At 46.6% G+C, this 144179-nt stretch overlaps 29 non-coding genes and 2 pseudogenes across 29 annotated transcripts; all 31 read right to left on the minus strand.

Annotated features, from left to right (window-relative positions):
* Positions 1–1258: 1258 nt before the first annotated feature.
* Positions 1259–1449, minus strand: LOC136573952 (U2 spliceosomal RNA). Its single transcript, XR_010786151.1, has one exon. It is a non-coding gene; the product is annotated as a U2 spliceosomal RNA (small nuclear RNA).
* A 7671-nt stretch (positions 1450–9120) lies between these two features.
* Positions 9121–9311, minus strand: LOC136573710 (U2 spliceosomal RNA). Its single transcript, XR_010785932.1, has one exon. It is a non-coding gene; the product is annotated as a U2 spliceosomal RNA (small nuclear RNA).
* A 2665-nt stretch (positions 9312–11976) lies between these two features.
* LOC136573711 (U2 spliceosomal RNA) lies at positions 11977–12167 on the minus strand. Its single transcript, XR_010785933.1, has one exon. It is a non-coding gene; the product is annotated as a U2 spliceosomal RNA (small nuclear RNA).
* Positions 12168–14853: 2686 nt separating this feature from the next.
* On the minus strand, positions 14854–15044 carry LOC136573712 (U2 spliceosomal RNA). The gene has a single exon (XR_010785934.1). It is a non-coding gene; the product is annotated as a U2 spliceosomal RNA (small nuclear RNA).
* Positions 15045–17712: 2668 nt separating this feature from the next.
* On the minus strand, positions 17713–17903 carry LOC136573713 (U2 spliceosomal RNA). Its single transcript, XR_010785935.1, has one exon. It is a non-coding gene; the product is annotated as a U2 spliceosomal RNA (small nuclear RNA).
* A 2676-nt stretch (positions 17904–20579) lies between these two features.
* On the minus strand, positions 20580–20770 carry LOC136573714 (U2 spliceosomal RNA). Its single transcript, XR_010785936.1, has one exon. It is a non-coding gene; the product is annotated as a U2 spliceosomal RNA (small nuclear RNA).
* A 2679-nt stretch (positions 20771–23449) lies between these two features.
* Positions 23450–23640, minus strand: LOC136573715 (U2 spliceosomal RNA). Its single transcript, XR_010785937.1, has one exon. It is a non-coding gene; the product is annotated as a U2 spliceosomal RNA (small nuclear RNA).
* A 2688-nt stretch (positions 23641–26328) lies between these two features.
* Positions 26329–26519, minus strand: LOC136573716 (U2 spliceosomal RNA). The gene has a single exon (XR_010785938.1). It is a non-coding gene; the product is annotated as a U2 spliceosomal RNA (small nuclear RNA).
* A 2694-nt stretch (positions 26520–29213) lies between these two features.
* Positions 29214–29404, minus strand: LOC136573717 (U2 spliceosomal RNA). Its single transcript, XR_010785939.1, has one exon. It is a non-coding gene; the product is annotated as a U2 spliceosomal RNA (small nuclear RNA).
* A 2682-nt stretch (positions 29405–32086) lies between these two features.
* LOC136573718 (U2 spliceosomal RNA) lies at positions 32087–32277 on the minus strand. The gene has a single exon (XR_010785940.1). It is a non-coding gene; the product is annotated as a U2 spliceosomal RNA (small nuclear RNA).
* A 2663-nt stretch (positions 32278–34940) lies between these two features.
* On the minus strand, positions 34941–35131 carry LOC136573719 (U2 spliceosomal RNA). Its single transcript, XR_010785941.1, has one exon. It is a non-coding gene; the product is annotated as a U2 spliceosomal RNA (small nuclear RNA).
* A 2675-nt stretch (positions 35132–37806) lies between these two features.
* LOC136573720 (U2 spliceosomal RNA) lies at positions 37807–37997 on the minus strand. The gene has a single exon (XR_010785942.1). It is a non-coding gene; the product is annotated as a U2 spliceosomal RNA (small nuclear RNA).
* A 2657-nt stretch (positions 37998–40654) lies between these two features.
* LOC136573721 (U2 spliceosomal RNA) lies at positions 40655–40845 on the minus strand. Its single transcript, XR_010785943.1, has one exon. It is a non-coding gene; the product is annotated as a U2 spliceosomal RNA (small nuclear RNA).
* A 2660-nt stretch (positions 40846–43505) lies between these two features.
* On the minus strand, positions 43506–43699 carry LOC136574041 (U2 spliceosomal RNA). The gene has a single exon (XR_010786206.1). It is a non-coding gene; the product is annotated as a U2 spliceosomal RNA (small nuclear RNA).
* A 7663-nt stretch (positions 43700–51362) lies between these two features.
* On the minus strand, positions 51363–51548 carry LOC136573848 (U2 spliceosomal RNA). The gene has a single exon (XR_010786066.1). It is a non-coding gene; the product is annotated as a U2 spliceosomal RNA (small nuclear RNA).
* Positions 51549–59219: 7671 nt separating this feature from the next.
* Positions 59220–59410, minus strand: LOC136573722 (U2 spliceosomal RNA). The gene has a single exon (XR_010785944.1). It is a non-coding gene; the product is annotated as a U2 spliceosomal RNA (small nuclear RNA).
* A 2707-nt stretch (positions 59411–62117) lies between these two features.
* LOC136573937 (U2 spliceosomal RNA) lies at positions 62118–62305 on the minus strand. The gene has a single exon (XR_010786137.1). It is a non-coding gene; the product is annotated as a U2 spliceosomal RNA (small nuclear RNA).
* A 7644-nt stretch (positions 62306–69949) lies between these two features.
* LOC136573723 (U2 spliceosomal RNA) lies at positions 69950–70140 on the minus strand. The gene has a single exon (XR_010785945.1). It is a non-coding gene; the product is annotated as a U2 spliceosomal RNA (small nuclear RNA).
* Positions 70141–72812: 2672 nt separating this feature from the next.
* On the minus strand, positions 72813–72997 carry LOC136573888 (U2 spliceosomal RNA). The gene has a single exon (XR_010786103.1). It is a non-coding gene; the product is annotated as a U2 spliceosomal RNA (small nuclear RNA).
* Positions 72998–80640: 7643 nt separating this feature from the next.
* On the minus strand, positions 80641–80831 carry LOC136573724 (U2 spliceosomal RNA). The gene has a single exon (XR_010785946.1). It is a non-coding gene; the product is annotated as a U2 spliceosomal RNA (small nuclear RNA).
* A 2642-nt stretch (positions 80832–83473) lies between these two features.
* Positions 83474–83664, minus strand: LOC136573725 (U2 spliceosomal RNA). The gene has a single exon (XR_010785947.1). It is a non-coding gene; the product is annotated as a U2 spliceosomal RNA (small nuclear RNA).
* A 2626-nt stretch (positions 83665–86290) lies between these two features.
* Positions 86291–86481, minus strand: LOC136573726 (U2 spliceosomal RNA). The gene has a single exon (XR_010785948.1). It is a non-coding gene; the product is annotated as a U2 spliceosomal RNA (small nuclear RNA).
* Positions 86482–89111: 2630 nt separating this feature from the next.
* On the minus strand, positions 89112–89302 carry LOC136573727 (U2 spliceosomal RNA). Its single transcript, XR_010785949.1, has one exon. It is a non-coding gene; the product is annotated as a U2 spliceosomal RNA (small nuclear RNA).
* Positions 89303–91914: 2612 nt separating this feature from the next.
* LOC136573728 (U2 spliceosomal RNA) lies at positions 91915–92105 on the minus strand. Its single transcript, XR_010785950.1, has one exon. It is a non-coding gene; the product is annotated as a U2 spliceosomal RNA (small nuclear RNA).
* A 2646-nt stretch (positions 92106–94751) lies between these two features.
* On the minus strand, positions 94752–94940 carry LOC136573946 (U2 spliceosomal RNA). Its single transcript, XR_010786146.1, has one exon. It is a non-coding gene; the product is annotated as a U2 spliceosomal RNA (small nuclear RNA).
* A 7918-nt stretch (positions 94941–102858) lies between these two features.
* On the minus strand, positions 102859–103043 carry LOC136573911 (U2 spliceosomal RNA). Its single transcript, XR_010786119.1, has one exon. It is a non-coding gene; the product is annotated as a U2 spliceosomal RNA (small nuclear RNA).
* A 7642-nt stretch (positions 103044–110685) lies between these two features.
* LOC136573729 (U2 spliceosomal RNA) lies at positions 110686–110876 on the minus strand. The gene has a single exon (XR_010785951.1). It is a non-coding gene; the product is annotated as a U2 spliceosomal RNA (small nuclear RNA).
* A 2647-nt stretch (positions 110877–113523) lies between these two features.
* LOC136574080 (U2 spliceosomal RNA) lies at positions 113524–113700 on the minus strand (annotated as a pseudogene).
* An 8462-nt stretch (positions 113701–122162) lies between these two features.
* LOC136573947 (U2 spliceosomal RNA) lies at positions 122163–122351 on the minus strand. Its single transcript, XR_010786147.1, has one exon. It is a non-coding gene; the product is annotated as a U2 spliceosomal RNA (small nuclear RNA).
* Positions 122352–130282: 7931 nt separating this feature from the next.
* Positions 130283–130466, minus strand: LOC136574049 (U2 spliceosomal RNA). The gene has a single exon (XR_010786212.1). It is a non-coding gene; the product is annotated as a U2 spliceosomal RNA (small nuclear RNA).
* A 7937-nt stretch (positions 130467–138403) lies between these two features.
* On the minus strand, positions 138404–138585 carry LOC136574035 (U2 spliceosomal RNA; annotated as a pseudogene).
* Positions 138586–144179: the final 5594 nt, after the last annotated feature.

Below are 144179 nucleotides of genomic sequence, written 5' to 3' on the forward strand. Positions count from 1 at the left end.
CATATCGCCCAGGTGTGATACAATTTATCATAGCCTGACGGCTCATCTTGAAGCCTCATTCTCTCCCTACGCTCTATTTCGTGGATCAATGTTATTTTTAGTGGAGTGCATTTTTTATGCAGCACACAAGGGGGAGACAGCGGCCTACCAAAATCGAGTTGGCTGCTGCTGTGGCTTTCTTTTTTTTAAAAAAAAAGGTAGGTTCCGTTCTTCCATGGTGAGGAATAGGCAGGGAGGTTCCGTTTTTGCCAGCTGGGGAATGCTTATAGGCAAGGCCTTATCCCTGGTGGTGCATGTAACGTTAGACCACGTTTCAGCATTCAGTCAGTCAGTGGCTGACAAACGAGCTCCATGCAAGTTTACATTAAACAGACACATTTCTTTCTTTACTGTATTGACTGCGGTCTGTAATCGAGCGGTTGAACTGTTTCTGTGTCCATGCATTGAATAAAGCAATACATCCTTGTAAAGTAGACGTCCGTTCGTTGGAGTTCTTTGCTCCCCGAGTGTTGCTCCATCTCTAAACGTTGGCCTGGATCTTCATGGACGAATACTGCCCATCCCACGTGGAGCGTGTATCTCAGCCCGCGTGGAGTGCTGCAGTCCAATGAGGTATTCCGTGCTACATAGCAAGCCTTGGGCCTGTGTGATTGGGGGTCCGCTGCTGTCTGTCCACTCTGAAGCGCGCATCCGGGGCCGGCCGCTTTTCGACTACCAGCGACTGCAGGTCACACACACAGGCTGGTTGGAATGGCCTAGCATTATCCTGATCCGGAGGTGTAACTTGAAGCTGCGGGGCCCCAGTACAAAGTCTGGAACTGGGCCCCCAAACTATAAAGCTTCATTGATAGCATTGGTTTACAATGTGGGGAAGAGAGACTTTATGGGCCCCCTAGGGCTCCGGGCCCCCTGCACATACACCCATGACCCGAATACGTGGAGCATACAGACGCAGGCTGCCAGGATACGCTGTGCCTGCCCGATGTTTCCAACTTGGCTATTAGCGCAGCGGTAGGTACGAACTATAGAGTGCGGCTGCCATATGAACTGGTGTGTGTGTTGTTTTGCTTCCAGTTGTACCTGTGCTGTGCACACTCTGGCAGACGCAGCTGCTCAGTGGATACAATGTTGCGAGCAGACGGGCTGAGTGTCAATCAAAGTGCTTGGGTGGTGGTGGTAGCAGCAGCCGCCGCCACAGCTGCGCTGCACCTCTTGCTCGTCGGTGTTGTTTTTCTGCTTTTGGAAACGGTTGTAGGAAAGGGGGTGCACCGGTCCTGGAGGTACTGCAATACCAGGTCAATGCGTGGAGTGGACAGAGCAAGCTCTTTTTCCAGCTCCCTGTTCTAAAAATCCATTTAATATATGGTCCCCAGATAGGGGACGTATCAGATATTAAACTGATAAGAACAGATTTTTTTTTTTTTTTTTTTTTTTAAAACCAAAGGTTTTTATTTATTCACAACATAATAAATCCATCACATTTATACAACAAAAATACATTACAAGTCATGATAAATCAACTAATTGTATCCATTTTTTAACCTTCCATATTCCTTCCGCATCGACTCCATCCTTTCTTTTATCCCATAAATAAATAAAGTATAATTTCCCCAACACCATTCGCACGCTGTCCCTCTCACTTACATCCTTCCTCTTGAACACATACACATTCCTTACATCCCACAACACTTCCTTCACACACGCCATAAACAGCCACAACAGTCTCTCTCTCACACTGCCTCTCGCACCTAAACCAAACATAACTAACTCAAAGGACATGAAATTAACTCCTGTGATCTCCTTACATAACGGACCAAGTCTCCGCAGCACATTCTGTGCATGGCTGCAATTCCAAAATAAATGAACCACATTCTCACATCCACCGCACCCCTCTCTCGGACATCTCTCACTCCTCACCAAACCTCTCACCCGCTGAAACTCTCGCACCGGTAACACACCATGCAGACTCTGCCATACAATCTCACTCTGCCTATTGCTCATCCCATCCATCCGCACTTTCTTCCACACTCTCTCCACATTCACTCTACTAACAGAATTAATATCAGACATCACATCCTTACTCTCAATCATTCGCTTCACCATTCGCTTATTCTTAAGTACATTCACTTCACAGTCATCCAACTCAAACTTCGCCACAAAACATACCGTCCATTCATACCACTTAGGGATTTGGAAAGCGACTGGTTTCCTCAAGTCGTATTCGCACCATTTCATGCGCACGAACCATCTCCCTGCTAAATACCGCATCATGCACGCCCCTTTTGTAGTCTTGTGTAACATACTCAGTAGAAAGACTATGCTATTACATCCAAAATATGCCTCTAAATTTGGGAAGCCCATCCCTCCTCTCTCCCAAGTCTTGTGTACTACCTCCCTCCTCAAGCGTTCCATCTTGGACCCCCAAAAAAACAGAAACATGACTCTGTTTATCCTCCTCTGACTCATGTATCCCGGGGGGAAGACTAATGCTACATATAGGAAGATGGGTAAAATTACGCTTTTTAATATGAGAATTTTGCCTATCATGGTAAGATTGCGCAATTTCCAAAAATCTAGCCTTCTCTCTACCTTCTGCTTTGCCTCCTCCCAGCTCTCTTCCCCCTGTAAGTTATTATTGAATTTGATGCCTAAGATTTTAATTGGCCCGGACACAATATTTAAGCCTATATCTGCATTCACTCCAGTCTCACCAAACACCTTGCACTCACTTTTATCCCAGTTGACACGGAACGCAGACGCACCACAAAACACAGACACTAACAGCTTCACTCTCCTCACTGCACTCTCAGACTCACACATCACACACACATCATCCATATACGCCCACACCTTCAGCTCTCTGCCGTCACTACCTGGGATGTGGATCCCCCTCACCATCTTGTCCTGTCTTATCAGACATAGTAACGGCTCCATGGCACAGATGAAAACCACGGCCGACAGCGGACACCCCTGACGCACACCAGACATCACATTCACTCTCCTTCCAACCTTCCCATTCACTAACATACTACTATAAATCCTTTCATACAGACTCCTCACTCGCTCTACAAACATACCCGGGAACCCCATGCACACCAACACTCGGAACAAGAACCCATGCGACAACCTATCATACGCTTTTTCAAAATCCAAGCTCACCACATACACACTCTTCTTTCGCTCCTTACAATCTCCCAGACAATCCCGCACCAGACACAGACTCTCATGCACTCTCCTACCAGGCACCGCACAGTACTGGTCCTCGCTCACCACACTCTCCACTACCGCACGCATCCGGTTTGCAATAATTTTAGCATAGATCTTATAATCCACATTTAAAAGCGTAATCGGGCGCCAGTTTTTTAAGTTTTTCAAATCGCCCTTTTTGGGTATTAAGACAACCAGTCCACCTCGCATACTTTCAGCCATGTCCACATTCACCCACATATACTGGCACACTTCACACACATCTTTCCCTATCACACTCCACAGCATACGGTAATACTCTATAGATAACCCATCCATACCAGGCGTTTTATTAGCGGCCATGCTCTGGACCGCCTCCCACACCTCTTTAACAGTAATGTCACGTGTGACGGACGCTTGCTCCGCCTCTCCTAACTTGTTTTCAAGCGTGCTTAACATGTCACCCTCCAGGACTTCATCCCTCCATTTTTCCTTATATAACTCCTCATAGAAGGACGCTATCTCCTCCTGCACCTCCTCCCCCCTCACTTCCCCTCCTGTCTCTCTCTCTATTACTTCAAAAGTTGGTTTTTTTGAGAATACTTTTTTAAAGAAAAACCGCGAGCATGTCTCCTCATGCAGCATCTTATCCAGCTTGGCGCGGTACATTATGCCTTTCCCTTTCTCCACCAGGAAACTATTAATTTCTCGCCTGCACTTCAGGATATCTTCCTGTGTGTCTATCCCGCCGTCCCGCAACTTTATCAAGAAGCCTAGTCTGTTGCTGAGCCTCACATACTCCGCCTTCCTTCTCCTGGCTACTTTATGCCCTACAGACTTAAAAAAAGCCTTAGTTTTCCCCTTTACCCAGTCCCACCAGTTTAGGATATTTACAAACTCGCCTTTTCTCTCCCTCCACTTTCTATATAGGCCTTCATATTGTTTTTTGATATCCTGCCCCTCCAGAAGCTTCAGGTTCAGCTTCCAGACTCCCCTCCCCCACACAACCCTGTTCCCCACCTCCACCCCACATAACAAACACTCGTGATCTGAAAAAAAGGTCATGTCTTGTGTATAACTTACTGCAGTTATATCTTCAGACAGAAAACAATAATCGATCTTGGAGTGGACCCCACCCCTGTCCGCATGGTAAGTACTTAGCTGTGGGGATATACCACATGCCTGCTGTATATCTTTTAAACGAAAATCACAACACAATTCAAATAAGAGTTTTGCAGATACATCAAATGCTTTTCTGGTGATGTCACAGTTCATGTCTCCTATGAGGACAGTTGGTATCCTTCCTTGCAAAAATAATTTAATTTTGTCAAATAAGGCGCTCCTCTCCTGTTTCTCTGCAGGAGCGTACACGTTAATAACGCGGAAACGTATGCCTCTGTATAGCAGCACTGCGGAGATGCATCTCCCCGCCTCGATGACCTCGCTGCTCTGTAGCACCAACTCTCTGGAGTTAACCAGTATACCCACTCCGTCATTCTTATTATGTATGCTCCCAGACCACACAGCAGCACCATAAGGCCATTCTGAAGGGCTGATATCAGAGTCTATACCGCACTCCTGAACGCAAAATAAGTCAGCTTTTTTCTGATGCAAAAAATCAAAAACTGCAGCTCTTCTGGCCTTTGACTTAAAAACTCTTACATTCTGGGAGCATATATTTAGAACCATGTTTCATATATAAACTTATAACAACATAATCATCACTTATGCAAAGAAAATGAAAGTCATGCACTGTTATATCTCTTCACCTTTAAAGTGGCTAAACCACAAAATACCGGATATATGCACTCATAGTGGCTCAGATTATACCTCCTCGCCACTCTCACCTGAGCACTCAAGGTCCTGCGCCAGAGTCTCAAAGGGGTTACTGACCTCCATAAGCGTCTCTTTGCTCTTTGTGCACTTTCTCTTTTTTGCTGTGTTTTTTTCAGCAACCTGCACAAATTCCTCCTCACTGGAAACATCAAGTCCACCTCCCCCCTCCCTCTTGCATGGGACTGTCTCTGGAGAGGAGAACTCCTCAATGTTCGCCGAGGGGTTAATGGGGCTGTCCACCTCCTCAATTATCTCCTCCAGCTGCCTAATTACTCCAGCCACCTGGTCTTCAGGAGTAACACTCCCAACATTGGGCTTCTTACTCCCAATTCTCCTTTTGATGCTTTCCTCTGTTTCCATAGCTGCCGCCTCTGTGGTTTTGGATTTTTTTGGCTCAGCAGGTTTCTCCTTCTCAGTACCCAGAGTAGGTCTTGCAGGACTCTCCGCCGCAGTCGCCACGGGCCTAGGCACAGTGGTGACTCCACTTACAACAGCAGGTGTTTCATTACTAGTGCTGGTAGAGGCCTTACTGGTAGAGGCCACCTGACTGATACCAGCCTCACGGTTAGCAGTCGTCACATGGGGCTTGGTTTTCCAGGCACCCCTGGACGGTAAGTTCAACGGGCAGTCTCTGCACATATGGTCGTTGTCTCCGCAGATGTCACAGCATTTGGGTTTCGGGCAATTGCTAGCATGGTGTCCTGTCTCTTGGCAGTTTCTGCAAACTAAGCCGCTGGAACACTCCTCCTTAGTATGACCAAATTGATTGCAGTTCCTGCAAAATGTGGGTTGCCCCGGGTAATACAAATACCCCCGGTTCCCAGCAATGGTAAAGTTCGCCGGTGGGTGCGAAACTCCTCCAATTTTAGTCGCATCCATCCGTAGCCGGACCCAAAATTTATATTTGGAGTTGAAGATCCCAAGGATGTTGGTCATTTTTTCCCCACCTTTGACGACATCGCAGTAGCGTTTAAGGAAATTAACGATCATATCCTTATCCGTATAAGGGTTATAAACGTGTAAAATTAATGGTTTTTCCTGGATGCCGAACAGAGGAAGTACCTTTACTCCTTGCAGAAGCGGTAGGTCTTTATGGCTCCTTAACCATTCGTATACGTTCAAGCATACTCCTTCCCCGCAGAAGGTGACGTCGTATTGTCCCAGCCTCGGGAAATCCTGGACGCAATAAATTTCGTCCTTAGGCACTCCAATTTCCTCCATGATGATATCACGAACAATGTACACCACGGTGTTCCTGGTCCCATCCTTGCTGTCAACCATAAAGCGGATTGTATTCTGAATTCCGGACATCTTCAGTGTATCTGTCGATTTTGTAGAAAATCACAGCAAAATCTACTGCCAAGCAGTAAGGCGATCACCAAGCCCTCCAACTAGATCACTACACGTGATCGTAGCCAAAAGGCCGAGAAGCGATAACCCGAAATGGGTTTCACCTGTAGCCCGGTCCGCCCAACTCCACTTCTAAGGCTTGAGGCAACACGCTCAGCCAGCACTCTGGGCGCACCCACAATGCACCCAGGCAGCGGGGAGAGCTTGTAAAACTTTACATAGCCCCGCCCCACGCCTTCTCAACCGCGCCCAGCCTCACACCCTCAGTCCTTCCTCTTGCACCGAGCTCACGCATCCTAGGCTTGCAGAGCCTGCTGCTGCAGGACTCGTCAGCTCCCTACAAACGAGGGTTAAGCCGGCGATGACACTAGAAGCAAGCACTAGTTTGTCTCTGAAGGTGCGTCGGCCGGTCGGTTGGAGGGATCTCTTCGGCCAGCCGCATTTCGAGTAGGGACGGATGGAAACTTTTTACCTAAAATAAGGGAAATTGGCTTCGGCCCCATAGGGCTTTATTGCCTTCCCCTGGGCCAGCATTAGTAGACCCTAGTAAGGAGAATATTAGAGCGGCATGGTCATCCGAAGAACTTAAAAACATACAGCAGGCCTTTTTTTCCCGCCATACATACATACATACATACATACATACATAACTACAGATTTTATATTTTTTTTACATATATACATTATATATATATATACACACACTATATATATATATATATATATATATATACACACACACACACTTATATACACACACACATACACACACAAACAATCTTAAATCTATCTTTAATCTATATCTACAAAATCTGTAATTTAGAAATAATCCATATCTATATTCTACATAATTAATAAAGATAGATAGATAGATAGATAGATAGATAGATAGATAGATAGATAGATAGACTCACATACATGCATACATACATACATACATACTGTATGCAATTGAGCCAGGTGTTTGGAAGGCTGATGATGTCACTCCTTTGTGATGTCATCAATTTAGAAGCATTAATACCGGGCTTGGCAGCCATTTCAGTCAGTCTCTGCTGCAGCTGGGAGACGGGAGATGGTCTTTATTTCCACCAAGAAGCTGCAGAACTACCGGTAACTGCATCATTTTTATTTTATTCAATATAGGTTTTATTGGTTTCATGGAGGGGGGGAAACTTTTGCCTTATCTCAAAGCAATGTAAAATTAACTTTGACAATGAAACTTAATAAATCAATTTCGAGTTGAACTATATCATGTTTGTCTGTGATATTTTATAAGGTCTACAAACAGGGGAATGAGGGGAGGGTAAGGGGGGGAGTGGTAAGGGATGGTAGGTATCTATGACACGGGAGAAAGAGAAAATAAAACAAAAGGGGGGGGGGGGGGGGCTCCGGGATTGTTGTTTCTCTTTACGATTGTGGTTTAAACGTGTTACTCACATGTCCCTGTCTGTAACCACCTAGTAAATAGGGGTGAGCTCCGGGCATCTATCCATATCGCCCAGGTGTGATACAATTTATCATAGCCTGACGGCTCATCTTGAAGCCTCATTCTCTCCCTACGCTCTATTTCGTGGATCAATGTTATTTTTAGTGGAGTGCATTTTTTATGCAGCACACAAGGGGGAGACAGCGGCCTACCAAAATCGAGTTGGCTGCTGCTGTGGCTTTCTTTTTTTAAAAAAAAAAGGTAGGTTCCGTTCTTCCATGGTGAGGAATAGGCAGGGAGGTTCCGTTTTTGCCAGCTGGGGAATGCTTATAGGCAAGGCCTTATCCCTGGTGGTGCATGTAACGTTAGACCACGTTTCAGCATTCAGTCAGTGAGTGGCTGACAAACGAGCTCCATGCAAGTTTACATTAAACAGACACATTTCTTTCTTTACTGTATTGACTGCGGTCTGTAATCGAGCGGTTGAACTGTTTCTGTGTCCATGCATTGAATAAAGCAATACATCCTTGTAAAGTAGACGTCCGTTCGTTGGAGTTCTTTGCTCCCCGAGTGTTGCTCCATCTCTAAACGTTGGCCTGGATCTTCATGGACGAATACTGCCCATCCCACGTGGAGCGTGTATCTCAGCCCGCGTGGAGTGCTGCAGTCCAATGAGGTATTCCGTGCTACATAGCAAGCCTTGGGCCTGTGTGATTGGGGGTCCGCTGCTGTCTGTCCACTCTGAAGCGCGCATCCGGGGCCGGCCGCTTTTCGACTACCAGCGACTGCAGGTCACACACACAGGCTGGTTGGAATGGCCTAGCATTATCCTGATCCGGAGGTGTAACTTGAAGCTGCGGGGCCCCAGTACAAAGTCTGGAACTGGGCCCCCAAACTATAAAGCTTCATTGATAGCATTGGTTTACAATGTGGGGAAGAGAGACTTTATGGGCCCCCTAGGGCTCCGGGCCCCCTGCACATACACCCATGACCCGAATACGTGGAGCATACAGACGCAGGCTGCCAGGATACGCTGTGCCTGCCCGATGTTTCCAACTTGGCTATTAGCGCAGCGGTAGGTACGAACTATAGAGTGCGGCTGCCATATGAACTGGTGTGTGTGTTGTTTTGCTTCCAGTTGTACCTGTGCTGTGCACACTCTGGCAGACGCAGCTGCTCAGTGGATACAATGTTGCGAGCAGACGGGCTGAGTGTCAATCAAAGTGCTTGGGTGGTGGTGGTAGCAGCAGCCGCCGCCACAGCTGCGCTGCACCTCTTGCTCGTCGGTGTTGTTTTTCTGCTTTTGGAAACGGTTGTAGGAAAGGGGGTGCACCGGTCCTGGAGGTACTGCAATACCAGGTCAATGCGTGGAGTGGACAGAGCAAGCTCTTTTTCCAGCTCCCTGTTCTAAAAATCCATTTAATATATGGTCCCCAGATAGGGGACGTATCAGATATTAAACTGATAAGAACAGATACTACACTTGATCTTAGCCAAAAGGCCGAGAAGCGATAACCCGAAATGGGTTTCACCTGTAGCCCGGTCCGCCCAACTCCACTTCTAAGGCTTGAGGCAACACGCTCAGCCAGCACTCTGGGCGCACCCACAATGCACCCAGGCAGCGGGGAGAGCTTGTAAAACTTTACATAGCCCCGCCCCACGCCTTCTCAACCGCGCCCAGCCTCACACCCTCAGTCCTTCCTCTTGCACCGAGCTCACGCATCCTAGGCTTGCAGAGCCTGCTGCTGCAGGACTCGTCAGCTCCCTACAAACGAGGGTTAAGCCGGCGATGACACTAGAAGCAAGCACTAGTTTGTCTCTGAAGGTGCGTCGGCCGGTCGGTTGGAGGGATCTCTTCGGCCAGCCGCATTTCGAGTAGGGACGGATGGAAACTTTTTACCTAAAATAAGGGAAATTGGCTTCGGCCCCATAGGGCTTTATTGCCTTCCCCTGGGCCAGCATTAGTAGACCCTAGTAAGGAGAATATTAGAGCGGCATGGTCATCCGAAGAACTTAAAAACATACAGCAGGCCTTTTTTTCCCGCCATACATACATACATACATACATACATACATAACTACAGATTTTATATTTTTTTTACATATATACATTATATATATATACACACACTATATATATATATATATATATATATATATATATATATATATATATATACACACACACACACTTATATACACACACACATACACACACAAACAATCTTAAATCTATCTTTAATCTATATCTACAAAATCTGTAATTTAGAAATAATCCATATCTATATTCTACATAATTAATAAAGATAGATAGATAGATAGATAGATAGATAGATAGACTCACATACATGCATACATACATACATACATACTGTATGCAATTGAGCCAGGTGTTTGGAAGGCTGATGATGTCACTCCTTTGTGATGTCATCAATTTAGAAGCATTAATACCGGGCTTGGCAGCCATTTCAGTCAGTCTCTGCTGCAGCTGGGAGACGGGAGATGGTCTTTATTTCCACCAAGAAGCTGCAGAACTACCGGTAACTGCATCATTTTTATTTTATTCAATATAGGTTTTATTGGTTTCATGGAGGGGGGGAAACTTTTGCCTTATCTCAAAGCAATGTAAAATTAACTTTGACAATGAAACTTAATAAATCAATTTCGAGTTGAACTATATCATGTTTGTCTGTGATATTTTATAAGGTCCACAAACAGGGGAATGAGGGGAGGGTAAGGGGGGGAGTGGTAAGGGATGGTAGGTATCTATGACACGGGAGAAAGAGAAAATAAAACAAAAGGGGGGGGGGGGCGGGCTCCGGGATTGTTGTTTCTCTTTACGATTGTGGTTTAAACGTGTTACTCACATGTCCCTGTCTGTAACCACCTAGTAAATAGGGGTGAGCTCCGGGCATCTATCCATATCGCCCAGGTGTGATACAATTTATCATAGCCTGACGGCTCATCTTGAAGCCTCATTCTCTCCCTACGCTCTATTTCGTGGATCAATGTTATTTTTAGTGGAGTGCATTTTTTATGCAGCACACAAGGGGGAGACAGCGGCCTACCAAAATCGAGTTGGCTGCTGCTGTGGCTTTCTTTTTTTAAAAAAAAAAGGTAGGTTCCGTTCTTCCATGGTGAGGAATAGGCAGGGAGGTTCCGTTTTTGCCAGCTGGGGAATGCTTATAGGCAAGGCCTTATCCCTGGTGGTGCATGTAACGTTAGACCACGTTTCAGCATTCAGTCAGTCAGTGGCTGACAAACGAGCTCCATGCAAGTTTACATTAAACAGACACATTTCTTTCTTTACTGTATTGACTGCGGTCTGTAATCGAGCGGTTGAACTGTTTCTGTGTCCATGCATTGAATAAAGCAATACATCCTTGTAAAGTAGACGTCCGTTCGTTGGAGTTCTTTGCTCCCCGAGTGTTGCTCCATCTCTAAGCGTTGGCCTGGATCTTCATGGACGAATACTGCCCATCCCACGTGGAGCGTGTATCTCAGCCCGCGTGGAGTGCTGCAGTCCAATGAGGTATTCCGTGCTACATAGCAAGCCTTGGGCCTGTGTGATTGGGGGTCCGCTGCTGTCTGTCCACTCTGAAGCGCGCATCCGGGGCCGGCCGCTTTTCGACTACCAGCGACTGCAGGTCACACACACAGGCTGGTTGGAATGGCCTATCATTATCCTGATCCGGAGGTGTAACTTGAAGCTGCGGGGCCCCAGTACAAAGTCTGGAACTGGGCCCCCAAACTATAAAGCTTCATTGATAGCATTGGTTTACAATGTGGGGAAGAGAGACTTTATGGGCCCCCTAGGGCTCCGGGCCCCCTGCACATACACCCATAACCCGAATACGTGGAGCATACAGACGCAGGCTGCCAGGATACGCTGTGCCTGCCCGATGTTTCCAACTTGGCTATTAGCGCAGCGGTAGGTACGAACTATAGAGTGCGGCTGCCATATGAACTGGTGTGTGTGTTGTTTTGCTTCCAGTTGTACCTGTGCTGTGCACACTCTGGCAGACGCAGCTGCTCAGTGGATACAATGTTGCGAGCAGACGGGCTGAGTGTCAATCAAAGTGCTTGGGTGGTGGTGGTAGCAGCAGCCGCCGCCACAGCTGCGCTGCACCTCTTGCTCGTCGGTGTTGTTTTTCTGCTTTTGGAAACGGTTGTAGGAAAGGGGGTGCACCGGTCCTGGAGGTACTGCAATACCAGGTCAATGCGTGGAGTGGACAGAGCAAGCTCTTTTTCCAGCTCCCTGTTCTAAAAATCCATTTAATATATGGTCCCCAGATAGGGGACGTATCAGATATTAAACTGATAAGAACAGATACTACACTTGATCTTAGCCAAAAGGCCGAGAAGCGATAACCCGAAATGGGTTTCACCTGTAGCCCGGTCCGCCCAACTCCACTTCTAAGGCTTGAGGCAACACGCTCAGCCAGCACTCTGGGCGCACCCACAATGCACCCAGGCAGCGGGGAGAGCTTGTAAAACTTTACATAGCCCCGCCCCACGCCTTCTCAACCGCGCCCAGCCTCACACCCTCAGTCCTTCCTCTTGCACCGAGCTCACGCATCCTAGGCTTGCAGAGCCTGCTGCTGCAGGACTCGTCAGCTCCCTACAAACGAGGGTTAAGCCGGCGATGACACTAGAAGCAAGCACTAGTTTGTCTCTGAAGGTGCGTCGGCCGGTCGGTTGGAGGGATCTCTTCGGCCAGCCGCATTTCGAGTAGGGACGGATGGAAACTTTTTACCTAAAATAAGGGAAATTGGCTTCGGCCCCATAGGGCTTTATTGCCTTCCCCTGGGCCAGCATTAGTAGACCCTAGTAAGGAGAATATTAGAGCGGCATGGTCATCCGAAGAACTTAAAAACATACAGCAGGCCTTTTTTTCCCGCCATACATACATACATACATACATACATACATAACTACAGATTTTATATTTTTTTTACATATATACATTATATATATATACACACACTATATATATATATATATATATATATATATATATATATATATATATATATATATATATATATATATACACACACACACACTTATATACACACACACATACACACACAAACAATCTTAAATCTATCTTTAATCTATATCTACAAAATCTGTAATTTAGAAATAATCCATATCTATATTCTACATAATTAATAAAGATAGATAGATAGATAGATAGATAGATAGATAGATAGACTCACATACATGCATACATACATACATACTGTATGCAATTGAGCCAGGTGTTTGGAAGGCTGATGATGTCACTCCTTTGTGATGTCATCAATTTAGAAGCATTAATACCGGGCTTGGCAGCCATTTCAGTCAGTCTCTGCTGCAGCTGGGAGACGGGAGATGGTCTTTATTTCCACCAAGAAGCTGCAGAACTACCGGTAACGGCATCATTTTTATTTTATTCAATATAGGTTTTATTGGTTTCATGGAGGGGGGGGAAACTTTTGCCTTATCTCAAAGCAATGTAAAATTAACTTTGACAATGAAACTTAATAAATCAATTTCGAGTTGAACTATATCATGTTTGTCTGTGATATTTTATAAGGTCTACAAACAGGGGAATGAGGGGAGGGTAAGGGGGGGAGTGGTAAGGGATGGTAGGTATCTATGACACGGGAGAAAGAGAAAATAAAACAAAAAGGGGGGGGGGGGGCGGGCTCCGGGATTGTTGTTTCTCTTTACGATTGTGGTTTAAACGTGTTACTCACATGTCCCTGTCTGTAACCACCTAGTAAATAGGGGTGAGCTCCGGGCATCTATCCATATCGCCCAGGTGTGATACAATTTATCATAGCCTGACGGCTCATCTTGAAGCCTCATTCTCTCCCTACGCTCTATTTCGTGGATCAATGTTATTTTTAGTGGAGTGCATTTTTTATGCAGCACACAAGGGGGAGACAGCGGCCTACCAAAATCGAGTTGGCTGCTGCTGTGGCTTTCTTTTTTTAAAAAAAAAAGGTAGGTTCCGTTCTTCCATGGTGAGGAATAGGCAGGGAGGTTCCGTTTTTGCCAGCTGGGGAATGCTTATAGGCAAGGCCTTATCCCTGGTGGTGCATGTAACGTTAGACCACGTTTCAGCATTCAGTCAGTCAGTGGCTGACAAACGAGCTCCATGCAAGTTTACATTAAACAGACACATTTCTTTCTTTACTGTATTGACTGCGGTCTGTAATCGAGCGGTTGAACTGTTTCTGTGTCCATGCATTGAATAAAGCAATACATCCTTGTAAAGTAGACGTCCGTTCGTTGGAGTTCTTTGCTCCCCGAGTGTTGCTCCATCTCTAAACGTTGGCCTGGATCTTCATGGACGAATACTGCCCATCCCACGTGGAGCGTGTATCTCAGCCCGCGTGGAGTGCTGCAGTCCAATGAGGTATTCCGTGCTACATAGCAAGCCTTGGGCCTGTGTGATTGGGGGTCCGCTGCTGTCTGTCCACTCTGAAGCGCGCATCCGGGGCCGGCCGCTTTTCGACTACCAGCGACTGCAGGTCACACACACAGGCTGGTTGGAATGGCCTAGCATTATCCTGATCCGGAGGTGTAACTTGAAGCTGCGGGGCCCCAGTACAAAGTCTGGAACTGGGCCCCCAAACTATAAAGCTTCATTGATAGCATTGGTTTACAATGTGGGGAAGAGAGACTTTATGGGCCCCCTAGGGCTCCGGGCCCCCTGCACATACACCCATGACCCGAATACGTGGAGCATACAGACGCAGGCTGCCAGGATACGCTGTGCCTGCCCGATGTTTCCAACTTGGCTATTAGCGCAGCGGTAGGTACGAACTATAGAGTGCGGCTGCCATATGAACTGGTGTGTGTGTTGTTTTGCTTCCAGTTGTACCTGTGCTGTGCACACTCTGGCAGACGCAGCTGCTCAGTGGATACAATGTTGCGAGCAGACGGGCTGAGTGTCAATCAAAGTGCTTGGGTGGTGGTGGTAGCAGCAGCCGCCGCCACAGCTGCGCTGCACCTCTTGCTCGTCGGTGTTGTTTTTCTGCTTTTGGAAACGGTTGTAGGAAAGGGGGTGCACCGGTCCTGGAGGTACTGCAATACCAGGTCAATGCGTGGAGTGGACAGAGCAAGCTCTTTTTCCAGCTCCCTGTTCTAAAAATCCATTTAATATATGGTCCCCAGATAGGGGACGTATCAGATATTAAACTGATAAGAACAGATACTACACTTGATCTTAGCCAAAAGGCCGAGAAGCGATAACCCGAAATGGGTTTCACCTGTAGCCCGGTCCGCCCAACTCCACTTCTAAGGCTTGAGGCAACACGCTCAGCCAGCACTCTGGGCGCACCCACAATGCACCCAGGCAGCGGGGAGAGCTTGTAAAACTTTACATAGCCCCGCCCCACGCCTTCTCAACCGCGCCCAGCCTCACACCCTCAGTCCTTCCTCTTGCACCGAGCTCACGCATCCTAGGCTTGCAGAGCCTGCTGCTGCAGGACTCGTCAGCTCCCTACAAACGAGGGTTAAGCCGGCGATGACACTAGAAGCAAGCACTAGTTTGTCTCTGAAGGTGCGTCGGCCGGTCGGTTGGAGGGATCTCTTCGGCCAGCCGCATTTCGAGTAGGGACGGATGGAAACTTTTTACCTAAAATAAGGGAAATTGGCTTCGGCCCCATAGGGCTTTATTGCCTTCCCCTGGGCCAGCATTAGTAGACCCTAGTAAGGAGAATATTAGAGCGGCATGGTCATCCGAAGAACTTAAAAACATACAGCAGGCCTTTTTTTCCCGCCATACATACATACATACATACATACATAACTACAGATTTTATATTTTTTTTACATATATACATTATATATATATACACACACTATATATATATATATATATATATATATATATATATATATATATATATATATATACACACACACACACTTATATACACACACACATACACACACAAACAATCTTAAATCTATCTTTAATCTATATCTACAAAATCTGTAATTTAGAAATAATCCATATCTATATTCTACATAATTAATAAAGATAGATAGATAGATAGATAGATAGATAGACTCACATACATGCATACATACATACATACATACTGTATGCAATTGAGCCAGGTGTTTGGAAGGCTGATGATGTCACTCCTTTGTGATGTCATCAATTTAGAAGCATTAATACCGGGCTTGGCAGCCATTTCAGTCAGTCTCTGCTGCAGCTGGGAGACGGGAGATGGTCTTTATTTCCACCAAGAAGCTGCAGAACTACCGGTAACTGCATCATTTTTATTTTATTCAATATAGGTTTTATTGGTTTCATGGAGGGGGGGGGGAAACTTTTGCCTTATCTCAAAGCAATGTAAAATTAACTTTGACAATGAAACTTAATAAATCAATTTCGAGTTGAACTATATCATGTTTGTCTGTGATATTTTATAAGGTCTACAAACAGGGGAATGAGGGGAGGGTAAGGGGGGGAGTGGTAAGGGATGGTAGGTATCTATGACACGGGAGAAAGAGAAAATAAAACAAAAAGGGGGGGGGGGGGCGGGCTCCGGGATTGTTGTTTCTCTTTACGATTGTGGTTTAAACGTGTTACTCACATGTCCCTGTCTGTAACCACCTAGTAAATAGGGGTGAGCTCCGGGCATCTATCCATATCGCCCAGGTGTGATACAATTTATCATAGCCTGACGGCTCATCTTGAAGCCTCATTCTCTCCCTACGCTCTATTTCGTGGATCAATGTTATTTTTAGTGGAGTGCATTTTTTATGCAGCACACAAGGGGGAGACAGCGGCCTACCAAAATCGAGTTGGCTGCTGCTGTGGCTTTCTTTTTTTAAAAAAAAAAGGTAGGTTCCGTTCTTCCATGGTGAGGAATAGGCAGGGAGGTTCCGTTTTTGCCAGCTGGGGAATGCTTATAGGCAAGGCCTTATCCCTGGTGGTGCATGTAACGTTAGACCACGTTTCAGCATTCAGTCAGTCAGTGGCTGACAAACGAGCTCCATGCAAGTTTACATTAAACAGACACATTTCTTTCTTTACTGTATTGACTGCGGTCTGTAATCGAGCGGTTGAACTGTTTCTGTGTCCATGCATTGAATAAAGCAATACATCCTTGTAAAGTAGACGTCCGTTCGTTGGAGTTCTTTGCTCCCCGAGTGTTGCTCCATCTCTAAACGTTGGCCTGGATCTTCATGGACGAATACTGCCCATCCCACGTGGAGCGTGTATCTCAGCCCGCGTGGAGTGCTGCAGTCCAATGAGGTATTCCGTGCTACATAGCAAGCCTTGGGCCTGTGTGATTGGGGGTCCGCTGCTGTCTGTCCACTCTGAAGCGCGCATCCGGGGCCGGCCGCTTTTCGACTACCAGCGACTGCAGGTCACACACACAGGCTGGTTGGAATGGCCTAGCATTATCCTGATCCGGAGGTGTAACTTGAAGCTGCGGGGCCCCAGTACAAAGTCTGGAACTGGGCCCCCAAACTATAAAGCTTCATTGATAGCATTGGTTTACAATGTGGGGAAGAGAGACTTTATGGGCCCCCTAGGGCTCCGGGCCCCCTGCACATACACCCATGACCCGAATACGTGGAGCATACAGACGCAGGCTGCCAGGATACGCTGTGCCTGCCCGATGTTTCCAACTTGGCTATTAGCGCAGCGGTAGGTACGAACTATAGAGTGCGGCTGCCATATGAACTGGTGTGTGTGTTGTTTTGCTTCCAGTTGTACCTGTGCTGTGCACACTCTGGCAGACGCAGCTGCTCAGTGGATACAATGTTGCGAGCAGACGGGCTGAGTGTCAATCAAAGTGCTTGGGTGGTGGTGGTAGCAGCAGCCGCCGCCACAGCTGCGCTGCACCTCTTGCTCGTCGGTGTTGTTTTTCTGCTTTTGGAAACGGTTGTAGGAAAGGGGGTGCACCGGTCCTGGAGGTACTGCAATACCAGGTCAATGCGTGGAGTGGACAGAGCAAGCTCTTTTTCCAGCTCCCTGTTCTAAAAATCCATTTAATATATGGTCCCCAGATAGGGGACGTATCAGATATTAAACTGATAAGAACAGATACTACACTTGATCTTAGCCAAAAGGCCGAGAAGCGATAACCCGAAATGGGTTTCACCTGTAGCCCGGTCCGCCCAACTCCACTTCTAAGGCTTGAGGCAACACGCTCAGCCAGCACTCTGGGCGCACCCACAATGCACCCAGGCAGCGGGGAGAGCTTGTAAAACTTTACATAGCCCCGCCCCACGCCTTCTCAACCGCGCCCAGCCTCACACCCTCAGTCCTTCCTCTTGCACCGAGCTCACGCATCCTAGGCTTGCAGAGCCTGCTGCTGCAGGACTCGTCAGCTCCCTACAAACGAGGGTTAAGCCGGCGATGACACTAGAAGCAAGCACTAGTTTGTCTCTGAAGGTGCGTCGGCCGGTCGGTTGGAGGGATCTCTTCGGCCAGCCGCATTTCGAGTAGGGACGGATGGAAACTTTTTACCTAAAATAAGGGAAATTGGCTTCGGCCCCATAGGGCTTTATTGCCTTCCCCTGGGCCAGCATTAGTAGACCCTAGTAAGGAGAATATTAGAGCGGCATGGTCATCCGAAGAACTTAAAAACATACAGCAGGCCTTTTTTTCCCGCCATACATACATACATACATACATACATACATACATAACTACAGATTTTATATTTTTTTTACATATATACATTATATATATACACACACTATATATATATATATATATATATATATATATATATATATATATATACACACACACACACTTATATACACACACACATACACACACAAACAATCTTAAATCTATCTTTAATCTATATCTACAAAATCTGTAATTTAGAAATAATCCATATCTATATTCTACATAATTAATAAAGATAGATAGATAGATAGATAGATAGATAGATAGATAGATAGATAGATAGATAGACTCACATACATGCATACATACATACATACTGTATGCAATTGAGCCAGGTGTTTGGAAGGCTGATGATGTCACTCCTTTGTGATGTCATCAATTTAGAAGCATTAATACCGGGCTTGGCAGCCATTTCAGTCAGTCTCTGCTGCAGCTGGGAGACGGGAGATGGTCTTTATTTCCACCAAGAAGCTGCAGAACTACCGGTAACTGCATCATTTTTATTTTATTCAATATAGGTTTTATTGGTTTCATGGAGGGGGGGGAAACTTTTGCCTTATCTCAAAGCAATGTAAAATTAACTTTGACAATGAAACTTAATAAATCAATTTCGAGTTGAACTATATCATGTTTGTCTGTGATATTTTATAAGGTCTACAAACAGGGGAATGAGGGGAGGGTAAGGGGGGGAGTGGTAAGGGATGGTAGGTATCTATGACACGGGAGAAAGAGAAAATAAAACAAAAAGGGGGGGGGGGCGGGCTCCGGGATTGTTGTTTCTCTTTACGATTGTGGTTTAAACGTGTTACTCATATGTCCCTGTCTGTAACCACCTAGTAAATAGGGGTGAGCTCCGGGCATCTATCCATATCGCCCAGGTGTGATACAATTTATCATAGCCTGACGGCTCATCTTGAAGCCTCATTCTCTCCCTACGCTCTATTTCGTGGATCAATGTTATTTTTAGTGGAGTGCATTTTTTATGCAGCACACAAGGGGGAGACAGCGGCCTACCAAAATCGAGTTGGCTGCTGCTGTGGCTTTCTTTTTTTAAAAAAAAAAGGTAGGTTCCGTTCTTCCATGGTGAGGAATAGGCAGGGAGGTTCCGTTTTTGCCAGCTGGGGAATGCTTATAGGCAAGGCCTTATCCCTGGTGGTGCATGTAACGTTAGACCACGTTTCAGCATTCAGTCAGTCAGTGGCTGACAAACGAGCTCCATGCAAGTTTACATTAAACAGACACATTTCTTTCTTTACTGTATTGACTGCGGTCTGTAATCGAGCAGTTGAACTGTTTCTGTGTCCATGCATTGAATAAAGCAATACATCCTTGTAAAGTAGACGTCCGTTCGTTGGAGTTCTTTGCTCCCCGAGTGTTGCTCCATCTCTAAACGTTGGCCTGGATCTTCATGGACGAATACTGCCCATCCCACGTGGAGCGTGTATCTCAGCCCGCGTGGAGTGCTGCAGTCCAATGAGGTATTCCGTGCTACATAGCAAGCCTTGGGCCTGTGTGATTGGGGGTCCGCTGCTGTCTGTCCACTCTGAAGCGCGCATCCGGGGCCGGCCGCTTTTCGACTACCAGCGACTGCAGGTCACACACACAGGCTGGTTGGAATGGCCTAGCATTATCCTGATCCGGAGGTGTAACTTGAAGCTGCGGGGCCCCAGTACAAAGTCTGGAACTGGGCCCCCAAACTATAAAGCTTCATTGATAGCATTGGTTTACAATGTGGGGAAGAGAGACTTTATGGGCCCCCTAGGGCTCCGGGCCCCCTGCACATACACCCATGACCCGAATACGTGGAGCATACAGACGCAGGCTGCCAGGATACGCTGTGCCTGCCCGATGTTTCCAACTTGGCTATTAGCGCAGCGGTAGGTACGAACTATAGAGTGCGGCTGCCATATGAACTGGTGTGTGTGTTGTTTTGCTTCCAGTTGTACCTGTGCTGTGCACACTCTGGCAGACGCAGCTGCTCAGTGGATACAATGTTGCGAGCAGACGGGCTGAGTGTCAATCAAAGTGCTTGGGTGGTGGTAGCAGCAGCCGCCACAGCTGCGCTGCACCTCTTGCTCGTCGGTTTTGTTTTTCTGCTTTTGGAAACGGTTGTAGGAAAGGGGGTGCACCGGTCCTGGAGGTACTGCAATACCAGGTCAATGCGTGGAGTGGACAGAGCAAGCTCTTTTTCCAGCTCCCTGTTCTAAAAATCCATTTAATATATGGTCCCCAGATAGGGGACGTATCAGATATTAAACTGATAAGAACAGATACTACACTTGATCTTAGCCAAAAGGCCGAGAAGCGATAACCCGAAATGGGTTTCACCTGTAGCCCGGTCCGCCCAACTCCACTTCTAAGGCTTGAGGCAACACGCTCAGCCAGCACTCTGGGCGCACCCACAATGCACCCAGGCAGCGGGGAGAGCTTGTAAAACTTTACATAGCCCCGCCCCACGCCTTCTCAACCGCGCCCAGCCTCACACCCTCAGTCCTTCCTCTTGCACCGAGCTCACGCATCCTAGGCTTGCAGAGCCTGCTGCTGCAGGACTCGTCAGCTCCCTACAAACGAGGGTTAAGCCGGCGATGACACTAGAAGCAAGCACTAGTTTGTCTCTGAAGGTGCGTCGGCCGGTCGGTTGGAGGGATCTCTTCGGCCAGCCGCATTTCGAGTAGGGACGGATGGAAACTTTTTACCTAAAATAAGGGAAATTGGCTTCGGCCCCATAGGGCTTTATTGCCTTCCCCTGGGCCAGCATTAGTAGACCCTAGTAAGGAGAATATTAGAGCGGCATGGTCATCCGAAGAACTTAAAAACATACAGCAGGCCTTTTTTTCCCGCCATACATACATACATACATACATACATACATAACTACAGATTTTATATTTTTTTTACATATATACATTATATATATATACACACACTATATATATATATATATATATATATATATATATATATATATATATATATATATATATACACACACACACACTTATATACACACACACATACACACACAAACAATCTTAAATCTATCTTTAATCTATATCTACAAAATCTGTAATTTAGAAATAATCCATATCTATATTCTACATAATTAATAAAGATAGATAGATAGATAGATAGATAGATAGATAGATAGACTCACATACATGCATACATACATACATACATACTGTATGCAATTGAGCCAGGTGTTTGGAAGGCTGATGATGTCACTCCTTTGTGATGTCATCAATTTAGAAGCATTAATACCGGGCTTGGCAGCCATTTCAGTCAGTCTCTGCTGCAGCTGGGAGACGGGAGATGGTCTTTATTTCCACCAAGAAGCTGCAGAACTACCGGTAACTGCATCATTTTTATTTTATTCAATATAGGTTTTATTGGTTTCATGGAGGGGGGGGAAACTTTTGCCTTATCTCAAAGCAATGTAAAATTAACTTTGACAATGAAACTTAATAAATCAATTTCGAGTTGAACTATATCATGTTTGTCTGTGATATTTTATAAGGTCTACAAACAGGGGAATGAGGGGAGGGTAAGGGGGGGAGTGGTAAGGGATGGTAGGTATCTATGACACGGGAGAAAGAGAAAATAAAACAAAAAGGGGGGGGGGCGGGCTCCGGGATTGTTGTTTCTCTTTACGATTGTGGTTTAAACGTGTTACTCACATGTCCCTGTCTGTAACCACCTAGTAAATAGGGGTGAGCTCCGGGCATCTATCCATATCGCCCAGGTGTGATACAATTTATCATAGCCTGACGGCTCATCTTGAAGCCTCATTCTCTCCCTACGCTCTATTTCGTGGATCAATGTTATTTTTAGTGGAGTGCATTTTTTATGCAGCACACAAGGGGGAGACAGCGGCCTACCAAAATCGAGTTGGCTGCTGCTGTGGCTTTCTTTTTTTAAAAAAAAAAGGTAGGTTCCGTTCTTCCATGGTGAGGAATAGGCAGGGAGGTTCCGTTTTTGCCAGCTGGGGAATGCTTATAGGCAAGGCCTTATCCCTGGTGGTGCATGTAACGTTAGACCACGTTTCAGCATTCAGTCAGTCAGTGGCTGACAAACGAGCTCCATGCAAGTTTACATTAAACAGACACATTTCTTTCTTTACTGTATTGACTGCGGTCTGTAATCGAGCGGTTGAACTGTTTCTGTGTCCATGCATTGAATAAAGCAATACATCCTTGTAAAGTAGACGTCCGTTCGTTGGAGTTCTTTGCTCCCCGAGTGTTGCTCCATCTCTAAACGTTGGCCTGGATCTTCATGGACGAATACTGCCCATCCCACGTGGAGCGTGTATCTCAGCCCGCGTGGAGTGCTGCAGTCCAATGAGGTATTCCGTGCTACATAGCAAGCCTTGGGCCTGTGTGATTGGGGGTCCGCTGCTGTCTGTCCACTCTGAAGCGCGCATCCGGGGCCGGCCGCTTTTCGACTACCAGCGACTGCAGGTCACACACACAGGCTGGTTGGAATGGCCTAGCATTATCCTGATCCGGAGGTGTAACTTGAAGCTGCGGGGCCCCAGTACAAAGTCTGGAACTGGGCCCCCAAACTATAAAGCTTCATTGATAGCATTGGTTTACAATGTGGGGAAGAGAGACTTTATGGGCCCCCTAGGGCTCCGGGCCCCCTGCACATACACCCATGACCCGAATACGTGGAGCATACAGACGCAGGCTGCCAGGATACGCTGTGCCTGCCCGATGTTTCCAACTTGGCTATTAGCGCAGCGGTAGGTACGAACTATAGAGTGCGGCTGCCATATGAACTGGTGTGTGTGTTGTTTTGCTTCCAGTTGTACCTGTGCTGTGCACACTCTGGCAGACGCAGCTGCTCAGTGGATACAATGTTGCGAGCAGACGGGCTGAGTGTCAATCAAAGTGCTTGGGTGGTGGTGGTAGCAGCAGCCGCCGCCACAGCTGCGCTGCACCTCTTGCTCGTCGGTGTTGTTTTTCTGCTTTTGGAAACGGTTGTAGGAAAGGGGGTGCACCGGTCCTGGAGGTACTGCAATACCAGGTCAATGCGTGGAGTGGACAGAGCAAGCTCTTTTTCCAGCTCCCTGTTCTAAAAATCCATTTAATATATGGTCCCCAGATAGGGGACGTATCAGATATTAAACTGATAAGAACAGATACTACACTTGATCTTAGCCAAAAGGCCGAGAAGCGATAACCCGAAATGGGTTTCACCTGTAGCCCGGTCCGCCCAACTCCACTTCTAAGGCTTGAGGCAACACGCTCAGCCAGCACTCTGGGCGCACCCACAATGCACCCAGGCAGCGGGGAGAGCTTGTAAAACTTTACATAGCCCCGCCCCACGCCTTCTCAACCGCGCCCAGCCTCACACCCTCAGTCCTTCCTCTTGCACCGAGCTCACGCATCCTAGGCTTGCAGAGCCTGCTGCTGCAGGACTCGTCAGCTCCCTACAAACGAGGGTTAAGCCGGCGATGACACTAGAAGCAAGCACTAGTTTGTCTCTGAAGGTGCGTCGGCCGGTCGGTTGGAGGGATCTCTTCGGCCAGCCGCATTTCGAGTAGGGACGGATGGAAACTTTTTACCTAAAATAAGGGAAATTGGCTTCGGCCCCATAGGGCTTTATTGCCTTCCCCTGGGCCAGCATTAGTAGACCCTAGTAAGGAGAATATTAGAGCGGCATGGTCATCCGAAGAACTTAAAAACATACAGCAGGCCTTTTTTTCCCGCCATACATACATACATACATAACTACAGATTTTATATTTTTTTTACATATATACATTATATATATATACACACACTATATATATATATATATATATATATATATATATATATATATACACACACACACACTTATATACACACACACATACACACACAAACAATCTTAAATCTATCTTTAATCTATATCTACAAAATCTGTAATTTAGAAATAATCCATATCTATATTCTACATAATTAATAAAGATAGATAGATAGATAGATAGATAGATAGATAGATAGATAGATAGATAGATAGATAGATAGATAGATAGATAGACTCACATACATGCATACATACATACATACATACTGTATGCAATTGAGCCAGGTGTTTGGAAGGCTGATGATGTCACTCCTTTGTGATGTCATCAATTTAGAAGCATTAATACCGGGCTTGGCAGCCATTTCAGTCAGTCTCTGCTGCAGCTGGGAGACGGGAGATGGTCTTTATTTCCACCAAGAAGCTGCAGAACTACCGGTAACTGCATCATTTTTATTTTATTCAATATAGGTTTTATTGGTTTCATGGAGGGGGGGAAACTTTTGCCTTATCTCAAAGCAATGTAAAATTAACTTTGACAATGAAACTTAATAAATCAATTTCGAGTTGAACTATATCATGTTTGTCTGTGATATTTTATAAGGTCTACAAACAGGGGAATGAGGGGAGGGTAAGGGGGGGAGTGGTAAGGGATGGTAGGTATCTATGACACGGGAGAAAGAGAAAATAAAACAAAAAGGGGGGGGGGGGCGGGCTCCGGGATTGTTGTTTCTCTTTACGATTGTGGTTTAAACGTGTTACTCACATGTCCCTGTCTGTAACCACCTAGTAAATAGGGGTGAGCTCCGGGCATCTATCCATATCGCCCAGGTGTGATACAATTTATCATAGCCTGACGGCTCATCTTGAAGCCTCATTCTCTCCCTACGCTCTATTTCGTGGATCAATGTTATTTTTAGTGGAGTGCATTTTTTATGCAGCACACAAGGGGGAGACAGCGGCCTACCAAAATCGAGTTGGCTGCTGCTGTGGCTTTCTTTTTTTAAAAAAAAAAGGTAGGTTCCGTTCTTCCATGGTGAGGAATAGGCAGGGAGGTTCCGTTTTTGCCAGCTGGGGAATGCTTATAGGCAAGGCCTTATCCCTGGTGGTGCATGTAACGTTAGACCACGTTTCAGCATTCAGTCAGTCAGTGGCTGACAAACGAGCTCCATGCAAGTTTACATTAAACAGACACATTTCTTTCTTTACTGTATTGACTGCGGTCTGTAATCGAGCGGTTGAACTGTTTCTGTGTCCATGCATTGAATAAAGCAATACATCCTTGTAAAGTAGACGTCCGTTCGTTGGAGTTCTTTGCTCCCCGAGTGTTGCTCCATCTCTAAACGTTGGCCTGGATCTTCATGGACGAATACTGCCCATCCCACGTGGAGCGTGTATCTCAGCCCGCGTGGAGTGCTGCAGTCCAATGAGGTATTCCGTGCTACATAGCAAGCCTTGGGCCTGTGTGATTGGGGGTCCGCTGCTGTCTGTCCACTCTGAAGCGCGCATCCGGGGCCGGCCGCTTTTCGACTACCAGCGACTGCAGGTCACACACACAGGCTGGTTGGAATGGCCTAGCATTATCCTGATCCGGAGGTGTAACTTGAAGCTGCGGGGCCCCAGTACAAAGTCTGGAACTGGGCCCCCAAACTATAAAGCTTCATTGATAGCATTGGTTTACAATGTGGGGAAGAGAGACTTTATGGGCCCCCTAGGGCTCCGGGCCCCCTGCACATACACCCATGACCCGAATACGTGGAGCATACAGACGCAGGCTGCCAGGATACGCTGTGCCTGCCCGATGTTTCCAACTTGGCTATTAGCGCAGCGGTAGGTACGAACTATAGAGTGCGGCTGCCATATGAACTGGTGTGTGTGTTGTTTTGCTTCCAGTTGTACCTGTGCTGTGCACACTCTGGCAGACGCAGCTGCTCAGTGGATACAATGTTGCGAGCAGACGGGCTGAGTGTCAATCAAAGTGCTTGGGTGGTGGTGGTAGCAGCAGCCGCCGCCACAGCTGCGCTGCACCTCTTGCTCGTCGGTGTTGTTTTTCTGCTTTTGGAAACGGTTGTAGGAAAGGGGGTGCACCGGTCCTGGAGGTACTGCAATACCAGGTCAATGCGTGGAGTGGACAGAGCAAGCTCTTTTTCCAGCTCCCTGTTCTAAAAATCCATTTAATATATGGTCCCCAGATAGGGGACGTATCAGATATTAAACTGATAAGAACAGATACTACACTTGATCTTAGCCAAAAGGCCGAGAAGCGATAACCCGAAATGGGTTTCACCTGTAGCCCGGTCCGCCCAACTCCACTTCTAAGGCTTGAGGCAACACGCTCAGCCAGCACTCTGGGCGCACCCACAATGCACCCAGGCAGCGGGGAGAGCTTGTAAAACTTTACATAGCCCCGCCCCACGCCTTCTCAACCGCGCCCAGCCTCACACCCTCAGTCCTTCCTCTTGCACCGAGCTCACGCATCCTAGGCTTGCAGAGCCTGCTGCTGCAGGACTCGTCAGCTCCCTACAAACGAGGGTTAAGCCGGCGATGACACTAGAAGCAAGCACTAGTTTGTCTCTGAAGGTGCGTCGGCCGGTCGGTTGGAGGGATCTCTTCGGCCAGCCGCATTTCGAGTAGGGACGGATGGAAACTTTTTACCTAAAATAAGGGAAATTGGCTTCGGCCCCATAGGGCTTTATTGCCTTCCCCTGGGCCAGCATTAGTAGACCCTAGTAAGGAGAATATTAGAGCGGCATGGTCATCCGAAGAACTTAAAAACATACAGCAGGCCTTTTTTTCCCGCCATACATACATACATACATACATACATACATAACTACAGATTTTATATTTTTTTTACATATATACATTATATATATATACACACACTATATATATATATATATATATATATATATATATATATATATATATATATACACACACACACACTTATATACACACACACATACACACACAAACAATCTTAAATCTATCTTTAATCTATATCTACAAAATCTGTAATTTAGAAATAATCCATATCTATATTCTACATAATTAATAAAGATAGATAGATAGATAGATAGATAGATAGATAGATAGATAGATAGATAGATAGATAGACTCACATACATGCATACATACATACATACATACTGTATGCAATTGAGCCAGGTGTTTGGAAGGCTGATGATGTCACTCCTTTGTGATGTCATCAATTTAGAAGCATTAATACCGGGCTTGGCAGCCATTTCAGTCAGTCTCTGCTGCAGCTGGGAGACGGGAGATGGTCTTTATTTCCACCAAGAAGCTGCAGAACTACCGGTAACTGCATCATTTTTATTTTATTCAATATAGGTTTTATTGGTTTCATGGAGGGGGGGGGGAAACTTTTGCCTTATCTCAAAGCAATGTAAAATTAACTTTGACAATGAAACTTAATAAATCAATTTCGAGTTGAACTATATCATGTTTGTCTGTGATATTTTATAAGGTCTACAAACAGGGGAATGAGGGGAGGGTAAGGGGGGGAGTGGTAAGGGATGGTAGGTATCTATGACACGGGAGAAAGAGAAAATAAAACAAAAAGGGGGGGGGGGCGGGCTCCGGGATTGTTGTTTCTCTTTACGATTGTGGTTTAAACGTGTTACTCACATGTCCCTGTCTGTAACCACCTAGTAAATAGGGGTGAGCTCCGGGCATCTATCCATATCGCCCAGGTGTGATACAATTTATCATAGCCTGACGGCTCATCTTGAAGCCTCATTCTCTCCCTACGCTCTATTTCGTGGATCAATGTTATTTTTAGTGGAGTGCATTTTTTATGCAGCACACAAGGGGGAGACAGCGGCCTACCAAAATCGAGTTGGCTGCTGCTGTGGCTTTCTTTTTTTAAAAAAAAAAGGTAGGTTCCGTTCTTCCATGGTGAGGAATAGGCAGGGAGGTTCCGTTTTTGCCAGCTGGGGAATGCTTATAGGCAAGGCCTTATCCCTGGTGGTGCATGTAACGTTAGACCACGTTTCAGCATTCAGTCAGTCAGTGGCTGACAAACGAGCTCCATGCAAGTTTACATTAAACAGACACATTTCTTTCTTTACTGTATTGACTGCGGTCTGTAATCGAGCGGTTGAACTGTTTCTGTGTCCATGCATTGAATAAAGCAATACATCCTTGTAAAGTAGACGTCCGTTCGTTGGAGTTCTTTGCTCCCCGAGTGTTGCTCCATCTCTAAACGTTGGCCTGGATCTTCATGGACGAATACTGCCCATCCCACGTGGAGCGTGTATCTCAGCCCGCGTGGAGTGCTGCAGTCCAATGAGGTATTCCGTGCTACATAGCAAGCCTTGGGCCTGTGTGATTGGGGGTCCGCTGCTGTCTGTCCACTCTGAAGCGCGCATCCGGGGCCGGCCGCTTTTCGACTACCAGCGACTGCAGGTCACACACACAGGCTGGTTGGAATGGCCTAGCATTATCCTGATCCGGAGGTGTAACTTGAAGCTGCGGGGCCCCAGTACAAAGTCTGGAACTGGGCCCCCAAACTATAAAGCTTCATTGATAGCATTGGTTTACAATGTGGGGAAGAGAGACTTTATGGGCCCCCTAGGGCTCCGGGCCCCCTGCACATACACCCATGACCCGAATACGTGGAGCATACAGACGCAGGCTGCCAGGATACGCTGTGCCTGCCCGATGTTTCCAACTTGGCTATTAGCGCAGCGGTAGGTACGAACTATAGAGTGCGGCTGCCATATGAACTGGTGTGTGTGTTGTTTTGCTTCCAGTTGTACCTGTGCTGTGCACACTCTGGCAGACGCAGCTGCTCAGTGGATACAATGTTGCGAGCAGACGGGCTGAGTGTCAATCAAAGTGCTTGGGTGGTGGTGGTAGCAGCAGCCGCCGCCACAGCTGCGCTGCACCTCTTGCTCGTCGGTGTTGTTTTTCTGCTTTTGGAAACGGTTGTAGGAAAGGGGGTGCACCGGTCCTGGAGGTACTGCAATACCAGGTCAATGCGTGGAGTGGACAGAGCAAGCTCTTTTTCCAGCTCCCTGTTCTAAAAATCCATTTAATATATGGTCCCCAGATAGGGGACGTATCAGATATTAAACTGATAAGAACAGATACTACACTTGATCTTAGCCAAAAGGCCGAGAAGCGATAACCCGAAATGGGTTTCACCTGTAGCCCGGTCCGCCCAACTCCACTTCTAAGGCTTGAGGCAACACGCTCAGCCAGCACTCTGGGCGCACCCACAATGCACCCAGGCAGCGGGGAGAGCTTGTAAAACTTTACATAGCCCCGCCCCACGCCTTCTCAACCGCGCCCAGCCTCACACCCTCAGTCCTTCCTCTTGCACCGAGCTCACGCATCCTAGGCTTGCAGAGCCTGCTGCTGCAGGACTCGTCAGCTCCCTACAAACGAGGGTTAAGCCGGCGATGACACTAGAAGCAAGCACTAGTTTGTCTCTGAAGGTGCGTCGGCCGGTCGGTTGGAGGGATCTCTTCGGCCAGCCGCATTTCGAGTAGGGACGGATGGAAACTTTTTACCTAAAATAAGGGAAATTGGCTTCGGCCCCATAGGGCTTTATTGCCTTCCCCTGGGCCAGCATTAGTAGACCCTAGTAAGGAGAATATTAGAGCGGCATGGTCATCCGAAGAACTTAAAAACATACAGCAGGCCTTTTTTTCCCGCCATACATACATACATACATACATACATACATACATAACTACAGATTTTATATTTTTTTTACATATATACATTATATATATATACACACACTATATATATATATATATATATATATATATATATATATATATATATACACACACACACACTTATATACACACACACATACACACACAAACAATCTTAAATCTATCTTTAATCTATATCTACAAAATCTGTAATTTAGAAATAATCCATATCTATATTCTACATAATTAATAAAGAAAGATAGATAGATAGATAGATAGATAGATAGATAGATAGATAGACTCACATACATGCATACATACATACATACATACTGTATGCAATTGAGCCAGGTGTTTGGAAGGCTGATGATGTCACTCCTTTGTGATGTCATCAATTTAGAAGCATTAATACCGGGCTTGGCAGCCATTTCAGTCAGTCTCTGCTGCAGCTGGGAGACGGGAGATGGTCTTTATTTCCACCAAGAAGCTGCAGAACTACCGGTAACGGCATCATTTTTATTTTATTCAATATAGGTTTTATTGGTTTCATGGAGGGGGGGGAAACTTTTGCCTTATCTCAAAGCAATGTAAAATTAACTTTGACAATGAAACTTAATAAATCAATTTCGAGTTGAACTATATCATGTTTGTCTGTGATATTTTATAAGGTCTACAAACAGGGGAATGAGGGGAGGGTAAGGGGGGGAGTGGTAAGGGATGGTAGGTATCTATGACACGGGAGAAAGAGAAAATAAAACAAAAAGGGGGGGGGGGGGCGGGCTCCGGGATTGTTGTTTCTCTTTACGATTGTGGTTTAAACGTGTTACTCACATGTCCCTGTCTGTAACCACCTAGTAAATAGGGGTGAGCTCCGGGCATCTATCCATATCGCCCAGGTGTGATACAATTTATCATAGCCTGACGGCTCATCTTGAAGCCTCATTCTCTCCCTACGCTCTATTTCGTGGATCAATGTTATTTTTAGTGGAGTGCATTTTTTATGCAGCACACAAGGGGGAGACAGCGGCCTACCAAAATCGAGTTGGCTGCTGCTGTGGCTTTCTTTTTTTAAAAAAAAAAGGTAGGTTCCGTTCTTCCATGGTGAGGAATAGGCAGGGAGGTTCCGTTTTTGCCAGCTGGGGAATGCTTATAGGCAAGGCCTTATCCCTGGTGGTGCATGTAACGTTAGACCACGTTTCAGCATTCAGTCAGTCAGTGGCTGACAAACGAGCTCCATGCAAGTTTACATTAAACAGACACATTTCTTTCTTTACTGTATTGACTGCGGTCTGTAATCGAGCGGTTGAACTGTTTCTGTGTCCATGCATTGAATAAAGCAATACATCCTTGTAAAGTAGACGTCCGTTCGTTGGAGTTCTTTGCTCCCCGAGTGTTGCTCCATCTCTAAACGTTGGCCTGGATCTTCATGGACGAATACTGCCCATCCCACGTGGAGCGTGTATCTCAGCCCGCGTGGAGTGCTGCAGTCCAATGAGGTATTCCGTGCTACATAGCAAGCCTTGGGCCTGTGTGATTGGGGGTCCGCTGCTGTCTGTCCACTCTGAAGCGCGCATCCGGGGCCGGCCGCTTTTCGACTACCAGCGACTGCAGGTCACACACACAGGCTGGTTGGAATGGCCTAGCATTATCCTGATCCGGAGGTGTAACTTGAAGCTGCGGGGCCCCAGTACAAAGTCTGGAACTGGGCCCCCAAACTATAAAGCTTCATTGATAGCATTGGTTTACAATGTGGGGAAGAGAGACTTTATGGGCCCCCTAGGGCTCCGGGCCCCCTGCACATACACCCATGACCCGAATACGTGGAGCATACAGACGCAGGCTGCCAGGATACGCTGTGCCTGCCCGATGTTTCCAACTTGGCTATTAGCGCAGCGGTAGGTACGAACTATAGAGTGCGGCTGCCATATGAACTGGTGTGTGTGTTGTTTTGCTTCCAGTTGTACCTGTGCTGTGCACACTCTGGCAGACGCAGCTGCTCAGTGGATACAATGTTGCGAGCAGACGGGCTGAGTGTCAATCAAAGTGCTTGGGTGGTGGTGGTAGCAGCAGCCGCCGCCACAGCTGCGCTGCACCTCTTGCTCGTCGGTGTTGTTTTTCTGCTTTTGGAAACGGTTGTAGGAAAGGGGGTGCACCGGTCCTGGAGGTACTGCAATACCAGGTCAATGCGTGGAGTGGACAGAGCAAGCTCTTTTTCCAGCTCCCTGTTCTAAAAATCCATTTAATATATGGTCCCCAGATAGGGGACGTATCAGATATTAAACTGATAAGAACAGATACTACACTTGATCTTAGCCAAAAGGCCGAGAAGCGATAACCCGAAATGGGTTTCACCTGTAGCCCGGTCCGCCCAACTCCACTTCTAAGGCTTGAGGCAACACGCTCAGCCAGCACTCTGGGCGCACCCACAATGCACCCAGGCAGCGGGGAGAGCTTGTAAAACTTTACATAGCCCCGCCCCACGCCTTCTCAACCGCGCCCAGCCTCACACCCTCAGTCCTTCCTCTTGCACCGAGCTCACGCATCCTAGGCTTGCAGAGCCTGCTGCTGCAGGACTCGTCAGCTCCCTACAAACGAGGGTTAAGCCGGCGATGACACTAGAAGCAAGCACTAGTTTGTCTCTGAAGGTGCGTCGGCCGGTCGGTTGGAGGGATCTCTTCGGCCAGCCGCATTTCGAGTAGGGACGGATGGAAACTTTTTACCTAAAATAAGGGAAATTGGCTTCGGCCCCATAGGGCTTTATTGCCTTCCCCTGGGCCAGCATTAGTAGACCCTAGTAAGGAGAATATTAGAGCGGCATGGTCATCCGAAGAACTTAAAAACATACAGCAGGCCTTTTTTTCCCGCCATACATACATACATACATACATACATACATAACTACAGATTTTATATTTTTTTTACATATATACATTATATATATATACACACACTATATATATATATATATATATATATATATATATATATATACACACACACACACTTATATACACACACACATACACACACAAACAATCTTAAATCTATCTTTAATCTATATCTACAAAATCTGTAATTTAGAAATAATCCATATCTATATTCTACATAATTAATAAAGATAGATAGATAGATAGATAGATAGATAGATAGATAGATAGATAGATAGACTCACATACATGCATACATACATACATACTGTATGCAATTGAGCCAGGTGTTTGGAAGGCTGATGATGTCACTCCTTTGTGATGTCATCAATTTAGAAGCATTAATACCGGGCTTGGCAGCCATTTCAGTCAGTCTCTGCTGCAGCTGGGAGACGGGAGATGGTCTTTATTTCCACCAAGAAGCTGCAGAACTACCGGTAACTGCATCATTTTTATTTTATTCAATATAGGTTTTATTGGTTTCATGGAGGGGGGGGAAACTTTTGCCTTATCTCAAAGCAATGTAAAATTAACTTTGACAATGAAACTTAATAAATCAATTTCGAGTTGAACTATATCATGTTTGTCTGTGATATTTTATAAGGTCTACAAACAGGGGAATGAGGGGAGGGTAAGGGGGGGAGTGGTAAGGGATGGTAGGTATCTATGACACGGGAGAAAGAGAAAATAAAACAAAAAGGGGGGGGGGCGGGCTCCGGGATTGTTGTTTCTCTTTACGATTGTGGTTTAAACGTGTTACTCATATGTCCCTGTCTGTAACCACCTAGTAAATAGGGGTGAGCTCCGGGCATCTATCCATATCGCCCAGGTGTGATACAATTTATCATAGCCTGACGGCTCATCTTGAAGCCTCATTCTCTCCCTACGCTCTATTTCGTGGATCAATGTTATTTTTAGTGGAGTGCATTTTTTATGCAGCACACAAGGGGGAGACAGCGGCCTACCAAAATCGAGTTGGCTGCTGCTGTGGCTTTCTTTTTTTAAAAAAAAAAGGTAGGTTCCGTTCTTCCATGGTGAGGAATAGGCAGGGAGGTTCCGTTTTTGCCAGCTGGGGAATGCTTATAGGCAAGGCCTTATCCCTGGTGGTGCATGTAACGTTAGACCACGTTTCAGCATTCAGTCAGTCAGTGGCTGACAAACGAGCTCCATGCAAGTTTACATTAAACAGACACATTTCTTTCTTTACTGTATTGACTGCGGTCTGTAATCGAGCAGTTGAACTGTTTCTGTGTCCATGCATTGAATAAAGCAATACATCCTTGTAAAGTAGACGTCCGTTCGTTGGAGTTCTTTGCTCCCCGAGTGTTGCTCCATCTCTAAACGTTGGCCTGGATCTTCATGGACGAATACTGCCCATCCCACGTGGAGCGTGTATCTCAGCCCGCGTGGAGTGCTGCAGTCCAATGAGGTATTCCGTGCTACATAGCAAGCCTTGGGCCTGTGTGATTGGGGGTCCGCTGCTGTCTGTCCACTCTGAAGCGCGCATCCGGGGCCGGCCGCTTTTCGACTACCAGCGACTGCAGGTCACACACACAGGCTGGTTGGAATGGCCTAGCATTATCCTGATCCGGAGGTGTAACTTGAAGCTGCGGGGCCCCAGTACAAAGTCTGGAACTGGGCCCCCAAACTATAAAGCTTCATTGATAGCATTGGTTTACAATGTGGGGAAGAGAGACTTTATGGGCCCCCTAGGGCTCCGGGCCCCCTGCACATACACCCATGACCCGAATACGTGGAGCATACAGACGCAGGCTGCCAGGATACGCTGTGCCTGCCCGATGTTTCCAACTTGGCTATTAGCGCAGCGGTAGGTACGAACTATAGAGTGCGGCTGCCATATGAACTGGTGTGTGTGTTGTTTTGCTTCCAGTTGTACCTGTGCTGTGCACACTCTGGCAGACGCAGCTGCTCAGTGGATACAATGTTGCGAGCAGACGGGCTGAGTGTCAATCAAAGTGCTTGGGTGGTGGTAGCAGCAGCCGCCACAGCTGCGCTGCACCTCTTGCTCGTCGGTTTTGTTTTTCTGCTTTTGGAAACGGTTGTAGGAAAGGGGGTGCACCGGTCCTGGAGGTACTGCAATACCAGGTCAATGCGTGGAGTGGACAGAGCAAGCTCTTTTTCCAGCTCCCTGTTCTAAAAATCCATTTAATATATGGTCCCCAGATAGGGGACGTATCAGATATTAAACTGATAAGAACAGATACTACACTTGATCTTAGCCAAAAGGCCGAGAAGCGATAACCCGAAATGGGTTTCACCTGTAGCCCGGTCCGCCCAACTCCACTTCTAAGGCTTGAGGCAACACGCTCAGCCAGCACTCTGGGCGCACCCACAATGCACCCAGGCAGCGGGGAGAGCTTGTAAAACTTTACATAGCCCCGCCCCACGCCTTCTCAACCGCGCCCAGCCTCACACCCTCAGTCCTTCCTCTTGCACCGAGCTCACGCATCCTAGGCTTGCAGAGCCTGCTGCTGCAGGACTCGTCAGCTCCCTACAAACGAGGGTTAAGCCGGCGATGACACTAGAAGCAAGCACTAGTTTGTCTCTGAAGGTGCGTCGGCCGGTCGGTTGGAGGGATCTCTTCGGCCAGCCGCATTTCGAGTAGGGACGGATGGAAACTTTTTACCTAAAATAAGGGAAATTGGCTTCGGCCCCATAGGGCTTTATTGCCTTCCCCTGGGCCAGCATTAGTAGACCCTAGTAAGGAGAATATTAGAGCGGCATGGTCATCCGAAGAACTTAAAAACATACAGCAGGCCTTTTTTTCCCGCCATACATACATACATACATACATACATACATAACTACAGATTTTATATTTTTTTTACATATATACATTATATATATATACACACACTATATATATATATATATATATATATATATATATATATATATATACACACACACACACTTACATACACACACACATACACACACAAACAATCTTAAATCTATCTTTAATCTATATCTACAAAATCTGTAATTTAGAAATAATCCATATCTATATTCTACATAATTAATAAAGATAGATAGATAGATAGATAGATAGATAGATAGATAGATAGATAGACTCACATACATGCATACATACATACATACATACTGTATGCAATTGAGCCAGGTGTTTGGAAGGCTGATGATGTCACTCCTTTGTGATGTCATCAATTTAGAAGCATTAATACCGGGCTTGGCAGCCATTTCAGTCAGTCTCTGCTGCAGCTGGGAGACGGGAGATGTTCTTTATTTCCACCAAGAAGCTGCAGAACTACCGGTAACTGCATCATTTTTATTTTATTCAATATAGGTTTTATTGGTTTCATGGAGGGGGGGGAAACTTTTGCCTTATCTCAAAGCAATGTAAAATTAACTTTGACAATGAAACTTAATAAATCAATTTCGAGTTGAACTATATCATGTTTGTCTGTGATATTTTATAAGGTCTACAAACAGGGGAATGAGGGGAGGGTAAGGGGGGGAGTGGTAAGGGATGGTAGGTATCTATGACACGGGAGAAAGAGAAAATAAAACAAAAAGGGGGGGGGGGGCGGGCTCCGGGATTGTTGTTTCTCTTTACGATTGTGGTTTAAACGTGTTACTCACATGTCCCTGTCTGTAACCACCTAGTAAATAGGGGTGAGCTCCGGGCATCTATCCATATCGCCCAGGTGTGATACAATTTATCATAGCCTGACGGCTCATCTTGAAGCCTCATTCTCTCCCTACGCTCTATTTCGTGGATCAATGTTATTTTTAGTGGAGTGCATTTTTTATGCAGCACACAAGGGGGAGACAGCGGCCTACCAAAATCGAGTTGGCTGCTGCTGTGGCTTTCTTTTTTTAAAAAAAAAAGGTAGGTTCCGTTCTTCCATGGTGAGGAATAGGCAGGGAGGTTCCGTTTTTGCCAGCTGGGGAATGCTTATAGGCAAGGCCTTATCCCTGGTGGTGCATGTAACGTTAGACCACGTTTCAGCATTCAGTCAGTCAGTGGCTGACAAACGAGCTCCATGCAAGTTTACATTAAACAGACACATTTCTTTCTTTACTGTATTGACTGCGGTCTGTAATCGAGCGGTTGAACTGTTTCTGTGTCCATGCATTGAATAAAGCAATACATCCTTGTAAAGTAGACGTCCGTTCGTTGGAGTTCTTTGCTCCCCGAGTGTTGCTCCATCTCTAAACGTTGGCCTGGATCTTCATGGACGAATACTGCCCATCCCACGTGGAGCGTGTATCTCAGCCCGCGTGGAGTGCTGCAGTCCAATGAGGTATTCCGTGCTACATAGCAAGCCTTGGGCCTGTGTGATTGGGGGTCCGCTGCTGTCTGTCCACTCTGAAGCGCGCATCCGGGGCCGGCCGCTTTTCGACTACCAGCGACTGCAGGTCACACACACAGGCTGGTTGGAATGGCCTAGCATTATCCTGATCCGGAGGTGTAACTTGAAGCTGCGGGGCCCCAGTACAAAGTCTGGAACTGGGCCCCCAAACTATAAAGCTTCATTGATAGCATTGGTTTACAATGTGGGGAAGAGAGACTTTATGGGCCCCCTAGGGCTCCGGGCCCCCTGCACATACACCCATGACCCGAATACGTGGAGCATACAGACGCAGGCTGCCAGGATACGCTGTGCCTGCCCGATGTTTCCAACTTGGCTATTAGCGCAGCGGTAGGTACGAACTATAGAGTGCGGCTGCCATATGAACTGGTGTGTGTGTTGTTTTGCTTCCAGTTGTACCTGTGCTGTGCACACTCTGGCAGACGCAGCTGCTCAGTGGATACAATGTTGCGAGCAGACGGGCTGAGTGTCAATCAAAGTGCTTGGGTGGTGGTGGTAGCAGCAGCCGCCGCCACAGCTGCGCTGCACCTCTTGCTCGTCGGTGTTGTTTTTCTGCTTTTGGAAACGGTTGTAGGAAAGGGGGTGCACCGGTCCTGGAGGTACTGCAATACCAGGTCAATGCGTGGAGTGGACAGAGCAAGCTCTTTTTCCAGCTCCCTGTTCTAAAAATCCATTTAATATATGGTCCCCAGATAGGGGACGTATCAGATATTAAACTGATAAGAACAGATACTACACTTGATCTTAGCCAAAAGGCCGAGAAGCGATAACCCGAAATGGGTTTCACCTGTAGCCCGGTCCGCCCAACTCCACTTCTAAGGCTTGAGGCAACACGCTCAGCCAGCACTCTGGGCGCACCCACAATGCACCCAGGCAGCGGGGAGAGCTTGTAAAACTTTACATAGCCCCGCCCCACGCCTTCTCAACCGCGCCCAGCCTCACACCCTCAGTCCTTCCTCTTGCACCGAGCTCACGCATCCTAGGCTTGCAGAGCCTGCTGCTGCAGGACTCGTCAGCTCCCTACAAACGAGGGTTAAGCCGGCGATGACACTAGAAGCAAGCACTAGTTTGTCTCTGAAGGTGCGTCGGCCGGTCGGTTGGAGGGATCTCTTCGGCCAGCCGCATTTCGAGTAGGGACGGATGGAAACTTTTTACCTAAAATAAGGGAAATTGGCTTCGGCCCCATAGGGCTTTATTGCCTTCCCCTGGGCCAGCATTAGTAGACCCTAGTAAGGAGAATATTAGAGCGGCATGGTCATCCGAAGAACTTAAAAACATACAGCAGGCCTTTTTTTCCCGCCATACATACATACATACATACATAACTACAGATTTTATATTTTTTTTACATATATACATTATATATATATACACACACTATATATATATATATATATATATATATATATATACACACACACACTTATATACACACACACATACACACACAAACAATCTTAAATCTATCTTTAATCTATATCTACAAAATCTGTAATTTAGAAATAATCCATATCTATATTCTACATAATTAATAAAGATAGATAGATAGATAGATAGATAGATAGATAGATAGATAGATAGATAGATAGACTCACATACATGCATACATACATACATACATACTGTATGCAATTGAGCCAGGTGTTTGGAAGGCTGATGATGTCACTCCTTTGTGATGTCATCAATTTAGAAGCATTAATACCGGGCTTGGCAGCCATTTCAGTCAGTCTCTGCTGCAGCTGGGAGACGGGAGATGGTCTTTATTTCCACCAAGAAGCTGCAGAACTACCGGTAACTGCATCATTTTTATTTTATTCAATATAGGTTTTATTGGTTTCATGGAGGGGGGGGGAAACTTTTGCCTTATCTCAAAGCAATGTAAAATTAACTTTGACAATGAAACTTAATAAATCAATTTCGAGTTGAACTATATCATGTTTGTCTGTGATATTTTATAAGGTCTACAAACAGGGGAATGAGGGGAGGGTAAGGGGGGGAGTGGTAAGGGATGGTAGGTATCTATGACACGGGAGAAAGAGAAAATAAAACAAAAAGGGGGGGGGGGCGGGCTCCGGGATTGTTGTTTCTCTTTACGATTGTGGTTTAAACGTGTTACTCACATGTCCCTGTCTGTAACCACCTAGTAAATAGGGGTGAGCTCCGGGCATCTATCCATATCGCCCAGGTGTGATACAATTTATCATAGCCTGACGGCTCATCTTGAAGCCTCATTCTCTCCCTACGCTCTATTTCGTGGATCAATGTTATTTTTAGTGGAGTGCATTTTTTATGCAGCACACAAGGGGGAGACAGCGGCCTACCAAAATCGAGTTGGCTGCTGCTGTGGCTTTCTTTTTTTAAAAAAAAAAGGTAGGTTCCGTTCTTCCATGGTGAGGAATAGGCAGGGAGGTTCCGTTTTTGCCAGCTGGGGAATGCTTATAGGCAAGGCCTTATCCCTGGTGGTGCATGTAACGTTAGACCACGTTTCAGCATTCAGTCAGTCAGTGGCTGACAAACGAGCTCCATGCAAGTTTACATTAAACAGACACATTTCTTTCTTTACTGTATTGACTGCGGTCTGTAATCGAGCGGTTGAACTGTTTCTGTGTCCATGCATTGAATAAAGCAATACATCCTTGTAAAGTAGACGTCCGTTCGTTGGAGTTCTTTGCTCCCCGAGTGTTGCTCCATCTCTAAACGTTGGCCTGGATCTTCATGGACGAATACTGCCCATCCCACGTGGAGCGTGTATCTCAGCCCGCGTGGAGTGCTGCAGTCCAATGAGGTATTCCGTGCTACATAGCAAGCCTTGGGCCTGTGTGATTGGGGGTCCGCTGCTGTCTGTCCACTCTGAAGCGCGCATCCGGGGCCGGCCGCTTTTCGACTACCAGCGACTGCAGGTCACACACACAGGCTGGTTGGAATGGCCTAGCATTATCCTGATCCGGAGGTGTAACTTGAAGCTGCGGGGCCCCAGTACAAAGTCTGGAACTGGGCCCCCAAACTATAAAGCTTCATTGATAGCATTGGTTTACAATGTGGGGAAGAGAGACTTTATGGGCCCCCTAGGGCTCCGGGCCCCCTGCACATACACCCATGACCCGAATACGTGGAGCATACAGACGCAGGCTGCCAGGATACGCTGTGCCTGCCCGATGTTTCCAACTTGGCTATTAGCGCAGCGGTAGGTACGAACTATAGAGTGCGGCTGCCATATGAACTGGTGTGTGTGTTGTTTTGCTTCCAGTTGTACCTGTGCTGTGCACACTCTGGCAGACGCAGCTGCTCAGTGGATACAATGTTGCGAGCAGACGGGCTGAGTGTCAATCAAAGTGCTTGGGTGGTGGTAGCAGCAGCCGCCACAGCTGCGCTGCACCTCTTGCTCGTCAGTTTTGTTTTTCTGCTTTTGGAAACTGCTGTAGGAAAGGGGGTGCACCGGTCCTGGAGGTACTGCAATACCAGGTCAATGCGTGGAGTGGACAGAGCAAGCTCTTTTTCCAGCTCCCTGTTCTAAAAATCCATTTAATATATGGTCCCCAGATAGGGGACGTATCAGATATTAAACTGATAAGAACAGATACTACACTTGATCTTAGCCAAAAGGCCGAGAAGCGATAACCCGAAATGGGTTTCACCTGTAGCCCGGTCCGCCCAACTCCACTTCTAAGGCTTGAGGCAACACGCTCAGCCAGCACTCTGGGCGCACCCACAATGCACCCAGGCAGCGGGGAGAGCTTGTAAAACTTTACATAGCCCCGCCCCACGCCTTCTCAACCGCGCCCAGCCTCACACCCTCAGTCCTTCCTCTTGCACCGAGCTCACGCATCCTAGGCTTGCAGAGCCTGCTGCTGCAGGACTCGTCAGCTCCCTACAAACGAGGGTTAAGCCGGCGATGACACTAGAAGCAAGCACTAGTTTGTCTCTGAAGGTGCGTCGGCCGGTCGGTTGGAGGGATCTCTTCGGCCAGCCGCATTTCGAGTAGGGACGGATGGAAACTTTTTACCTAAAATAAGGGAAATTGGCTTCGGCCCCATAGGGCTTTATTGCCTTCCCCTGGGCCAGCATTAGTAGACCCTAGTAAGGAGAATATTAGAGCGGCATGGTCATCCGAAGAACTTAAAAACATACAGCAGGCCTTTTTTTCCCGCCATACATACATACATACATACATACATAACTACAGATTTTATATTTTTTTTACATATATACATTATATATATATACACACACTATATATATATATATATATATATATATATATATATATATATATATACACACACACACACTTATATACACACACACATACACACACAAACAATCTTAAATCTATCTTTAATCTATATCTACAAAATCTGTAATTTAGAAATAATCCATATCTATATTCTACATAATTAATAAAGAAAGATAGATAGATAGATAGATAGATAGATAGACTCACATACATGCATACATACATACATACATACTGTATGCAATTGAGCCAGGTGTTTGGAAGGCTGATGATGTCACTCCTTTGTGATGTCATCAATTTAGAAGCATTAATACCGGGCTTGGCAGCCATTTCAGTCAGTCTCTGCTGCAGCTGGGAGACGGGAGATGGTCTTTATTTCCACCAAGAAGCTGCAGAACTACCGGTAACGGCATCATTTTTATTTTATTCAATATAGGTTTTATTGGTTTCATGGAGGGGGGGGAAACTTTTGCCTTATCTCAAAGCAATGTAAAATTAACTTTGACAATGAAACTTAATAAATCAATTTCGAGTTGAACTATATCATGTTTGTCTGTGATATTTTATAAGGTCTACAAACAGGGGAATGAGGGGAGGGTAAGGGGGGGAGTGGTAAGGGATGGTAGGTATCTATGACACGGGAGAAAGAGAAAATAAAACAAAAAGGGGGGGGGGGCGGGCTCCGGGATTGTTGTTTCTCTTTACGATTGTGGTTTAAACGTGTTACTCACATGTCCCTGTCTGTAACCACCTAGTAAATAGGGGTGAGCTCCGGGCATCTATCCATATCGCCCAGGTGTGATACAATTTATCATAGCCTGACGGCTCATCTTGAAGCCTCATTCTCTCCCTACGCTCTATTTCGTGGATCAATGTTATTTTTAGTGGAGTGCATTTTTTATGCAGCACACAAGGGGGAGACAGCGGCCTACCAAAATCGAGTTGGCTGCTGCTGTGGCTTTCTTTTTTTAAAAAAAAAAGGTAGGTTCCGTTCTTCCATGGTGAGGAATAGGCAGGGAGGTTCCGTTTTTGCCAGCTGGGGAATGCTTATAGGCAAGGCCTTATCCCTGGTGGTGCATGTAACGTTAGACCACGTTTCAGCATTCAGTCAGTCAGTGGCTGACAAACGAGCTCCATGCAAGTTTACATTAAACAGACACATTTCTTTCTTTACTGTATTGACTGCGGTCTGTAATCGAGCGGTTGAACTGTTTCTGTGTCCATGCATTGAATAAAGCAATACATCCTTGTAAAGTAGACGTCCGTTCGTTGGAGTTCTTTGCTCCCCGAGTGTTGCTCCATCTCTAAACGTTGGCCTGGATCTTCATGGACGAATACTGCCCATCCCACGTGGAGCGTGTATCTCAGCCCGCGTGGAGTGCTGCAGTCCAATGAGGTATTCCGTGCTACATAGCAAGCCTTGGGCCTGTGTGATTGGGGGTCCGCTGCTGTCTGTCCACTCTGAAGCGCGCATCCGGGGCCGGCCGCTTTTCGACTACCAGCGACTGCAGGTCACACACACAGGCTGGTTGGAATGGCCTAGCATTATCCTGATCCGGAGGTGTAACTTGAAGCTGCGGGGCCCCAGTACAAAGTCTGGAACTGGGCCCCCAAACTATAAAGCTTCATTGATAGCATTGGTTTACAATGTGGGGAAGAGAGACTTTATGGGCCCCCTAGGGCTCCGGGCCCCCTGCACATACACCCATGACCCGAATACGTGGAGCATACAGACGCAGGCTGCCAGGATACGCTGTGCCTGCCCGATGTTTCCAACTTGGCTATTAGCGCAGCGGTAGGTACGAACTATAGAGTGCGGCTGCCATATGAACTGGTGTGTGTGTTGTTTTGCTTCCAGTTGTACCTGTGCTGTGCACACTCTGGCAGACGCAGCTGCTCAGTGGATACAATGTTGCGAGCAGACGGGCTGAGTGTCAATCAAAGTGCTTGGGTGGTGGTGGTAGCAGCAGCCGCCGCCACAGCTGCGCTGCACCTCTTGCTCGTCGGTGTTGTTTTTCTGCTTTTGGAAACGGTTGTAGGAAAGGGGGTGCACCGGTCCTGGAGGTACTGCAATACCAGGTCAATGCGTGGAGTGGACAGAGCAAGCTCTTTTTCCAGCTCCCTGTTCTAAAAATCCATTTAATATATGGTCCCCAGATAGGGGACGTATCAGATATTAAACTGATAAGAACAGATTTTTTTTTTTTTTTTTTTTTTTTTTTATAACCAAAGGTTTTTATTTATTCACAACATAATAAATCCATCACATTTATACAACATAAATACATTACAAATCATGACAAATCAACTAATTGTATCCATTTTTTAACTTTCCATATTCCCTCCGCATCGACTCCATCCTTTCTTTTGTCCCATAAATAAATAAAGTATAATTTCCCCAACACCATTCGCACGCTGTCCCTCTCACTTACATCCTTCCTCTTGAACACATACACATTCCTTACATCCCACAACACTTCCTTCACACACGCCATAAACAGCCACAACAGTCTCTCTCTCACACTGCCTCTCGCACCTAAACCAAACATAACTAACTCAAAGGACATGAAATTAACTCCTGTTATCTCCTTACATAACGAGCCAAGTCTCCGCAGCACATTCTGTGCATGGCTGCAATTCCAAAATAAATGAACCACATTCTCACATCCACCGCACCCCTCTCTTGGACATCTCTCACTCCTCACCAAACCTCTCACACGCTGAAACTCTCGCACCGGTAACACGCCATGCAGACTCTGCCATACAATCTCACTCTGCCTATTGCTCATCCCATCCATCCGCACTTTCTTCCACACTCTCTCCACATTCACTCTGCTAACAGAATTAATCTCGTCCTTACTCTCAATCATTCGTTTAACCATTCGCTTATTCTTTAGTACATTCACTTCACAGTCATCCAACTCAAACTTCGCCACAAAACATACTGTCCATTCATACCACTTAGGGATTTGGAAAGCAACTGGTTTCCTCAAGTCGTATTCGCACCATTTCATACGTACAAACCATCTCCCTGCTAGATACCTCATCATGCACGCCCCTTTGGTGGTTTTTTGCAACATGCTTAGTAGGAAAACTACGCTGTTGCATCCAAAGTATGTCTCTAAATTGGGAAAGCCCATCCCTCCTCTCTCCCAACTCTTGTACACTGCCTCCCTCCTCAGACGTTCCATTTTGGACCCCCAGAAGAACAGAAACATGACCCTGTTCAGCCTCCTCTGACCCATGTATCCCGGAGGGAAAACTAATGCCACGTATAAGAAAATGGGCAAAATTACGCTCTTTAATATTACGATTTTGCCTATCATAGTCAGGTTGCGTAATTTCCAAAAATTTAACCGGTTCTCCACCTTCTGTCTTGCCTCCTCCCAGCTCTCTTCCCCCTGTAAATTGTTATTAAACCTAATGCCTAGAATTTTAATTGGCCCGGACACAATATTTAAACCTATATCTGCATCCCCTCCAGTCTCACCAAACACCTTGCACTCACTTTTGTCCCAGTTGACACGGAACGCAGACGCACCACAAAACACAGACACTAACAGCTTCACTCTCCTCACTGCACTCTCAGACTCACACATCACACACACATCATCCATATACGCACACACCTTTAGCTCTCTGCCGTCACTACCTGGGATGTGGATCCCCCTCACCATCTTATCCTGTCTTATTAGACATAGTAACGGCTCCATGGCACAGATGAAAACCACGGCCGACAGCGGACACCCCTGACGCACACCAGACATCACATTCACTCTCCTTCCAACCTTCCCGTTCACTAACATACTACTATAAATCCTTTCATACAGACTCCTCACTCGCTCTACAAACATACCCGGGAACCCCATACACACCAACACTCGGAACAAGAATCCATGCGACAACCTATCATACGCTTTTTCAAAGTCCAAGCTCACCACATACACACTCTTCTTTCGCTCCTTACAATCTCCCAGACAATCCCGCACCAGACACAGACTCTCATGCACCCTCCTACCGGGGACCGCACAGTACTGGTCCTCGCTCACCACGCTCTCCACTACCGCACGCATCCGATTTGCAATGATTTTAGCATAAATTTTATAGTCAGCATTAAGAAGCGTAATCGGACGCCAATTTTTTAAATTTTTCAGATTGCCCTTTTTGGGGATTAATACAACCACTCCACCTCGCATACTTTCAGCTACATCCACATTCACCCACATGTACTGGCACACTTCACACACATCTTTCCCTATCACACTCCACAGCATACGATAATATTCAATCGGTAACCCATCCATACCAGGCGTTTTATTAGCGGCCATACTCTGGACCGCCTCCCACACTTCTTTAGCGGTGATGTCATGTGTGATGGACACTTGGTCCGCCTCCCCTAACTTGTTTTCAAGTGTAGTTAACACGTCATCCTCCAGGACTTCATCCCTCCATTTTACCTTATATAAGTCCTCATAGAAGGATGCTACCTCTTCGTACACCTCCTCCCCCCTCACCTCCCCTCCTGTCTCTCTCTCTATTACTTCGAAGGTAGGTTTTTTAGAAAACACTTTTTTAAAAAAGAACCGCGAACATGTCTCATCATGCAGCATCTTGTCTAATTTAGCGCGGTACATTATGCTCTTCCCTTTTTCCACTAGATAATTATTTATCTCTCTTCTGGTTTTCAAGATGTCTTCTTGCACATCTCTTCCGTTATCGCGCAATTTTATCAACAGGCTTAGTTTGTTGCCAAGCCTCACGTACTCTGCCTTCCTTTCCCTGGCTACTTTGTATCCTGCCGACTTGAAAAAGGTTTTAGTTTTCCCCTTTACCCAATCCCACCAATCTAAGGCATTTACAAAGTCCCCCTTTCTGTCCCTCCACCTCCTATACAGACTTTCATATTGTTTTTTTATGTCCTGTCCCTCCAGAAGCTTGAGGTTCAGCTTCCAGACTCCCCTCCCCCACACAACACCGTTCCCTACCTCCACCCCACATAACAGACACTCATGATCTGAGAATAGCGCCATCTCTTGAACATAACTTGTGGCAGATAGACCTTCTGATAAAAAACAATAATCAATTTTGGAGTGGACTCCACCCCTGTCCGCATGGTATGTATTAAGCTGAGGGGATATGCCACACGCCTGTTGGATATCCCTCAGGTGAAAATCAGAGCATAGTTCAAATAAACATTTTGCAGACACGTCAAACGATTTTTTTGAGAGGTCACAATTCATGTCCCCTATGAGGACGGTAGGTGTCCTTCCTTGCATGAAAAACTTTATTTTGTTAAATAGAGCGCTCCTCTCATGCTTCTCCGCAGGTGCATACACATTAATAACACGGAATTGCGTACCTCTATATAATAACACCGCGGAGATGCATCTTCCAGCCTCAATTATTTCGCTACTCTGTAGCGCCAACTCTCTGGAGTTAATAAGTATGCCGACTCCATCGTTTTTATTATATGTACTCCCCGACCATGCTGCAGCACCATAAGGCCATTCTGACGGGCTGACATCAGTGTCTATACCACACTCCTGCAAGCAAAATAAATCAGCATTCTTCTGATGCAAAAACCTAAAAATTGCTGCCCTTCTGGCCTTTGATTTAAAAACGCGCACGTTCTGGGAACATATATTCAAAACCATAATTGTTATACCTTTGCAGAAAAATGTCTTAGTTCACGCAAAGACCTTTTAACAAATGTCATACACTTATATGCCTTCCACTTAAAGTGGCTAAACCACTAAATACACAGGATTATATAGACACTTTGTGGCTCATTTTATAAGTCCTCGCCACTCTCACCTGAGCACTCCAGGTCTTGCGCCAAAGTCTCGAAAGGGTTACTGACCTCCATGAGCGTCTCTTTACTTTTTGTGCACCTTCTTTTTTTGGCTGTGTTCTTTCCAGCCACCTCCACAAACTCCTCCTCACTGGAGTCATTCAGCCCACCACCTCCACCCTCCCTCTTACTCAGGACTGTCTCAGGGGAGGAAAACTCCTCAATGTTCCCTGAGGGGTTAATGGGGCTGTCCACTTCCTCGATGATCTCCTCCAACTGTCTGATAACCCCAACCACCTGCTCTTCCGGAGTAGCACTCCCAACATGCGGCGTCTCAGGTACTTTTTGGGTATCCACTTTCCTCTTAATTTCCTCCTCTTTTCCTGCTTTAGCAGCCGCAGACACAGACGCAGCTGCAGCTCTCACTGCCTTGGCTCTCACAGGAACAACAGGTGTAACTCTCTCAGCAGCTCCCTGCTCAGGCTGGACAGACACCTCATTAGCTGCAGCTGATGGCCGAGGTTCTGCAGCAGCCGCACCTGCAGACGTGCTCGCCTTGCTGGCTGCTGCTCCCTCCTCAGGGGGTCGCCGCCAGCCACCAAAACCACCGTTCGCCGGGCAATCTTTCACCACGTGCTCAGACGACCCACAAAGATCGCACCTCTTTGGCTTAGGGCAGTCGCCAGCATGGTGCCCAACACCCTTGCAGTTTCTGCACACAAGGCCTTTGGTGCAGTCCGCTTTAATGTGACCAAACTGTTCGCAATTCCGGCAATAGGTCGGCTGTCCTGCATAATGTAAGTAGCCACGGTAGCCAGCAATGGAAAAATTGGCAGGGGGGTGCATCACTCCCCCGATACGACTTGGGTTCCTCTTCAGTCTCACCATGAATTTATATTTACAGTTAAATATTCCTAGGATATTCTTCTGTTTTTCACCACCTCGTACGTGGTCGCAATACTGCTCAAGGAAACTGAAAAGGAGGCCCACATCCGTGTAAGGGTTAAACACGTGCACAGTCACCAGCCTCTCCTGCAAGCCAAACAGGGGGGTTATTTTAACCCCGTTAAGGAGCTCAGTGTCTCTCTGGGTTCGCAGCCATTCAAACACGTTTAGGCATGCCCCTTCATCACAAAAAGTGACATCATATTGCCCCTGACGGGGAAAGTCCTGGACACTATAAATCTCCTCCACAGGTACATCACCTTTTTCCAACAGTACGTCCCGGACGATGTAAACCAGGTTGTTCTTTAGGCTGCTCTTGGACTCCACCTCAAACCGGATCGTGTTCTTGATGCCGTACATCCTGCAAGGTAACTGTCGGTGTAACACCACAGATAAAGTGATCCTTCTCACTGGGTGAACCCCAGCACACCCACGGCCCACAGCTCAGACCAAGCTTTACACTTGATCTTAGCCAAAAGGCCGAGAAGCGATAACCCGAAATGGGTTTCACCTGTAGCCCGGTCCGCCCAACTCCACTTCTAAGGCTTGAGGCAACACGCTCAGCCAGCACTCTGGGCGCACCCACAATGCACCCAGGCAGCGGGGAGAGCTTGTAAAACTTTACATAGCCCCGCCCCACGCCTTCTCAACCGCGCCCAGCCTCACACCCTCAGTCCTTCCTCTTGCACCGAGCTCACGCATCCTAGGCTTGCAGAGCCTGCTGCTGCAGGACTCGTCAGCTCCCTACAAACGAGGGTTAAGCCGGCGATGACACTAGAAGCAAGCACTAGTTTGTCTCTGAAGGTGCGTCGGCCGGTCGGTTGGAGGGATCTCTTCGGCCAGCCGCATTTCGAGTAGGGACGGATGGAAACTTTTTACCTAAAATAAGGGAAATTGGCTTCGGCCCCATAGGGCTTTATTGCCTTCCCCTGGGCCAGCATTAGTAGACCCTAGTAAGGAGAATATTAGAGCGGCATGGTCATCCGAAGAACTTAAAAACATACAGCAGGCCTTTTTTTCCCGCCATACATACATACATACATACATACATACATACATAACTACAGATTTTATATTTTTTTTACATATATACATTATATATATATACACACACTATATATATATATATATATATATATATATATATATATATATATATATATATACACACACACACACTTATATACACACACACATACACACACAAACAATCTTAAATCTATCTTTAATCTATATCTACAAAATCTGTAATTTAGAAATAATCCATATCTATATTCTACATAATTAATAAAGATAGATAGATAGATAGATAGATAGATAGATAGACTCACATACATGCATACATACATACATACTGTATGCAATTGAGCCAGGTGTTTGGAAGGCTGATGATGTCACTCCTTTGTGATGTCATCAATTTAGAAGCATTAATACCGGGCTTGGCAGCCATTTCAGTCAGTCTCTGCTGCAGCTGGGAGACGGGAGATGGTCTTTATTTCCACCAAGAAGCTGCAGAACTACCGGTAACTGCATCATTTTTATTTTATTCAATATAGGTTTTATTGGTTTCATGGAGGGGGGGGAAACTTTTGCCTTATCTCAAAGCAATGTAAAATTAACTTTGACAATGAAACTTAATAAATCAATTTCGAGTTGAACTATATCATGTTTGTCTGTGATATTTTATAAGGTCTACAAACAGGGGAATGAGGGGAGGGTAAGGGGGGGAGTGGTAAGGGAGGGTAGGTATCTATGACACGGGAGAAAGAGAAAATAAAACAAAAAGGGGGGGGGGGGCGGGCTCCGGGATTGTTGTTTCTCTTTACGATTGTGGTTTAAACGTGTTACTCACATGTCCCTGTCTGTAACCACCTAGTAAATAGGGGTGAGCTCCGGGCATCTATCCATATCGCCCAGGTGTGATACAATTTATCATAGCCTGACGGCTCATCTTGAAGCCTCATTCTCTCCCTACGCTCTATTTCGTGGATCAATGTTATTTTTAGTGGAGTGCATTTTTTATGCAGCACACAAGGGGGAGACAGCGGCCTACCAAAATCGAGTTGGCTGCTGCTGTGGCTTTCTTTTTTTAAAAAAAAAAGGTAGGTTCCGTTCTTCCATGGTGAGGAATAGGCAGGGAGGTTCCGTTTTTGCCAGCTGGGGAATGCTTATAGGCAAGGCCTTATCCCTGGTGGTGCATGTAACGTTAGACCACGTTTCAGCATTCAGTCAGTCAGTGGCTGACAAACGAGCTCCATGCAAGTTTACATTAAACAGACACATTTCTTTCTTTACTGTATTGACTGCGGTCTGTAATCGAGCGGTTGAACTGTTTCTGTGTCCATGCATTGAATAAAGCAATACATCCTTGTAAAGTAGACGTCCGTTCGTTGGAGTTCTTTGCTCCCCGAGTGTTGCTCCATCTCTAAACGTTGGCCTGGATCTTCATGGACGAATACTGCCCATCCCACGTGGAGCGTGTATCTCAGCCCGCGTGGAGTGCTGCAGTCCAATGAGGTATTCCGTGCTACATAGCAAGCCTTGGGCCTGTGTGATTGGGGGTCCGCTGCTGTCTGTCCACTCTGAAGCGCGCATCCGGGGCCGGCCGCTTTTCGACTACCAGCGACTGCAGGTCACACACACAGGCTGGTTGGAATGGCCTAGCATTATCCTGATCCGGAGGTGTAACTTGAAGCTGCGGGGCCCCAGTACAAAGTCTGGAACTGGGCCCCCAAACTATAAAGCTTCATTGATAGCATTGGTTTACAATGTGGGGAAGAGAGACTTTATGGGCCCCCTAGGGCTCCGGGCCCCCTGCACATACACCCATGACCCGAATACGTGGAGCATACAGACGCAGGCTGCCAGGATACGCTGTGCCTGCCCGATGTTTCCAACTTGGCTATTAGCGCAGCGGTAGGTACGAACTATAGAGTGCGGCTGCCATATGAACTGGTGTGTGTGTTGTTTTGCTTCCAGTTGTACCTGTGCTGTGCACACTCTGGCAGACGCAGCTGCTCAGTGGATACAATGTTGCGAGCAGACGGGCTGAGTGTCAATCAAAGTGCTTGGGTGGTGGTGGTAGCAGCAGCCGCCGCCACAGCTGCGCTGCACCTCTTGCTCGTCGGTGTTGTTTTTCTGCTTTTGGAAACGGTTGTAGGAAAGGGGGTGCACCGGTCCTGGAGGTACTGCAATACCAGGTCAATGCGTGGAGTGGACAGAGCAAGCTCTTTTTCCAGCTCCCTGTTCTAAAAATCCATTTAATATATGGTCCCCAGATAGGGGACGTATCAGATATTAAACTGATAAGAACAGATTTTTTTTTTTTTAAAACCAAAGGTTTTTATTTATTCACAACATAATAAATCCATCACATTATACAACATAAATACATTACAAATCATGACAAATCAACTAATTGTATCCATTTTTTGACCTTCCATATGCCTTCCGCATCGACTCCATCCTTTCTTTTGTCCCATAAATAAATAAAGTATAATTTCCCCAACACCATTCTCACACTGTCCCTCTCACTTACATCCTTCCTCTTGAACACATACACATTCCTTACATCCCACAACACTTCCTTCACGCACGCCATAAACAGCCACAACAGTCTCTCTCTCACACTGCTTCTCACACCTAAACCAAACATAACTAACTCAAAGGACATGAAATTAACTCCTGTTATTTCTTTGCATAACGGACCAAGTCTCCGTAGCACATTTTGTGCATGGCTGCAATTCCAAAATAAATGAACCACATTCTCACATCCACCGCACCCCTCTCTCGGACATCTCTCACTCCTCACCAAACCTCTCACACGCTGAAACTCTCGCACCGGTAACACGCCATGCAGACTCTGCCATACAATCTCACTCTGCCTATTGCTCATCCCATCCATCCGCACTTTCTTCCACACTCTCTCCACATTCACTCTGCTAACAGAATTAATATCAGACACCTCATCCTTACTCTCAATCATTCGTTTCACCATTCGCTTATTCTTAAGTACATTCACTTCACAGTCATCCAACTCAAACTTCGCCACAAAACATACTGTCCATTCATACCACTTAGGGATTTGGAAAGCAACTGGTTTCCTCAAGTCGTATTCGCACCATTTCATACGTACAAACCATCTCCCTGCTAGATACCTCATCATGCACGCCCCTTTGGTGGTTTTTTGCAACATGCTTAGTAGGAAAACTACGCTGTTGCATCCAAAGTATGTCTCTAAATTGGGAAAGCCCATCCCTCCTCTCTCCCAACTCTTGTACACTGCCTCCCTCCTCAGACGTTCCATTTTGGACCCCCAGAAGAACAGAAACATGACCCTGTTCAGCCTCCTCTGACCCATGTATCCCGGAGGGAAAACTAATGCCACGTATAAGAAAATGGGCAAAATTACGCTCTTTAATATTACGATTTTGCCTATCATAGTCAGGTTGCGTAATTTCCAAAAATTTAACCGGTTCTCCACCTTCTGTCTTGCCTCCTCCCAGCTCTCTTCCCCCTGTAAATTGTTATTAAACCTAATGCCTAGAATTTTAATTGGCCCGGACACAATATTTAAACCTATATCTGCATCCACTCCAGTCTCACCAAACACCTTGCACTCACTTTTATCCCAGTTGACACGGAACGCAGACGCACCACAAAACACAGACACTAACAGCTTCACTCTCCTCACTGCACTCTCAGACTCACACATCACACACACATCATCCATATACGCACACACCTTTAACTCTCTGCCGTCACTACCTGGGATGTGGATCCCCCTCACCATCTTCTCCTGTCTTATCAGGCATAGTAACGGTTCCATGGCGCAGATGAAAACCACGGCCGACAGCGGACACCCCTGACGCACACCAGACATCACATTCACTCTCCTTCCAACCTTCCCATTCACTAACATACTACCATAAATCCTTTCATACAGACTCCTCACTCGCTCTACAAACATACCCGGGAACCCCATGCACACCAACACTCGGAACAAGAATCCATGTGACAACCTATCATACGCTTTTTCAAAGTCCAAGCTCACCACATACACACTCTTCTTTCGCTCCTTACAATCTCCCAGACAATCCCGCACCAGACACAGACTCTCATGCACTCTCCTACCAGGCACCGCACAGTACTGGTCCTCGCTCACCACACTCTCCACTACCGCACGCATCCGATTTGCAATGATTTTAGCATAAATTTTATAGTCAGCATTAAGAAGCGTAATCGGACGCCAATTTTTTAAATTTTTCAGATTGCCCTTTTTGGGGATTAATACAACCAGTCCACCTCGCATACTTTCAGCTACATCCACATTCACCCACATGTACTGGCACACTTCACACACATCTTTCCCTATCACACTCCACAGCATACGATAATATTCAATCGGTAACCCATCCATACCAGGCGTTTTATTAGCGGCCATACTCTGGACCGCCTCCCACACTTCTTTAGCGGTGATGTCATGTGTGATGGACACTTGGTCCGCCTCCCCTAACTTGTTTTCAAGTGTAGTTAACACGTCATCCTCCAGGACTTCATCCCTCCATTTTACCTTATATAAGTCCTCATAGAAGGATGCTACCTCTTCGTACACCTCCTCCCCCCTCACCTCCCCTCCTGTCTCTCTCTCTATTACTTCGAAGGTAGGTTTTTTAGAAAACACTTTTTTAAAAAAGAACCGCGAACATGTCTCATCATGCAGCATCTTGTCTAATTTAGCGCGGTACATTATGCTCTTCCCTTTTTCCACTAGATACTTATTTATCTCTCTTCTGGTTTTCAAGATGTCTTCTTGCACATCTCTTCCGTTATCGCGCAATTTTATCAACAAGCTTAGTCTGTTGCCAAGCCTCACGTACTCTGCCTTCCTTTCCCTGGCTACTTTGTATCCTGCCGACTTGAAAAAGGTTTTAGTTTTCCCCTTTACCCAATCCCACCAATCTAAGACATTTACAAAGTCCCCCTTTCTGTCCCTCCACCTCCTATACAGACTTTCATATTGTTTTTTTATGTCCTGTCCCTCCAGAAGCTTGAGGTTCAGCTTCCAGACTCCCCTCCCCCACACAACACCGTTCCCTACCTCCACCCCACATAACAGACACTCATGATCTGAGAATAGCGCCATGTCTTGAACATAACTTGTGGCATATAGACCCTCTGATAAAAAACAATAATCAATTTTGGAGTGGACTCCACCCCTGTCCGCATGGTATGTATTAAGCTGAGGGGATATGCCACACGCCTGTTGGATATCCCTCAGGTGAAAATCAGAGCATAGTTCAAATAAACATTTTGCAGACACGTCAAACGATTTTTTTGAGAGGTCACAATTCATGTCCCCTATGAGGACGGTAGGTGTCCTTCCTTGCATGAAAAACTTTATTTTGTTAAATAGAGCGCTCCTCTCATGCTTCTCCGCAGGTGCATACACATTAATAACACGGAATTGCGTACCTCTATATAATAACACCGCGGAGATGCATCTTCCAGCCTCAATTATTTCGCTACTCTGTAGCGCCAACTCTCTGGAGTTAATAAGTATGCTGACTCCATCGTTTTTATTATATGTACTCCCCGACCATGCTGCAGCACCATAAGGCCATTCTGACGGGCTGACATCAGTGTCTATACCACACTCCTGCAAGCAAAATAAATCAGCATTCTTCTGATGCAAAAAACTAAAAATTGCTGCCCTTCTGGCCTTTGATTTAAAAACGCGCACGTTCTGGGAACATATATTCAAAACCATAATTGTTATACCTTTGCAGAAAAATGTCTTAGTTCACGCAAAGACCTTTTAACAAATGTCATACACTTATATGCCTTCCACTTAAAGTGGCTAAACCACTAAATACACAGGATTATATAGACACTTTGTGGCTCATTTTATAAGTCCTCGCCACTCTCACCTGAGCACTCCAGGTCTTGCGCCAAAGTCTCGAAAGGGTTACTGACCTCCATGAGCGTCTCTTTACTTTTTGTGCACCTTCTTTTTTTGGCTGTGTTCTTTCCAGCCACCTCCACAAACTCCTCCTCACTGGAGTCATTCAGCCCACCACCTCCCCCCTCCCTCTTACTCAGGACTGTCTCAGGGGAGGAAAACTCCTCAATGTTCCCTGAGGGGTTAATGGGGCTGTCCACTTCCTCGATGATCTCCTCCAACTGTCTGATAACCCCAACCACCTGCTCTTCCGGAGTAGCACTCCCAACATGCGGCGTCTCAGGTACTTTTTGGGTATCCACTTTCCTCTTAATTTCCTCCTCTTTTCCTGCTTTAGCAGCCGCAGACACAGACGCAGCTGCAGCTCTCACTGCCTTGGCTCTCACAGGAACAACAGGTGTAACTCTCTCAGCAGCTCCCTGCTCAGGCTGGACAGACACCTCATTAGCTGCAGCTGATGGCCGAGGTTCTGCAGCAGCCGCACCTGCAGACGTGCTCGCCTTGCTGGCTGCTGCTCCCTCCTCAGGGGGTCGCCGCCAGCCACCAAAACCACCGTTCGCCGGGCAATCTTTCACCACGTGCTCAGACGACCCACAAAGATCGCACCTCTTTGGCTTAGGGCAGTCGCCAGCATGGTGCCCAACACCCTTGCAGTTTCTGCACACAAGGCCTTTGGTACAGTCCGCTTTAATGTGACCAAACTGCTCGCAATTCCGGCAATAGGTCGGCTGTCCCGCATAATGTAAGTAGCCACGGTAGCCAGCAATGGAAAAATTGGCAGGGGGGTGCATCACTCCCCCGATACGACTTGGGTTCCTCTTCAGTCTCACCATGAATTTATATTTACAGTTAAATATTCCTAGGATATTCTTCTGTTTTTCACCACCTCGTACGTGGTCGCAATACTGCTCAAGGAAACTGAAAAGGAGGCCCACATCCGTGTAAGGGTTAAACACGTGCACAGTCACCAGCCTCTCCTGCAAGCCAAACAGAGGGGTTATTTTAACCCCGTTAAGGAGCTCAGTGTCTCTCTGGGTTCGCAGCCATTCAAACACGTTTAGGCATGCCCCTTCATCACAAAAAGTGACATCATATTGCCCCTGACGGGGAAAGTCCTGGACACTATAAATCTCCTCCACAGGTACATCACCTTTTTCCAACAGTACGTCCCGGACGATGTAAACCAGGTTGTTCTTTAGGCTGCTCTTGGACTCCACCTCAAACCGGATCGTGTTCTTGATGCCGTACATCCTGCAAGGTAACTGTCGGTGTAACACCACAGATAAAGTGATCCTTCTCACTGGGTGAACCCCAGCACACCCACGGCCCACAGCTCAGACCAAGCTTTACACTTGATCTTTGCCAAAAGGCCGAGAAGCGATAACCCGAAATGGGTTTCACCTGTAGCCCGGTCCGCCCAACTCCACTTCTAAGGCTTGAGGCAACACGCTCAGCCAGCACTCTGGGCGCACCCACAATGCACCCAGGCAGCGGGGAGAGCTTGTAAAACTTTACATAGCCCCGCCCCACGCCTTCTCAACCGCGCCCAGCCTCACACCCTCAGTCCTTCCTCTTGCACCGAGCTCACGCATCCTAGGCTTGCAGAGCCTGCTGCTGCAGGACTCGTCAGCTCCCTACAAACGAGGGTTAAGCCGGCGATGACACTAGAAGCAAGCACTAGTTTGTCTCTGAAGGTGCGTCGGCCGGTCGGTTGGAGGGATCTCTTCGGCCAGCCGCATTTCGAGTAGGGACGGATGGAAACTTTTTACCTAAAATAAGGGAAATTGGCTTCGGCCCCATAGGGCTTTATTGCCTTCCCCTGGGCCAGCATTAGTAGACCCTAGTAAGGAGAATATTAGAGCGGCATGGTCATCCGAAGAACTTAAAAACATACAGCAGGCCTTTTTTTCCCGCCATACATACATACATACATACATACATAACTACAGATTTTATATTTTTTTTACATATATACATTATATATATATACACACACTATATATATATATATATATATATATATATATATATATATATATATATATATATATATATACACACACACACACTTATATACACACACACATACACACACAAACAATCTTAAATCTATCTTTAATCTATATCTACAAAATCTGTAATTTAGAAATAATCCATATCTATATTCTACATAATTAATAAAGATAGATAGATAGATAGATAGATAGATAGATAGACTCACATACATGCATACATACATACATACATACTGTATGCAATTGAGCCAGGTGTTTGGAAGGCTGATGATGTCACTCCTTTGTGATGTCATCAATTTAGAAGCATTAATACCGGGCTTGGCAGCCATTTCAGTCAGTCTCTGCTGCAGCTGGGAGACGGGAGATGGTCTTTATTTCCACCAAGAAGCTGCAGAACTACCGGTAACTGCATCATTTTTATTTTATTCAATATAGGTTTTATTGGTTTCATGGAGGGGGGGGAAACTTTTGCCTTATCTCAAAGCAATGTAAAATTAACTTTGACAATGAAACTTAATAAATCAATTTCGAGTTGAACTATATCATGTTTGTCTGTGATATTTTATAAGGTCTACAAACAGGGGAATGAGGGGAGGGTAAGGGGGGGAGTGGTAAGGGATGGTAGGTATCTATGACACGGGAGAAAGAGAAAATAAAACAAAAAGGGGGGGGGGGGGGCGGGCTCCGGGATTGTTGTTTCTCTTTACGATTGTGGTTTAAACGTGTTACTCACATGTCCCTGTCTGTAACCACCTAGTAAATAGGGGTGAGCTCCGGGCATCTATCCATATCGCCCAGGTGTGATACAATTTATCATAGCCTGACGGCTCATCTTGAAGCCTCATTCTCTCCCTACGCTCTATTTCGTGGATCAATGTTATTTTTAGTGGAGTGCATTTTTTATGCAGCACACAAGGGGGAGACAGCGGCCTACCAAAATCGAGTTGGCTGCTGCTGTGGCTTTCTTTTTTTAAAAAAAAAAGGTAGGTTCCGTTCTTCCATGGTGAGGAATAGGCAGGGAGGTTCCGTTTTTGCCAGCTGGGGAATGCTTATAGGCAAGGCCTTATCCCTGGTGGTGCATGTAACGTTAGACCACGTTTCAGCATTCAGTCAGTCAGTGGCTGACAAACGAGCTCCATGCAAGTTTACATTAAACAGACACATTTCTTTCTTTACTGTATTGACTGCGGTCTGTAATCGAGCGGTTGAACTGTTTCTGTGTCCATGCATTGAATAAAGCAATACATCCTTGTAAAGTAGACGTCCGTTCGTTGGAGTTCTTTGCTCCCCGAGTGTTGCTCCATCTCTAAACGTTGGCCTGGATCTTCATGGACGAATACTGCCCATCCCACGTGGAGCGTGTATCTCAGCCCGCGTGGAGTGCTGCAGTCCAATGAGGTATTCCGTGCTACATAGCAAGCCTTGGGCCTGTGTGATTGGGGGTCCGCTGCTGTCTGTCCACTCTGAAGCGCGCATCCGGGGCCGGCCGCTTTTCGACTACCAGCGACTGCAGGTCACACACACAGGCTGGTTGGAATGGCCTAGCATTATCCTGATCCGGAGGTGTAACTTGAAGCTGCGGGGCCCCAGTACAAAGTCTGGAACTGGGCCCCCAAACTATAAAGCTTCATTGATAGCATTGGTTTACAATGTGGGGAAGAGAGACTTTATGGGCCCCCTAGGGCTCCGGGCCCCCTGCACATACACCCATGACCCGAATACGTGGAGCATACAGACGCAGGCTGCCAGGATACGCTGTGCCTGCCCGATGTTTCCAACTTGGCTATTAGCGCAGCGGTAGGTACGAACTATAGAGTGCGGCTGCCATATGAACTGGTGTGTGTGTTGTTTTGCTTCCAGTTGTACCTGTGCTGTGCACACTCTGGCAGACGCAGCTGCTCAGTGGATACAATGTTGCGAGCAGACGGGCTGAGTGTCAATCAAAGTGCTTGGGTGGTGGTGGTAGCAGCAGCCGCCGCCACAGCTGCGCTGCACCTCTTGCTCGTCGGTGTTGTTTTTCTGCTTTTGGAAACGGTTGTAGGAAAGGGGGTGCACCGGTCCTGGAGGTACTGCAATACCAGGTCAATGCGTGGAGTGGACAGAGCAAGCTCTTTTTCCAGCTCCCTGTTCTAAAAATCCATTTAATATATGGTCCCCAGATAGGGGACGTATCAGATATTAAACTGATAAGAACAGATACTACACTTGATCTTAGCCAAAAGGCCGAGAAGCGATAACCCGAAATGGGTTTCACCTGTAGCCCGGTCCGCCCAACTCCACTTCTAAGGCTTGAGGCAACACGCTCAGCCAGCACTCTGGGCGCACCCACAATGCACCCAGGCAGCGGGGAGAGCTTGTAAAACTTTACATAGCCCCGCCCCACGCCTTCTCAACCGCGCCCAGCCTCACACCCTCAGTCCTTCCTCTTGCACCGAGCTCACGCATCCTAGGCTTGCAGAGCCTGCTGCTGCAGGACTCGTCAGCTCCCTACAAACGAGGGTTAAGCCGGCGATGACACTAGAAGCAAGCACTAGTTTGTCTCTGAAGGTGCGTCGGCCGGTCGGTTGGAGGGATCTCTTCGGCCAGCCGCATTTCGAGTAGGGACGGATGGAAACTTTTTACCTAAAATAAGGGAAATTGGCTTCGGCCCCATAGGGCTTTATTGCCTTCCCCTGGGCCAGCATTAGTAGACCCTAGTAAGGAGAATATTAGAGCGGCATGGTCATCCGAAGAACTTAAAAACATACAGCAGGCCTTTTTTTCCCGCCATACATACATACATACATACATACATACATAACTACAGATTTTATATTTTTTTTACATATATACATTATATATATATACACACACTATATATATATATATATATATATATATATATATATATATATATATATATATATATATATATATATATATACACACACACACACTTATATACACACACACATACACACACAAACAATCTTAAATCTATCTTTAATCTATATCTACAAAATCTGTAATTTAGAAATAATCCATATCTATATTCTACATAATTAATAAAGATAGATAGATAGATAGATAGATAGATAGATAGATAGATAGATAGATAGATAGACTCACATACATGCATACATACATACATACATACTGTATGCAATTGAGCCAGGTGTTTGGAAGGCTGATGATGTCACTCCTTTGTGATGTCATCAATTTAGAAGCATTAATACCGGGCTTGGCAGCCATTTCAGTCAGTCTCTGCTGCAGCTGGGAGACGGGAGATGGTCTTTATTTCCACCAAGAAGCTGCAGAACTACCGGTAACTGCATCATTTTTATTTTATTCAATATAGGTTTTATTGGTTTCATGGAGGGGGGGGAAACTTTTGCCTTATCTCAAAGCAATGTAAAATTAACTTTGACAATGAAACTTAATAAATCAATTTCGAGTTGAACTATATCATGTTTGTCTGTGATATTTTATAAGGTCTACAAACAGGGGAATGAGGGGAGGGTAAGGGGGGGAGTGGTAAGGGATGGTAGGTATCTATGACACGGGAGAAAGAGAAAATAAAACAAAAAGGGGGGGGGGCGGGCTCCGGGATTGTTGTTTCTCTTTACGATTGTGGTTTAAACGTGTTACTCACATGTCCCTGTCTGTAACCACCTAGTAAATAGGGGTGAGCTCCGGGCATCTATCCATATCGCCCAGGTGTGATACAATTTATCATAGCCTGACGGCTCATCTTGAAGCCTCATTCTCTCCCTACGCTCTATTTCGTGGATCAATGTTATTTTTAGTGGAGTGCATTTTTTATGCAGCACACAAGGGGGAGACAGCGGCCTACCAAAATCGAGTTGGCTGCTGCTGTGGCTTTCTTTTTTTAAAAAAAAAAGGTAGGTTCCGTTCTTCCATGGTGAGGAATAGGCAGGGAGGTTCCGTTTTTGCCAGCTGGGGAATGCTTATAGGCAAGGCCTTATCCCTGGTGGTGCATGTAACGTTAGACCACGTTTCAGCATTCAGTCAGTCAGTGGCTGACAAACGAGCTCCATGCAAGTTTACATTAAACAGACACATTTCTTTCTTTACTGTATTGACTGCGGTCTGTAATCGAGCGGTTGAACTGTTTCTGTGTCCATGCATTGAATAAAGCAATACATCCTTGTAAAGTAGACGTCCGTTCGTTGGAGTTCTTTGCTCCCCGAGTGTTGCTCCATCTCTAAACGTTGGCCTGGATCTTCATGGACGAATACTGCCCATCCCACGTGGAGCGTGTATCTCAGCCCGCGTGGAGTGCTGCAGTCCAATGAGGTATTCCGTGCTACATAGCAAGCCTTGGGCCTGTGTGATTGGGGGTCCGCTGCTGTCTGTCCACTCTGAAGCGCGCATCCGGGGCCGGCCGCTTTTCGACTACCAGCGACTGCAGGTCACACACACAGGCTGGTTGGAATGGCCTAGCATTATCCTGATCCGGAGGTGTAACTTGAAGCTGCGGGGCCCCAGTACAAAGTCTGGAACTGGGCCCCCAAACTATAAAGCTTCATTGATAGCATTGGTTTACAATGTGGGGAAGAGAGACTTTATGGGCCCCCTAGGGCTCCGGGCCCCCTGCACATACACCCATGACCCGAATACGTGGAGCATACAGACGCAGGCTGCCAGGATACGCTGTGCCTGCCCGATGTTTCCAACTTGGCTATTAGCGCAGCGGTAGGTACGAACTATAGAGTGCGGCTGCCATATGAACTGGTGTGTGTGTTGTTTTGCTTCCAGTTGTACCTGTGCTGTGCACACTCTGGCAGACGCAGCTGCTCAGTGGATACAATGTTGCGAGCAGACGGGCTGAGTGTCAATCAAAGTGCTTGGGTGGTGGTGGTAGCAGCAGCCGCCGCCACAGCTGCGCTGCACCTCTTGCTCGTCGGTGTTGTTTTTCTGCTTTTGGAAACGGTTGTAGGAAAGGGGGTGCACCGGTCCTGGAGGTACTGCAATACCAGGTCAATGCGTGGAGTGGACAGAGCAAGCTCTTTTTCCAGCTCCCTGTTCTAAAAATCCATTTAATATATGGTCCCCAGATAGGGGACGTATCAGATATTAAACTGATAAGAACAGATTTTTTTTTTTTTTTTTTTTATAACCAAAGGTTTTTATTTATTCACAACATAATAAATCCATCACATTATACAACATAAATACATTACAAATCATGACAAATCAACTAATTGTATCCATTTTTTGACCTTCCATATTCCTTCCGCATCGACTCCATCCTTTCTTTTGTCCCATAAATAAATGAAGTATAATTTCCCCAACACCATTCGCACGCTGTCCCTCTCACTTACATCCTTCCTCTTGAACACATACACATTCCTTACATCCCACAACACTTCCTTCACGCACGCCATAAACAGCCACAACAGTCTCTCTCTCACACTGCCTCTCGCACCCAAACCAAACATAACTAACTCAAAGGACATGAAATTAATTCCTGTTATTTCTTTGCATAACAGACCAAGTCTCCGCAGCACATTTTGTGCATGGCTGCAGTTCCAAAATAAATGAACCACATTCTCACATCCACCGCACCCCTCTCTCGGACATCTCTCACTCCTCACCAAACCTCTCACACGCTGAAACTCTCGCACCGGTAACACGCCATGCAGACTCTGCCATACAATCTCACTCTGCCTATTACTCATCCCATCCATCCGCACTTTCTTCCACACTCTCTCCACATTCACTCTGCTAACAGAATTAATATCAGACATCTCGTCCTTACTCTCAATCATTCGTTTAACCATTCGCTTATTCTTAAGTACATTCACTTCACAGTCATCCAACTCAAACTTCGCCACAAAACATGCTGTCCATTCATACCACTTAGGGATTTGGAAAGCAACTGGTTTCCTCAAGTCGTATTCGCACCATTTCATACGTACAAACCATCTCCCTGCTAGATACCTCATCATGCACGCCCCTTTGGTGGTTTTTTGCAACATGCTTAGTAGGAAAACTACGCTGTTGCATCCAAAGTATGTCTCTAAATTGGGAAAGCCCATCCCTCCTCTCTCCCAACTCTTGTACACTGCCTCCCTCCTCAGACGTTCCATTTTGGACCCCCAGAAGAACAGAAACATGACCCTGTTCAGCCTCCTCTGACCCATGTATCCCGGAGGGAAAACTAATGCCACGTATAAGAAAATGGGCAAAATTACGCTCTTTAATATTACGATTTTGCCTATCATAGTCAGGTTGCGTAATTTCCAAAAATTTAACCGGTTCTCCACCTTCTGTCTTGCCTCCTCCCAGCTCTCTTCCCCCTGTAAATTGTTATTAAACCTAATGCCTAGAATTTTAATTGGCCCGGACACAATATTTAAACCTATATCTGCATCCACTCCAGTCTCACCAAACACCTTGCACTCACTTTTATCCCAGTTGACACGGAACGCAGACGCACCACAAAACACAGACACCAACAGCTTCACTCTCCTCACTGCACTCTCAGACTCACACATCACACACACATCATCCATATACGCACACACCTTTAACTCTCTGCCGTCACTACCTGGGATGTGGATCCCCCTCACCATCTTCTCCTGTCTTATTAGACATAGTAACGGCTCCATGGCGCAGATGAAAACCACGGCCGACAGCGGACACCCCTGACGCACACCAGACATCACATTCACTCTCCTTCCAACCTTCCCGTTCACTAACATACTACTATAAATCCTTTCATACAGACTCCTCACTCGCTCTACAAACATACCCGGGAACCCCATGCACACCAACACTCGGAACAAGAATCCATGCGACAACCTATCATACGCTTTTTCAAAATCCAAGCTCACCACATACACACTCTTCTTTCGCTCCTTACAATCTCCCAGACAATCCCGCACCAGACACAGACTCTCATGCACCCTCCTACCGGGCACCGCACAGTACTGGTCCTCGCTCACCACACTCTCCACTACCGCACGCATCCGATTTGCAATGATTTTAGCATAAATTTTATAGTCAGCATTAAGAAGCGTAATCGGGCGCCAATTTTTTAAATTTTTCAGATTGCCCTTTTTGGGGATTAATACAACCAGTCCACCTCGCATACTTTCAGCCATATCCACATTCACCCACATGTACTGGCACACTTCACACACATCTTTCCCTATCACACTCCACAGCATACGATAATATTCAATCGGTAACCCATCCATACCAGGCGTTTTATTAGCGGCCATACTCTGGACCGCCTCCCACACTTCTTTAGCGGTGATGTCATGTGTGATGGACACTTGGTCCGCCTCCCCTAACTTGTTTTCAAGTGTGGTTAACACGTCATCCTCCAGGACTTCATCCCTCCATTTTACCTTATATAAGTCCTCATAGAAGGATGCTACCTCTTCGTACACCTCCTCCCCCCTCACCTCCCCTCCTGTATCTCTCTCTATTACTTCGAAGGTAGGTTTTTTAGAAAACACTTTTTTAAAAAAGAACCGCGAACATGTCTCATCATGCAGCATCTTGTCTAATTTAGCGCGGTACATTATGCTCTTCCCTTTTTCCACTAGATAATTATTTATCTGTCTTCTGGTTTTCAAGATGTCTTCTTGCACATCTCTTCCGTTATCGCGCAATTTTATCAACAGGCTTAGTTTGTTGCCAAGCCTCACGTACTCTGCCTTCCTTTCCCTGGCTACTTTGTATCCTGCCGACTTGAAAAAGGTTTTAGTTTTCCCCTTTACCCAATCCCACCAATCTAAGACATTTACAAAGTCCCCCTTTCTGTCCCTCCACCTCCTATACAGACTTTCATATTGTTTTTTTATGTCCTGTCCCTCCAGAAGCTTGAGGTTCAGCTTCCAGACTCCCCTCCCCCACACAACACCGTTCCCTACCTCCACCCCACATAACAGACACTCATGATCTGAGAATAGCGCCATCTCTTGAACATAACTTGTGGCAGATAGACCTTCTGATAAAAAACAATAATCAATTTTGGAGTGGACTCCACCCCTGTCCGCATGGTATGTATTAAGCTGAGGGGATATGCCACACGCCTGTTGGATATCCCTCAGGTGAAAATCAGAGCATAGTTCAAATAAACATTTTGCAGACACGTCAAACGATTTTTTTGAGAGGTCACAATTCATGTCCCCTATGAGGACGGTAGGTGTCCTTCCTTGCATGAAAAACTTTATTTTGTTAAATAGAGCGCTCCTCTCATGCTTCTCCGCAGGTGCATACACATTAATAACACGGAATTGCGTACCTCTATATAATAACACCGCGGAGATGCATCTTCCCGCCTCAATTATTTCGCTACTCTGTAGCGCCAACTCTCTGGAGTTAATAAGTATACCGACTCCGTCGTTTTTGTTATGTGTACTCCCCGACCATGCTGCAGCACCATAAGGCCATTCTGACGGGCTGACATCAGTGTCTATACCACACTCCTGCAAGCAAAATAAATCAGCATTCTTCTGATGCAAAAAACTAAAAATTGCTGCCCTTCTGGCCTTTGATTTAAAAACGCGCACGTTCTGGGAACATATATTCAAAACCATAATTGTTATACCTTTGCAGAAAAATGTCTTAGTTCACGCAAAGACCTTTTAACAAATGTCATACACTTATATGCCTTCCACTTAAAGTGGCTAAACCACTAAATACACAGGATTATATAGACACTTTGTGGCTCATTTTATAAGTCCTCGCCACTCTCACCTGAGCACTCCAGGTCTTGCGCCAAAGTCTCGAAAGGGTTACTGACCTCCATGAGCGTCTCTTTACTTTTTGTGCACCTTCTTTTTTTGGCTGTGTTCTTTCCAGCCACCTCCACAAACTCCTCCTCACTGGAGTCATTCAGCCCACCACCTCCACCTCCCCCCTCCCTCTTACTCAGGACTGTCTCAGGGGAGGAAAATTCCTCAATGTTCCCTGAGGGGTTAATGGGGCTGTCCACTTCCTCGATGATCTCCTCCAACTGTCTGATAACCCCAACCACCTGCTCTTCCGGAGTAGCACTCCCAACATGCGGCGTCTCAGGTACTTTTTGGGTATCCACTTTCCTCTTAATTTCCTCCTCTTTTCCTGCTTTAGCAGCCGCAGACACAGACGCAGCTGCAGCTCTCACTGCCTTGGCTCTCACAGGAACAACAGGTGTAATACTTTCAGCAGTTCCCTGCTCAGGCTGGACAGACACCTCATTAGCTGCAGCTGATGGCCGAGGTTCTGCAGCAGCCGCACCTGCAGACGTGCTCGCCTTGCTGGCTGCTGCTCCCTCCTCAGGGGGTCGCCGCCAGCCACCAAAACCACCGTTCGCCGGGCAATCTTTCACCACGTGCTCAGACGACCCACAAAGATCGCACCTCTTTGGCTTAGGGCAGTCGCCAGCATGGTGCCCAACACCCTTGCAGTTTCTGCACACAAGGCCTTTGGTACAGTCCGCTTTAATGTGACCAAACTGCTCGCAATTCCGGCAATAGGTCGGCTGTCCCGCATAATGTAAGTAGCCACGGTAGCCAGCAATGGAAAAATTGGCAGGGGGGTGCATCACTCCCCCGATACGACTTGGGTTCCTCTTCAGTCTCACCATGAATTTATATTTACAGTTAAATATTCCTAGGATATTCTTCTGTTTTTCACCACCTCGTACGTGGTCGCAATACTGCTCAAGGAAACTGAAAAGGAGGCCCACATCCGTGTAAGGGTTAAACACGTGCACTGTCACCAGCCTCTCCTGCAAGCCAAACAGGGGGGTTATTTTAACCCCGTTAAGGAGCTCAGTGTCTCTCTGGGTTCGCAGCCATTCAAACACGTTTAGGCATGCCCCTTCATCACAAAAAGTGACATCATATTGCCCCTGACGGGGAAAGTCCTGGACACTATAAATCTCCTCCACAGGTACATCACCTTTTTCCAACAGTACGTCCCGGACGATGTAAACCAGGTTGTTCTTTAGGCTGCTCTTGGACTCCACCTCAAACCGGATCGTGTTCTTGATGCCGTACATCCTGCAAGGTAACTGTCGGTGTAACACCACAGATAAAGTGATCCTTCTCACTGGGTGAACCCCAGCACACCCACGGCCCACAGCTCAGACCAAGCTTTACACTTGATCTTTGCCAAAAGGCCGAGAAGCGATAACCCGAAATGGGTTTCACCTGTAGCCCGGTCCGCCCAACTCCACTTCTAAGGCTTGAGGCAACACGCTCAGCCAGCACTCTGGGCGCACCCACAATGCACCCAGGCAGCGGGGAGAGCTTGTAAAACTTTACATAGCCCCGCCCCACGCCTTCTCAACCGCGCCCAGCCTCACACCCTCAGTCCTTCCTCTTGCACCGAGCTCACGCATCCTAGGCTTGCAGAGCCTGCTGCTGCAGGACTCGTCAGCTCCCTACAAACGAGGGTTAAGCCGGCGATGACACTAGAAGCAAGCACTAGTTTGTCTCTGAAGGTGCGTCGGCCGGTCGGTTGGAGGGATCTCTTCGGCCAGCCGCATTTCGAGTAGGGACGGATGGAAACTTTTTACCTAAAATAAGGGAAATTGGCTTCGGCCCCATAGGGCTTTATTGCCTTCCCCTGGGCCAGCATTAGTAGACCCTAGTAAGGAGAATATTAGAGCGGCATGGTCATCCGAAGAACTTAAAAACATACAGCAGGCCTTTTTTTCCCGCCATACATACATACATACATACATACATACATAACTACAGATTTTATATTTTTTTTACATATATACATTATATATATATACACACACTATATATATATATATATATATATATATATACACACACACACACTTATATACACACACACATACACACACAAACAATCTTAAATCTATCTTTAATCTATATCTACAAAATCTGTAATTTAGAAATAATCCATATCTATATTCTACATAATTAATAAAGATAGATAGATAGATAGATAGATAGACTCACATACATGCATACATACATACATACATACTGTATGCAATTGAGCCAGGTGTTTGGAAGGCTGATGATGTCACTCCTTTGTGATGTCATCAATTTAGAAGCATTAATACCGGGCTTGGCAGCCATTTCAGTCAGTCTCTGCTGCAGCTGGGAGACGGGAGATGGTCTTTATTTCCACCAAGAAGCTGCAGAACTACCGGTAACTGCATCATTTTTATTTTATTCAATATAGGTTTTATTGGTTTCATGGAGGGGGGGGAAACTTTTGCCTTATCTCAAAGCAATGTAAAATTAACTTTGACAATGAAACTTAATAAATCAATTTCGAGTTGAACTATATCATGTTTGTCTGTGATATTTTATAAGGTCTACAAACAGGGGAATGAGGGGAGGGTAAGGGGGGGAGTGGTAAGGGATGGTAGGTATCTATGACACGGGAGAAAGAGAAAATAAAACAAAAAGGGGGGGGGGCGGGCTCCGGGATTGTTGTTTCTCTTTACGATTGTGGTTTAAACGTGTTACTCACATGTCCCTGTCTGTAACCACCTAGTAAATAGGGGTGAGCTCCGGGCATCTATCCATATCGCCCAGGTGTGATACAATTTATCATAGCCTGACGGCTCATCTTGAAGCCTCATTCTCTCCCTACGCTCTATTTCGTGGATCAATGTTATTTTTAGTGGAGTGCATTTTTTATGCAGCACACAAGGGGGAGACAGCGGCCTACCAAAATCGAGTTGGCTGCTGCTGTGGCTTTCTTTTTTTAAAAAAAAAAGGTAGGTTCCGTTCTTCCATGGTGAGGAATAGGCAGGGAGGTTCCGTTTTTGCCAGCTGGGGAATGCTTATAGGCAAGGCCTTATCCCTGGTGGTGCATGTAACGTTAGACCACGTTTCAGCATTCAGTCAGTCAGTGGCTGACAAACGAGCTCCATGCAAGTTTACATTAAACAGACACATTTCTTTCTTTACTGTATTGACTGCGGTCTGTAATCGAGCGGTTGAACTGTTTCTGTGTCCATGCATTGAATAAAGCAATACATCCTTGTAAAGTAGACGTCCGTTCGTTGGAGTTCTTTGCTCCCCGAGTGTTGCTCCATCTCTAAACGTTGGCCTGGATCTTCATGGACGAATACTGCCCATCCCACGTGGAGCGTGTATCTCAGCCCGCGTGGAGTGCTGCAGTCCAATGAGGTATTCCGTGCTACATAGCAAGCCTTGGGCCTGTGTGATTGGGGGTCCGCTGCTGTCTGTCCACTCTGAAGCGCGCATCCGGGGCCGGCCGCTTTTCGACTACCAGCGACTGCAGGTCACACACACAGGCTGGTTGGAATGGCCTAGCATTATCCTGATCCGGAGGTGTAACTTGAAGCTGCGGGGCCCCAGTACAAAGTCTGGAACTGGGCCCCCAAACTATAAAGCTTCATTGATAGCATTGGTTTACAATGTGGGGAAGAGAGACTTTATGGGCCCCCTAGGGCTCCGGGCCCCCTGCACATACACCCATGACCCGAATACGTGGAGCATACAGACGCAGGCTGCCAGGATACGCTGTGCCTGCCCGATGTTTCCAACTTGGCTATTAGCGCAGCGGTAGGTACGAACTATAGAGTGCGGCTGCCATATGAACTGGTGTGTGTGTTGTTTTGCTTCCAGTTGTACCTGTGCTGTGCACACTCTGGCAGACGCAGCTGCTCAGTGGATACAATGTTGCGAGCAGACGGGCTGAGTGTCAATCAAAGTGCTTGGGTGGTGGTGGTAGCAGCAGCCGCCGCCACAGCTGCGCTGCACCTCTTGCTCGTCGGTGTTGTTTTTCTGCTTTTGGAAACGGTTGTAGGAAAGGGGGTGCACCGGTCCTGGAGGTACTGCAATACCAGGTCAATGCGTGGAGTGGACAGAGCAAGCTCTTTTTCCAGCTCCCTGTTCTAAAAATCCATTTAATATATGGTCCCCAGATAGGGGACGTATCAGATATTAAACTGATAAGAACAGATACTACACTTGATCTTAGCCAAAAGGCCGAGAAGCGATAACCCGAAATGGGTTTCACCTGTAGCCCGGTCCGCCCAACTCCACTTCTAAGGCTTGAGGCAACACGCTCAGCCAGCACTCTGGGCGCACCCACAATGCACCCAGGCAGCGGGGAGAGCTTGTAAAACTTTACATAGCCCCGCCCCACGCCTTCTCAACCGCGCCCAGCCTCACACCCTCAGTCCTTCCTCTTGCACCGAGCTCACGCATCCTAGGCTTGCAGAGCCTGCTGCTGCAGGACTCGTCAGCTCCCTACAAACGAGGGTTAAGCCGGCGATGACACTAGAAGCAAGCACTAGTTTGTCTCTGAAGGTGCGTCGGCCGGTCGGTTGGAGGGATCTCTTCGGCCAGCCGCATTTCGAGTAGGGACGGATGGAAACTTTTTACCTAAAATAAGGGAAATTGGCTTCGGCCCCATAGGGCTTTATTGCCTTCCCCTGGGCCAGCATTAGTAGACCCTAGTAAGGAGAATATTAGAGCGGCATGGTCATCCGAAGAACTTAAAAACATACAGCAGGCCTTTTTTTCCCGCCATACATACATACATACATACATACATACATAACTACAGATTTTATATTTTTTTTACATATATACATTATATATATATACACACACTATATATATATATATATATATATATATATATATATATATATATATACACACACACACACTTATATACACACACACATACACACACAAACAATCTTAAATCTATCTTTAATCTATATCTACAAAATCTGTAATTTAGAAATAATCCATATCTATATTCTACATAATTAATAAAGATAGATAGATAGATAGATAGATAGATAGATAGATAGATAGATAGACTCACATACATGCATACATACATACATACATACTGTATGCAATTGAGCCAGGTGTTTGGAAGGCTGATGATGTCACTCCTTTGTGATGTCATCAATTTAGAAGCATTAATACCGGGCTTGGCAGCCATTTCAGTCAGTCTCTGCTGCAGCTGGGAGACGGGAGATGGTCTTTATTTCCACCAAGAAGCTGCAGAACTACCGGTAACTGCATCATTTTTATTTTATTCAATATAGGTTTTATTGGTTTCATGGAGGGGGGGAAACTTTTGCCTTATCTCAAAGCAATGTAAAAATAACTTTGACAATGAAACTTAATAAATCAATTTCGAGTTGAACTATATCATGTTTGTCTGTGATATTTTATAAGGTCTACAAACAGGGGAATGAGGGGAGGGTAAGGGGGGGGGGGAGTGGTAAGGGAGGGTAGGTATCTATGACACGGGAGAAAGAGAAAATAAAACAAAAAGGGGGGGGGGGGCGGGCTCCGGAATTGTTGTTTCTCTTTACAATTGTGGTTTAAACGTGTTACTCACATGTCCCTGTCTGTAACCACTTGGTAAATAGGGGTGAGCTCCGGGCATCTATCCATATCGCCCAGGTGTGATACAATTTATCATAGCCTGACGGCTCATCTAGAAGCCTCGTTCTCTCCATACGCTCTATTTCGTGGATCATTGTTATTTTTAGTGGAGTGCATTTTTTATGCAGCACACAAGGGGGAGACAGCGGCCTACCAAAATCTAGTTGGCTGCTGCTGTGGCTTTCTTTTTTTTAAAAAAAGGTAGGTTCCGTTCTTCCATGGTGAGGAATAGGCAGGGAGGTTCCATTTTTGCCAGCTGGGGAATGCTTATAGGCAAGGCCTTATCCCTGGTGGTGCATGTAACGTTAGACCACGTTTCAGCATTCAGTCAGTCAGTGGCTGACAAACGAGCTCCATGCAAGTTTACATTAAACAGACACATTTCTTTCTTTACTGTATTGACTGCGGTCTGTAATCGAGCGGTTGAACTGTTTCTGTGTCCATGCATTGAATAAAGCAATACATCCTTGTAAAGTAGACGTCCGTTCGTTGGAGTTCTTTGCTCCCCGAGTGTTGCTCCATCTCTAAACGTTGGCCTGGATCTTCATGGACGAATACTGCCCATCCCACGTGGAGCGTGTATCTCAGCCCGCGTGGAGTGCTGCAGTCCAATGAGGTATTCCGTGCTACATAGCAAGCCTTGGGCCTGTGTGATTGGGGGTCCGCTGCTGTCTGTCCACTCTGAAGCGCGCATCCGGGGCCGGCCGCTTTTCGACTACCAGCGACTGCAGGTCACACACACAGGCTGGTTGGAATGGCCTAGCCTTATCCTGATCTGGAGGTGTAACTTGAAGCTGCGGGGCCCGAGTACAAAGTCTGGAACTGGGCCCCCAAACTATAAAGCTTCATTGATAGCATTGGTTTACAATGTGGGGAAGAGAGACTTTATGGGCCCCCTGGGGCTCCGGGCCCCCTGCACATACACCCATGACCCGAATACGTGAAGCATACAGACGCAGGCTGCCAGGATACGCTGTGCCTGCCCGATGTTTCCAACTTGGCTATTAGCGCAGCGGTAGGTACGAACTATAGAGTGCGGCTGCCATATGAACTGGTGTGTGTGTTGTTTTGCTTCCAGTTGTACCTGTGCTGTGCACACTCTGGCAGACGCAGCTGCTCAGTGGATACAATGTTGCGAGCAGACGGGCTGAGTGTCAATCAAAGTGCTTGGGTGGTGGTAGCAGCAGCCGCCACAGCTGCGCTGCACCTCTTGCTCGACAGTTTTGTTTTTCTGCTTTTGGAAACTGCTGTAGGAAAGGGGGTGCACCGGTCCTGGAGGTACTGCAATACCAGGTCAATGCGTGGAGTGGACAGAGCAAGCTCTTTTTCCAGCTCCCTGTTCTAAAAATCCATTTAATATATGGTCCCCAGATAGGGGACGTATCAGATATTAAACTGATAAGAACAGATTTTTTTTTTTTTTTTATAAACCAAAGGTTTTTATTTATTCACAACATAATAAATCCATCACATTTATACAACATAAATACATTACAAATCATGACAAATCAACTAATTGTATCCATTTTTTAACCTTCCATATTCCTTCCGCATCGACTCCATCCTTTCTTTTATCCCATAAATAAATAAAGTATAATTTCCCCAACACCATTCGCACGCTGTCCCTCTCACTTACATCCTTCCTCTTGAACACATACACATTCCTTACATCCCACAACACTTCCTTCACACACGCCATAAACAGCCACAACAGTCTCTCTCTCACACTGCCTCTCACACCTAAACCAAACATAACTAACTCAAAGGACATGAAATTAACTCCTGTTATCTCCTTACATAACGAGCCAAGTCTCCGCAGCACATTTTGTGCATGGCTGCAGTTCCAAAATAAATGAACCACATTCTCACATCCACCGCACCCCTCTCTCGGACATCTCTCACTCCTCACCAAACCTCTCACACGCTGAAACTCTCGCACCGGTAACACGCCATGCAGACTCTGCCATACAATCTCACTCTGCCTATTGCTCATCCCATCCATCCGCACTTTCTTCCACACTCTCTCCACATTCACTCTGCTAACAGAATTAATATCAGACACCTCATCCTTACTCTCAATCATTCGTTTCACCATTCGCTTATTCTTAAGTACATTCACTTCACAGTCATCCAACTCAAACTTCGCCACAAAACATGCTGTCCATTCATACCACTTAGGGATTTGGAAAGCGACTGGTTTCCTCAAGTCGTATTCGCACCATTTCATGCGCACGAACCATCTCCCTGCTAAATACCGCATCATGCACGCCCCTTTTGTAGTCTTGTGTAACATACTCAGTAGAAAGACTATGCTGTTACATCCAAAATATGCCTCTAAATTTGGGAAGCCCATCCCTCCTCTCTCCCATGTCTTGTGTACTACCTCCCTCCTCAAGCGTTCCATCTTGGACCCCCAAAAAAACAGAAACATGACTCTGTTTATCCTCCTCTGACTCATGTATCCCGGAGGGAAAACTAATGCCACGTATAGAAAGATTGGTAAAATTACGCTTTTTAATATGAGAATTTTGCCTATCATGGTAAGATTGCGCAATTTCCAGAAATCTAGCCTTCTCTCTACCTTCTGCTTTGTCTCCTCCCAGCTCTCTTCCCCCTGTAAGTTATTATTGAATTTGATGCCTAAGATTTTAATTGGCCCGGACACAATATTTAAACCTATATCTGCATCCACTCCAGTCTCACCAAACACCTTGCACTCACTTTTGTCCCAGTTAATACGGAACGCAGACGCACCACAAAACACGGACACTAATAGCTTCACTCTCCTCACTGCACTCTCAGACTCACACATCACACACACATCATCCATATACGCACATACCTTCAGCTCTCTGCCGTCACTACCTGGGATGTGGATCCCCCTCACCATCTTATCCTGTCTTATCAGGCATAGTAACGGCTCCATGGCGCAGATGAAAACCACGGCCGACAGCGGACACCCCTGACGCACACCAGACATCACATTCACTCTCCTTCCAACCTTCCCATTCACTAACATACTACTATAAATCCTTTCATACAGACTCCTCACTCGCTCTACAAACATACCCGGGAACCCCATGCACACCAACACTCGGAACAAGAATCCATGCGACAACCTGTCATACGCTTTTTCAAAGTCCAAGCTCACCACATACACACTCTTCTTTCGCTCCTTACAATCACCCAGACAATCCCGCACCAGACACAGACTCTCATGTACTCTCCTACCAGGCACCGCACAGTACTGGTCCTCGCTCACCACACTCTCTACTACCGCACGCATCCGATTTGCAATAATTTTAGCGTAGATCTTATAATCAGTATTTAAAAGCGTAATCGGGCGCCAGTTTTTTACGTTTTTCAAATCGCCCTTTTTGGGTATTAAGACAACCACTCCACCTCGCATACTTTCAGCCATGTCCACATTCACCCACATGTACTGGCACACTTCACACACATCTTTCCCTATCACACTCCACAGCATACGATAATACTCTATAGGTAACCCATCCATACCAGGCGTTTTATTAGCGCCCATGCTCCGGACCGCCTCCCACACTTCTTTAGTGGTAATATCTTGGTTGACGGATGCTTGCTCCGCCTCTCCTAACTTGTTTTCAAGCATGCTTAACATGTCACTCTCCAGGACTTCATCCCTCCATTTTTCTTTGTATAACTCCTCATAGAAGGACGCTATCTCCTCATGCACCTCCTCCCCCCTCACTTCCCCTCCTGTCTCTCTCTCTATTACTTCAAAAGTTGGCTTTTTTGAGAATACTTTTTTAAAGAAAAACCGCGAGCATGTCTCATCATGTAGCATCTTATCCAACTTGGCGCGGTACATTATGCCCTTCCCTTTCTCCACTAGGTAACTATTAATTTCTCGCCTACACTTTAGGATATCCTCTTGTGTATCTATCCCGCCGTCCCGCAACTTTATCAAGAAGCTTAGTCTGTTGCTGAGCCTCACATACTCCGTCTTCCTTTTCCTGGCTACTTTATGCCCTACAGACTTAAAAAAAGCCTTAGTTTTCCCCTTTACCCAGTCCCACCAATTTAGGATATTTATAAACTCGCCTCTTCTCTCCCTCCACTTTCTATATAGGCCTTCATATTGTTTTTGGATATCCTGCCCCTCCAGAAGCTTCAGGTTCAGCTTCCAGACTCCCCTCCCCCACACAACACTGTTCCCCACCTCCACCCCACATAACAAACACTCGTGATCTGAAAAAAAGGTCATTTCTTGTGTATAACTTACTGCAGTTATATCTTCAGACAGAAAACAATAATCAATTTTGGAGTGGACCCCACCCCTGTCCGCATGGTAAGTACTTAGCTGTGGGGATATGCCACATGCTTGCTGTATATCTTTTAAACGAAAATCACAACACAATTCAAATAAAAGCTTTGCAGACACATCAAATGCTTTTCTGGTGATGTCACAGTTCATATCTCCTATGAGGACAGTTGGTATCCTTCCTTGCAAAAATAATTTAATTTTGTCAAATAAGGCGCTCCTCTCCTGTTTCTCAGCAGGAGCGTACACGTTAATAACGCGGAAACGTATGCCTCTGTATAGCAGCACTGCGGAGATGCATCTCCCCGCCTCGATGACCTCGCTGCTCTGTAGCGCCAATTCTCTGGAGTTAACCAGTATACCCACTCCGTCATTCTTATTATATATGCTCCCAGACCACACAGCAGCACCATAAGGCCATTCTGAAGGGCTGATATCAGAGTCTATACCGCACTCCTGAACGCAAAATAAGTCAGCTTTTTTCTGACGCAAAAAATCAAAAACTGCAACTCTTCTGGCCTTTGACTTGAAAACTCTTACATTCTGGGAGCATATATTTAGAACCATATCTCAGGTGTAAGCTTATAGCAACATATCACAGCTCATGCAAAACAAGAAAGTCATATACTGTATATATATCTTCACCTTTAAAGTGGCTAAACCACAAAACCAGGATATATGCACTCATAGCGGCTCAGATTATACCTCCTCGCCACTCTCACCTGAGCACTCAAGGTCCTGCGCCAGAGTCTCAAAGGGGTTACTGACCTCCATAAGCGTCTCTCTACTCTTTGTGCACTTTCTCTTTTTCGCTGTGTTTTGGTCCGCAACCTGCACAAATTCCTCCTCGCTGGAGACATCAAGTCCACCTCCCCCCTCCCTCTTGCACAGGACTGCTTCAGGAGACGAAAACTCCTCAATCTTTCCCGAGGGGTTAATGGGGCTGTCCACCTCTTCAATTATCTCTTCCAACTGCCTAATTACTCCCGCCACCTGGTCTTCAGGAGTAGCACTCCCAACATTGGGCTTATGACTCCCAATCTTCCTCCTGATGTTCTCTTCTACCTCTGCAGTTTTAGGATTTTTTGACCCCGCAGGCTTATCCTTCTCAGTAGTCTGGGGAGGTCTTGCAGTGTTCTCCGCCGCAGTCACCACAGGCTTAGTCACAGTAGCAACCTCACTTATAGCAACAGGTGTTGCACTGCTAGTAGAAGCCACATTACTAGTAGGAGCCACATGAATGGTAGTAGCCTCACGACTAGTAGCCGCCGCGTAGGATTTAGTCTTCCAGGCGCCCCTGGACGGTAGGTTTAACGGACAGTCCCTGCACATATGGTCATTATCGCCACACAGGTCGCAGCATTTCGGCTTTGGACAACTGCCAGCGTGATGCCCGGTCTCCTGGCAGTTTCTGCAGACTAGACCACTGGAACAGTCTTCCTTAGTGTGCCCAAACTGGTTGCAATTCCTGCAGAAGGTCGGTTGCCCCGGGTAGTAAAGATATCCCCGGTTACCTGCTATGGTAAAATTCGCAGGTGGATGCGTCACTCCCCCAATTTTGGTAGCGTCCATTCTCAGCCTAACCCAAAACTTGTACTTGGAGTTAAAAATGCCAAGTATATTAGTCATTTTTTCGCCACCTTTAACCACATCACAGTAACGCTTGAGAAAGTTCACTATCATGTCCTTATCTGTGTACGGGTTGTATACATGCAAGATTAATGGTTTCTCTTGTATGCCAAATAAAGGGATTACCTTTACACCCCGTAGTAGCGGAATGTCTTTATGGCTCCTCAACCACTCGTACACGTTCAGACAAACTCCTTCTCCGCAGAAAGTGACGTCGTATTGGCCGAGTCTCGGAAAATCCTGGACGCAAAAGATCTCATCTTTGGGCACTCCGATTTCCACCATAATAATGTCCCGGACAACATACACGACGGTATTCTTGGTCCCATCCTTACTGTCCACCATGAAACGTATGGTATTCTGGATCCCAGACATCTTCAATAAGTCTGTCGATTTCTGAAAAATCACAGTGTGACTACTGCCAAGCAGTACGGTGATCGCTGGGCTAACCCAGATCACTCAAGCCCCTGACCAGACCAACTGCACTTGATCTAGCCAAAAGGCCGAGAAGCGATAACCCGAAATGGGTTTCACCTGTAGCCCGGTCCGCCCAACTCCACTTCCAAGGCTTGAGGCAACACGCTCAGCCAGCACTCTGGGCGCACCCACAATGCACCCAGGCAGCTGGGAGAGCTAGTAAAACTTTCCATAGCCCCGCCCCACGCCTTCTCAACCGCGCCCAGCCTCACACCCTCAGTCCTTCCTCTTGCACCGTGCTCACGCATCCTAGGCTTGCAGAGCCTGCTGCTGCAGGACTCGTCAGCTCCCTACAAACGAGGGTTAAGCCGGCGATGACACTAGAAGCAAGCACTAGTTTGTCTCTGAAGGTGCGTCGGCCGGTCGGTTGGAGGGATCTCTTCGGCCAGCCGCATTTCGAGTAGGGACGGATGGAAACTTTTTACCTAAAATAAGGGAAATTGGCTTCGGCCCCATAGGGCTTTATTGCCTTCCCCTGGGCCAGCATTAGTAGACCCTAGTAAGGAGAATATTAGAGCGGCATGGTCATCCGAAGAACTTAAAAACATACAGCAGGCCTTTTTTGCCCGCCCGCCATACATACATACATACCTACAGATTTTATATTTTTTTTACATATATACATTATATATATATATATACATACATACATACATACATACATACACACACACACACACACACACACACACACACACACATACACACATATACACACACACATACAATCTTAAATCTATCTTTAATCTATATCTACAAAATCTGTAAATTAGAAATAATCCATATCTATATTCTACATAATTAATAAAGATAGATAGATAGATAGATAGATAGATAGACTCACATACATGCATACATACATACATACTGTATGCAATTGAGCCAGGTGTTTGGAAGGCTGACGATGTCACTCCTTTGTGATGTCATCAATTTAGAAGCATTAATACCGGGCTTGGCAGCCATTTCAGTCAGTCTCTGCTGCAGCTGGGAGACGGGAGATGGTCTTTATTTCCACCAAGAAGCTGCAGAACTACCGGTAACTGCATCATTTTTATTTTATTCAATATAGGTTTTATTGGTTTCATGGAGGGGGGGAAACTTTTGCCTTATCTCAAAGCAATGTAAAAATAACTTTGACAATGAAACTTAATAAATCAATTTCGAGTTGAACTATATCATGTTTGTCTGTGATATTTTATAAGGTCTACAAACAGGGGAATGAGGGGAGGGTAAGGGGGGGGGGGAGTGGTAAGGGAGGGTAGGTATCTATGACACGGGAGAAAGAGAAAATAAAACAAAAAGGGGGGGGGGGGGGGGGGGCGGGCTCCGGAATTGTTGTTTCTCTTTACAATTGTGGTTTAAACGTGTTACTCACATGTCCCTGTCTGTAACCACTTGGTAAATAGGGGTGAGCTCCGGGCATCTATCCATATCGCCCAGGTGTGATACAATTTATCATAGCCTGACGGCTCATCTAGAAGCCTCGTTCTCTCCATACGCTCTATTTCGTGGATCATTGTTATTTTTAGTGGAGTGCATTTTTTATGCAGCACACAAGGGGGAGACAGCGGCCTACCAAAATCTAGTTGGCTGCTGCTGTGGCTTTCTTTTTTTTAAAAAAAGGTAGGTTCCGTTCTTCCATGGTGAGGAATAGGCAGGGAGGTTCCGTTTTTGCCAGCTGGGGAATGCTTATAGGCAAGGCCTTATCCCTGGTGGTGCATGTAACGTTAGACCACGTTTCAGCATTCAGTCAGTCAGTGGCTGACAAACGAGCTCCATGCAAGTTTACATTAAACAGACACATTTCTTTCTTTACTGTATTGACTGCGGTCTGTAATCGAGCGGTTGAACTGTTTCTGTGTCCATGCATTGAATAAAGCAATACATCCTTGTAAAGTAGACGTCCGTTCGTTGGAGTTCTTTGCTCCCCGAGTGTTGCTCCATCTCTAAACGTTGGCCTGGATCTTCATGGACGAATACTGCCCATCCCACGTGGAGCGTGTATCTCAGCCCGCGTGGAGTGCTGCAGTCCAATGAGGTATTCCGTGCTACATAGCAAGCCTTGGGCCTGTGTGATTGGGGGTCCGCTGCTGTCTGTCCACTCTGAAGCGCGCATCCGGGGCCGGCCGCTTTTCGACTACCAGCGACTGCAGGTCACACACACAGGCTGGTTGGAATGGCCTAGCATTATCCTGATCTGGAGGTGTAACTTGAAGCTGCGGGGCCCGAGTACAAAGTCTGGAACTGGGCCCCCAAACTATAAAGCTTCATTGATAGCATTGGTTTACAATGTGGGGAAGAGAGACTTTATGGGCCCCCTGGGGCTCCGGGCCCCCTGCACATACACCCATGACCCGAATACGTGAAGCATACAGACGCAGGCTGCCAGGATACGCTGTGCCTGCCCGATGTTTCCAACTTGGCTATTAGCGCAGCGGTAGGTACGAACTATAGAGTGCGGCTGCCATATGAACTGGTGTGTGTGTTGTTTTGCTTCCAGTTGTACCTGTGCTGTGCACACTCTGGCAGACGCAGCTGCTCAGTGGATACAATGTTGCGAGCAGACGGGCTGAGTGTCAATCAAAGTGCTTGGGTGGTGGTAGCAGCAGCCGCCACAGCTGCGCTGCACCTCTTGCTCGTCAGTTTTGTTTTTCTGCTTTTGGAAACTGCTGTAGGAAAGGGGGTGCACCGGTCCTGGAGGTACTGCAATACCAGGTCAATGCGTGGAGTGGACAGAGCAAGCTCTTTTTCCAGCTCCCTGTTCTAAAAATCCATTTAATATATGGTCCCCAGATAGGGGACGTATCAGATATTAAACTGATAAGAACAGATACTACACTTGATCTTAGCCAAAAGGCCGAGAAGCGATAACCCGAAATGGGTTTCACCTGTAGCCCGGTCCGCCCAACTCCACTTCCAAGGCTTGAGGCAACACGCTCAGCCAGCACTCTGGGCGCACCCACAATGCACCCAGGCAGCTGGGAGAGCTAGTAAAACTTTCCATAGCCCCGCCCCACGCCTTCTCAACCGCGCCCAGCCTCACACCCTCAGTCCTTCCTCTTGCACCGTGCTCACGCATCCTAGGCTTGCAGAGCCTGCTGCTGCAGGACTCGTCAGCTCCCTACAAACGAGGGTTAAGCCGGCGATGACACTAGAAGCAAGCACTAGTTTGTCTCTGAAGGTGCGTCGGCCGGTCGGTTGGAGGGATCTCTTCGGCCAGCCGCATTTCGAGTAGGGACGGATGGAAACTTTTTACCTAAAATAAGGGAAATTGGCTTCGGCCCCATAGGGCTTTATTGCCTTCCCCTGGGCCAGCATTAGTAGACCCTAGTAAGGAGAATATTAGAGCGGCATGGTCATCCGAAGAACTTAAAAACATACAGCAGGCCTTTTTTGCCCGCCCGCCATACATACATACATACCTACAGATTTTATATTTTTTTTACATATATACATTATATATATATATATACATACATACATACATACATACATACACACACACACACACACACACACACACACACACACACACACACACATACACACATATACACACACACATACAATCTTAAATCTATCTTTAATCTATATCTACAAAATCTGTAAATTAGAAATAATCCATATCTATATTCTACATAATTAATAAAGATAGATAGATAGATAGATAGACTCACATACATGCATACATACATACATACATACTGTATGCAATTGAGCCAGGTGTTTGGAAGGCTGACGATGTCACTCCTTTGTGATGTCATCAATTTAGAAGCATTAATACCGGGCTTGGCAGCCATTTCAGTCAGTCTCTGCTGCAGCTGGGAGACGGGAGATGGTCTTTATTTCCACCAAGAAGCTGCAGAACTACCGGTAACTGCATCATTTTTATTTTATTCAATATAGGTTTTATTGGTTTCATGGAGGGGGGGAAACTTTTGCCTTATCTCAAAGCAATGTAAAAATAACTTTGACAATGAAACTTAATAAATCAATTTCGAGTTGAACTATATCATGTTTGTCTGTGATATTTTATAAGGTCTACAAACAGGGGAATGAGGGGAGGGTAAGGGGGGGGGGGGGAGTGGTAAGGGAGGGTAGGTATCTATGACACGGGAGAAAGAGAAAATAAAACAAAAAGGGGGGGGGGGGGCGGGCTCCGGAATTGTTGTTTCTCTTTACAATTGTGGTTTAAACGTGTTACTCACATGTCCCTGTCTGTAACCACTTGGTAAATAGGGGTGAGCTCCGGGCATCTATCCATATCGCCCAGGTGTGATACAATTTATCATAGCCTGACGGCTCATCTAGAAGCCTCGTTCTCTCCATACGCTCTATTTCGTGGATCATTGTTATTTTTAGTGGAGTGCATTTTTTATGCAGCACACAAGGGGGAGACAGCGGCCTACCAAAATCTAGTTGGCTGCTGCTGTGGCTTTCTTTTTTTTAAAAAAAGGTAGGTTCCGTTCTTCCATGGTGAGGAATAGGCAGGGAGGTTCCGTTTTTGCCAGCTGGGGAATGCTTATAGGCAAGGCCTTATCCCTGGTGGTGCATGTAACGTTAGACCACGTTTCAGCATTCAGTCAGTCAGTGGCTGACAAACGAGCTCCATGCAAGTTTACATTAAACAGACACATTTCTTTCTTTACTGTATTGACTGCGGTCTGTAATCGAGCGGTTGAACTGTTTCTGTGTCCATGCATTGAATAAAGCAATACATCCTTGTAAAGTAGACGTCCGTTCGTTGGAGTTCTTTGCTCCCCGAGTGTTGCTCCATCTCTAAACGTTGGCCTGGATCTTCATGGACGAATACTGCCCATCCCACGTGGAGCGTGTATCTCAGCCCGCGTGGAGTGCTGCAGTCCAATGAGGTATTCCGTGCTACATAGCAAGCCTTGGGCCTGTGTGATTGGGGGTCCGCTGCTGTCTGTCCACTCTGAAGCGCGCATCCGGGGCCGGCCGCTTTTCGACTACCAGCGACTGCAGGTCACACACACAGGCTGGTTGGAATGGCCTAGCATTATCCTGATCTGGAGGTGTAACTTGAAGCTGCGGGGCCCGAGTACAAAGTCTGGAACTGGGCCCCCAAACTATAAAGCTTCATTGATAGCATTGGTTTACAATGTGGGGAAGAGAGACTTTATGGGCCCCCTGGGGCTCCGGGCCCCCTGCACATACACCCATGACCCGAATACGTGAAGCATACAGACGCAGGCTGCCAGGATACGCTGTGCCTGCCCGATGTTTCCAACTTGGCTATTAGCGCAGCGGTAGGTACGAACTATAGAGTGCGGCTGCCATATGAACTGGTGTGTGTGTTGTTTTGCTTCCAGTTGTACCTGTGCTGTGCACACTCTGGCAGACGCAGCTGCTCAGTGGATACAATGTTGCGAGCAGACGGGCTGAGTGTCAATCAAAGTGCTTGGGTGGTGGTAGCAGCAGCCGCCACAGCTGCGCTGCACCTCTTGCTCGTCAGTTTTGTTTTTCTGCTTTTGGAAACTGCTGTAGGAAAGGGGGTGCACCGGTCCTGGAGGTACTGCAATACCAGGTCAATGCGTGGAGTGGACAGAGCAAGCTCTTTTTCCAGCTCCCTGTTCTAAAAATCCATTTAATATATGGTCCCCAGATAGGGGACGTATCAGATATTAAACTGATAAGAACAGATACTACACTTGATCTTAGCCAAAAGGCCGAGAAGCGATAACCCGAAATGGGTTTCACCTGTAGCCCGGTCCGCCCAACTCCACTTCCAAGGCTTGAGGCAACACGCTCAGCCAGCACTCTGGGCGCACCCACAATGCACCCAGGCAGCTGGGAGAGCTAGTAAAACTTTCCATAGCCCCGCCCCACGCCTTCTCAACCGCGCCCAGCCTCACACCCTCAGTCCTTCCTCTTGCACCGTGCTCACGCATCCTAGGCTTGCAGAGCCTGCTGCTGCAGGACTCGTCAGCTCCCTACAAACGAGGGTTAAGCCGGCGATGACACTAGAAGCAAGCACTAGTTTGTCTCTGAAGGTGCGTCGGCCGGTCGGTTGGAGGGATCTCTTCGGCCAGCCGCATTTCGAGTAGGGACGGATGGAAACTTTTTACCTAAAATAAGGGAAATTGGCTTCGGCCCCATAGGGCTTTATTGCCTTCCCCTGGGCCAGCATTAGTAGACCCTAGTAAGGAGAATATTAGAGCGGCATGGTCATCCGAAGAACTTAAAAACATACAGCAGGCCTTTTTTGCCCGCCCGCCATACATACATACATACCTACAGATTTTATATTTTTTTTACATATATACATTATATATATATATATACATACATACATACATACATACATACACACACACACACACACACACACACACACATACACACATATACACACACACATACAATCTTAAATCTATCTTTAATCTATATCTACAAAATCTGTAAATTAGAAATAATCCATATCTATATTCTACATAATTAATAAAGATAGATAGATAGATAGATAGATAGACTCACATACATGCATACATACATACATACTGTATGCAATTGAGCCAGGTGTTTGGAAGGCTGACGATGTCACTCCTTTGTGATGTCATCAATTTAGAAGCATTAATACCGGGCTTGGCAGCCATTTCAGTCAGTCTCTGCTGCAGCTGGGAGACGGGAGATGGTCTTTATTTCCACCAAGAAGCTGCAGAACTACCGGTAACTGCATCATTTTTATTTTATTCAATATAGGTTTTATTGGTTTCATGGAGGGGGGGAAACTTTTGCCTTATCTCAAAGCAATGTAAAAATAACTTTGACAATGAAACTTAATAAATCAATTTCGAGTTGAACTATATCATGTTTGTCTGTGATATTTTATAAGGTCTACAAACAGGGGAATGAGGGGAGGGTAAGGGGGGGGGGAGTGGTAAGGGAGGGTAGGTATCTATGACACGGGAGAAAGAGAAAATAAAACAAAAAGGGGGGGGGGGGGGGGCGGGCTCCGGAATTGTTGTTTCTCTTTACAATTGTGGTTTAAACGTGTTACTCACATGTCCCTGTCTGTAACCACTTGGTAAATAGGGGTGAGCTCCGGGCATCTATCCATATCGCCCAGGTGTGATACAATTTATCATAGCCTGACGGCTCATCTAGAAGCCTCGTTCTCTCCATACGCTCTATTTCGTGGATCATTGTTATTTTTAGTGGAGTGCATTTTTTATGCAGCACACAAGGGGGAGACAGCGGCCTACCAAAATCTAGTTGGCTGCTGCTGTGGCTTTCTTTTTTTTAAAAAAAGGTAGGTTCCGTTCTTCCATGGTGAGGAATAGGCAGGGAGGTTCCGTTTTTGCCAGCTGGGGAATGCTTATAGGCAAGGCCTTATCCCTGGTGGTGCATGTAACGTTAGACCACGTTTCAGCATTCAGTCAGTCAGTGGCTGACAAACGAGCTCCATGCAAGTTTACATTAAACAGACACATTTCTTTCTTTACTGTATTGACTGCGGTCTGTAATCGAGCGGTTGAACTGTTTCTGTGTCCATGCATTGAATAAAGCAATACATCCTTGTAAAGTAGACGTCCGTTCGTTGGAGTTCTTTGCTCCCCGAGTGTTGCTCCATCTCTAAACGTTGGCCTGGATCTTCATGGACGAATACTGCCCATCCCACGTGGAGCGTGTATCTCAGCCCGCGTGGAGTGCTGCAGTCCAATGAGGTATTCCGTGCTACATAGCAAGCCTTGGGCCTGTGTGATTTGGGGTCCGCTGCTGTCTGTCCACTCTGAAGCGCGCATCCGGGGCCGGCCGCTTTTCGACTACCAGCGACTGCAGGTCACACACACAGGCTGGTTGGAATGGCCTAGCATTATCCTGATCTGGAGGTGTAACTTGAAGCTGCGGGGCCCGAGTACAAAGTCTGGAACTGGGCCCCCAAACTATAAAGCTTCATTGATAGCATTGGTTTACAATGTGGGGAAGAGAGACTTTATGGGCCCCCTGGGGCTCCGGGCCCCCTGCACATACACCCATGACCCGAATACGTGAAGCATACAGACGCAGGCTGCCAGGATACGCTGTGCCTGCCCGATGTTTCCAACTTGGCTATTAGCGCAGCGGTAGGTACGAACTATAGAGTGCGGCTGCCATATGAACTGGTGTGTGTGTTGTTTTGCTTCCAGTTGTACCTGTGCTGTGCACACTCTGGCAGACGCAGCTGCTCAGTGGATACAATGTTGCGAGCAGACGGGCTGAGTGTCAATCAAAGTGCTTGGGTGGTGGTAGCAGCAGCCGCCACAGCTGCGCTGCACCTCTTGCTCGTCAGTTTTGTTTTTCTGCTTTTGGAAACTGCTGTAGGAAAGGGGGTGCACCGGTCCTGGAGGTACTGCAATACCAGGTCAATGCGTGGAGTGGACAGAGCAAGCTCTTTTTCCAGCTCCCTGTTCTAAAAATCCATTTAATATATGGTCCCCAGATAGGGGACGTATCAGATATTAAACTGATAAGAACAGATACTACACTTGATCTTAGCCAAAAGGCCGAGAAGCGATAACCCGAAATGGGTTTCACCTGTAGCCCGGTCCGCCCAACTCCACTTCCAAGGCTTGAGGCAACACGCTCAGCCAGCACTCTGGGCGCACCCACAATGCACCCAGGCAGCTGGGAGAGCTAGTAAAACTTTCCATAGCCCCGCCCCACGCCTTCTCAACCGCGCCCAGCCTCACACCCTCAGTCCTTCCTCTTGCACCGTGCTCACGCATCCTAGGCTTGCAGAGCCTGCTGCTGCAGGACTCGTCAGCTCCCTACAAACGAGGGTTAAGCCGGCGATGACACTAGAAGCAAGCACTAGTTTGTCTCTGAAGGTGCGTCGGCCGGTCGGTTGGAGGGATCTCTTCGGCCAGCCGCATTTCGAGTAGGGACGGATGGAAACTTTTTACCTAAAATAAGGGAAATTGGCTTCGGCCCCATAGGGCTTTATTGCCTTCCCCTGGGCCAGCATTAGTAGACCCTAGTAAGGAGAATATTAGAGCGGCATGGTCATCCGAAGAACTTAAAAACATACAGCAGGCCTTTTTTGCCCGCCCGCCATACATACATACATACCTACAGATTTTATATTTTTTTTACATATATACATTATATATATATATATATACATACATACATACATACATACATACACACACACACACACACACACACACACACACACATACACACATATACACACACACATACAATCTTAAATCTATCTTTAATCTATATCTACAAAATCTGTAAATTAGAAATAATCCATATCTATATTCTACATAATTAATAAAGATAGATAGATAGATAGATAGATAGATAGACTCACATACATGCATACATACATACATACTGTATGCAATTGAGCCAGGTGTTTGGAAGGCTGACGATGTCACTCCTTTGTGATGTCATCAATTTAGAAGCATTAATACCGGGCTTGGCAGCCATTTCAGTCAGTCTCTGCTGCAGCTGGGAGACGGGAGATGGTCTTTATTTCCACCAAGAAGCTGCAGAACTACCGGTAACTGCATCATTTTTATTTTATTCAATATAGGTTTTATTGGTTTCATGGAGGGGGGGAAACTTTTGCCTTATCTCAAAGCAATGTAAAAATAACTTTGACAATGAAACTTAATAAATCAATTTCGAGTTGAACTATATCATGTTTGTCTGTGATATTTTATAAGGTCTACAAACAGGGGAATGAGGGGAGGGTAAGGGGGGGGAGTGGTAAGGGAGGGTAGGTATCTATGACACGGGAGAAAGAGAAAATAAAACAAAAAGGGGGGGGGGGGCGGGCTCCGGGATTGTTGTTTCTCTTTACAATTGTGGTTTAAACGTGTTACTCACATGTCCCTGTCTGTAACCACTTGGTAAATAGGGGTGAGCTCCGGGCATCTATCCATATCGCCCAGGTGTGATACAATTTATCATAGCCTGACGGCTCATCTAGAAGCCTCGTTCTCTCCATACGCTCTATTTCGTGGATCATTGTTATTTTTAGTGGAGTGCATTTTTTATGCAGCACACAAGGGGGAGACAGCGGCCTACCAAAATCTAGTTGGCTGCTGCTGTGGCTTTCTTTTTTTTAAAAAAAGGTAGGTTCCGTTCTTCCATGGTGAGGAATAGGCAGGGAGGTTCCGTTTTTGCCAGCTGGGGAATGCTTATAGGCAAGGCCTTATCCCTGGTGGTGCATGTAACGTTAGACCACGTTTCAGCATTCAGTCAGTCAGTGGCTGACAAACGAGCTCCATGCAAGTTTACATTAAACAGACACATTTCTTTCTTTACTGTATTGACTGCGGTCTGTAATCGAGCGGTTGAACTGTTTCTGTGTCCATGCATTGAATAAAGCAATACATCCTTGTAAAGTAGACGTCCGTTCGTTGGAGTTCTTTGCTCCCCGAGTGTTGCTCCATCTCTAAACGTTGGCCTGGATCTTCATGGACGAATACTGCCCATCCCACGTGGAGCGTGTATCTCAGCCCGCGTGGAGTGCTGCAGTCCAATGAGGTATTCCGTGCTACATAGCAAGCCTTGGGCCTGTGTGATTGGGGGTCCGCTGCTGTCTGTCCACTCTGAAGCGCGCATCCGGGGCCGGCCGCTTTTCGACTACCAGCGACTGCAGGTCACACACACAGGCTGGTTGGAATGGCCTAGCATTATCCTGATCTGGAGGTGTAACTTGAAGCTGCGGGGCCCGAGTACAAAGTCTGGAACTGGGCCCCCAAACTATAAAGCTTCATTGATAGCATTGGTTTACAATGTGGGGAAGAGAGACTTTATGGGCCCCCTGGGGCTCCGGGCCCCCTGCACATACACCCATGACCCGAATACGTGAAGCATACAGACGCAGGCTGCCAGGATACGCTGTGCCTGCCCGATGTTTCCAACTTGGCTATTAGCGCAGCGGTAGGTACGAACTATAGAGTGCGGCTGCCATATGAACTGGTGTGTGTGTTGTTTTGCTTCCAGTTGTACCTGTGCTGTGCACACTCTGGCAGACGCAGCTGCTCAGTGGATACAATGTTGCGAGCAGACGGGCTGAGTGTCAATCAAAGTGCTTGGGTGGTGGTAGCAGCAGCCGCCACAGCTGCGCTGCACCTCTTGCTCGTCAGTTTTGTTTTTCTGCTTTTGGAAACTGCTGTAGGAAAGGGGGTGCACCGGTCCTGGAGGTACTGCAATACCAGGTCAATGCGTGGAGTGGACAGAGCAAGCTCTTTTTCCAGCTCCCTGTTCTAAAAATCCATTTAATATATGGTCCCCAGATAGGGGACGTATCAGATATTAAACTGATAAGAACAGATACTACACTTGATCTTAGCCAAAAGGCCGAGAAGCGATAACCCGAAATGGGTTTCACCTGTAGCCCGGTCCGCCCAACTCCACTTCCAAGGCTTGAGGCAACACGCTCAGCCAGCACTCTGGGCGCACCCACAATGCACCCAGGCAGCTGGGAGAGCTAGTAAAACTTTCCATAGCCCCGCCCCACGCCTTCTCAACCGCGCCCAGCCTCACACCCTCAGTCCTTCCTCTTGCACCGTGCTCACGCATCCTAGGCTTGCAGAGCCTGCTGCTGCAGGACTCGTCAGCTCCCTACAAACGAGGGTTAAGCCGGCGATGACACTAGAAGCAAGCACTAGTTTGTCTCTGAAGGTGCGTCGGCCGGTCGGTTGGAGGGATCTCTTCGGCCAGCCGCATTTCGAGTAGGGACGGATGGAAACTTTTTACCTAAAATAAGGGAAATTGGCTTCGGCCCCATAGGGCTTTATTGCCTTCCCCTGGGCCAGCATTAGTAGACCCTAGTAAGGAGAATATTAGAGCGGCATGGTCATCCGAAGAACTTAAAAACATACAGCAGGCCTTTTTTGCCCGCCCGCCATACATACATACATACCTACAGATTTTATATTTTTTTTACATATATACATTATATATACACACACACACACACACACACACACACACACACACACACATACACACATATACACACACACATACAATCTTAAATCTATCTTTAATCTATATCTACAAAATCTGTAAATTAGAAATAATCCATATCTATATTCTACATAATTAATAAAGATAGATAGATAGATAGATAGATAGATAGATAGACTCACATACATGCATACATACATACATACTGTATGCAATTGAGCCAGGTGTTTGGAAGGCTGACGATGTCACTCCTTTGTGATGTCATCAATTTAGAAGCATTAATACCGGGCTTGGCAGCCATTTCAGTCAGTCTCTGCTGCAGCTGGGAGACGGGAGATGGTCTTTATTTCCACCAAGAAGCTGCAGAACTACCGGTAACTGCATCATTTTTATTTTATTCAATATAGGTTTTATTGGTTTCATGGAGGGGGGGAAACTTTTGCCTTATCTCAAAGCAATGTAAAAATAACTTTGACAATGAAACTTAATAAATCAATTTCGAGTTGAACTATATCATGTTTGTCTGTGATATTTTATAAGGTCTACAAACAGGGGAATGAGGGGAGGGTAAGGGGGGGGGGGGGAGTGGTAAGGGAGGGTAGGTATCTATGACACGGGAGAAAGAGAAAATAAAACAAAAAGGGGGGGGGGGGGCGGGCTCCGGAATTGTTGTTTCTCTTTACAATTGTGGTTTAAACGTGTTACTCACATGTCCCTGTCTGTAACCACTTGGTAAATAGGGGTGAGCTCCGGGCATCTATCCATATCGCCCAGGTGTGATACAATTTATCATAGCCTGACGGCTCATCTAGAAGCCTCGTTCTCTCCATACGCTCTATTTCGTGGATCATTGTTATTTTTAGTGGAGTGCATTTTTTATGCAGCACACAAGGGGGAGACAGCGGCCTACCAAAATCTAGTTGGCTGCTGCTGTGGCTTTCTTTTTTTTAAAAAAAGGTAGGTTCCGTTCTTCCATGGTGAGGAATAGGCAGGGAGGTTCCGTTTTTGCCAGCTGGGGAATGCTTATAGGCAAGGCCTTATCCCTGGTGGTGCATGTAACGTTAGACCACGTTTCAGCATTCAGTCAGTCAGTGGCTGACAAACGAGCTCCATGCAAGTTTACATTAAACAGACACATTTCTTTCTTTACTGTATTGACTGCGGTCTGTAATCGAGCGGTTGAACTGTTTCTGTGTCCATGCATTGAATAAAGCAATACATCCTTGTAAAGTAGACGTCCGTTCGTTGGAGTTCTTTGCTCCCCGAGTGTTGCTCCATCTCTAAACGTTGGCCTGGATCTTCATGGACGAATACTGCCCATCCCACGTGGAGCGTGTATCTCAGCCCGCGTGGAGTGCTGCAGTCCAATGAGGTATTCCGTGCTACATAGCAAGCCTTGGGCCTGTGTGATTGGGGGTCCGCTGCTGTCTGTCCACTCTGAAGCGCGCATCCGGGGCCGGCCGCTTTTCGACTACCAGCGACTGCAGGTCACACACACAGGCTGGTTGGAATGGCCTAGCATTATCCTGATCTGGAGGTGTAACTTGAAGCTGCGGGGCCCGAGTACAAAGTCTGGAACTGGGCCCCCAAACTATAAAGCTTCATTGATAGCATTGGTTTACAATGTGGGGAAGAGAGACTTTATGGGCCCCCTGGGGCTCCGGGCCCCCTGCACATACACCCATGACCCGAATACGTGAAGCATACAGACGCAGGCTGCCAGGATACGCTGTGCCTGCCCGATGTTTCCAACTTGGCTATTAGCGCAGCGGTAGGTACGAACTATAGAGTGCGGCTGCCATATGAACTGGTGTGTGTGTTGTTTTGCTTCCAGTTGTACCTGTGCTGTGCACACTCTGGCAGACGCAGCTGCTCAGTGGATACAATGTTGCGAGCAGACGGGCTGAGTGTCAATCAAAGTGCTTGGGTGGTGGTAGCAGCAGCCGCCACAGCTGCGCTGCACCTCTTGCTCGTCAGTTTTGTTTTTCTGCTTTTGGAAACTGCTGTAGGAAAGGGGGTGCACCGGTCCTGGAGGTACTGCAATACCAGGTCAATGCGTGGAGTGGACAGAGCAAGCTCTTTTTCCAGCTCCCTGTTCTAAAAATCCATTTAATATATGGTCCCCAGATAGGGGACGTATCAGATATTAAACTGATAAGAACAGATACTACACTTGATCTTAGCCAAAAGGCCGAGAAGCGATAACCCGAAATGGGTTTCACCTGTAGCCCGGTCCGCCCAACTCCACTTCCAAGGCTTGAGGCAACACGCTCAGCCAGCACTCTGGGCGCACCCACAATGCACCCAGGCAGCTGGGAGAGCTAGTAAAACTTTCCATAGCCCCGCCCCACGCCTTCTCAACCGCGCCCAGCCTCACACCCTCAGTCCTTCCTCTTGCACCGTGCTCACGCATCCTAGGCTTGCAGAGCCTGCTGCTGCAGGACTCGTCAGCTCCCTACAAACGAGGGTTAAGCCGGCGATGACACTAGAAGCAAGCACTAGTTTGTCTCTGAAGGTGCGTCGGCCGGTCGGTTGGAGGGATCTCTTCGGCCAGCCGCATTTCGAGTAGGGACGGATGGAAACTTTTTACCTAAAATAAGGGAAATTGGCTTCGGCCCCATAGGGCTTTATTGCCTTCCCCTGGGCCAGCATTAGTAGACCCTAGTAAGGAGAATATTAGAGCGGCATGGTCATCCGAAGAACTTAAAAACATACAGCAGGCCTTTTTTGCCCGCCCGCCATACATACATACATACCTACAGATTTTATATTTTTTTTACATATATACATTATATATATATATATACATACATACATACATACATACATACACACACACACACACACACACACACACACACACACATACACACATATACACACACACATACAATCTTAAATCTATCTTTAATCTATATCTACAAAATCTGTAAATTAGAAATAATCCATATCTATATTCTACATAATTAATAAAGATAGATAGATAGATAGATAGATAGATAGATAGATAGATAGATAGACTCACATACATGCATACATACATACATACTGTATGCAATTGAGCCAGGTGTTTGGAAGGCTGACGATGTCACTCCTTTGTGATGTCATCAATTTAGAAGCATTAATACCGGGCTTGGCAGCCATTTCAGTCAGTCTCTGCTGCAGCTGGGAGACGGGAGATGGTCTTTATTTCCACCAAGAAGCTGCAGAACTACCGGTAACTGCATCATTTTTATTTTATTCAATATAGGTTTTATTGGTTTCATGGAGGGGGGGAAACTTTTGCCTTATCTCAAAGCAATGTAAAAATAACTTTGACAATGAAACTTAATAAATCAATTTCGAGTTGAACTATATCATGTTTGTCTGTGATATTTTATAAGGTCTACAAACAGGGGAATGAGGGGAGGGTAAGGGGGGGGGAGTGGTAAGGGAGGGTAGGTATCTATGACACGGGAGAAAGAGAAAATAAAACAAAAAGGGGGGGGGGGCGGGCTCCGGAATTGTTGTTTCTCTTTACAATTGTGGTTTAAACGTGTTACTCACATGTCCCTGTCTGTAACCACTTGGTAAATAGGGGTGAGCTCCGGGCATCTATCCATATCGCCCAGGTGTGATACAATTTATCATAGCCTGACGGCTCATCTAGAAGCCTCGTTCTCTCCATACGCTCTATTTCGTGGATCATTGTTATTTTTAGTGGAGTGCATTTTTTATGCAGCACACAAGGGGGAGACAGCGGCCTACCAAAATCTAGTTGGCTGCTGCTGTGGCTTTCTTTTTTTTAAAAAAAGGTAGGTTCCGTTCTTCCATGGTGAGGAATAGGCAGGGAGGTTCCGTTTTTGCCAGCTGGGGAATGCTTATAGGCAAGGCCTTATCCCTGGTGGTGCATGTAACGTTAGACCACGTTTCAGCATTCAGTCAGTCAGTGGCTGACAAACGAGCTCCATGCAAGTTTACATTAAACAGACACATTTCTTTCTTTACTGTATTGACTGCGGTCTGTAATCGAGCGGTTGAACTGTTTCTGTGTCCATGCATTGAATAAAGCAATACATCCTTGTAAAGTAGGCGTCCGTTCGTTGGAGTTCTTTGCTCCCCGAGTGTTGCTCCATCTCTAAACGTTGGCCTGGATCTTCATGGACGAATACTGCCCATCCCACGTGGAGCGTGTATCTCAGCCCGCGTGGAGTGCTGCAGTCCAATGAGGTATTCCGTGCTACATAGCAAGCCTTGGGCCTGTGTGATTGGGGGTCCGCTGCTGTCTGTCCACTCTGAAGCGCGCATCCGGGGCCGGCCGCTTTTCGACTACCAGCGACTGCAGGTCACACACACAGGCTGGTTGGAATGGCCTAGCATTATCCTGATCTGGAGGTGTAACTTGAAGCTGCGGGGCCCGAGTACAAAGTCTGGAACTGGGCCCCCAAACTATAAAGCTTCATTGATAGCATTGGTTTACAATGTGGGGAAGAGAGACTTTATGGGCCCCCTGGGGCTCCGGGCCCCCTGCACATACACCCATGACCCGAATACGTGAAGCATACAGACGCAGGCTGCCAGGATACGCTGTGCCTGCCCGATGTTTCCAACTTGGCTATTAGCGCAGCGGTAGGTACGAACTATAGAGTGCGGCTGCCATATGAACTGGTGTGTGTGTTGTTTTGCTTCCAGTTGTACCTGTGCTGTGCACACTCTGGCAGACGCAGCTGCTCAGTGGATACAATGTTGCGAGCAGACGGGCTGAGTGTCAATCAAAGTGCTTGGGTGGTGGTAGCAGCAGCCGCCACAGCTGCGCTGCACCTCTTGCTCGTCAGTTTTGTTTTTCTGCTTTTGGAAACTGCTGTAGGAAAGGGGGTGCACCGGTCCTGGAGGTACTGCAATACCAGGTCAATGCGTGGAGTGGACAGAGCAAGCTCTTTTTCCAGCTCCCTGTTCTAAAAATCCATTTAATATATGGTCCCCAGATAGGGGACGTATCAGATATTAAACTGATAAGAACAGATTTTTTTTTTAAGTTGACAAACCCTCCACAAGGGGGGGTGTTTTTATTTGCACAACATATATTTACATAGACGCTTTAAAAATGCTTATCAATAGTACATTAAAACATATTAATAACACATTAAAACATACCATTTAAAACATTTGTCTACGTATAATACATGTTAAAATACAAAACAAATTAAAAATCACATAAAAGGGCCCTTGGTGGCATCAAATTATGGAGCTCCATTCTGCTAAAAGCCATTTTCTCGCTAAAACAGGAAAATTTTTCTTGTCTACTAAAAAGTACTGGTGCATCTCATTAAGAGTAATTGATAAAATGTCCTTCACAGATAAAACCTCATGTTTAAAAACTAAAATGTTTCTGGTTTTCCACAGAGCTGCTTTGACCGAGTTGACCATCTTCCATGCCATAATTCTTTGAGTCTGTGTGGGGCATTCCAGGCATCCATATAAAACGGCATCCAATGTCAGTTTCTTAAGTCCGGTGATCTTTATCATAAGCGGTGATATCTTAGTCCATACTTTCTTGGCGATAAAACAAGTCCATATGAGGTGTAGTGTTGTCTCTTCTCCTGGGCATCCGGGTCTTGGGCATGCGGCAGTGTTGGTCAAACCTCTACGATGCTGGAATGCCCGGCATGGAAGACAGTCATGGACGCAGCTCCAGGCCAGATCTTTCTGTGAATTAAAAATATAGTGGTTAACCATCATCCAGGTCTCTTTACTCTTTTTTTCGTTAAAATTACTGACTTGTACATAAAAACCACTTTCTTTTATGGTTTTTAAAATGCCTTTACTGTTCATTAAAATTTGCGCACTTTTGCCAGTAAAATTATATAAAATCACTATTTTTTCTAAAATCTTATACTCACGGGGCAAGTTAAAAGAATAAGGGGAATTTAAAACCGTGCGGAACCATCCATTCCTCCTCATAAAATAGCCAGTGTTGTATCGTAAAAAATAAGACCAATAGTGATTTTTAAAAAGAGCACCAATACACATACTAAAATACTTCGTATATAAAAAGGCTTTAAAATCAGGGAAATCTTTTCCTCCCATCTCCTTCGGCTTCATTACGATTTCCCTGCTGAGTTTTTCCATCTTGGAGCTCCATAAGAATGTGAAGCATGCCTTTACAATTTTATTAAAAACTCTGCCAGGAGGGGGAAACACCAAGCTTAAATACAGTAAAATGGGTAAAATCACTGACTTTGTGATTAAAACCCTCCCCTCCATGGTCAGCTGCCGCATGCTCCACATACAAATTTTCTTATTGACTTTCTGTGCCACCAAGTCCCAACTATTAAGACCTCTGTTGTCCTCGTTGAAGGAGACACCTAAAATTTGCACTGAGTCGGACACAGGGATGGGGACATCTGACAATGGCAGGTCCCCGATGTTTAAAATACTACTCTTGTTAAAATTTACCTTAAAACCCGAGGCGCAGCAATAAAACTCCATTTGCCTTGATGCTCTCTGGATTGACAGGGTGTCCCTTCCAAGTATTGCCACATCGTCCATGTACCCCACTACTTTGGCCTCGATCCCCCCCCCGCCGGGCAGGGGGATCCCTCGGATCAGCTTGTCCCGTCGGATTGTACATAAAAGAGGCTCTAGGGCGCAGATAAAAAGTAGTGGGGACAAGGGACACCCCTGCTTCACCCCGGAATTTAAAAGTACTTCCTGTGTCCTAAAACCATTGACTAAAATTCTGCTTGTGCAATTATCGTAAAACGCTTTAAGAGACAATAAAAAACCTTCCGGTATACCCATTCTCTCTAAAACCTTAAAAAGATAAAAATGTGACACTCGGTCAAAGGCTTTCTCGAAGTCTATTGTTAAAATAGCCATTTGACCTTGTCTTGATTTTGTGTCACTAATAACATCTTTGATCAGGTTAAGATTCTCCCATATGCTCCTCCCGGGCACCCCACAGACCTGGTTGGGGTGTACAATTTTGCTTACTACGGTCTTTAGTCTGTTCGCGCATATTTTGGCCATTATTTTGTAGTCACTGTTCAGAAGGGTGATCGGTCTCCAGTTTTTAATATCGGTCTTGTCTCCTTTTTTGTATAGGAGAGACACGTCACCCTTCTTCCAGGACCCCGGGAGGGCTTTAGACATAAAAACTTCAATAAAAAGGGAGAAGAGGTCATCCTTAAAAATACCAAAAAAGGTGACATAAAACTCAATGGGTATACCATCGGGCCCAGGCACCTTACCTGGTTTAAAACTCTTAATAGTCTCTAAAATCTCCTGTTCTGTGATGTCCCTTAATAAAATCTCACGAGAACCAGGATCTAAAACGTCAGTGATCTCCTTCAACGAGTCATTCATAAAATCACTGTCAACAGGTTTAGTATTAAAAAGATCCGCATAAAACTCATACACTTTCTTTAAAATACCCTGTATGTCCTTGGTGCCACCGAGATCATCGAGGACTGTGCGCTTGTCTCTTATCTTCTTGAAGAAGTACCTGGAGCAGGTTTCATTTTCCTCCAGATGTTGTACTTTAGAGCGGAAGATTATTTCTTTTCCCCTCTGCTCCAGGCACCGGGCGATCTCTTTCTTCACCTCGATGATCTCGTGGTCCACCTCTATATCATGTTCACGGAACTTATACAGGGTTTGCAGGCGAGTGTTCAGGTTGGAATAAAATGTCCGCTTTTCTTTAGCCTTGGCGATCCCAACCTTGATAAAAAAGTTTTTAATTTTTTGCTTCATCATCTCCCACCACTGGCTGGTGGGAGTGTTGGGATCTTTCACTCGCCTGCAGTCTTTATAAAAAGTGATAAAATCGGATAAAACCTGCGGATCTTCTAAAAGGGACACGTTAAACTTCCAGGCATTTTTACCGGATTTCCTCTTTAAAACGGTATCAACTTTAAAATATAAAAGCTTATGGTCAGAGAAAATGTTGGTAAAAGAATCACATCTAAAAGGCAGTACTTGATAAGAACAGAACATAAAATCTATCCTGGAGCTGCAGATCTTGTTGCTCCAGGTAACGCCGGCTTCCTCTGATGCGTTGGGATTGCATTTCTTAAAAGCATCAGTGAGCTTGGCGTCTAAAATCAGATTTTTTAACATTGAAGAGGTCTTATCATAATTTCTGCTCACTGAGCTAGAAAGCCGGCGTTCCCCCTTTAAAATACAATTAAAATCCCCTGCTAAAATCAGGGGGTCAGAATCATTAATAAAAAGGGGTAAAATCTCTAGCATCTCTGCTCGCTCTTTCTTATCCGCTGATCCATAAAAGTTTAAAAACTGCCACTTTATACCATTGATAAAAGCCTTGACCAATAAAACTCTGCCTGGTAAAATTTCATTAATAACGTCAATTAAAACGTTACCCTTAAAAAGAATGGCGACCCCCGCCGACCTGGTCTCGTTAGAGCCGGACCAGACCGACGGTCCATGTACCCAGTCATCTTGGTATTTTTTGTAGTTTGCTCTATGCGGGATGCCGCACTCCTGCAGGAAAAATACGGAGGCAGCAAAGATAGTCAGGTAGTTGAAGAGGGCGACCCTCCTCACGTGGCTCTCGATACTTCTGACATTAAAAGTGAGTCCCGACAGAGCAGCCATTGGAGACTAGGATATACGTGGGTCTTCAAAAGTCTCCGGGCAAGCCAAAGACCTCGCTAGCACTCTCACACCCCCCCGCATCCGAATCTATCGAGAACGGCGATGCTGGAGAGGAACCCACTCCACTTAGTGGACCCCCGACGGTGCCCGAGAGAGGGATTTGCGTTAGATCCCATACCGATTCTATTCCTTCCGGAAACTCCAAGGGGGCCAGCAGGCCGGCTCCCGTGCTTATTTCTGTCCCCTCCGCCGGGGTGGGTACTTGGCTCACTTGCGTTTCTGTGCCCTCGGAGGTGGCACCCCGCGCCCCCTCCTGGCCGGGAGGGGGAGGGGCCTTCTGGGATGACACAGCAGGGGGTACTTCCCCCGGGTCCTCCGACTTCGCCGGGATCTCCGGGGTTCCCCCCTGCACCACCTCCGAATAAAGCTTGCCTCCTGAGCCTTTCCGCCGTTTCTGTGTTGCGGCCGCTGTGCCCCCTGGGTCCTCCACCTCGGGCACCGCTTGAGCGGGCATCTTCGGAGGGCCTGGACCGGCTTCCCCGGCTCTACTACCTCTACCGGTTTCCCGGGAGGGAGAGCCTGTCCGCCGGTCACTCACCCTCCTTTTGATGCTCCGCTGCTCCTTACCACTCTGGGGGGGTCCACTGGAGACCTCCATCTCCTCAGGTTCCTCTCCCTGGGGGGGTGCTGCTTGGTCATCTGGCTGCCCTGGCTGCTCTTTGGGTCCGGGTCGCCCTTGCTGCTCCGTCTTCTGTGCTCTGTGGGGGCAAAACGTGTAGAGGTGACCAACACTGCCGCAAAAATAACATCCTTTCCCTTTCTGACATTGACTAGTTTCGTGATCCGTGCCCCCACACTTCTTACAGGTGCTCGCACAGGAATCCTTATGGTGACCGTATTGTGAACAAATCCTGCAGAAGTCGGGCATTCCCGCAAAGTACAGGTCGCCATTCACTTTGCCCAATTTAAAACGCGCTGGCGGCAAGATCACTCCCCCCGGCTTACTGGGGTCACTTACACACGTGGCCTGGAAACGCCACTTCGAGGTCCAGATGCCAAACTCGTTCATTATCTTTCCCATACATCTGACGGATTTAAAATAGCGTAGGAGGAAATCCTCAACCTCTTTAACGTCAATGTAGGGTGAATACATCTTAATCACCACGAGTTTGGTTATGTCGAGGACGTGCTCGACCAGCAAGACACCCGCAAGCTTCGGATCTTTTTTGCTCGGTATGGCTGCAACCAGGTCTCGAAAGATGCCCGTCTCAGTTAGGGTGACGTCATAGATCCGTCGCTTGGGGTAGTCTTGGATCGCTAGAATCTCACGTTTTTGTACATTAAACACTCCTTGTAGCACGTCCTCGACCACATACCTCAGGCCACGTGTATCCGCACTTTCCGTAAAAGAGACACGTACGGTGTTCTTTATCCGCGCATAAGCCGGTATTTCTGTTGGGTTTTCACCCATTTTGTAGTTTGGTGTCACAAAACCGCTTTGTGACGCCTAGGTAGTAGCGCCCTCCTCTGGCCCGGGGACCAGAAGAGGCAGGGGGATCGCGACTCGTTTACCCTGGGACTAATCCCTCTCCCTAATAGCAGCAGGCGGGTGAAGCCCACCGAAGTGGGCGATCCCGCCAGGCAAAGGAGAGGGGTACCCGAGTTACCTTCCGGCTAAGACTTCCTGTACCAGGTACACTTGGTCTTAGCCAAAAGGCCGAGAAGCGATAACCCGAAATGGGTTTCACCTGTAGCCCGGTCCGCCCAACTCCACTTCCAAGGCTTGAGGCAACACGCTCAGCCAGCACTCTGGGCGCACCCACAATGCACCCAGGCAGCTGGGAGAGCTAGTAAAACTTTCCATAGCCCCGCCCCACGCCTTCTCAACCGCGCCCAGCCTCACACCCTCAGTCCTTCCTCTTGCACCGTGCTCACGCATCCTAGGCTTGCAGAGCCTGCTGCTGCAGGACTCGTCAGCTCCCTACAAACGAGGGTTAAGCCGGCGATGACACTAGAAGCAAGCACTAGTTTGTCTCTGAAGGTGCGTCGGCCGGTCGGTTGGAGGGATCTCTTCGGCCAGCCGCATTTCGAGTAGGGACGGATGGAAACTTTTTACCTAAAATAAGGGAAATTGGCTTCGGCCCCATAGGGCTTTATTGCCTTCCCCTGGGCCAGCATTAGTAGACCCTAGTAAGGAGAATATTAGAGCGGCATGGTCATCCGAAGAACTTAAAAACATACAGCAGGCCTTTTTTGCCCGCCCGCCATACATACATACATACCTACAGATTTTATATTTTTTTTACATATATACATTATATATATATATATACATACATACATACATACATACATACATACATACACACACATACACACATATACACACACACATACAATCTTAAATCTATCTTTAATCTATATCTACAAAATCTGTAAATTAGAAATAATCCATATCTATATTCTACATAATTAATAAAGATAGATAGATAGATAGATAGATAGATAGATAGATAGATAGATAGATAGATAGACTCACATACATGCATACATACTGTATGCAATTGAGCCAGGTGTTTGGAAGGCTGACGATGTCACTCCTTTGTGATGTCATCAATTTAGAAGCATTAATACCGGGCTTGGCAGCCATTTCAGTCAGTCTCTGCTGCAGCTGGGAGACGGGAGATGGTCTTTATTTCCACCAAGAAGCTGCAGAACTACCGGTAACTGCATCATTTTTATTTTATTCAATATAGGTTTTATTGGTTTCATGGAGGGGGGGAAACTTTTGCCTTATCTCAAAGCAATGTAAAAATAACTTTGACAATGAAACTTAATAAATCAATTTCGAGTTGAACTATATCATGTTTGTCTGTGATATTTTATAAGGTCTACAAACAGGGGAATGAGGGGAGGGTAAGGGGGGGGGGGAGTGGTAAGGGAGGGTAGGTATCTATGACACGGGAGAAAGAGAAAATAAAACAAAAAGGGGGGGGGGGGGGGCGGGCTCCGGAATTGTTGTTTCTCTTTACAATTGTGGTTTAAACGTGTTACTCACATGTCCCTGTCTGTAACCACTTGGTAAATAGGGGTGAGCTCCGGGCATCTATCCATATCGCCCAGGTGTGATACAATTTATCATAGCCTGACGGCTCATCTAGAAGCCTCGTTCTCTCCATACGCTCTATTTCGTGGATCATTGTTATTTTTAGTGGAGTGCATTTTTTATGCAGCACACAAGGGGGAGACAGCGGCCTACCAAAATCTAGTTGGCTGCTGCTGTGGCTTTCTTTTTTTTAAAAAAAGGTAGGTTCCGTTCTTCCATGGTGAGGAATAGGCAGGGAGGTTCCGTTTTTGCCAGCTGGGGAATGCTTATAGGCAAGGCCTTATCCCTGGTGGTGCATGTAACGTTAGACCACGTTTCAGCATTCAGTCAGTCAGTGGCTGACAAACGAGCTCCATGCAAGTTTACATTAAACAGACACATTTCTTTCTTTACTGTATTGACTGCGGTCTGTAATCGAGCGGTTGAACTGTTTCTGTGTCCATGCATTGAATAAAGCAATACATCCTTGTAAAGTAGACGTCCGTTCGTTGGAGTTCTTTGCTCCCCGAGTGTTGCTCCATCTCTAAACGTTGGCCTGGATCTTCATGGACGAATACTGCCCATCCCACGTGGAGCGTGTATCTCAGCCCGCGTGGAGTGCTGCAGTCCAATGAGGTATTCCGTGCTACATAGCAAGCCTTGGGCCTGTGTGATTGGGGGTCCGCTGCTGTCTGTCCACTCTGAAGCGCGCATCCGGGGCCGGCCGCTTTTCGACTACCAGCGACTGCAGGTCACACACACAGGCTGGTTGGAATGGCCTAGCATTATCCTGATCTGGAGGTGTAACTTGAAGCTGCGGGGCCCGAGTACAAAGTCTGGAACTGGGCCCCCAAACTATAAAGCTTCATTGATAGCATTGGTTTACAATGTGGGGAAGAGAGACTTTATGGGCCCCCTGGGGCTCCGGGCCCCCTGCACATACACCCATGACCCGAATACGTGAAGCATACAGACGCAGGCTGCCAGGATACGCTGTGCCTGCCCGATGTTTCCAACTTGGCTATTAGCGCAGCGGTAGGTACGAACTATAGAGTGCGGCTGCCATATGAACTGGTGTGTGTGTTGTTTTGCTTCCAGTTGTACCTGTGCTGTGCACACTCTGGCAGACGCAGCTGCTCAGTGGATACAATGTTGCGAGCAGACGGGCTGAGTGTCAATCAAAGTGCTTGGGTGGTGGTAGCAGCAGCCGCCACAGCTGCGCTGCACCTCTTGCTCGTCAGTTTTGTTTTTCTGCTTTTGGAAACTGCTGTAGGAAAGGGGGTGCACCGGTCCTGGAGGTACTGCAATACCAGGTCAATGCGTGGAGTGGACAGAGCAAGCTCTTTTTCCAGCTCCCTGTTCTAAAAATCCATTTAATATATGGTCCCCAGATAGGGGACGTATCAGATATTAAACTGATAAGAACAGATTTTTTTTTTTTTTTTTTAAACCAAAGGTTTTTATTTATTTACAACATAATAATTCCATCACATTTATACAACAGAAATACATTACAAATCATGACAAATCAACTAATTGTATCCATTTTTTAACCTTCCATATTCCTTCCGCATCGACTCCATCCTTTCTTTTATCCCATAAATAAATAAAGTATAATTTCCCCAACACCATTCGCACGCTGTCCCTCTCACTTACATCCTTCCTCTTGAACACATACACATTCCTTACATCCCACAACACTTCCTTCACACACGCCATAAACAGCCACAACAGTCTCTCTCTCACACTGCCTCTCGCACCCAAACCAAACATAACTAACTCAAAGGACATGAAATTAACTCCTGTTATCTCCTTACATAACGGACCAAGTCTCCGCAGCACATTCTGTGCATGGCTGCAGTTCCAAAATAAATGAACCACATTCTCACATCCACCGCACCCCTCTCTCGGACATCTCTCACTCCTCACCAAACCTCTCACACGCTGGAACTCTCTCACCGGTAACACACCATGCAGACTCTGCCATACAATCTCACTCTGCCTATTGCTCATCCCATCCATCCGCACTTTCTTCCACACTCTCTCCACATTCACTCTGCTAACAGAATTGATATCAGACACCTCATCCTTACTCTCAATCATTCGTTTCACCATTCGCTTATTCTTAAGTACATTCACTTCACAGTCATCCAACTCAAACTTCGCCACAAAACATGCCGTCCATTCATACCACTTAGGGATTTGGAAAGCGACTGGTTTCCTCAAGTCGTATTCGCACCATTTCATGCGCACGAACCATCTCCTTGCTAAATACCGCATCATGCACGCCCCTTTTGTAGTCTTGTGTAACATACTCAGTAGAAAGACTATGCTGTTACATCCAAAATATGCCTCTAAATTTGGGAAGCCCATCCCTCCTCTCTCCCAAGTCTTGTGTACTACCTCCCTCCTCAAGCGTTCCATCTTGGACCCCCAAAAAAACAGAAACATGACTCTGTTTATCCTCCTCTGACTCATGTATCCCGGAGGGAAAACTAATGCCACGTATAGAAAGATTGGTAAAATTACGCTTTTTAATATGAGAATTTTGCCTATCATGGTAAGATTGCGCAATTTCCAGAAATCTAGCCTTCTCTCTACCTTCTGCTTTGCCTCCTCCCAGCTCTCTTCCCCCTGTAAGTTATTATTGAATTTGATGCCTAAGATTTTAATTGGCCCAGACACATTATTTAAACCCATATCTACACTCACTCCAGTCTCACCAAACACCTTGCACTCACTTTTGTCCCAGTTAATACGGAACGCAGACGCACCACAAAACACGGACACTAATAGCTTCACTCTCTTCACTGCACTCTCAGACTCACACATCATCCATATACGCACATACCTTCAGCTCTCTGCCGTCACTACCTGGGATGTGGATCCCCCTCACCATCTTATCCTGTCTTATCAGGCATAGTAACGGTTCCATGGCACAGATGAAAACCACGGCCGACAGCGGACAACCCTGACGCACACCAGACATCACATTCACTCTCCTTCCAACCTTCCCATTCACTAACATACTACTATAAATCCTTTCATACAGACTCCTCACTCGCTCTACAAACATACCCGGGAACCCCATGCGCACCAACACTCGGAACAAGAATCCATGCGACAACCTATCATACGCTTTTTCAAAATCCAAGCTCACCACATACACACTCTTCTTTCGCTCCTTACAATCACCCAGACAATCCCGCACCAGACACAGACTCTCATGTACCCTCCTACCGGGCACCGCACAGTACTGGTCCTCGCTCACCACACTCTCTACTACCGCACGCATCCGATTTGCAATTATTTTAGCGTAGATCTTATAATCAGTATTTAAAAGCGTAATCGGGCGCCAGTTTTTTAAGTTTTTCAAATCGCCCTTTTTGGGTATTAAGACAACCACTCCACCTCGCATACTTTCAGCCATGTCCACATTCACCCACATGTACTGGCACACTTCACACACATCTTTCCCTATCACACTCCACAGCATACGATAATATTCAATCGGTAACCCATCCATACCAGGCGTTTTATTAGCGGCCATGCTCCTGACCGCCTCCCACACTTCTTTAGTGGTAATATCTTGGTTGACGGATGCTTGCTCCGCCTCTCCTAACTTGTTTTCAAGCATGCTTAACATGTCACTCTCCAGGACTTCATCCCTCCATTTTTCTTTGTATAACTCCTCATAGAAGGACGCTATCTCCTCATGCACCTCCTCCCCCCTCACCTCCCCTCCTGTCTCTCTCTCTATTACTTCAAAAGTTGGCTTTTTTGAGAATACTTTTTTAAAGAAAAACCGCGAGCATGTCTCATCATGTAGCATCTTATCCAGCTTGGCGCGGTACATTATGCCCTTCCCTTTCTCCACTAGGTAACTATTAATTTCTCGCCTACACTTTAGGATATCCTCTTGTGTATCTATCCCGCCGTCCCGCAACTTTATCAAGAAGCTTAGTCTGTTGCTGAGCCTCACATACTCCATCTTCCTTTTCCTGGCTACTTTATGCCCTACAGACTTAAAAAAAGCCTTAGTTTTCCCCTTTACCCAGTCCCACCAATTTAGGATATTTATAAACTCGCCTCTTCTCTCCCTCCACTTTCTATATAGGCCTTCATATTGTTTTTGGATATCCTGCCCCTCCAGAAGCTTCAGGTTCAGCTTCCAGACTCCCCTCCCCCACACAACACTGTTCCCCACCTCCACCCCACATAACAAACACTCGTGATCTGAAAAAAAGGTCATTTCTTGTGTATAACTTACTGCAGTTATATCTTCAGACAGAAAACAATAATCAATTTTGGAGTGGACCCCACCCCTGTCCGCATGGTAAGTACTTAGCTGTGGGGATATGCCACATGCTTGCTGTATATCTTTTAAACGAAAATCACAACACAATTCAAATAAAAGCTTTGCAGACACATCAAATGCTTTTCTGGTGATGTCACAGTTCATATCTCCTATGAGGACAGTTGGTATCCTTCCTTGCAAAAATAATTTAATTTTGTCAAATAAGGCGCTCCTCTCCTGTTTCTCTGCAGGAGCGTACACGTTAATAACGCGGAAACGTATGCCTCTGTATAGCAGCACTGCGGAGATGCATCTCCCCGCCTCGATGACCTCGCTGCTCTGTAGCACCAATTCTCTGGAGTTAACCAGTATACCCACTCCGTCATTCTTATTATATATGCTCCCAGACCACACAGCAGCACCATAAGGCCATTCTGAAGGGCTGATATCAGAGTCTATACCGCACTCCTGAACGCAAAATAAGTCAGCTTTTTTCTGACGCAAAAAATCAAAAACTGCAGCTCTTCTGGCCTTTGACTTGAAAACTCTTACATTCTGGGAGCATATATTTAGAACCATATCTCAGGTGTAAGCTTATAGCAACATATCATAGCTCATGCAAAACAAGAAAGTCATATACTGCATATATATCTTCACCTTTAAAGTGGCTAAACCACAAAACCAGGATACATGCACTCATAGTGGCTCAGTTTATACCTCCTCGCCACTCTCACCTGAGCACTCAAGGTCCTGTGCCAGAGTCTCAAAGGGGTTACTGACCTCCATAAGCGTCCCTTTACTCTTTGTGCATTTCCTCTTTTTTGCAGTGTTTTGGTCAGCAACCTGCACAAATTCCTCCTCACTGGAGACATCAAGTCCACCTCCCCCCTCCCTCTTACATGGGACTGTCTCTGGTGATGAGAACTCCTCAATGTGTCCCGAGGGGTTAATGGGGCTGTCCACCTCCTCAATGATTTCTTCCAGCTGCCTGATTACTCCAGCCACTTGGTCTTCTGGAGTAGCACTCCCAACATTAGGCTTCTGGCTCCCAATCTTCCTTCTGATGTTCTCTTCCACCTCTGCAGCTTTAGATTTTTTTAACCCCACAGGCTTATCCTTCTCAGTAGTCTGAGGAGGTCTTGCAGTGTTCTCTGCCGCAGTCACCACAGGCTTAGTCACAGTAGCAACCTCACTTATAGCAGCAGGTGTAACACCGCTAGTAGAAGCCACATTACTAGCAGAAGCCACACAAATGGTAGTAGCCTCACGACTAGTAGCCGCCGCGTAGGATTTAGTCTTCCAGGCGCCCCTGGACGGTAGGTTTAAAGGACAGTCCCTGCACATATGGTCATTATCGCCACACAGGTCGCAGCATTTCGGTTTTGGACAACTGCCGGCGTGATGCCCGGTCTCCTGACAGTTTCTGCAGACTAGACCACTGGAACAGTCTTCCTTAGTGTGCCCAAACTGGTTGCAATTCCTGCAGAAAGTCGGTTGCCCCGGGTAGTAAAGATATCCCCGGTTACCTGCTATGGTGAAATTCGCAGGTGGATGCGTCACTCCCCCAATTTTGGTAGCGTCCATTCTCAGCCTAACCCAAAACTTGTACTTGGAGTTAAAAATGCCAAGTATATTAGTCATTTTTTCGCCACCTTTAACCACGTCACAGTAACGCTTGAGAAAGTTCACTATCATGTCTTTATCTGTGTACGGGTTGTATACATGCAAAATTAATGGCTTCTCTTGTATGCCAAATAAAGGGATTACCTTTATTCCCTGTAGTAGCGGAATGTCTTTATGGCTCCTCAACCACTCGTACACGTTCAGACAAACTCCTTCTCCGCAAAAAGTGACGTCGTATTGGCCGAGTCTCGGAAAATCCTGGACGCAAAAGATCTCATCTTTGGGCACTCCGATTTCCACCATAATAATGTCCCGGACAACATACACGACGGTATTCTTGGTCCCATCCTTACTGTCCACCATGAAGCGTATGGTATTCTGGATCCCGGACATCTTCAAAAAGTCTGTCGATTTCTGAAAAATCACAGTGTGACTACTGCCAAGCAGTACGGTGATCGCTGGGCTAACCCAGATCACTCAAGCCCCCTGACCAGACCAACTGCACTTGATCTAGCCAAAAGGCCGAGAAGCGATAACCCGAAATGGGTTTCACCTGTAGCCCGGTCCGCCCAACTCCACTTCCAAGGCTTGAGGCAACACGCTCAGCCAGCACTCTGGGCGCACCCACAATGCACCCAGGCAGCTGGGAGAGCTAGTAAAACTTTCCATAGCCCCGCCCCACGCCTTCTCAACCGCGCCCAGCCTCACACCCTCAGTCCTTCCTCTTGCACCGTGCTCACGCATCCTAGGCTTGCAGAGCCTGCTGCTGCAGGACTCGTCAGCTCCCTACAAACGAGGGTTAAGCCGGCGATGACACTAGAAGCAAGCACTAGTTTGTCTCTGAAGGTGCGTCGGCCGGTCGGTTGGAGGGATCTCTTCGGCCAGCCGCATTTCGAGTAGGGACGGATGGAAACTTTTTACCTAAAATAAGGGAAATTGGCTTCGGCCCCATAGGGCTTTATTGCCTTCCCCTGGGCCAGCATTAGTAGACCCTAGTAAGGAGAATATTAGAGCGGCATGGTCATCCGAAGAACTTAAAAACATACAGCAGGCCTTTTTTGCCCGCCCGCCATACATACATACATACCTACAGATTTTATATTTTTTTTACATATATACATTATATATATATATATACATACATACATACATACATACATACACACACACACACACACACACACACACACACACACACACACATATACACACACACATACAATCTTAAATCTATCTTTAATCTATATCTACAAAATCTGTAAATTAGAAATAATCCATATCTATATTCTACATAATTAATAAAGATAGATAGATAGATAGATAGATAGATAGATAGATAGATAGATAGACTCACATACATGCATACATACATACATACTGTATGCAATTGAGCCAGGTGTTTGGAAGGCTGACGATGTCACTCCTTTGTGATGTCATCAATTTAGAAGCATTAATACCGGGCTTGGCAGCCATTTCAGTCAGTCTCTGCTGCAGCTGGGAGACGGGAGATGGTCTTTATTTCCACCAAGAAGCTGCAGAACTACCGGTAACTGCATCATTTTTATTTTATTCAATATAGGTTTTATTGGTTTCATGGAGGGGGGGAAACTTTTGCCTTATCTCAAAGCAATGTAAAAATAACTTTGACAATGAAACTTAATAAATCAATTTCGAGTTGAACTATATCATGTTTGTCTGTGATATTTTATAAGGTCTACAAACAGGGGAATGAGGGGAGGGTAAGGGGGGGGGGGAGTGGTAAGGGAGGGTAGGTATCTATGACACGGGAGAAAGAGAAAATAAAACAAAAAGGGGGGGGGGGGGGCGGGCTCCGGAATTGTTGTTTCTCTTTACAATTGTGGTTTAAACGTGTTACTCACATGTCCCTGTCTGTAACCACTTGGTAAATAGGGGTGAGCTCCGGGCATCTATCCATATCGCCCAGGTGTGATACAATTTATCATAGCCTGACGGCTCATCTAGAAGCCTCGTTCTCTCCATACGCTCTATTTCGTGGATCATTGTTATTTTTAGTGGAGTGCATTTTTTATGCAGCACACAAGGGGGAGACAGCGGCCTACCAAAATCTAGTTGGCTGCTGCTGTGGCTTTCTTTTTTTTAAAAAAAGGTAGGTTCCGTTCTTCCATGGTGAGGAATAGGCAGGGAGGTTCCGTTTTTGCCAGCTGGGGAATGCTTATAGGCAAGGCCTTATCCCTGGTGGTGCATGTAACGTTAGACCACGTTTCAGCATTCAGTCAGTCAGTGGCTGACAAACGAGCTCCATGCAAGTTTACATTAAACAGACACATTTCTTTCTTTACTGTATTGACTGCGGTCTGTAATCGAGCGGTTGAACTGTTTCTGTGTCCATGCATTGAATAAAGCAATACATCCTTGTAAAGTAGACGTCCGTTCGTTGGAGTTCTTTGCTCCCCGAGTGTTGCTCCATCTCTAAACGTTGGCCTGGATCTTCATGGACGAATACTGCCCATCCCACGTGGAGCGTGTATCTCAGCCCGCGTGGAGTGCTGCAGTCCAATGAGGTATTCCGTGCTACATAGCAAGCCTTGGGCCTGTGTGATTGGGGGTCCGCTGCTGTCTGTCCACTCTGAAGCGCGCATCCGGGGCCGGCCGCTTTTCGACTACCAGCGACTGCAGGTCACACACACAGGCTGGTTGGAATGGCCTAGCATTATCCTGATCTGGAGGTGTAACTTGAAGCTGCGGGGCCCGAGTACAAAGTCTGGAACTGGGCCCCCAAACTATAAAGCTTCATTGATAGCATTGGTTTACAATGTGGGGAAGAGAGACTTTATGGGCCCCCTGGGGCTCCGGGCCCCCTGCACATACACCCATGACCCGAATACGTGAAGCATACAGACGCAGGCTGCCAGGATACGCTGTGCCTGCCCGATGTTTCCAACTTGGCTATTAGCGCAGCGGTAGGTACGAACTATAGAGTGCGGCTGCCATATGAACTGGTGTGTGTGTTGTTTTGCTTCCAGTTGTACCTGTGCTGTGCACACTCTGGCAGACGCAGCTGCTCAGTGGATACAATGTTGCGAGCAGACGGGCTGAGTGTCAATCAAAGTGCTTGGGTGGTGGTAGCAGCAGCCGCCACAGCTGCGCTGCACCTCTTGCTCGTCAGTTTTGTTTTTCTGCTTTTGGAAACTGCTGTAGGAAAGGGGGTGCACCGGTCCTGGAGGTACTGCAATACCAGGTCAATGCGTGGAGTGGACAGAGCAAGCTCTTTTTCCAGCTCCCTGTTCTAAAAATCCATTTAATATATGGTCCCCAGATAGGGGACGTATCAGATATTAAACTGATAAGAACAGATACTACACTTGATCTTAGCCAAAAGGCCGAGAAGCGATAACCCGAAATGGGTTTCACCTGTAGCCCGGTCCGCCCAACTCCACTTCCAAGGCTTGAGGCAACACGCTCAGCCAGCACTCTGGGCGCACCCACAATGCACCCAGGCAGCTGGGAGAGCTAGTAAAACTTTCCATAGCCCCGCCCCACGCCTTCTCAACCGCGCCCAGCCTCACACCCTCAGTCCTTCCTCTTGCACCGTGCTCACGCATCCTAGGCTTGCAGAGCCTGCTGCTGCAGGACTCGTCAGCTCCCTACAAACGAGGGTTAAGCCGGCGATGACACTAGAAGCAAGCACTAGTTTGTCTCTGAAGGTGCGTCGGCCGGTCGGTTGGAGGGATCTCTTCGGCCAGCCGCATTTCGAGTAGGGACGGATGGAAACTTTTTACCTAAAATAAGGGAAATTGGCTTCGGCCCCATAGGGCTTTATTGCCTTCCCCTGGGCCAGCATTAGTAGACCCTAGTAAGGAGAATATTAGAGCGGCATGGTCATCCGAAGAACTTAAAAACATACAGCAGGCCTTTTTTGCCCGCCCGCCATACATACATACATACCTACAGATTTTATATTTTTTTTACATATATACATTATATATATATATATACATACATACATACATACATACATACACACACACACACACACACACACACACACACACACATACACACATATACACACACACATACAATCTTAAATCTATCTTTAATCTATATCTACAAAATCTGTAAATTAGAAATAATCCATATCTATATTCTACATAATTAATAAAGATAGATAGATAGATAGATAGATAGATAGATAGATAGATAGATAGATAGACTCACATACATGCATACATACATACATACTGTATGCAATTGAGCCAGGTGTTTGGAAGGCTGACGATGTCACTCCTTTGTGATGTCATCAATTTAGAAGCATTAATACCGGGCTTGGCAGCCATTTCAGTCAGTCTCTGCTGCAGCTGGGAGACGGGAGATGGTCTTTATTTCCACCAAGAAGCTGCAGAACTACCGGTAACTGCATCATTTTTATTTTATTCAATATAGGTTTTATTGGTTTCATGGAGGGGGGGAAACTTTTGCCTTATCTCAAAGCAATGTAAAAATAACTTTGACAATGAAACTTAATAAATCAATTTCGAGTTGAACTATATCATGTTTGTCTGTGATATTTTATAAGGTCTACAAACAGGGGAATGAGGGGAGGGTAAGGGGGGGAGTGGTAAGGGAGGGTAGGTATCTATGACACGGGAGAAAGAGAAAATAAAACAAAAAGGGGGGGGGGCGGGCTCCGGAATTGTTGTTTCTCTTTACGATTGTGGTTTAAACGTGTTACTCACATGTCCCTGTCTGTAACCACTTGGTAAATAGGGGTGAGCTCCGGGCATCTATCCATATCGCCCAGGTGTGATACAATTTATCATAGCCTGACGGCTCATCTAGAAGCCTCGTTCTCTCCATACGCTCTATTTCGTGGATCATTGTTATTTTTAGTGGAGTGCATTTTTTATGCAGCACACAAGGGGGAGACAGCGGCCTACCAAAATCTAGTTGGCTGCTGCTGTGGCTTTCTTTTTTTTAAAAAAAGGTAGGTTCCGTTCTTCCATGGTGAGGAATAGGCAGGGAGGTTCCGTTTTTGCCAGCTGGGGAATGCTTATAGGCAAGGCCTTATCCCTGGTGGTGCATGTAACGTTAGACCACGTTTCAGCATTCAGTCAGTCAGTGGCTGACAAACGAGCTCCATGCAAGTTTACATTAAACAGACACATTTCTTTCTTTACTGTATTGACTGCGGTCTGTAATCGAGCGGTTGAACTGTTTCTGTGTCCATGCATTGAATAAAGCAATACATCCTTGTAAAGTAGACGTCCGTTCGTTGGAGTTCTTTGCTCCCCGAGTGTTGCTCCATCTCTAAACGTTGGCCTGGATCTTCATGGACGAATACTGCCCATCCCACGTGGAGCGTGTATCTCAGCCCGCGTGGAGTGCTGCAGTCCAATGAGGTATTCCGTGCTACATAGCAAGCCTTGGGCCTGTGTGATTGGGGGTCCGCTGCTGTCTGTCCACTCTGAAGCGCGCATCCGGGGCCGGCCGCTTTTCGACTACCAGCGACTGCAGGTCACACACACAGGCTGGTTGGAATGGCCTAGCATTATCCTGATCTGGAGGTGTAACTTGAAGCTGCGGGGCCCGAGTACAAAGTCTGGAACTGGGCCCCCAAACTATAAAGCTTCATTGATAGCATTGGTTTACAATGTGGGGAAGAGAGACTTTATGGGCCCCCTGGGGCTCCGGGCCCCCTGCACATACACCCATGACCCGAATACGTGAAGCATACAGACGCAGGCTGCCAGGATACGCTGTGCCTGCCCGATGTTTCCAACTTGGCTATTAGCGCAGCGGTAGGTACGAACTATAGAGTGCGGCTGCCATATGAACTGGTGTGTGTGTTGTTTTGCTTCCAGTTGTACCTGTGCTGTGCACACTCTGGCAGACGCAGCTGCTCAGTGGATACAATGTTGCGAGCAGACGGGCTGAGTGTCAATCAAAGTGCTTGGGTGGTGGTAGCAGCAGCCGCCACAGCTGCGCTGCACCTCTTGCTCGTCAGTTTTGTTTTTCTGCTTTTGGAAACTGCTGTAGGAAAGGGGGTGCACCGGTCCTGGAGGTACTGCAATACCAGGTCAATGCGTGGAGTGGACAGAGCAAGCTCTTTTTCCAGCTCCCTGTTCTAAAAATCCATTTAATATATGGTCCCCAGATAGGGGACGTATCAGATATTAAACTGATAAGAACAGATTTTTTTTTAAGTTGACAAGCCCTCCATATGGGGGGCGTTTTTATTTGTCCAACACATATTTACATAGACGTTTTTGCAATTGTTAAAAACAGTACATTAAAACATATTAAACAACACATTAAAACATACCATTTAAAACATTCGTCTACATAAAATACATGTTAAAAATACAGAACAAGTTAATATCACATAAAAGGGCCCTTGGTGGCATCATATTATGGAGCTCCATTCTGATAAAAGCCATTTTCTCGCTAAAACTGGGAAATTTTTCTTATCCACTAAAAAGTATTGGTGCATCTCATTAAGAGTAATGGCTAAAATGTCCTTCACAGTTAAAATTTCATGTTTAAAAACTAAAATGTTTCTGGATTTCCATAGAGCTGCTTTGACCGAATTGACCATCTTCCATGCCATAATTTTCTGAGTCCGTGTGGGGCATTCCAAGCATCCATACAGGACGGCATCCAATGTTAGTCTCTTAAGTCCTGTTATTTTAATCAGTAGCGGCAATATCTTAGTCCATATTCTCTTCGTTATGTAGCAGGTCCACATCAGGTGGGTCGTCGTCTCTTCTCCTGCACATCCTGGTCTTGGGCACGCGGCAGTGTTGGTCAAACCTCTACGATGCTGGAATGCCCGGCATGGAAGACAGTCATGGACGCAGCTCCAGGCCAGATCTTTCTGTGAATTAAAAATATAATAATTAACCATTGTCCAAGTTTCCTTGCTTTGTCTTTCGTTAAAATTACTTACTTGAACATAAAAACCACTTTTCTTAATATCCTTTAAAATGACTTTACTATTCATTAAAACTTGTGGGCTTTTGCCAGTAAAATCATATAAAATCGCTATTTTCTCTAAAATCTTGTATTCTCCGGGTAGATTAAAAGAGTAAGGGGAATTTAAAACCGTCTTGAACCAATTGTTCCTCCTCATAAAATAGCCTGTGTTATACCGGATAAAATAGGACCAATAGTGGTTTTTAAAAAGAGCACCAATACACAAACTAAAATACTTTGTATATAAAAAGGCTTTAAAATCAGGGAAATCTTTTCCTCCCATCTCCTTCGGCTTCATCACGATTTCCCTGCTTAGTTTCTCCATCTTGGAGCTCCATAAAAATGTGAAGCATGCTTTTACAATTTTATTAAAAACTCTGCCAGGAGGGGGAAACACTAAACTCAGGTACAATAAAATCGGTAAAATCACAGATTTGGTGATTAAAACCTTCCCCTCCATGGTCAGCTGCCGCATGCTCCACATACAGATTTTCTTATTGATTTTTTGTGCCACCAAGTCCCAGCTGTTAAGACCTCTGTTATCCTCGTTGAAGGAGACTCCTAAAATCTGCACCGAGTCGGACACAGGAATGGGGACATCTGACAAAGGCAGGTCCCCGATGTTTAAAACACTACTTTTGTTAAAATTGACTTTAAAACCCGAGGCACAGCAATAAAACTCAATTTGTCTAATAGCCTTCTGGATCGACAGGGTGTCCCTTCCGAGGATTGCCACATCGTCCATGTACCCCACTACTTTAGCCTCGATCCCCCCGCCGCCGGGCAGGGGGATCCCACGGATCTGCTTGTCCCGCCGTATGGTGCATAAAAGAGGCTCTAATGCGCATATAAAAAGTAGTGGGGACAAGGGACACCCCTGCTTCACCCCGGAGTTTAAAAGCACTTCCTGTGTCCTAAAACCGTTGACTAAAATTCTACTCGTGCAGTTGTTGTAAAACGCTTTTAAAGACAATAAAAAACCTTCCGGTATACCCATTCTCTCTAAAACCTTAAAAAGATAAAAATGCGACACGCGGTCAAAGGCTTTTTCAAAGTCGATAGTTAAAATTGCCATTTTTCCGCTTCTTGATTTTGTGTCGCTAATACAATCTTTGATCAGGTTAAGATTCTCCCATATTGCCCTCCCGGGCACCCCACAGACCTGGTTGGGGTGTACAACTGTGCTTATTACGGTCTTGAGGCGGTTTGCACATATTTTGGCCATTATCTTGTAGTCACTGTTCAGAAGGGTGATCGGTCTCCAGTTCTTGATGTCCGTCTTGTCTCCTTTCTTGTATAAAAGAGACACGTCACCCTTCTTCCAGGACCCCGGGAGGGCTTTAGACATAAAAACCTCAGTAAAAAGGGAGAAAAGGTCATCCTTAAAAATACCAAAAAAGGTGACATAAAACTCTATGGGTATACCATCGGGCCCAGGCACCTTATCCGGTTTAAAACTCTTAATAGTGTCTAAAATCTCCTGTTCTGTGATGTCCCTTAGTAAAATCTCACGAGAACCAGGATCTAAAACGTCGGTAATCTCCTTCAACGAGTCATTCATAAAATCACAGTCAACAGGTTTAGTATTAAAAAGATCCGCATAAAAACCATACACTTTCTTTAAAATACCCTGTATGTCCTTGGTGCCACCGAGATCATCGAGGACTGTCCGCTTGTCTCTTATCTTCTTGAAGAAGTACCTGGAGCAGGTCTCGTTCTCCTCCAGGTGTTGCACTTTCGAACGGAATATAATTTCTTTTCCCCTCTGCTCCAGGCACCGGGCGATCTCTTTCTTCACCTCGATGATCTCGTGGTCCACCTCTATGTCATGTTCACGGAACTTATACAGGGTCTGCAGGCGAGTATTCAGATTAGAATAAAATGTACGTTTTGCTTTAGCTTTAGCGATCCCAACCTTAATAAAAAATGATTTTATTTTCAGTTTCATCTTCTCCCACCACTGGCTGGTGGGAGTGTTGGGATCTTTTACTCGCCTGCAGTCTTTATAAAAAGTGATAAAATCAGATAAAACCTGCGGATCTTCTAAAAGGGACACGTTAAACTTCCAGGCATTCTTACCGGATTTTCTCTTTAAAACTGAATCAACTTTAAAATATAAAAGCTTATGATCCGAGAAAACATTGGTAAAAAGGTCACATCTAAAAGGCAGTACTTAGTAAGAGCAGAACATAAAATCGATCCTGGAGCTGCACAGTCTGTTGCTCCAGGTAACGCCGGCTTCCTCTGATGCGTTGGGGTTGCATTTTTTGTAAGCATCAGTGAGCTTGGCGTCTGAGATGATGTTTTTTAGCAAGGCTGAGGTTTTATCATAATTTCTGCTCACTGAGCTTGAAAGCCGGCGTTCCCCCTTTAAAATACAATTAAAATCTCCCGCTAAAATCAGAGGATCTGAATCGTTTAAAAAAAGGGGTAAAATCTCTAACATTTCTGCTCGGGTGTTTTTATCTGTTGCACCATAAAAATTTAAAAACTGCCACTTTACTCCGTTAATAAAAGCTTTGACCAATAAAATTCTGCCTGGTAAAATTTCGTTAATAACGTCAATTAAAACGTTTCCTTTAAAAAGAATGGCGACCCCCGCCGATCTGGTCTCGTTAGAGCCGGACCAGACCGACGGTCCATGTACCCAGTCCTCTTGGTATTTTTTGTACTGGGCTCTATGCGGGATCCCGCACTCCTGCAGGAAAAAGACGGAGGCAGCGAAAATCGTCAGGTAGTTGAAGAGGGCGACCCTCCTCACGTGGCTCTCGATGCTTCTGACGTTAAACGTGAGTCCCGATAGAGCAGCCATGGGGGACTAGGAAATGTGTGGGTCTCTGCTCAGAAGTCCCCGGGCAAGCCAAAGACCTCGCTGACACTCTCACACCCCCCCGCATCCGAATCCATCGTGAATGTCGATGCTGGAGAGGAACCTACCTCGCTTAGTGGACCCCCTACGGTGCCCGAGAGAGGGATTTGCGTAAAGTCCCACACTGACTCGATTCCTACTGGGAACTCCAAGGGGGCTAGCAGGCCAGCTCCCGTGCTTGCATCAGTCCCCTCCGCTGGGGTGGGTACTCGGCTCTCACATGTCTCTGTGCTCTCGGAGGTGGCACCCCGCGCCCCCTCCTGGCAGGGAGGGGGAGGGGCCTTCTGCGATGACTCCGCAGGGGGTACTTTCCCCGGGTCCTCCGACTTCGTCGGGATCTCCGGGGTTCCCCCCTGCACCACCTCCGAATAGAGCCTGCCTCCAGAGCCTTTCCGCCTTTTTTGTGTTGCTGCCGCCGTGCCCCCTGGGTCCTCCACCTCAGGCACCGCTTGAGCGGGCATCTTGGGAGGGCCTGGACCGGCTTCTCCGGCTCTACTACCTCCACCGGTTTCCCGGGAGGGAGAGCCTGTCCGCCGGTCACTCACCCTCCTCTTTATGCTCCGCTGCTCCTTACCGGTCTGGGGGGGTCCACTGGAGACCTCCATCTCCTCAGGTTCCTCTCCCTGGGGGGGTGCATTCCGGTCATCTGGCTGCCCTGGCTGCTCCTTCGGTCCGGGTCGCCCTTGCTGCTCCGTCTTCTGTGCTCTGTGGGGGCAAGACGTGTAGAGGTGACCAACACTGCCGCAGAAATAACAACCTTTGCCTTTTTTGCACTCGCTTGTCTCGTGATCAGTGCCCCCACATTTCTTGCAAGTACTCGCACAGTTTTCTTTTTGGTGACCGTATGTTGAACAAACCCTGCAGAAGTCGGGCATTCCCGCAAAGTACAGGTCGCCATTCACTTTGCCCAATTTAAAACGCGCGGGCGGTAAGATCACTCCCCCCGGCCAACTGGGGTCACTTATACACGTGGCCTGGAAACGCCACTTTGAGGTCCAGATACCAAACTCGTTCATAATTTTTCCCATACATCTGACGGATTTAAAATATCGTGATAGGAAAGCCTCAACCTCTTTCACGTCAATGTAAGGAGAATACATCTTAATCACCACGAGTTTAGTTATGTCGAGGACGTGCTCGACCAGCAAGACCCCCTCAAGCTTCGGATCTTTCTTCTCTGGGATGGCCGCCACCAGATCTCGGAATATGCCAGTTTCTGTTAGGGTAACGTCATAGATCCGTCGCTTGGGGTAGTCTTGGATCGCTAGAATCTCTCTCTTTTGCACATTAAATACTCCTTGTAGCACGTCCTCAACCACATACCTCAGGCCACGTGTATCCGCACTATTCGTAAAAGAGACACGTACTGTGTTCTTAATCCGCGCATATGCCGGTATTTCTTGTGGGCTTTCGCCCATGTTTGTAGGAAGGTCACAAAACCGCTTTTGTGACACAACAAAAGTAGCGCCCTCCTCTGGCCCGGAGACCAGAAGAGGCAGGGGGTTCGCGACTCGTTTACCCTGGGACTAATCCCTCTCCCCGATAGCAGCAGGCGGGTGAAGCCCACCGGAGTGGGCGATCCCGCCAGGCAGAGGAGAGGGGTACCCGAGTTACCTTCTGACTAAGACCGCCTGTACCAGGTACACTTGATCTTAGCCAAAAGGCCGAGAAGCGATAACCCGAAATGGGTTTCACCTGTAGCCCGGTCCGCCCAACTCCACTTCCAAGGCTTGAGGCAACACGCTCAGCCAGCACTCTGGGCGCACCCACAATGCACCCAGGCAGCTGGGAGAGCTAGTAAAACTTTCCATAGCCCCGCCCCACGCCTTCTCAACCGCGCCCAGCCTCACACCCTCAGTCCTTCCTCTTGCACCGTGCTCACGCATCCTAGGCTTGCAGAGCCTGCTGCTGCAGGACTCGTCAGCTCCCTACAAACGAGGGTTAAGCCGGCGATGACACTAGAAGCAAGCACTAGTTTGTCTCTGAAGGTGCGTCGGCCGGTCGGTTGGAGGGATCTCTTCGGCCAGCCGCATTTCGAGTAGGGACGGATGGAAACTTTTTACCTAAAATAAGGGAAATTGGCTTCGGCCCCATAGGGCTTTATTGCCTTCCCCTGGGCCAGCATTAGTAGACCCTAGTAAGGAGAATATTAGAGCGGCATGGTCATCCGAAGAACTTAAAAACATACAGCAGGCCTTTTTTGCCCGCCCGCCATACATACATACATACCTACAGATTTTATATTTTTTTTACATATATACATTATATATATATATATACATACATACATACATACATACATACACACACACACACACACACACACACACACACACACACACACATACACACATATACACACACACATACAATCTTAAATCTATCTTTAATCTATATCTACAAAATCTGTAAATTAGAAATAATCCATATCTATATTCTACATAATTAATAAAGATAGATAGATAGATAGATAGATAGATAGATAGATAGATAGATAGACTCACATACATGCATACATACATACATACTGTATGCAATTGAGCCAGGTGTTTGGAAGGCTGACGATGTCACTCCTTTGTGATGTCATCAATTTAGAAGCATTAAAGGAGATGTCCCGAGGCAGCAAGTGGGTCTATACACTTCTGTATGGCCATATTAATGCACTTTGTAATGTACATTGTGCATTAATTATGAGCCATACAGAAGTTATAAAAAGTTTTTTACTTACCTGCTCCGTTGCTGGCGTCCTCGTCTCCATGGAGCCGACTAATTTTTGGCCTCCGATGGCCAAATTAGCCGCGCTTGCGCAGTCCGGGTCTTCTGCAGTCTTCTATGGGGCTCCGTGTAGCTCCGTGTAGCTCCGCCCCGTCACGTGCCGATTCCAGCCAATCAGGAGGCTGGAATCGGCAGTGGACCGCACAGAAGAGCTGCGGTCCACGGAGGAAGAGGCCATCTTCAGCGGTGAGTAGAGAAGTCACCGGAGCGCGGGGATTAAGGTAAGCGCTCCGGTGAGCTTTCTTTACCTCCCTGCATCGGGGTTGTCTCGCGCCGAACGGGGGGGGGGTTGAAAAAAAAAAAAACCCGTTTCGGCGCGGGACAACCCCTTTAATACCGGGCTTGGCAGCCATTTCAGTCAGTCTCTGCTGCAGCTGGGAGACGGGAGATGGTCTTTATTTCCACCAAGAAGCTGCAGAACTACCGGTAACTGCATCATTTTTATTTTATTCAATATAGGTTTTATTGGTTTCATGGAGGGGGGGAAACTTTTGCCTTATCTCAAAGCAATGTAAAAATAACTTTGACAATGAAACTTAATAAATCAATTTCGAGTTGAACTATATCATGTTTGTCTGTGATATTTTATAAGGTCTACAAACAGGGGAATGAGGGGAGGGTAAGGGGGGGGGAGTGGTAAGGGAGGGTAGGTATCTATGACACGGGAGAAAGAGAAAATAAAACAAAAAGGGGGGGGGGGGGGGCGGGCTCCGGAATTGTTGTTTCTCTTTACAATTGTGGTTTAAACGTGTTACTCACATGTCCCTGTCTGTAACCACTTGGTAAATAGGGGTGAGCTCCGGGCATCTATCCATATCGCCCAGGTGTGATACAATTTATCATAGCCTGACGGCTCATCTAGAAGCCTCGTTCTCTCCATACGCTCTATTTCGTGGATCATTGTTATTTTTAGTGGAGTGCATTTTTTATGCAGCACACAAGGGGGAGACAGCGGCCTACCAAAATCTAGTTGGCTGCTGCTGTGGCTTTCTTTTTTTTAAAAAAAGGTAGGTTCCGTTCTTCCATGGTGAGGAATAGGCAGGGAGGTTCCGTTTTTGCCAGCTGGGGAATGCTTATAGGCAAGGCCTTATCCCTGGTGGTGCATGTAACGTTAGACCACGTTTCAGCATTCAGTCAGTCAGTGGCTGACAAACGAGCTCCATGCAAGTTTACATTAAACAGACACATTTCTTTCTTTACTGTATTGACTGCGGTCTGTAATCGAGCGGTTGAACTGTTTCTGTGTCCATGCATTGAATAAAGCAATACATCCTTGTAAAGTAGACGTCCGTTCGTTGGAGTTCTTTGCTCCCCGAGTGTTGCTCCATCTCTAAACGTTGGCCTGGATCTTCATGGACGAATACTGCCCATCCCACGTGGAGCGTGTATCTCAGCCCGCGTGGAGTGCTGCAGTCCAATGAGGTATTCCGTGCTACATAGCAAGCCTTGGGCCTGTGTGATTGGGGGTCCGCTGCTGTCTGTCCACTCTGAAGCGCGCATCCGGGGCCGGCCGCTTTTCGACTACCAGCGACTGCAGGTCACACACACAGGCTGGTTGGAATGGCCTAGCATTATCCTGATCTGGAGGTGTAACTTGAAGCTGCGGGGCCCGAGTACAAAGTCTGGAACTGGGCCCCCAAACTATAAAGCTTCATTGATAGCATTGGTTTACAATGTGGGGAAGAGAGACTTTATGGGCCCCCTGGGGCTCCGGGCCCCCTGCACATACACCCATGACCCGAATACGTGAAGCATACAGACGCAGGCTGCCAGGATACGCTGTGCCTGCCCGATGTTTCCAACTTGGCTATTAGCGCAGCGGTAGGTACGAACTATAGAGTGCGGCTGCCATATGAACTGGTGTGTGTGTTGTTTTGCTTCCAGTTGTACCTGTGCTGTGCACACTCTGGCAGACGCAGCTGCTCAGTGGATACAATGTTGCGAGCAGACGGGCTGAGTGTCAATCAAAGTGCTTGGGTGGTGGTAGCAGCAGCCGCCACAGCTGCGCTGCACCTCTTGCTCGTCAGTTTTGTTTTTCTGCTTTTGGAAACTGCTGTAGGAAAGGGGGTGCACCGGTCCTGGAGGTACTGCAATACCAGGTCAATGCGTGGAGTGGACAGAGCAAGCTCTTTTTCCAGCTCCCTGTTCTAAAAATCCATTTAATATATGGTCCCCAGATAGGGGACGTATCAGATATTAAACTGATAAGAACAGATTTTTTTTTTAAGTTGACAAACCCTCCACAAGGGGGGGTGTTTTTATTTGCACAACATATATTTACATAGACGCTTTAAAAATGCTTATCAATAGTACATTAAAACATATTAATAACACATTAAAACATACCATTTAAAACATTTGTCTACGTATAATACATGTTAAAATACAAAACAAATTAAAAATCACATAAAAGGGCCCTTGGTGGCATCAAATTATGGAGCTCCATTCTGCTAAAAGCCATTTTCTCGCTAAAACAGGAAAATTTTTCTTGTCTACTAAAAAGTACTGGTGCATCTCATTAAGAGTAATTGATAAAATGTCCTTCACAGATAAAACCTCATGTTTAAAAACTAAAATGTTTCTGGTTTTCCACAGAGCTGCTTTGACCGAGTTGACCATCTTCCATGCCATAATTCTTTGAGTCTGTGTGGGGCATTCCAGGCATCCATATAAAACGGCATCCAATGTCAGTTTCTTAAGTCCGGTGATCTTTATCATAAGCGGTGATATCTTAGTCCATACTTTCTTGGCGATAAAACAAGTCCATATGAGGTGTAGTGTTGTCTCTTCTCCTGGGCATCCGGGTCTTGGGCATGCGGCAGTGTTGGTCAAACCTCTACGATGCTGGAATGCCCGGCATGGAAGACAGTCATGGACGCAGCTCCAGGCCAGATCTTTCTGTGAATTAACAATATAGTGGTTAACCATCATCCAGGTCTCTTTACTCTTTTTTTCGTTAAAATTACTGACTTGTACATAAAAACCACTTTCTTTTATGGTTTTTAAAATGCCTTTACTGTTCATTAAAATTTGCGCACTTTTGCCAGTAAAATTATATAAAATCACTATTTTTTCTAAAATCTTATACTCACGGGGCAAGTTAAAAGAATAAGGGGAATTTAAAACCGTGCGGAACCATCCATTCCTCCTCATAAAATAGCCAGTGTTGTATCGTAAAAAATAAGACCAATAGTGATTTTTAAAAAGAGCACCAATACACATACTAAAATACTTCGTATATAAAAAGGCTTTAAAATCAGGGAAATCTTTTCCTCCCATCTCCTTCGGCTTCATTACGATTTCCCTGCTGAGTTTTTCCATCTTGGAGCTCCATAAGAATGTGAAGCATGCCTTTACAATTTTATTAAAAACTCTGCCAGGAGGGGGAAACACCAAGCTTAAATACAGTAAAATGGGTAAAATCACTGACTTTGTGATTAAAACCCTCCCCTCCATGGTCAGCTGCCGCATGCTCCACATACAAATTTTCTTATTGACTTTCTGTGCCACCAAGTCCCAACTATTAAGACCTCTGTTGTCCTCGTTGAAGGAGACACCTAAAATTTGCACTGAGTCGGACACAGGGATGGGGACATCTGACAATGGCAGGTCCCCGATGTTTAAAATACTACTCTTGTTAAAATTTACCTTAAAACCCGAGGCGCAGCAATAAAACTCCATTTGCCTTGATGCTCTCTGGATTGACAGGGTGTCCCTTCCAAGTATTGCCACATCGTCCATGTACCCCACTACTTTGGCCTCGATCCCCCCCCCGCCGGGCAGGGGGATCCCTCGGATCAGCTTGTCCCGTCGGATTGTACATAAAAGAGGCTCTAGGGCGCAGATAAAAAGTAGTGGGGACAAGGGACACCCCTGCTTCACCCCGGAATTTAAAAGTACTTCCTGTGTCCTAAAACCATTGACTAAAATTCTGCTTGTGCAATTATCGTAAAACGCTTTAAGAGACAATAAAAAACCTTCCGGTATACCCATTCTCTCTAAAACCTTAAAAAGATAAAAATGTGACACTCGGTCAAAGGCTTTCTCGAAGTCTATTGTTAAAATAGCCATTTGACCTTGTCTTGATTTTGTGTCACTAATAACATCTTTGATCAGGTTAAGATTCTCCCATATGCTCCTCCCGGGCACCCCACAGACCTGGTTGGGGTGTACAATTTTGCTTACTACGGTCTTTAGTCTGTTCGCGCATATTTTGGCCATTATTTTGTAGTCACTGTTCAGAAGGGTGATCGGTCTCCAGTTTTTAATATCGGTCTTGTCTCCTTTTTTGTATAGGAGAGACACGTCACCCTTCTTCCAGGACCCCGGGAGGGCTTTAGACATAAAAACTTCAATAAAAAGGGAGAAGAGGTCATCCTTAAAAATACCAAAAAAGGTGACATAAAACTCAATGGGTATACCATCGGGCCCAGGCACCTTACCTGGTTTAAAACTCTTAATAGTCTCTAAAATCTCCTGTTCTGTGATGTCCCTTAATAAAATCTCACGAGAACCAGGATCTAAAACGTCAGTGATCTCCTTCAACGAGTCATTCATAAAATCACTGTCAACAGGTTTAGTATTAAAAAGATCCGCATAAAACTCATACACTTTCTTTAAAATACCCTGTATGTCCTTGGTGCCACCGAGATCATCGAGGACTGTGCGCTTGTCTCTTATCTTCTTGAAGAAGTACCTGGAGCAGGTTTCATTTTCCTCCAGATGTTGTACTTTAGAGCGGAAGATTATTTCTTTTCCCCTCTGCTCCAGGCACCGGGCGATCTCTTTCTTCACCTCGATGATCTCGTGGTCCACCTCTATATCATGTTCACGGAACTTATACAGGGTTTGCAGGCGAGTGTTCAGGTTGGAATAAAATGTCCGCTTTTCTTTAGCCTTGGCGATCCCAACCTTGATAAAAAAGTTTTTAATTTTTTGCTTCATCATCTCCCACCACTGGCTGGTGGGAGTGTTGGGATCTTTCACTCGCCTGCAGTCTTTATAAAAAGTGATAAAATCGGATAAAACCTGCGGATCTTCTAAAAGGGACACGTTAAACTTCCAGGCATTTTTACCGGATTTCCTCTTTAAAACGGTATCAACTTTAAAATATAAAAGCTTATGGTCAGAGAAAATGTTGGTAAAAGAATCACATCTAAAAGGCAGTACTTGATAAGAACAGAACATAAAATCTATCCTGGAGCTGCAGATCTTGTTGCTCCAGGTAACGCCGGCTTCCTCTGATGCGTTGGGATTGCATTTCTTAAAAGCATCAGTGAGCTTGGCGTCTAAAATCAGATTTTTTAACATTGAAGAGGTCTTATCATAATTTCTGCTCACTGAGCTAGAAAGCCGGCGTTCCCCCTTTAAAATACAATTAAAATCCCCTGCTAAAATCAGGGGGTCAGAATCATTAATAAAAAGGGGTAAAATCTCTAGCATCTCTGCTCGCTCTTTCTTATCCGCTGATCCATAAAAGTTTAAAAACTGCCACTTTATACCATTGATAAAAGCCTTGACCAATAAAACTCTGCCTGGTAAAATTTCATTAATAACGTCAATTAAAACGTTACCCTTAAAAAGAATGGCGACCCCCGCCGACCTGGTCTCGTTAGAGCCGGACCAGACCGACGGTCCATGTACCCAGTCATCTTGGTATTTTTTGTAGTTTGCTCTATGCGGGATGCCGCACTCCTGCAGGAAAAATACGGAGGCAGCAAAGATAGTCAGGTAGTTGAAGAGGGCGACCCTCCTCACGTGGCTCTCGATACTTCTGACATTAAAAGTGAGTCCCGACAGAGCAGCCATTGGAGACTAGGATATACGTGGGTCTTCAAAAGTCTCCGGGCAAGCCAAAGACCTCGCTAGCACTCTCACACCCCCCCGCATCCGAATCTATCGAGAACGGCAATGCTGGAGAGGAACCCACTCCACTTAGTGGACCCCCGACGGTGCCCGAGAGAGGGATTTGCGTTAGATCCCATACCGATTCTATTCCTTCCGGAAACTCCAAGGGGGCCAGCAGGCCGGCTCCCGTGCTTATTTCTGTCCCCTCCGCCGGGGTGGGTACTTGGCTCACTTGCGTTTCTGTGCCCTCGGAGGTGGCACCCCGCGCCCCCTCCTGGCCGGGAGGGGGAGGGGCCTTCTGGGATGACACAGCAGGGGGTACTTCCCCCGGGTCCTCCGACTTCGCCGGGATCTCCGGGGTTCCCCCCTGCACCACCTCCGAATAAAGCTTGCCTCCTGAGCCTTTCCGCCGTTTCTGTGTTGCGGCCGCTGTGCCCCCTGGGTCCTCCACCTCGGGCACCGCTTGAGCGGGCATCTTCGGAGGGCCTGGACCGGCTTCCCCGGCTCTACTACCTCTACCGGTTTCCCGGGAGGGAGAGCCTGTCCGCCGGTCACTCACCCTCCTTTTGATGCTCCGCTGCTCCTTACCACTCTGGGGGGGTCCACTGGAGACCTCCATCTCCTCAGGTTCCTCTCCCTGGGGGGGTGCTGCTTGGTCATCTGGCTGCCCTGGCTGCTCTTTGGGTCCGGGTCGCCCTTGCTGCTCCGTCTTCTGTGCTCTGTGGGGGCAAAACGTGTAGAGGTGACCAACACTGCCGCAAAAATAACATCCTTTCCCTTTCTGACATTGACTAGTTTCGTGATCCGTGCCCCCACACTTCTTACAGGTGCTCGCACAGGAATCCTTATGGTGACCGTATTGTGAACAAATCCTGCAGAAGTCGGGCATTCCCGCAAAGTACAGGTCGCCATTCACTTTGCCCAATTTAAAACGCGCTGGCGGCAAGATCACTCCCCCCGGCTTACTGGGGTCACTTACACACGTGGCCTGGAAACGCCACTTCGAGGTCCAGATGCCAAACTCGTTCATTATCTTTCCCATACATCTGACGGATTTAAAATAGCGTAGGAGGAAATCCTCAACCTCTTTAACGTCAATGTAGGGTGAATACATCTTAATCACCACGAGTTTGGTTATGTCGAGGACGTGCTCGACCAGCAAGACACCCGCAAGCTTCGGATCTTTTTTGCTCGGTATGGCTGCAACCAGGTCTCGAAAGATGCCCGTCTCAGTTAGGGTGACGTCATAGATCCGTCGCTTGGGGTAGTCTTGGATCGCTAGAATCTCACGTTTTTGTACATTAAACACTCCTTGTAGCACGTCCTCGACCACATACCTCAGGCCACGTGTATCCGCACTTTCCGTAAAAGAGACACGTACGGTGTTCTTTATCCGCGCATAAGCCGGTATTTCTGTTGGGTTTTCACCCATTTTGTAGTTTGGTGTCACAAAACCGCTTTGTGACGCCTAGGTAGTAGCGCCCTCCTCTGGCCCGGGGACCAGAAGAGGCAGGGGGATCGCGACTCGTTTACCCTGGGACTAATCCCTCTCCCTAATAGCAGCAGGCGGGTGAAGCCCACCGAAGTGGGCGATCCCGCCAGGCAAAGGAGAGGGGTACCCGAGTTACCTTCCGGCTAAGACTTCCTGTACCAGGTACACTTGGTCTTAGCCAAAAGGCCGAGAAGCGATAACCCGAAATGGGTTTCACCTGTAGCCCGGTCCGCCCAACTCCACTTCCAAGGCTTGAGGCAACACGCTCAGCCAGCACTCTGGGCGCACCCACAATGCACCCAGGCAGCTGGGAGAGCTAGTAAAACTTTCCATAGCCCCGCCCCACGCCTTCTCAACCGCGCCCAGCCTCACACCCTCAGTCCTTCCTCTTGCACCGTGCTCACGCATCCTAGGCTTGCAGAGCCTGCTGCTGCAGGACTCGTCAGCTCCCTACAAACGAGGGTTAAGCCGGCGATGACACTAGAAGCAAGCACTAGTTTGTCTCTGAAGGTGCGTCGGCCGGTCGGTTGGAGGGATCTCTTCGGCCAGCCGCATTTCGAGTAGGGACGGATGGAAACTTTTTACCTAAAATAAGGGAAATTGGCTTCGGCCCCATAGGGCTTTATTGCCTTCCCCTGGGCCAGCATTAGTAGACCCTAGTAAGGAGAATATTAGAGCGGCATGGTCATCCGAAGAACTTAAAAACATACAGCAGGCCTTTTTTGCCCGCCCGCCATACATACATACATACCTACAGATTTTATATTTTTTTTACATATATACATTATATATATATATATACATACATACATACATACATACATACACACACACACACACACACACACACACACACACACACACACATACACACATATACACACACACATACAATCTTAAATCTATCTTTAATCTATATCTACAAAATCTGTAAATTAGAAATAATCCATATCTATATTCTACATAATTAATAAAGATAGATAGATAGATAGATAGATAGATAGATAGACTCACATACATGCATACATACATACATACTGTATGCAATTGAGCCAGGTGTTTGGAAGGCTGACGATGTCACTCCTTTGTGATGTCATCAATTTAGAAGCATTAATACCGGGCTTGGCAGCCATTTCAGTCAGTCTCTGCTGCAGCTGGGAGACGGGAGATGGTCTTTATTTCCACCAAGAAGCTGCAGAACTACCGGTAACTGCATCATTTTTATTTTATTCAATATAGGTTTTATTGGTTTCATGGAGGGGGGAAAACTTTTGCCTTATCTCAAAGCAATGTAAAAATAACTTTGACAATGAAACTTAATAAATCAATTTCGAGTTGAACTATATCATGTTTGTCTGTGATATTTTATAAGGTCTACAAACAGGGGAATGAGGGGAGGGTAAGGGGGGGGGGGAGTGGTAAGGGAGGGTAGGTATCTATGACACGGGAGAAAGAGAAAATAAAACAAAAAGGGGGGGGGGGGGGCGGGCTCCGGAATTGTTGTTTCTCTTTACAATTGTGGTTTAAACGTGTTACTCACATGTCCCTGTCTGTAACCACTTGGTAAATAGGGGTGAGCTCCGGGCATCTATCCATATCGCCCAGGTGTGATACAATTTATCATAGCCTGACGGCTCATCTAGAAGCCTCGTTCTCTCCATACGCTCTATTTCGTGGATCATTGTTATTTTTAGTGGAGTGCATTTTTTATGCAGCACACAAGGGGGAGACAGCGGCCTACCAAAATCTAGTTGGCTGCTGCTGTGGCTTTCTTTTTTTTAAAAAAAGGTAGGTTCCGTTCTTCCATGGTGAGGAATAGGCAGGGAGGTTCCGTTTTTGCCAGCTGGGGAATGCTTATAGGCAAGGCCTTATCCCTGGTGGTGCATGTAACGTTAGACCACGTTTCAGCATTCAGTCAGTCAGTGGCTGACAAACGAGCTCCATGCAAGTTTACATTAAACAGACACATTTCTTTCTTTACTGTATTGACTGCGGTCTGTAATCGAGCGGTTGAACTGTTTCTGTGTCCATGCATTGAATAAAGCAATACATCCTTGTAAAGTAGACGTCCGTTCGTTGGAGTTCTTTGCTCCCCGAGTGTTGCTCCATCTCTAAACGTTGGCCTGGATCTTCATGGACGAATACTGCCCATCCCACGTGGAGCGTGTATCTCAGCCCGCGTGGAGTGCTGCAGTCCAATGAGGTATTCCGTGCTACATAGCAAGCCTTGGGCCTGTGTGATTGGGGGTCCGCTGCTGTCTGTCCACTCTGAAGCGCGCATCCGGGGCCGGCCGCTTTTCGACTACCAGCGACTGCAGGTCACACACACAGGCTGGTTGGAATGGCCTAGCATTATCCTGATCTGGAGGTGTAACTTGAAGCTGCGGGGCCCGAGTACAAAGTCTGGAACTGGGCCCCCAAACTATAAAGCTTCATTGATAGCATTGGTTTACAATGTGGGGAAGAGAGACTTTATGGGCCCCCTGGGGCTCCGGGCCCCCTGCACATACACCCATGACCCGAATACGTGAAGCATACAGACGCAGGCTGCCAGGATACGCTGTGCCTGCCCGATGTTTCCAACTTGGCTATTAGCGCAGCGGTAGGTACGAACTATAGAGTGCGGCTGCCATATGAACTGGTGTGTGTGTTGTTTTGCTTCCAGTTGTACCTGTGCTGTGCACACTCTGGCAGACGCAGCTGCTCAGTGGATACAATGTTGCGAGCAGACGGGCTGAGTGTCAATCAAAGTGCTTGGGTGGTGGTAGCAGCAGCCGCCACAGCTGCGCTGCACCTCTTGCTCGTCAGTTTTGTTTTTCTGCTTTTGGAAACTGCTGTAGGAAAGGGGGTGCACCGGTCCTGGAGGTACTGCAATACCAGGTCAATGCGTGGAGTGGACAGAGCAAGCTCTTTTTCCAGCTCCCTGTTCTAAAAATCCATTTAATATATGGTCCCCAGATAGGGGACGTATCAGATATTAAACTGATAAGAACAGATTTTTTTTTTTTTTTTAAGTTGACAAGCCCTCCATATGGGGGGCGTTTTTTATTTGTCCAACACATATTTACATAGACGTTTTTGCAATTGTTAAAAACAGTACATTAAAACATATTAAACAACACATTAAAACATACCATTTAAAACATTCGTCTACATAAAATACATGTTAAAAATACAGAACAAGTTAATATCACATAAAAGGGCCCTTGGTGGCATCATATTATGGAGCTCCATTCTGATAAAAGCCATTTTCTCGCTAAAACTGGGAAATTTTTCTTATCCACTAAAAAGTACTGGTGCATCTCATTAAGAGTAATGGCTAAAATGTCCTTCACAGTTAAAATTTCATGTTTAAAAACTAAAATGTTTCTGGATTTCCATAGAGCTGCTTTGACCGAATTGACCATCTTCCATGCCATAATTTTCTGAGTCCGTGTGGGGCATTCCAGGCATCCATACAGGACGGCATCCAATGTTAGTCTCTTAAGTCCTGTTATTTTAATCAGTAGCGGCAACATCTTAGTCCATATTCTCTTTGTTATGTAGCAGGTCCACATCAGGTGGGTCGTCGTCTCTTCTCCTGCACATCCTGGTCTTGGGCACGCGGCAGTGTTGGTCAAACCTCTACGATGCTGGAATGCCCGGCATGGAAGACAGTCATGGACGCAGCTCCAGGCCAGATCTTTCTGTGAATTAAAAATATAATAATTAACCATTGTCCAAGTTTCCTTGCTTTGTTTTTCGTTAAAATTACTTACTTGAACATAAAAACCACTTTTCTTAATATCCTTTAAAATGACTTTACTATTCATTAAAACTTGTGGGCTTTTGCCAGTAAAATCATATAAAATCGCTATTTTCTCTAAAATCTTGTATTCTCCGGGCAGATTAAAAGAGTAAGGGGAATTTAAAACCGTCTTGAACCAATTGTTCCTCCTCATAAAATAGCCTGTGTTATACCGGATAAAATAGGACCAATAGTGGTTTTTAAAAAGAGCACCAATACACAAACTAAAATACTTTGTATATAAAAAGGCTTTAAAATCAGGGAAATCTTTTCCTCCCATCTCCTTCGGCTTCATCACGATTTCCCTGCTTAGTTTCTCCATCTTGGAGCTCCATAAAAATGTGAAGCATGCTTTAATAATTTTATTAAAAACTCTGCCAGGAGGGGGAAACACTAAACTGAGGTACAATAAAATAGGTAAAATCACAGATTTGGTGATTAAAACCTTCCCCTCCATGGTCAGCTGCCGCATGCTCCACATACAGATTTTCTTATTGATTTTTTGTGCCACCAAGTCCCAGCTGTTAAGACCTCTGTTATCCTCGTTGAAGGAGACTCCTAAAATCTGCACCGAGTCGGACACAGGAATGGGGACATCTGGCAAGGGCAGGTCCCCGATTTTTAAAACACTACTTTTGTTAAAATTGACTTTAAAACCCGAGGCGCAGCAATAAAACTCAATTTGTCTAATAGCCTTCTGGATCGACAGGGTGTCCCTTCCGAGGATTGCCACATCGTCCATGTACCCCACTACTTTAGCCTCGATCCCCCCGCCGCCGGGCAGGGGGATCCCACGGATCTGCTTGTCCCGCCGTATGGTGCATAAAAGAGGCTCTAGTGCGCATATAAAAAGTAGTGGGGACAAGGGACACCCCTGCTTCACCCCGGAGTTTAAAAGCACTTCCTGTGTCCTAAAACCGTTGACTAAAATTCTACTCGTGCAGTTGTTGTAAAACGCTTTTAAAGACAATAAAAAACCTTCCGGTATACCCATTCTCTCTAAAACCTTAAAAAGATAAAAATGCGACACGCGGTCAAAGGCTTTTTCAAAGTCGATGGTTAAAATTGCCATTTTTCCGCTTCTTGATTTTGTGTCGCTAATACAATCTTTGATCAGGTTAAGATTCTCCCATATTGCCCTCCCGGGCACCCCACAGACCTGGTTGGGGTGTACAATTTTGCTTATTACGGTCTTGAGGCGGTTTGCACATATTTTGGCCATTATTTTGTAGTCACTGTTCAGAAGGGTGATCGGTCTCCAGTTCTTGATGTCCGTCTTGTCTCCTTTCTTGTATAAAAGAGACACGTCACCCTTCTTCCAGGACCCCGGGAGGGCTTTAGACATAAAAACCTCAGTAAAAAGGGAGAAAAGGTCATCCTTAAAAATACCAAAAAAGGTGACATAAAACTCTATGGGTATACCATCGGGCCCAGGCACCTTACCTGGTTTAAAACTTTTAATAGTGTCTAAAATCTCCTGTTCTGTGATGTCCCTTAGTAAAATCTCACGAGAACCAGGATCTAAAACGTCGGTAATCTCCTTCAACGAGTCATTCATAAAATCAATGTCAACAGGTTTAGTATTAAAAAGATCCGCATAAAAACCATACACTTTCTTTAAAATACCCTGTATGTCCTTGGTGCCATCGAGATCATCGAGGACTGTCCGCTTGTCTCTTATCTTCTTGAAGAAGTACCTGGAGCAGGTCTCGTTCTCCTCCAGATGTTGCACTTTCGAACGGAATATAATTTCTTTTCCCCTCTGCTCCAGGCACCGGGCGATCTCTTTCTTCACCTCGATGATCTCGTGGTCCACCTCTATGTCATGTTCTCTGAACTTATACAGGGTCTGCAGGCGAGTATTCAGATTAGAATAAAATGTACGTTTTGCTTTAGCTTTAGCGATCCCAACCTTAATAAAAAATGTTTTTATTTTCAGTTTCATCTTCTCCCACCACTGGCTGGTGGGAGTGTTGGGATCTTTTACTCGCCTGCAGTCTTTATAAAAAGTGATAAAATCAGATAAAACCTGCGGATCTTCTAAAAGGGACACATTAAACTTCCAGGCATTCTTACCGGATTTTCTCTTTAAAACTGAATCAACTTTAAAATATAAAAGCTTATGATCCGAGAAAACATTGGTAAAAAGGTCACATCTAAAAGGCAGTACTTGGTAAGAGCAGAACATAAAATCGATCCTGGAGCTGCACAGTCTGTTGCTCCAGGTAACGCCGGCTTCCTCTGATGCGCTGGGGTTGCATTTTTTGTAAGCATCAGTGAGCTTGGCGTCTGAGATGATGTTTTTTAGCAAGGCTGAGGTTTTATCATAATTTCTGCTCACTGAGCTTGAAAGCCGGCGTTCCCCCTTTAAAATACAATTAAAATCTCCCGCTAAAATGAGAGGATCTGAATCGTTTAAAAAGAGGGGTAAAATCTCTAACATTTCTGCTCGGGTGTTTTTATCTGTTGCACCATAAAAATTTAAAAACTGCCACTTTACTCCGTTAATAAAAGCTTTGACCAATAAAATTCTGCCTGGTAAAATTTCGTTAATAACGTCAATTAAAACGTTTCCTTTAAAAAGAATGGCGACCCCCGCCGATCTGGTCTCGTTAGAGCCGGACCAGACCGACGGTCCATGTACCCAGTCCTCTTGGTATTTTTTGTACTGGGCTCTATGCGGGATCCCGCACTCCTGCAGGAAAAAGACGGAGGCAGCGAAAATCGTCAGGTAGTTGAAGAGGGCGACCCTCCTCACGTGGCTCTCGATGCTTCTGACGTTGAACGTGAGTCCCGATAGAGCAGCCATGGGGGACTAGGAAATGTGTGGGTCTCTGCTCAGAAGTCCCCGGGCAAGCCAAAGACCTCGCTGACACTCTCACACCCCCCCGCATCCGAGTCCATCGTAAAAGTCGATGCTGGAGAGGAACCTACCTCGCTTAGTGGACCCCCTACGGTGCCCGAGAGAGGGATTTGCGTAAAGTCCCATACCGATTCTATTTCTACTGGGAACTCCAAGGGGGCTGGCAGGCCAGCTCCCGTGCTCATATCTGACCCCTCCGCCGGGGTGGGTACTCGGCTCTCGCATGTATCTCTGCCCTCGGAGGTGGCACCCCGCGCCCCCTCCTGGCAGGGAGGGGGAGGGGCCTTCTGGGCTGACACCGCAGGGGGTACTTCCCCAGGGTCCTCCAACTGAGTCGGAATCTCCGGGGTTCCCCCCTGCACCACCTCCGAATAGAGCCTGCCTCCCGAGCCTTTCCGCCTTTTCTGTGTTGCTGCCGCCGTGCCCCCTGGGTCCTCCACCTCAGGCACCGCTTGAGCGGGCATCTTGGGAGGGCCTGGACCGGCTTCCCCGGCTCTACCACCTCCACCGGTTTCCCGGGAGGGAGAGCCTGTCCGCCGGTCACTCACCCTCCTCTTTATGCTCCGCTGTTCCTTACCGGTCTGGGGGGGTCCACTGGAGACCTCCATCTCCTCAGGTTCCTCTCCCTGGGGGGGTGCTGCTTGGTCATCTGGCTGCCCTGGCTGCTCCTTCGGTCCGGGTCGCCCTTGCTGCTCCGTCTTCTGTGCTCTGTGGGGGCAAAACGTGTAGAGGTGACCAACACTGCCGCAGAAATAACAACCTTTGCCTTTTTTGCACTCGCTTGTCTCGTGATCAGTGCCCCCACATTTCTTACAAGTACTCGCACAGTTTTCTTTTTGGTGACCGTATGTTGAACAAACCCTGCAGAAGTCGGGCATTCCCGCAAAGTACAGGTCGCCATTCACTTTGCCCAATTTAAAACGCGCGGGCGGTAAGATCACTCCCCCCGGCCAACTGGGGTCACTTATACACGTGGCCTGGAAACGCCACTTCGAGGTCCAGATGCCAAACTCGTTCATAATTTTTCCCATACATCTGACGGATTTAAAATATCGTGATAGGAAAGCCTCAACCTCTTTCACGTCAATGTAAGGAGAATACATCTTAATCACCACGAGTTTAGTTATGTCGAGGACGTGCTCGACCAGCAAGACACCCGCAAGCTTCGGATCTTTCTTCTCTGGGATGGCCGCCACCAGATCTCGAAATATGCCAGTTTCAGTTAGGGTAACGTCGTAGATCCGTCGCTTGGGGTAGTCTTGGATCGCTAGAATCTCTCTCTTTTGCACATTAAATACTCCTTGTAGCACGTCCTCAACCACATACCTCAGGCCACGTGTATCCGCACTATTCGTAAAAGAGACACGTACTGTGTTCTTAATCCGCGCATATGCCGGTATTTCTTGTGGGCTTTCGCCCATGTTTGTAGAAGGGAAGTCACAAAACCGCTTTGTGACTCAACAATAGTAGCGCCCTCCTCTGGCCCGGAGACCAGAAGAGGCAGGGGGATCGCAACCCGTTTACCCTGGGACTAATCCCTCTCCCCGATAGCAGCAGGCGGGTGAAGCCCACCGGAGTGGGCGATCCCGCCAGGCAGAGGAGAGGGGTACCCGAGTTACCTTCTGACTAAGACCGCCTGTACCAGGTACACTTGATCTTAGCCAAAAGGCCGAGAAGCGATAACCCGAAATGGGTTTCACCTGTAGCCCGGTCCGCCCAACTCCACTTCCAAGGCTTGAGGCAACACGCTCAGCCAGCACTCTGGGCGCACCCACAATGCACCCAGGCAGCTGGGAGAGCTAGTAAAACTTTCCATAGCCCCGCCCCACGCCTTCTCAACCGCGCCCAGCCTCACACCCTCAGTCCTTCCTCTTGCACCGTGCTCACGCATCCTAGGCTTGCAGAGCCTGCTGCTGCAGGACTCGTCAGCTCCCTACAAACGAGGGTTAAGCCGGCGATGACACTAGAAGCAAGCACTAGTTTGTCTCTGAAGGTGCGTCGGCCGGTCGGTTGGAGGGATCTCTTCGGCCAGCCGCATTTCGAGTAGGGACGGATGGAAACTTTTTACCTAAAATAAGGGAAATTGGCTTCGGCCCCATAGGGCTTTATTGCCTTCCCCTGGGCCAGCATTAGTAGACCCTAGTAAGGAGAATATTAGAGCGGCATGGTCATCCGAAGAACTTAAAAACATACAGCAGGCCTTTTTTGCCCGCCCGCCATACATACATACATACCTACAGATTTTATATTTTTTTTACATATATACATTATATATATATATATACATACATACATACATACATACATACACACACACACACACACACACACACACACACACACATACACACATATACACACACACATACAATCTTAAATCTATCTTTAATCTATATCTACAAAATCTGTAAATTAGAAATAATCCATATCTATATTCTACATAATTAATAAAGATAGATAGATAGATAGATAGATAGATAGACTCACATACATGCATACATACATACATACTGTATGCAATTGAGCCAGGTGTTTGGAAGGCTGACGATGTCACTCCTTTGTGATGTCATCAATTTAGAAGCATTAATACCGGGCTTGGCAGCCATTTCAGTCAGTCTCTGCTGCAGCTGGGAGACGGGAGATGGTCTTTATTTCCACCAAGAAGCTGCAGAACTACCGGTAACTGCATCATTTTTATTTTATTCAATATAGGTTTTATTGGTTTCATGGAGGGGGGGAAACTTTTGCCTTATCTCAAAGCAATGTAAAAATAACTTTGACAATGAAACTTAATAAATCAATTTCGAGTTGAACTATATCATGTTTGTCTGTGATATTTTATAAGGTCTACAAACAGGGGAATGAGGGGAGGGTAAGGGGGGGGGGAGTGGTAAGGGAGGGTAGGTATCTATGACACGGGAGAAAGAGAAAATAAAACAAAAAGGGGGGGGGGGGGCGGGCTCCGGAATTGTTGTTTCTCTTTACAATTGTGGTTTAAACGTGTTACTCACATGTCCCTGTCTGTAACCACTTGGTAAATAGGGGTGAGCTCCGGGCATCTATCCATATCGCCCAGGTGTGATACAATTTATCATAGCCTGACGGCTCATCTAGAAGCCTCATTCTCTCCATACGCTCTATTTCGTGGATCATTGTTATTTTTAGTGGAGTGCATTTTTTATGCAGCACACAAGGGGGAGACAGCGGCCTACCAAAATCTAGTTGGCTGCTGCTGTGGCTTTCTTTTTTTTAAAAAAAGGTAGGTTCCGTTCTTCCATGGTGAGGAATAGGCAGGGAGGTTCCGTTTTTGCCAGCTGGGGAATGCTTATAGGCAAGGCCTTATCCCTGGTGGTGCATGTAACGTTAGACCACGTTTCAGCATTCAGTCAGTCAGTGGCTGACAAACGAGCTCCATGCAAGTTTACATTAAACAGACACATTTCTTTCTTTACTGTATTGACTGCGGTCTGTAATCGAGCGGTTGAACTGTTTCTGTGTCCATGCATTGAATAAAGCAATACATCCTTGTAAAGTAGACGTCCGTTCGTTGGAGTTCTTTGCTCCCCGAGTGTTGCTCCATCTCTAAACGTTGGCCTGGATCTTCATGGACGAATACTGCCCATCCCACGTGGAGCGTGTATCTCAGCCCGCGTGGAGTGCTGCAGTCCAATGAGGTATTCCGTGCTACATAGCAAGCCTTGGGCCTGTGTGATTGGGGGTCCGCTGCTGTCTGTCCACTCTGAAGCGCGCATCCGGGGCCGGCCGCTTTTCGACTACCAGCGACTGCAGGTCACACACACAGGCTGGTTGGAATGGCCTAGCATTATCCTGATCTGGAGGTGTAACTTGAAGCTGCGGGGCCCGAGTACAAAGTCTGGAACTGGGCCCCCAAACTATAAAGCTTCATTGATAGCATTGGTTTACAATGTGGGGAAGAGAGACTTTATGGGCCCCCTGGGGCTCCGGGCCCCCTGCACATACACCCATGACCCGAATACGTGAAGCATACAGACGCAGGCTGCCAGGATACGCTGTGCCTGCCCGATGTTTCCAACTTGGCTATTAGCGCAGCGGTAGGTACGAACTATAGAGTGCGGCTGCCATATGAACTGGTGTGTGTGTTGTTTTGCTTCCAGTTGTACCTGTGCTGTGCACACTCTGGCAGACGCAGCTGCTCAGTGGATACAATGTTGCGAGCAGACGGGCTGAGTGTCAATCAAAGTGCTTGGGTGGTGGTAGCAGCAGCCGCCACAGCTGCGCTGCACCTCTTGCTCGTCAGTTTTGTTTTTCTGCTTTTGGAAACTGCTGTAGGAAAGGGGGTGCACCGGTCCTGGAGGTACTGCAATACCAGGTCAATGCGTGGAGTGGACAGAGCAAGCTCTTTTTCCAGCTCCCTGTTCTAAAAATCCATTTAATATATGGTCCCCAGATAGGGGACGTATCAGATATTAAACTGATAAGAACAGATTTTTTTTTGAGTTGACATCCCCAACTAGTGGGGTGACTTTATTGAAACATCAAGAGTTTTACCCAATAAATGCACTTTAGAAACATTTTAAAACCTAAAATGTTCTAAAACAAAAACTCTTTAAAAATACAGATATACATACACATAAAATGGGCACTTGGTGGCATCACAATATGGAACTCCACTCACTTAAAAGCCATTTTCTGGATAAAATCGGAAAGTTCTTTTTATCTATTATAAAATAATCATACATCTCGCTAAAACCAATAGATAAAACGTCCTGCACTGTTAAAATCTCATGTTTAAACAGTAAAATGTTTCGGGCCTTCCATAGAGCCGCCTTCACGCAGTTGATGGTCTTCCATGCCATTATCCTCTCGGTCCATGTGGGGCACTCCAGGCATCCGTACAGCACGGTCTCCATCTTTAGCTCTTTAATCCGGGTGATTTTACGTAGAAGAGGGCTTATTTTAGTCCATATAAGTTGGGCGAAGTAACAGGTCCACATCAGGTGTTGTATCGTCTCGTCATCTCGGCATCCTGGTCTTGGGCATGCGGCAGAGTTGGTCAGCCCTCTTCTATGCTGGAATGCCCGGCATGGAAGACACTCGTGAACGCAGCTCCAGGCAAGGTCCTTCTGGGAATTAAAAAGAGAATTATCATTCACCATTCTCCATATTTGTTTTGTTTTTTCTTCATTAAAATTCCCTGCAGGCGCCATAAAACCACTTTCCTTTATGTCCTTATATGTTTTTTTACTATTTAAAAGATATTGTACGGTCTTACCACTCAGATCATATAAAATCACCGTTTTTGCTAAAATCTTGTACTCGTCTGTCAGGTTAAAAGAATAGGGGGAGTTTAAAACTGTGGAAAACCACCTATGTCTACGCATAAAATAACCTGTATTAAAACGGACGAAGTAAGACCAATAATGACTCTTAAAAACAGCATTCAAACACATACTAAAAAACTTAGTTAAAAGAAAAGCCTTAAAATCAGGGAAATCCTTCCCCCCCATGGGTTTGGGTTTTAAAACTATTTCTCGTCTAAGTTTTTCCATCTTGGAGTTCCATAGGAAGGTGAAGCATGCTTTTGTGATTTTCTTTAGCAGCCGGTCTGGAGGGGGAAACACCAAACTGAGGTATAGTAAAATCGGTAAAATAATCATCTTTGTAATTAAAACCTTCCCCTCCAGCGTCAGCTGCCGCATGCTCCACATACACAGTTTTTTGTTTATTTTTTGTGCCACCAAGTCCCAACTGGTAAAACCATTGTTTGACTCATTAAAGGAGACACCTAAAATCTGCACTGATTCAGAAACAGGAACAGGAATGTCCGCTAAAAGCATATCTCCTATATTTAAAATGTTGCTTTTATTAAAATTTACCTTAAAACCGGAGGAGCAACAAAAATACTGAATTTGCCTCAAGGTTTTCTGAATTGAGAGGGTGTCCCTGCACAGCACAGCGACATCATCCATGTACCCCACTACTTTGGCCTCGATACCCCCCCCACCCGGTAGGGGGACTCCACGAACTTGCTTGTCTTTCCTTATGGCGCATAAAAGAGGCTCCAGTGCACAGATAAAAAGTAGTGGGGACAAGGGACACCCCTGCTTCACCCCGGATTTTAAAAGGACATCCTGCGTCTTAAAACCGTTTACTAAAATCTTGCTGGTGCAGTTATCATAAAAGGCTCTTAGAGACAGTAAAAAGCCTTCCGGTATACCCATCTTCTCTAAAACCTTAAAAAGATAAAAATGCGACACTCTGTCGAAGGCCTTCTCGAAATCTATGGATAAAATGGCCATTTTGCCATGCCTCGACTTCGTGTCGCTGATGCAGTCTTTTAAAAGGTTAAGATTTTCGTGTATAGCCCTCCCAGGGACGCCACAGACTTGATTGGTGTGTATAATTTTATGTATGATTTCTTTAAGTCTGTTGGCGCAGATTTTAGCCATGATCTTATAATCGGCGTTTAGAAGGGTGATGGGTCTCCAGTTTTTTATATCAGTCTTATCCCCTTTCTTGTATAACAGAGACACCTCACCCTTCCGCCATGACCCTGGGAGGCTCTTGGAATTAAAAATCTCGCTAAAAAGAGAATAAAAATCCTCTTTTAAAATTCCGTAAAACGTGACATAAAACTCGATGGGTATACCGTCCGGACCAGGCACCTTGCCTGGTTTAAAACTACGGATGGTATCTAAAATCTCCTGCTCCGAAATATCACGTAATAAAAGGCTCTGGGAGACAGGGTCTAAAACATCCGTGATCTCCTTTAATGAGTCTTCCATAAAACTTATATCCACACTTTTAGTGTTAAAAAGATCCGCATAAAAACCATGTACTTTTCCTAAAAGACCCTGTACGTCGGTAATTCCATCGAGTTCATTTAAAATACATTTTCTCTCGGTAACTTTCTTAAAAAAATACCTGGAGCAGGTCTCATTCTCTTCGAGGTGCTTGACTCTAGAACGGAATATTATTTCTTTACCTCTCTGCTCCAGGCATTTGGCGATATCTTTCTTGGCGTCCATTACTTCCTTAGTTACCTCTATACCGTGCTCTTTCATCTTGTACAGGGTCTGCAGACGGGTATTTAGATTGGAATAAAAAGCCCGTTTTTCTTTGGCTCTGGAGATCCCAACCTGGATAAAATAGTCCTTGATCTTGATTTTCATCTTTTCCCACCACTGGCTGGTGGGAATGTTGGGATCTCTTACCCGTCTGCATTCTTTAAAAAAAGTAATAAAATCAGATAAAATCTGCGGATCTTGTAGAAGGGACACGTTCATCTTCCAGGCATTGCTGGTTCTCCTTCTTTCTCCAAGGTTTGCTTTAAAAAATAAAACCTTGTGGTCAGAGAGGGTATTATTAAAAACATCAGATCTAAAAGGTTGTACCTGGTGAGAGCAGAAGATAAAATCGATCCTGGAGCTGCAGGTGGTGTTGCTCCAGGTCACGCCGGCCTCTTCAGGTAAAAGCGGGTTACAGGTCTTAAAAACATCCGTAAGCAGGTGGTCTGTGACGAGGTTCTTCAGCATATTGGAGGTTTTATCGTAGTTCCTGCTTACGGAGTTAGAGAACCGGCGTTCCCCCCTTAAAACACAATTAAAATCTCCAGCTAAAATAAGGGGATAAGAACTGTTAATAAAAAGGGGTAAAATCTCCAACATTTCTGCTCTCACCTTCTTTTCCGGAGAACCGTAAAAATTTAAAAACTGACATTTAATACCGTTGATAAAAGCTCTGACCAATAAAATTCTGCCTGGTAAAATTTCATAAAAATTTTCAATAAAAACGTTCCCTTTAAAAAGAATGGCGACCCCTGCTGATCTGGATTCGTTAGATCCAGACCAGACTGATGGCCCATGTACCCAATCCTTCTCGTACTTTTTGTATTGGGATTTGTGCGGGATGCCGCATTCCTGCAGGAAGAATACGGAAGCAGCAAAAATGGTTAAGTAGTTGAACAGGGCAGCCCGTCTCACTTTGCTCTCGATGCTTCTTACGTTAAAAGTGAGACATGAAAGGTCCGCCATCATTGAGTGTGTGCGTAGATGTCTTGGAATACGCTCACGATGTTCAACTTAAAAACCACACTCTCCGGCTACGCCAGAGACCCCGCTGGAGCTCTCATACCCCCCCGCATCCGAATCTACAGTAAACAAGGACGATGCTGGAGAGGAACTCCCATCACTCAGCTGCCCCCCTGGGACACCCGAGGCAGGAATGTCAGACAGATCCCATATCGATGACATTGGTAATGTGCTTACCCCAGGGGTCGACATATCGGCCTTCTGCCGTTCACTTTTCCCCTCTGCAGGGGTGGGTACTCGGCTCGCCGCCACCACCTCGGAGGTTGCCCTGGGGTCCCCCACCTGGCAGGGAGGGGGAGGGGCACTGGTGGTTGGCACCTTGGGGGGACCGTCCGGTTTCGCTGCGTCAGCAGGTACTTCCTTGGGTCCCCCCCGTACCACCTCCGAGTACAGGGTGGCCTTCGAGCCTTTCCGCCTTTTCATTGCTGCTGCGTCACCCCCGGGGTCTTCTGCCTCGGGTACCCTCGCAGCCGGCGTCTCCTGCGGGCTAGGACCAGCTTCATCGGACTTCCCCTCTGACCCAGATTTCTGGGATGGGATGTCCATCGGCCGATCCGTAGCCCTCCTCTTGCTACGCCGCTGCTCTTTGGATGTTCCTTCCTCATTTTGGGGGGGTCTGCTGGCAGTGTCCATGTCCTCCTGTTCCTCTCCTTGGGGGGGTGCGGTTTGGTCTGCTGGCTTCCTTGGCTGCCCTCGCTGCTCCGTATTTCGTGGCCTATGGGGACAAGCATAAAAGAGGTGACCAACTCTGCCGCATAGATGACATTTTTTCGCCATAGGACACTGATTGGTTTCGTGATCTGAGCCTTCACAATTCCTGCAGGTGACGCCGCAACTGTCTTTGTCATGGCCATATTTTTTACAGTTGCGGCAAAAATCAGGCATTCCCGCAAAATAGAGGTCGCCACTCACGTTACCCAGTTTAAAACGAGCAGGCGGTAATTTGAGACCCCCTGGGCACCCAGGGTCCTTAATACACGTGACCTGGAACCTCCATTTAGATGTCCAAATACCAAGCTCGTTCATTATCTTTCCCATACACTTGACCGATTTGAAAAAACCATGTAAGAAGGCTTCCACTTCTTTTTGGTCAGCGTAGGGAGAATACATCTTAATCACTACAAGCTTGGTCACATCTAGGACGTGCTCAACCAACTGGACACCCTCAAGCCGTGGATCTTGTTTAGTAGGAATCGCATTGATTAAATCACTGAAAATACCTTTCTGCGTAAAGGTAACATCATAAGTCCTACGCTTGGGGTAGTCCTGTATTGCCAGTATTTCTCGCTTCTGGATATTGAAAACGCCCATGAGCACGTCCTCTACCACATAACGCAGGCCACGTGTACCCGCCGCTTCCTCAGTAAAAATTACACGGATGGTATTCTGTATCCGGGCATACGCCGGTATAGAGTCAGGGTCCGCACCCATGACTCCTTTCGCCCAAAACGCCTTACAACTCCGCAGTTGTAAACTGTATCCTCACTTGGCACAGGGCCAAGCGGGCAAGGGGGATCGCAACTCGTTTACTCGAGGACTAGTCCCTCTCCCCAATAGCAGCAGGCGGGTTTAGCCCACCGAAGTGGGCGATCCCGCCAGGCCGAGGAGAGGGGTGCCTGAGATACCTTCTGACTAAGACCGCCTGTACCAGGTACACTTGATCTTAGCCAAAAGGCCGAGAAGCGATAACCCGAAATGGGTTTCACCTGTAGCCCGGTCCGCCCAACTCCACTTCCAAGGCTTGAGGCAACACGCTCAGCCAGCACTCTGGGCGCACCCACAATGCACCCAGGCAGCTGGGAGAGCTAGTAAAACTTTCCATAGCCCCGCCCCACGCCTTCTCAACCGCGCCCAGCCTCACACCCTCAGTCCTTCCTCTTGCACCGTGCTCACGCATCCTAGGCTTGCAGAGCCTGCTGCTGCAGGACTCGTCAGCTCCCTACAAACGAGGGTTAAGCCGGCGATGACACTAGAAGCAAGCACTAGTTTGTCTCTGAAGGTGCGTCGGCCGGTCGGTT

This window comes from Eleutherodactylus coqui, chromosome 7 (assembly GCF_035609145.1).
Source record: "Eleutherodactylus coqui strain aEleCoq1 chromosome 7, aEleCoq1.hap1, whole genome shotgun sequence".
NCBI classification, from domain to species: Eukaryota; Metazoa; Chordata; class Amphibia; order Anura; family Eleutherodactylidae; genus Eleutherodactylus; species Eleutherodactylus coqui.